The sequence below is a fragment of the Salmo trutta genome, chromosome 2, assembly GCF_901001165.1.
Source record: "Salmo trutta chromosome 2, fSalTru1.1, whole genome shotgun sequence".
Classification (NCBI taxonomy): domain Eukaryota; kingdom Metazoa; phylum Chordata; class Actinopteri; order Salmoniformes; family Salmonidae; genus Salmo; species Salmo trutta.
Window position 1 is genome coordinate 55,230,815 of NC_042958.1, and position 115,080 is coordinate 55,345,894.

General features: G+C 42.9%; 6 protein-coding genes across 23 annotated transcripts in view; 1 reads left to right on the plus strand and 5 right to left on the minus strand.

The window, feature by feature from the left end:
* Positions 1-3,598: 3,598 nt before the first annotated feature.
* LOC115157687 (tyrosine-protein phosphatase non-receptor type 13) lies at positions 3,599-33,555 on the minus strand. Of its 7 annotated transcripts, none has more exons than XR_003868531.1 (29): positions 33,320-33,555; positions 30,715-30,836; positions 27,109-27,272; positions 26,565-26,810; positions 25,802-25,965; positions 25,485-25,644; positions 24,745-24,816; positions 24,456-24,630; positions 24,169-24,304; positions 23,891-24,029; positions 23,536-23,688; positions 22,890-23,075; positions 21,515-21,674; positions 20,942-21,143; positions 20,418-20,515; positions 20,092-20,175; positions 19,891-19,998; positions 17,648-17,764; positions 16,963-17,141; positions 16,617-16,718; positions 13,810-13,903; positions 13,538-13,623; positions 12,783-12,972; positions 12,202-12,419; positions 10,170-10,236; positions 9,416-9,654; positions 9,192-9,297; positions 4,455-4,524; positions 3,599-4,235 (listed from the first exon to the last, which is right to left on the minus strand). XR_003868531.1 is itself a non-coding variant. In XM_029706155.1 (26 exons), exons 2-26 carry the CDS (start codon positions 30,833-30,835, stop codon positions 9,617-9,619), a joined length of 3,459 nt encoding a protein of 1,152 aa, XP_029562015.1. In that variant the 5' UTR covers position 30,836; positions 33,320-33,555; the 3' UTR covers positions 9,339-9,616. The 7 variants fall into 7 exon arrangements, 1 of the variants encoding a protein (XP_029562015.1); XR_003868528.1 differs by having other exon boundaries at positions 9,187-9,297; XR_003868535.1 differs by having other exon boundaries at positions 3,599-4,524; positions 9,187-9,297; positions 20,418-20,512.
* Positions 8,126-9,231, minus strand: LOC115163230 (glycine-rich cell wall structural protein-like). The gene is made up of 2 exons (XM_029714944.1): positions 9,187-9,231; positions 8,126-9,046 (listed from the first exon to the last, which is right to left on the minus strand). The coding sequence occupies exons 1-2, from the start codon at positions 9,229-9,231 to the stop codon at positions 8,126-8,128; spliced, it is 966 nt and encodes a 321-aa protein (XP_029570804.1).
* Positions 33,556-37,624: 4,069 nt separating the features above from the next.
* LOC115157756 (mitogen-activated protein kinase 8) lies at positions 37,625-53,271 on the plus strand. 5 transcript variants are annotated; one of them, XM_029706202.1, is made up of 12 exons: positions 37,625-37,848; positions 40,700-40,880; positions 41,344-41,473; positions 41,848-41,906; positions 45,016-45,154; positions 45,378-45,543; positions 46,069-46,140; positions 47,645-47,827; positions 48,256-48,380; positions 48,978-49,041; positions 49,692-49,769; positions 50,036-53,271. In XM_029706202.1, exons 2-12 carry the CDS (start codon positions 40,759-40,761, stop codon positions 50,200-50,202), a joined length of 1,305 nt encoding a protein of 434 aa, XP_029562062.1. In that variant the 5' UTR covers positions 37,625-37,848; positions 40,700-40,758; the 3' UTR covers positions 50,203-53,271. The 5 variants fall into 5 exon arrangements, with proteins under 5 accessions (XP_029562062.1, XP_029562071.1, XP_029562057.1 ...); XM_029706211.1 differs by having other exon boundaries at positions 50,045-53,271; XM_029706197.1 differs by lacking the exon at positions 46,069-46,140 and adding an exon at positions 46,951-47,022 and having other exon boundaries at positions 37,628-37,848.
* Positions 53,272-53,377: 106 nt separating this feature from the next.
* Positions 53,378-89,284, minus strand: LOC115157710 (rho GTPase-activating protein 22). 7 transcript variants are annotated; one of them, XM_029706163.1, is made up of 10 exons: positions 89,125-89,284; positions 83,549-83,748; positions 82,260-82,347; positions 62,562-62,693; positions 59,300-59,507; positions 57,242-57,374; positions 56,995-57,068; positions 56,757-56,878; positions 55,439-56,399; positions 53,378-55,157 (listed from the first exon to the last, which is right to left on the minus strand). In XM_029706163.1, exons 1-10 carry the CDS (start codon positions 89,165-89,167, stop codon positions 54,935-54,937), a joined length of 2,184 nt encoding a protein of 727 aa, XP_029562023.1. In that variant the 5' UTR covers positions 89,168-89,284; the 3' UTR covers positions 53,378-54,934. The 7 variants fall into 7 exon arrangements, with proteins under 7 accessions (XP_029562023.1, XP_029562039.1, XP_029562029.1 ...); XM_029706179.1 differs by lacking the exons at positions 82,260-82,347; positions 83,549-83,748; positions 89,125-89,284 and adding exons at positions 66,751-67,879; positions 68,266-68,348; positions 68,766-69,058; XM_029706169.1 differs by lacking the exons at positions 83,549-83,748; positions 89,125-89,284 and adding an exon at positions 82,665-83,498.
* Positions 89,285-94,256: 4,972 nt separating this feature from the next.
* Positions 94,257-96,459, minus strand: LOC115148543 (leucine-rich repeat-containing protein 18-like). Its single transcript, XM_029690514.1, has 2 exons — positions 96,226-96,459; positions 94,257-95,612 (listed from the first exon to the last, which is right to left on the minus strand). Exon 2 carries the CDS (start codon positions 95,606-95,608, stop codon positions 94,841-94,843), a length of 768 nt encoding a protein of 255 aa, XP_029546374.1. The 5' UTR covers positions 95,609-95,612; positions 96,226-96,459; the 3' UTR covers positions 94,257-94,840.
* A 7,103-nt stretch (positions 96,460-103,562) lies between these two features.
* Positions 103,563-115,080, minus strand: part of LOC115157793 (V-set and transmembrane domain-containing protein 4) — a 13,260-nt gene continuing 1,742 nt past the window's right edge. The window contains exons 2-9 of one of the 2 annotated variants that reach the window (XM_029706221.1): positions 115,012-115,080; positions 106,719-106,772; positions 106,434-106,541; positions 106,219-106,252; positions 105,945-106,066; positions 105,148-105,212; positions 104,767-104,882; positions 103,563-104,420 (exon numbers count right to left, since the gene is read on the minus strand). The exon at positions 115,012-115,080 is cut by the window's right edge and continues 336 nt beyond it. In XM_029706221.1, the coding sequence (XP_029562081.1) occupies positions 104,336-104,420; positions 104,767-104,882; positions 105,148-105,212; positions 105,945-106,066; positions 106,219-106,252; positions 106,434-106,541; positions 106,719-106,772; positions 115,012-115,080 (653 nt within the window). In that variant the 3' untranslated portion in view covers positions 103,563-104,335. The remainder of the gene's footprint in view (positions 104,421-104,766; positions 104,883-105,147; positions 105,213-105,944; positions 106,067-106,218; positions 106,253-106,433; positions 106,542-106,718; positions 106,773-115,011) is intronic. The other variant, XM_029706224.1, reaches the window with a different exon arrangement.

The window sequence follows — 115,080 nt, forward strand, 5'->3', positions numbered from 1 at the left end:
GCTTGTTTGGATTCCGGCTCTCAGGGTTTGACGTTCAGAGGAAGGAGAGGGAGCGAGAGCGAAGAGAGGAGAGAGAGAGGTCTTGTAAAAGCAGTGATGGAGCGCTGTGGTCTCACTGCATTTCACGCAGGCTGATATTAACGGCTCAGTGCGGAGGCCCACGATTTGTCTGTTTACTTTGGCCACGACCCTGGGTGGTAATACCCTGCAGCGATGGAATAGAACCTAGAGGGTATGGTGGAAGAGAGCACAAGCAGTGGATGGCGGATGGAAATGACCAGCTGAGGCCTGCCTGGGGATTACATGTTTTTTTGGTTGTGCTATGCTGCCTGGGAGGGTGCCTGTGAATGAAAGTGACATGGCATCCTCATTGCATAGTGTTATTTCACTGATCTGACTGAACGTGAATTGTCATTATGTTGAAATGATTTGTGTTCTCTCTCGCTCTCTCTCCCCACCTCTTTCTCTTCATACTGTAAAATGAAAACAGCCACCTTGATTAATTTCCTTCGCACATTTCCTCATGTAATCCTGGACTGGTCTGTGAGGATACACACCATATGGCAGCAATGGAGCATGTTTTATATAACTGGAAATTCGCCCCATTAACCCAGTATTTTAAAGTCCCCATGCAATGCTCTACTGTACTAGGCTTCCTGTGTCAAGGCAAGAATCAACACTCAACTCTAACATCTGAGTTTAACTCCATGGTTGTGAACTTGTGACTGTGGAAAATAGGCTTTAGTGAGGTCCTGGAAAAGTATAATGGGGAGAGGGATGGAAAGAGGCCCAACTAAACACTGAATGTGCACTTTTGTTGAGTTTGAGTTACCAGGAGGTACGCATCACTGGAGTAGATAGAAGATGCCCTTTACCACTGACACTGATACAGGATCAGATATAATATTAAATTAACGCTTAAAGTTAGATTAGTGTAATCTGATCCTAGATCTGTGGTAAAGGTAAACTTCTACTTCAAGCCCTTTCTCCATATCCCAATGGCTGTTTCAGGTAATGGCAGCAGTTCCACCCTGACTGAGGCCCATATTTCAGGTTTTTGGCTTCACCTGCAGCAACTGCAGTGTTTGGGGAATAACCTCCATTTCCCTAAGGTCCTTTGATCCATTCTGCAGATGTTTCTCCTCAGGAAGAGGTGAGTGAAAATGGGATCTGTGAAGTCTTTTGGATACTGTGCACCTAGTTTTTCCCAGACCTTTAGTATTATTTAGCCAAAGGCAAGACTGACGTGGGATCTGTGGGAGAAGGACAAAGTCAAAGACTGTATGGAGTATGACTATAAGCTTGAAAACTCTTAAACATCTTATCACCATGTTGAAAAAAATGGAACCCCTCTGTGGGCGAAAGTCTTTAACCTCAAAGTCAGTGCAACGTAAAATCCTGAATACATAATTCAAAGCTGTCACCCTCCTCTCCCCCCAGAAGCCAACCCCATCCCCTAGCCAACCACGTCCGACACAATACCGAAACGGGGTCTGCTGTGCACAAAACACCCTGACTTTGTTTTCGTTTCCTAAAGTGGAGAGACTTATGCTGTGGATTTCCGTTACGGGATGTATTGAAAGGCTCTCCTGTGTGTTAGCGTGCGGTCATCACAGGGACCTCACACGGAGAACAATGTCAACATGTTAACATTGGACACCAGGCCCAGCCTGTATAGTTCCTTCTCTATTTTTCTCTTCCCCCTATTCAGTGTGCAACCTGTTGGACATATTGCATTTGACACACTTTCACTGGTCCTTTTTAAACATTCTTTAATTGACAGCGACCTCAATTATCTTTCTCCTTGTGTTTCGATTGTCAATATGAAGTATGTGGTCAGGCTATAATCACAATTAGGATGTCTTTTTCCACTCAAATAATATCTCAACATTTGTGATTTTCTTACTCACCTTCTCTGAGGCGGTGGCTTTTTCCATGCCTCTTGGCCTCATCAGCAAGTGATGAATTTGAAGCCTTCTCAAAAATAACAGTGCCCCCCTTCAATCATAGCTTGCCACTTAACACGTGAGCACAGTCACTTTAATTGGGGAAATAGCTGTGTGAGAAGCACATCAAAGACACAAGCAGAACACACACAATCATGGACGGATGGCAGGATGGCTGGATTGTGCGTCAGAGCTGTGGAAAAAGTGAATCTTTCAAAATCTCTCATAATAGAGGGAGAAGGTTTTAGAGCTGCCAGACTGCGACACCATGTCCATTCGTCTGGCTGGGTTTTTTCTCTGTTATTCTGGAGGAGCAGCAAGGTTGGCACTCTCTCTCTATATAAATATATACACAGTGTTATAAGGTCAGGTCTGCAACCCCAGAGCCACCCACAGTGAAACGGACTGAGTCAGAGATTTTGATTTCCATGATCTCGGTGGGAGTCACGTTCAGAACCCTGTCCCAAATGACTTTACCGCTGTAATTCACCAAACCTCCTTGGAATCCTACTTCTTTTTTTATGACCATGCAGCACTCACTATTAAAATTGCCTTTCGCTGGCAGTGGCTGTGGATAATGTGACCACAATGGAAGACATTGTGGAGGATTCATCTAACCACAGAAGATCCCCAAACCCACTGATTGCCTTCTCCTCTGCTCTGGCTCAGTGGGAAGAGTGAGGAGAACATCAATGTCCCAGGTTACCTCTACTTGAGACAGAGAGAGAAAGAAACAGCGAGTGAGAAAGAATGGGAAATAGAGGGAGAGAGAGAGAACGAGGGGAATGGGGGAGAAACGAGGAAACACGAGCCCAAATGGGAACCATATTGATCAACCAATGGTGGGTTTCCCCCGAAATACAGTAACCCTTATTTACGAGGGGAGTTGAAGGGTTCCTGGTCAGGAGGAGCGGTGTTCATCTCTATCCCACCCTATCCCGACCCCCAAAAGAGGATGGCCTCCTGGCTTGTATTCCCTCTTGGGGGTTACTCACCATTCAGTCTACTCTAGAGGTCAAAGCCAGTCTGAAAGCGGACTGGTGGTTGGTGAAGAACATTATACATCATCTTGGAGCCACTGGATTTCCAAACACAGCATGTAGATGCTAAACTCATTAATGTACCTCCCTGTGTGTTAACATACAAAACACACACACAATCTGGAGGCCACGCACTGCAAGCCTGTGTACCTGGCCGAGACTGCCAAATATCAGCACCGCCAGCTTGCACCTACACCCGAGGCTGTCCAAGCGTGCCACGTGGGGCTGGTATTTAAACAGCGTCTCTACAAAGGCCTGCTCCATGTAGCCGTCAAATGAGCAGCCCACTTCCAAAACGAGCACCTCCCCCAAAGAAAAACTATATCAGGCATATTTGGCACACATCAACATCAAACCAGCTTCCCCTTACACAATCATTTCAGCACGTGTGCTGTTGGTGAGACTACTTGTCTCACCTCGCTGGCTATCTGGTCAACATATCAAATCAAATTTTATTTGTCACACACGCCAAATACAACAGGTGTAGGTAGACCTTACAGTGAAATGCTTACTTATAAGCCCTTAATCAACAATGCAGTTTTAAGAAAATACCAACAACAACAAAAATAAGAGATAAGAGTAACAAATAATTAAAGAGCAGCAGTAAATAACAATAGCGGGGCTATATACAGGGGGTACCGGTACAGAGTCAATGTCAATGTGTGGGGGCCCCGGTGTCGAGGTAACAAGGCGGTCATGTCTAGCAATGTACAAATCCTTGTATGAACAGCAGCCCTTCACAACATGGGCAGTGGACTCCATTACACTTGACTCATGTAGAATACAACATGGATCATGGTTTACAGGGTACCAGAGTGCTAGATTATATTTAGTTGGTAGAACTTGCAGCCTCACCTTAACAGTAAAGGTGAGAATGTCCTCGCCACACACACACACAGGCAAGACCACCGATGATGTCTAGAAGAGGTCTTTAATACTGTCGAATTCAGAAACAAGACCAGAATCTTATGTCACTATTTCTCGCCCCATTGATGGGTATGTTTGTTCTGCCTTTGTCACAGCTAGACATCCACATGGTTGAACTGCTACTAATTTAGTACCCATCATGCAGTGTGGCTTTAAGGACCATGTCAGAATCAGTGGGATCCTGCAGACTTTTTGTCTAAACAGAGGTAGGAGTTATTTCAAAGATGAACGTATGACTGTATCAACAGTCAGACGTAACGTTCATTTCATGTGTTTCAGGGGCTGTCACCACTCTGCACCATATGGCGTTCTGTAGCTCCGTCTGTAAAGAGAGGAAAAGATCAATAACAAACCAAAAATCTAGCAAAACGACTTCTTAGTGAGAAATCTTTGGTAAGACTTTCCCCAACCAACCTGGGTTTGAGGCAAAGGAGAGATGAGATAGGGACAGCAACAGTGGGTAGTGAATCGTTTTTAGCCCTATGCTGCCTCCCAGTGGACAATACCTTTATGGCTCAAATAATTTGTGTTAATTGCTTACCTTTTCTTTGATTAGGCACTGCATTAGTGGTGCAATCTGTCCGAGATCACCCTCCAGGCTATAATATACACTGTTGAATAAATAAATAATAATATACGAATAATACATGTAAATGTAAATTGTCCAGCAGGATAAAAGGTAGAGGGCAGGCAATCCCAGTTGACAATACCTTTATGGCTCAAATAATTAGTGTTAATTGCATTATGTAAATATTACATTATGTAAATATTAGTTCAAATCTGGGATCCATTCAACTAGTATGTTTTAACTGTGTATGTGTGAATTGATAGTTGCACTAGCAGGCAGCGAAAGGCTGAGATCACTCCGTAAGAGCTCTGTTCTGTTCGACCTTAAATAGATGTGATCCCTGTATCAGTGGATATTGGCCAAAGTACTTCACCTAATTTACCCTAGGTCACACCTTAACTGGCTTACCACTGTCAAGGTTTTACTCTGATGACCTGAACTCTACTCATGAACACCGCCAGGGGGATATATAGACTGGTTGGCTGACAACGTCACGAAAATGATGCGTCCACTTCAAAGGGGGCAGAAGGCCGTGTGTTGTTATGGTTCTGGATGGCCAGATAGCTAGCAACAATGACAAGAAACTGCCAGGTGGTGAATCGTAAGTTCCTAGTTTCAGCTCATTTTGAACTTGTTCTTGATACCATGTCTTGCTTTGAGGTGTTTTGACTGATGTCACGTCAATGCTACTACGGCAAAATATTTGCCAGCTAGCTAACCAGCAACTGTAAAAATGTATTTGAGAGACAACAAGTGCTCATTGTGCAATTTCATTTATGTTTTAAATAAACATTGGAGACAAAATATAGTTTACATTTTATCAACGATCTAAGCCAACCCAGTCTGTTTTGCCCTTAGTTGAGCACATGTCGGTTTTGTTGCTGAACAACCAACCCTACATAAATCCTGTTGGGGATAGGGGGCAGTATTTGCACGGCCGGATGAAAAACGTACCCGATTTAATCTGGTTACTACTCCTGCACAGTAACTAGAATATGCATATAATTGTTTGATTTGGATAGAAAACACCCTAAAGTTTCTAAAACTGTTTGAATGGTGTCTGTGAGTATAACAGAACTCATATGGCAGTCAAAACCCTGAGGCAAATCCTGACAGGAAACTGAAATCTGATGTGTGGATATCACTTCAAACATTTGCCATTGAAACACACAGGGGCTTATGAATTATTTAGCACTTCCTAAGGCTTCCACTAGATGTCCCCAGTCTTTACAAAGTGGTTTGAGTCTCCTACTATCAAAACCGACTGAAAGAGAGGCTGTGGAAAGTGGTCACAGGTGGAGGGCCATTTACCATTATGACGCGGCCGCCCATGGCGACCCTCCCCTTTCGAAACGTTTTGAAAGACAATGCAAACGTCCCCATGGAATATTACTGAAGCTCTGGTTGAAAAAGGCTCTAAAGATTTATGTTATACAACGTTTGACATGTTTGAACAAACTTAAATATATTTTTTTTGTACATTCGTGACGACAAGTCCTACTCAGCACGGTACATTTTCAGTAGCCTTCGGAGCGCGCTAACAATTGGGACATAAATTATTAACTTTTTCGAACAAAACTACATTTGTTATGGACCTGGGATTCCAGGAAGTGCTTTCTGATAAAGATAATCAAAGGTAAGGTTTTATTTACAATAGTATTTTTGATAGTTGATCATTCCAAGATGGCTCCAACATGTATAGCCTAGCCTATTTTGCTGGGTATACCACGTCGTTTATTGCAAAGTGTGATTTCCCAGTAAAGTTATTTTTAAATCTGGCAAAGCAGTGGCATTCAAGACATGTTAATCTATAAGTCTTTGAATGACAATATTAAATTTTAACAATGTTTTCGAATAGTAATTTTGTAAATTGTAGCGCTGATTCATCGGAAGCATTTGAGGGAAAAGATTTTCTGAATGTCATGCGCCGATGTAAAATGCTGTTTTTATATATAAATATGAACTTGATCGAACAAAAAATGCATGTATTGTGTAACATGATGTCCTAAGATTGTCATCTGATGAAGATTGTCAAAGGTTAGTGCTGCATTTAGCTGTGTTTTGGGTATTTGTGATGCATGCTAGTTGCTTTGAAAATGGCTGTGTGATTATTTCTGGCTGGGTTCTCTCCTAACATAATCTAATGTTTTGCTTTTGCTGTAAAGCCTTTTTGAAATCGGACAACATGGTTCGATTCAGGAGAGGTGTATCTATAAAACGGTGTAAAATAGTCATATGTTTGAGAAATTGAAGTTATAGCATTTATGAGGTTTTGCATTTCGCGCGACGCGATTCCACTGGCTGTTGATTAGGGTGGGGCAAGCGTCCCACTGGCCCAGACAGGATAACAGTGAGGTGTATTTAAAACCTGTTCAACTCTGACTCCCTCTAGTGGCATTTTGTAAACGATGCATAATATTGTATACTACCCTCAAAGAATAATAACATTTCGGTTTCAAAACTATAAATCTTACAAACAAATGATTAACATTGTTAGAAAAGGTAAGAACTGAGGGTTTCTGATAAATGTGTCAGAAACATTACAGAACCCTGAAATGTACAGGGTTTCTTTAACTTTTTTTGTCATAAAGGAATAATGTTCCATATTACAAAAATGATATTCATATGAGGAGAAAGCAGGAGCCTCTGCCTACCCAGTTATGTGAATATATCCCCTGCCCGATTCCCAGTTTGTCCACTAGACAGGAGTAAGAGAGTACATGACGTCTCTTGGCCATTTGAAACCAGTTACATCTGGTTTTGGTAGTGTGTCACAAAATGGCTAAACAGATTTTCAAGACTGACACCTTAAAACAATCCTAGCAATCAGAGCTTTCAAGTTATCAAGTTTGTTTTTTTAAATAAGACAGACAGGTGAAGAAACTTAAAACTTATTTTCACATTTACCATTCCTATTGCAAACGAGTGAGAGATCAGTGGCGCATGTGGAGGATGCATACAAGGTAATGCGGATGGAGAAGGAAATGCATTGCTTTACAAAGACCGTCAGGGTGTACCCTTTCCCTGCATACTAAATGTTTGCACTTTTGGTGAATTGACCTACATTGCATACTCTATGAACATGACCATAGCACATGCTTTATGCCCTTCATGGGAGGTGGTCTGGGGTGAGATTCTGATGGTATTGCCTGCAGTAAGATTTGAGTTTGATTTCCAATTAAAAAGAAAAGGGATTTTCTTCTCTGGATCCTCTCAAGTGTAAAAAAAAATAAACGCAGCTTTCACAAGCCCCATGTTATGGAATAGGTGCAAACCTTATATCGGTGGAAAGAGGGGACTGAGCTGCAGCCACTACAAGAAACAGTAAGTCTCTAGTATAAACACACCGAGAGCTACTCAATATTTAAATGACATCACTTTGTGACGCACAGGTGCGTCAATCGACTATCAGGTTATTAAAGCAGGACGGTGGTTAAGTCCTGCTTCTTTATCAGGCCTCCCTATGTGACCATAGTACCTCAACCATACACCTTTTCTATGTTTGTATACTGTCTGTCTTTCTGTGCCAGAACTGAAACCACATCCGCATTCAGGGAAAACCACACAGTTCACAGAGCCCCTCACCATACAGTCCCCCTCACCTTCAAACCAACTGAGCTTGTGTAATAGTTCTCTCCTTATCGTCAAGGGTTCACACTGTAGAACCCCCGTGCCCCACACTGTAGAACCCCCCGCGCCCCACACTGTAGAACCCCCCGCGCCCCACACTGTAGAACCCCCGCGCCCCACACTGTAGAACCCCCGCGCCCCACACTGTAGAACCCCCCGCGCCCCACACTGTAGAACCCCCCGCGCCCCACACTGTAGAACCCCCCGCACCCCACACTGTAGAACCCCCCGCGCCCCACACTGTAGAACCCCCGCGCCCCACACTGTAGAACCCCCCGCACCCCACACTGTAGAACCCCCGTGCCCCACACTGTAGAACCCCCGCGCCCCACACTGTAGAACCCCCTGCGCCCCACACTGTAGAACCCCCCGCGCCCCACACTGTAGAACCCCCCGCACCCCACACTGTAGAACCCCCCGCGCCCCACACTGTAGAACCCCCGCGCCCCACACTGTAGAACCCCCCGCACCCCACACTGTAGAACCCCCGTGCCCCACACTGTAGAACCCCCCGCGCCCCACACTGTAGAACCCCCCGCGCCCAACACTGTAGAACCCCCCGCGCCCCACACTGTAGGACCCCCCGCGCCCCACACTGTAGAACACCCGCGCCCCACACTGTAGAACCCCCGTGCCCCACACTGTAGAACCCCCCGCGCCCCACACTGTAGAACCCCCGCGCCCCACACTGTAGAACCCCCGCGCCCCACACTGTAGAACCCCCCACGCCCCACACTGTAGAACCCCCGTGCCCCACACTGTAGAACCCCCCGCACCCCACACTGTAGAACCCCCGCTGCCCACACTGTAGAACCCCCGCGCCCCACACTGTAGAACCCCCGTGCCCCACACTGTAGAACCCCCCGTGCCCCACACTGTAGAACCCCCCGCGCCCCCAGTCCAACTCTTTCGCCTCTTCTGGTGTTCAACAGAATCTTGGAAAAGAGAAATGGTCATTGCCTTGATCTGAATATACATATTTCATACATTAATGTCACTAGCCTTAAAACTAACTATTACTAACTATTATTTACCTAAATAGCAAGAGATTTCCATCGTTTAGCATTTTCTTCACCTTACATGAGTTGACCTCAGCAGTGCCTCCTGGCTGTTGTAACATGACACAGTTGGTTCTTGTCTGCGGGGCGACTCATCCAACTCCTCTGACTCATAGAATGCAGAGATGCTGAAAATAATAATTTCATAAATATTCAGGTCACATTTTTGCAGTCTTTAAACTGAATCTGACATTATGAGGTATCTTGTGATATGTCTTGCAGTGCTGGTACTTCCCATCCACCCACCATCCAGGTGGGTTCTGTAATCCGTCAGGTCAGGCCCAGGGCTCTGCTACAGGGTAGGGAGGGCCAGGCGTCTCCCCCTGTCCTGCTCTTTCATCTGGACAGATCTTCCCCTGTCCTGCTCCTCAAAGATCTCCTGTCTGTCTTTCAGGAAGTATATTCCTGAACTCCCATTGGTGCTCACGTACTGTGGTGTGACATCACTCAGGTGCCAAACAACGTTTCAATGGGAGGCAGAATTCCTTGGAAGATATCAAAATGGAAAGGGAAGGAATGAAAAATACATGCAGTTTGATGTTATAGCCTCTGCATAAAAAGGCAACTTCTTTAGGTGTAAAAAATGAAAATGTGTCTTATAAAAGCTAACATTTAAATGAATTAAAGCTATTCTGACATTAATTTGTGAAAGGAAAAACTGTAAATTGGATTATGTTGTCTGCCCTGTCCGGATAGCAGGTTAGCGTTTTTCATCATGGATCTTGTTCTGGAGGCAGCTCTACAGTGGTCACCAACTGGCACAGCCACAAAGTCATCAAATCTGATTTTAAACCTAACCCTAACCTTAACCACACTGCTAACCCTAATGCCTAACCCTAACCTTAAATTAAGACTAAAAAGCTAGTCTTAATTTTCATGAATAAAGCCAATTTCTACTTTGCAGCTGGCCTATCTAAGAGAAAATCGCTCAGTTCTGCCTCCAGGACACGACTCATGGAAATAAACGTCAACCTGCATCTGGATGTGTAGATGTGTTTACCTGGAGCAGGACGACACAGAGACAACCGGACTTCAGGAGGAGAGCCTCTCAGCAGCGTGACCACCCTCTACATGCCAGAGAGACAACCGTCACTCACTGTCACATCCACAGTTATGGAATGATGGGTTAATTATGGAATGATAAATGGCCATAATAATGCATAGTATTTGTAAGTCGCTCTGGATAAGAGCGTCTGCTAAATGACGTAAATGTAATGTAAATGTAGTAAGCCTTATAAGCCTATAAGATAATGAGTGGTGATACAGAAATATTGAACAGATCAATCACACTGAGTGAAACAAAAGCCCCATCTCTCACACTACAGTGGGGGAAAAAAGTATTTGATCCCCTGCTGATTTTGTACGTTTGCCCACTGACAAAGAAATGATCAGTCTATAATTTTAATGGTAGGTTTATATGAACAGTGAGAGACAGAATAACAACAAAAAAATCCAGAAAAAAACGCATGTCAAAAATGTTATAAAATGATTTGCATTTTAATGAGGGAAATAAGTATTTGACCCCTCTGCAAAACATGACTTCGTACTTGGTGGCAAAACCCTTGTTGGCAATCACAGAGGTCAGACGTTTCTTGTAGTTGGCCACCAGGTTTGCACACAACTCAAGAGGGATTTTGTCCCACTCCTCTTTGCAGATCTTCTCCAAGTCATTAAGGTTAAGGCTGACGTTTGGCAACTTGAACCTTCAGCTCCCTCCGCAGATTTTCTATGGGATTAAGGTCTGGAGACTGGCTAGGCCACTCCAGGACCTTAATGTGCTTCTTCTTGAGCCACTCCTTTGTTGCCTTGGCCGTGTGTTTTGGGTCATTGTCATGCTGGAATAACCATCCACGACTCATTTTCAATGCCCTGGCTGAGGGAAGGAGGTTCTCACCCAAGATTTGACAGTACATGGCCCCGTCAAATGATGCGGTGAAGTTGTCCTGTCCCCTGAGCAGAAAAACACCCCCAAAGCATAATGTTTCCACCTCCATGGTTGACGGTGGAGATGGTGTTCTTGGGGTCATAGGCAGCATTCCTCCTCCTCCAAACACGGCGAGTTGAGTTGATGCCAAAGAGCTCCATTCATCTGACCACAACAATTTCACCAGTTGTCCTCTGAGTCATTCAGATGTTCATTGGCAAACTTCAGATGTGCATGTATATGTATTCTTGAGCAGGGGGACCTTGCGGGCGCTGCAGGATTTCAGTCCTTCACGGCGTAGTGTGTTACCAATTGTTTTCTTGGTAACTATGGTCCCAGCTGCCTTGAGATCATTGACAAGATCCTCCCGTGTAGTTCTGGGCTGATTCCTCACCGTTCTCAGGATCATTGCAACTCCACGAGGTGAGATCTTGCATGGAGCCCCAGGCCGAGGGATACTGACAGTTATTTTGTGTTTCTTCCATTTGCGAATAATCGCACCAAATGTTGTCACCTTCTCACCAAGCTGCTTGGCGATGGTCTTGTAGCCCATTCCAGCGTTGTGTAGGTCTACAATCTTGTCCCTGACATCCTTGGAGAGCTCTTTGGTCTTGGCCATGGTGGAGAGTTTGGAATCTGATTGATTGATTGCTTCTGTGGACAGGTGTCTTTTATACAGGTAACAAGCTGCGGTTAGGAGCACTCCCTTTTAAAAGTGTGCTCCTGATCTCAGCTCGTTACCTGTATAAAAGACACCTGGGAGCCAGAAATCTTTCTGATTGAGAGGGGGTCAAATACTTATTTCCCTCATTAAAATGCAAATCAATTTATAACATTTAACATGCGTTTTTCTGGATTTTTTTGTTGTTATTCTGTCTCTCACTGTTCAAATAAATCTACCATTAAAATTATAGACTGATCATTTCTTTGTCAGTGGGCAAACATACAAATTCAGCAGGGGATCAAATACTTTTTTCCCCCACTGTACATTTCCACAATATCTCTGTTTTCCAATGCTCCCACACCCCCATATACAGCATGCCAAATCACAGTTGTAGCTACGGTTGAACAATCGTATTACGTCACGCCGGTCTGCGTCTATATTTACCTGGTAGGACAATCCCTTCAGCGGTTCTCCATTGACTGCCAGGATGACGTCTCCCTCCTGGATCCGCCCACTCTCTTCCGCTGGCTGGCCAGGGAAAAGCTTCTTGATCCGGACAAGACTACTGCCCGAGTCTCCTTTCAAGGGGTCGAGCTCAGGGACCAGGAAGCTGAAGCCCAAGCCATTCAGCCTCTTATTCAAGGTCACCTCCAAAGTGTTCCCTGTAGGGTGGAGGGGTTAGGGGATTGAAGTGTGTCAGAGTTCACCTTGGAGGCTTGGACCGTGGATCCAGACTGGGTAGCTGTCAAAGGTAACAGTCTCTCACAAAAGCCTAATAGACTGACTGTATTCACTCACACTATACTGATAAGATGGTTTAGTTGCCTGTCAGTGGGTGTGCTTGCTTGTTTTTACACCATCTGCTGGTCATTTTTGTCAGTTTGTTGAAGCAGATTTCTCCTGTTCGTCTGGCTGATTTCTAATCCCTCCTTCAGTCATGGACAATGCTTCTGAGCTCAGTCCCTCGAAGCACCAGTGTTCCCCTTACACTAAAGTTCCCTTGTCGATGATATACTATCCCTTACCGTCAGACACGAAGCTGTAGTTCTTGGGCTTGACCAAGAAGGGGGTGATGACGGCAGGGCAGCTGTTGTTCCTCTTCTGGTTGATGTCCCGGTGGGAACTCTGAGGGGAGAGGCTGCACCCTGTGTCTGGGCTCAGAGACACCCAGGGCAGGCTGTTCATGTTCTCCCTCTCCAGGACCAGGGTCACCACCTAGGACAGGAAACGGTTAAATAAAGACAAACAACAGTTAATGCTTCTCATTAGTCTGTACCTTTCAGAAACTAGTCTTAAACTACTCTCTTAGAAAAAAGGCTTCCAAAAGGGTTCTCCAGCTGTCCCCATCGGAGAACCACTCTTAGAACAAAAGGTGCTATCTAGAACCTAAAAGGGTTCTTTGGCTGTTCCCATAGGAGAACCCTTTGAAGAACCCTTTTAGGTTCCAGGTAGAACCATCTGTGGAAATAGTTCTAGATGGAACCCAAAAGGGTTCTACCTGGAACCAAAAAGGGTTCTTCAAAGGGTTCTCCTATGGGAACAGCCAAAGAACCCTTTTAGGTTCTAGATAGCACCTTTTGTTCTAAGAGTGTACTGTATTACACAGGTATATTCACATTGCACAAGATAAGCAGCACATAATCAGAACACATGTTAAAATGTCAGTGCTTGTTTGCACTCAGTTTTTGTACACAGTTCGGTTAAAGGCCAACGCAGAAGCAAAACGATGCTGGTGTTGCCTTGCCCTGGTGTTTCAGCTGAGATATTGATGTTCCTTTACCTTTCCGGTTTTCGACAGACATTCCACAGCCTGCTGATATGTGAACCCTTGAAACCTGATTCCATCAACTTTCAGCAGTCTGTCACCTGTTAGATGCAAGCACACACACACACACACACACACACACACACACACACACACACACAGATTCATCTCACTCATCTAATTTCAATTTGTGCAGCAATAATCCAGTATAATGTTCTTCTAAATGTCATTATTATTCCAGGTGCTTTACTGTAACAGAGTAGCGCTTGTTCAGCATTATACTGTACCTGACTGAATGCGGCCATCTTGCTCAGCAGCCCCTCCACAGACTAGGCTTTTGATGTAGATACCTCTATGACGCAGGCCTGTGTTCACACCACCCTGACAAATCAGAAACACAAGGTTATTATCCAACAACATGACAGTCTCGGTTGAAATGTAAGTTTATCGATATACTGTACACCATCAATAACATTTGCATGTCTGACTAATTGCTGAAATGGCTTAATATGACAATGTACCATAAAGGGTTAATTCCCCATATTTTTTTCATACTAATATAAAAGTCCCTACTCTCTGGGCTCTACTTTAACAACCCTAACACCATGGTAAATCTTAGCACTGGCAGTAGTGCTACAGTTCCAGGGGTGTGTAGGGAATATTTGTGCTATTTTCACTGCGGGAATTATGAGCGCAATAGCTGGCAGTGCCGCAAAAGGGAGGGGTTTTGATGAATAAATAAATGATAGGTGTGACGAGGGCTTGGCCAATCACTGGCCAATGGACGTGTTTCATGGGTTAATACTGCATGCCGTCGTCTCAAGTTCTGTAGGTTATTGACGGTCTTTGAGTTGTCATCAACTGTAATTCGGCTGGGGGCACGGAATATTCTCTTCCTGGTTCATTGTGGATCGATACGGTTTATTAAATAGCATAGGCTACAGTAACGAGTATTGGCAACAGTAATAATAAATGAAATGTTTGCTCAATATGTTCGGAGTGTTGACAGTCAACATTGTTGCAATTGGCTTTAGAGTATAGGCCTTTACGCAGCGCACTTTTCCCTGAAATAAAACATACTAGGCTACCGTAAATTGTATTGCATGTGTTGAGCACGTTCTCAATAAGCAAGATACCATTGATAGGGCCTTAAATGACTGATTCATTTGAATAAGTTTGGAGGAGCCTGTCTTTGGTAACCAGACGAGGCGCTCTTTGAAAATGGAGTCTGAAATAAAGTTGGCACGGCAGGTTGGCTTATGTGAATGGTGAATATTGCAAAAGCCTCACAAGTAGACCACTTAGAAACCTTTTATGAATAGGGTACTATGCTAATGCATTGCCAGGATAAGGAAGACAGCAGACACATTGCTGTTGAACCAGCTTTTGTTAGAGTAGGGTAAGTTTAAAGGGCTTTTATAAAAATGAAATGGAAAACAAGCAATTGTTATGGGAAAATAACTTAAATGTTTCTAAATACGAGTGTGACTGGATCATCTCATGTCTAGTTCCATGATGGGCATATACAGTAGGCTACAGGGAGGGTTATTTAAGCAAAAAAAGAGCAGGTTAAAATAATGTACAAACTAACCCTAACCCCTCATAGTGACAAATAAAAAAACATTTTAATAAGGCTTTGGTGATTTAAGAATTACTGTATGTGGTCTCACGAGCCAAACCCTTTATAATCGTCTTTACTTCTTGGCAAATGCATTAGGCAGGACAAAAGAAAACGGTCTTCATTGAGAGGAGGGGAGGTTATGATTGGTTTTTAAATCAGATGAAACTAAATGGGAGGTTTACGGGCACAAAAAGCACATCTCTCTTGTCCCATTTGCATTTGGGCAGTGGGTGTCACGGCTGGATGAGCTGCGTTTCCACTGTCCAAATCCATGCCAAAACCAACCACGTTACCGGTAAGATCAGCTTTGGCTGCCTGAAATTGGCACTTTGGGGCACGTTTTTAAGGACACACCCCGCCCACCTCTGCGCAAGCGAGCTCATATAAGACATGTAAATGACCAATCCTGGCGCTAGGGTTTGAAAACAGAAGAGCGCCGGTTTTAATAGGGCGTGCGTTTGACAATTGCGCTGGCCGAAAATAGAGCCCTCAGGCTGCTAGGTGAGAGGGATGTTTCAAGATTAAAGGGAATGAAGTATGTTTACTTGGTTATATGATCTTACACTCTGTCTCTCACACGTAGGGGGTAAACAAATAGAATGTCTGCCAACAGACACACTAGGAGTGTGGTGTGGGATGCTCTCATCCCTGATCCACCTTCACATCATCCGAATCCCAGTCAGGCCTAATGAGAATTAACAGGCATTTTAATGACGTTTCGGAAGGCTGTTACTCCTCCCTTTCTCTCTGCCTCCTGTGTCTCTCTCTACCTGCATCCAAAAAGGGTTCTTCAAAGGGTTCTCCTATGGGGCCAGCCGAAGAACCCTTTAAGGTTCTAGATAGCAACAGACACACCAGGCGTGTGGTGTGGTATGCTCTCATCCCTGATCCCGCTTCACATCAACCCAAATCCCAGCCAGGCCTAATAAGAATTAACAGGCATCTTAATGACGGCTCGGTAGGCTGTTACTGCTCCCTTTCTCTCTGCCTCTCTCGATCTTTCGCTCCCTTGCTCTCTCCTTCCCTCCCTCCCCCTCACCCGCTTGCTCTCTCTCTCGTAGCCTACTGTACTGTCCAGTAAGCAGGCAGGCTCCAAGCTGCAGGCTCTAGTGGGTCCAGCTCCAGTTCCTCCCTCTCCAAGGTGATTAACCCCAGGGGTCTAAAGGATTACTACCCAGAGACACAGAAGCAGCTGACTTCCTGACTAGACTAATTTGTCCATCCCAGACTTAAATACAGTAGGTCCATCCCCCTATAGTACCACTGACCAGTAAAATAAACCCCTTTCGTATAATGTTGTGATATCACTGATCTCAGATCAGATGTTGAGGAAAAAATGGGAGCTTGTCTGACCCTCTCTTGGGGTATTGGGTGGGAAATGTTCTCTCTGGCTGGAGTGTGAGGTTATATCATGTGTATAACAGTAATTTCTAGCGCTGTCCTAGGGAGTTAGACGTGAAATAGTTAACTCACAGCGATACTGATCCCTAAACCTACTCCAGCTTTCTTCTTCAGCTCCACAGAGATCTCATCACCCCTGAAGCAGTTTGTGGAAGGAGACCTGGAGCGGCAGTCCTGGATAATGGATAGGGAATAAGAGTTCATGATGAGATTAAGATGGATGATACAATTCACAACAAAGGCACGATTGTATTGTATTTGTTTCTATTTGTTTATTTAATTTACATTATGTAGAGTTGATTGCTAATGTTCATTGTCTTGTTTGTGTACAAAATGAATACAATTGTTCCCCAATCTTAGCACATGTAGAGTATTGTCCTTAACATGGAGGAGATGATGGTCAGCAGCCATTGGTTACCTGAGCGTTGAGGATGCGTACATCAGGGAGTTGCAGTCTACTGCCAGTCTTTGGGGTCAACATGACAGACACGATCTCATCCAGGTCGTCCTCCCCAGAGCGCACGTTAGTCCTCAAAGTGGTCTGGGACTCGTAGTTCTTCAATAGCGGAGATCTCACGTTGTTGAGTGTCGAGGAAACTGTAAAGAAAACAAAAACACACCAAAGAAATCCACATTGTAATAAAAGTTGAAATGTGGAATGATCAGCTAATAACAAAAGTCTGGCCATGTATGTAGTGATGATCCAGAGAGGACAAAAATGCAAATTCCCAGTAGCCTAAGTATTTGGAGCTCTAACTAAAACATCTAGCTGAAAAGCCAGTCTACTTAAAATATATAGTTTATCACTAAATGTAAATGAGCCTGAACAGAGCAGAGATATACAGTACCAGTCAAAAGTTTGGACACACCAACTCATTCCAGGGTTTTTCTTTATTTTTGCTATTTTATACTTTGTAGAATAATGGTGAAGACATCACAACTATGAAATAACACATATGGAATCATGTAGTAACCAAAAAAAAGTGTAAACAAATCAAAATATATTTTATATTTCAGAATCTTCAAGTAGCCAACCTTTGCCTTGATAACAGCTTTGCACACACTTGGCATTCTCTGGTACTGTATATACGCACTTCCAGTACCTTTGGGCTGGGTCACGATGAGTGTGACCTCCTGTGGGCTGTTCTGCATGACCTCTGCAGCCTCACTGAAAGTCATGCCCTCCAGACTGGTGTGGTTCAGAGAGATCAGACGCCCACCTGAAGGAGAACATCACCACAACATTTCATATAAATAATCATGTTGTTGGTATCCACCTAGTCCTGGTCCAGAATCAACAGTGACCCTTAGCCCCTATCCAATTCCTTCAGATTTGTAACGACCATAGAAATAGGAGATACAAAAATAGACTGGGAGTTGCATCTAAACTCAGCAAAAAAAGAAACGTCCCTTTTTCAGGACCCTGTCTTTCAAAAATAATTCGTAAAAATTCAAATAACTTCACAGATCTTCATTGTAAAGGGTTTTAACACTGTTTCCCATGCTTTTCAATGAACCGTAAACAATTAATGAACATGCACCTGTGGAACGGTCGTTAAGACACTAACAGCTTACAGAAGGTAGGCAATTAAGGTCACAGTTATGAAAACCTAGGACATTAAAGAGGCCTTTCTATTGACTCTGAAAAACACCAAAAGAAAGATGCTCAGGGTCCCTGCTCATCTGCGTGAACGTGCATTAGGCATGCTGCAAGGAGGCATGAGGACTGCAGATGTGGCCAGGGCAATAAATTGCAATGTTCTTACTGTGAGATGCCTAAGACATCGCTACGAGGAGACAGGACGGACAGCTGATCGTCCTCGCAGTGGCAGACCACGTGTAACAACACCTGCACAAGATCGGTACAGCCAAACATCACACCTGCGGGACAGGTACAGGATGGCAACAACAACTGCCCGAGTTACACCAGGAACGCACAATCCCTCCATCAGTGCTCAGACTGTCCGAAATAGGATAAGAGAGGCTGGAGGCCTGTTGTAAGGGAGGTCCTCACCAGACATCACTGGCAACAACGTCGCCTATGGGCACAAACCCACCGTCGCTGGACCAGACAGGACTGGCAAAAAGTGCTCTTCACTGACGAGTCACGGTTTTGTCTCACCAGGGGTGATGGTCGGATTCGCGTTTATCGTCGAAGGAATGAGCGTTCCACCGAGGCCTGTACTCTGGAGCGGGATCGATTTGGAGATGGAGGGTCTGTCATGGTCTGGGGCGGTGTATCACAGCATCATTGGACTGAGCTTGTTGTCATTGCTGGCAATCTCAACGCTGTGCGTTACAGGGAAGACATCCTCCTCCCTCCTTCCCTTCCCTTCCTGCAGGCTCATCCTGACATGACCCTCCAGAATGACAATGCCACCAGTCATACTGCTCGTTCTGTGCGTGATTTCCTGCAAGACAGGAATGTCAGTGTTCTGCCATGGCCAGCGAAGAGCCTGGAACTCAATCCCATTGAGCACATCTGGGACCTGTTGGATCGGAGGATGAGGGCTAGGGCCATTCCCCCCAGAAATGTCCGGGAACTTGCAGGTGACTTGGTGGAAGAGTGGGGTAACATCTCACAGCAAGAACTGGCAAATCTGGTGCAGTCCATGAGGAGGAGATGCACTGCAGTACTTAATGCAGCTGGTGGCCACACCAGATACTGACTGTTACTTTTGATTTTGACCCCTCCTTTTTTCAGCGACACATTATTCAATTTCTGTTAGTCACATGTCTATGGAACTTGTTCAGTTTGTGTCTCAGTTGTTGAATCTTGTTATGTTCATACAAATATTTACACATGTTAAGTTTGCTGAAAATAAACGCAGTTGACAGTGAGGGGACGTTTCTTTTTATGCTGAGTTTACTTTCAGAAAAAAACGGTTCCAAAGGCGTTATTTGGCTTTCCCCAAAAAGGTGCTATCTAGAACCTTAAATGGTTCTTCGGCTGTCCCCATAGGAGAACCCTTTGAAGAACCCTTTAGTTCCAGGTGACCCCTTTTTGGTTTCAGGTAGAACCCTTTTGGGTTCCATGTAGAACCCTCTGTAGAAAGGGTTCTAGATGTAACCCAAAAGGGTTCTACTGGTACCAAAAGGGTTCTTCAAAGGGTTCTCCTATGGGGACAGCCGAAGAACCATTTAAGGTTCTAGATAGCACCTTTTTTACTAAGAGTGTAGATAGGGCCCTAGTCATGACTAACCGGCAGTGTCAAGAGAAAAAGCTCACATGAGAGCTTAAAAATAAACCTGGCATGCAAGGTTATTGTTCACCAATGTGCCCAGGCGTCATAACCCGGTGTGAGCTTTGTGAGGAGAAGCCCAGAAATAAAACCTAATCACCTACCTGGTCTGATGCGGCCATCTTTATCCGCTGGTCCTCCCCGTACGATAGATGCTATGAAGATACCCAGGTCGTACTTCCCCACCGTGTCTTCTCCCACTATAACAACACCTGAATAGATAAAAGTACTTTTCCATTTTAGTTCTATTCTATAACATATCCTTTAATGGATATATGACTAAATGCTGTAAGCGATGAACTTACCGACGCCGAGCTTTGGGTCTTTCTGTAAGCACACACTAATTACTTCTCTCTCTTGTATGACTCTCTTCGTTTGGGCAAAAACATCTGTTGACAGAAATACCGCAGCTACCTTTAAACGCATTACTGTACATTAACCGCAGCACCTCATAAGAAACCCGTATGCCATCTCTTTGGATGATACTGACAGGCTACTACAACGGTTGCTAGGATGTCTTCCGCACGGTGCTCGGCTTTGGAACGCTTCCAGAATGTGAACACTTGATCCTGTACCTGATTACCCAGTGTTAAGAGGTTCATTTTCTTAGGAGCTGATCATCTATCCATACCTCTGCCTGCTGAGGACATGGGGTTGACCTCTGACCCACACTTCCCAGGCCCACGAGACAGGGCTGGAGACAGGTTCCCAGGCAATGGTCTCCTTCTGCTGGAAATTATACAGGGAGAAATGACTTACAACATGCAGGGAAATAGAAATACTTAAAACATGCAAGAAATGAAATGCAAAGGAATGTACAGTAGTGTATACAGAAAGAGATAATACAGAGAAGAATACTTTACCCACTGGACACAAACTGGTTGAATCAACATTGTTTCCATGTCGTTTCAACAAAATAATTCAATTTGATGACGTTAAATCAACGTGGGAAACCAAGTGAATTTGCAAAAAGTCATCAACTTAAGGGGATTTCGTCATTTTTTCACCCAACTTTTAATCTAAATCCAATGACGTGGTGACATTTGTTGATTTCACGTTGAATTCACGTTAGTTGACAAGTCAACCAAATGTAATTCAAAAATAGATGTTGAACTGGCGCCTGTGTCCAGTGGGTATGCTCTCCATCAGTCCTACCCCTGCTCGTTGAGGACACGGTGCTGTTTGATCCGCGCCTCGATCTTGGCGGCGATGTCATCACACAGTTGGGTCATGGAGCTGTCCTGCGGTGTGGTCAGACCGCTGTCTGTCAGTACGGTCTCAGAGTTCCTGTTCATCCGACTGTTCATCTGGCTGTTCTGTGCCCGACACTCTGCCGCATATTGCACTATGTTGTCCTCTGGAAAGAAAAAAGGGCTCTTTCTTTCAAATCAAGGTTGGTCAAAGGTGGCTATAATGAAATCAAGATAGATGTAGATCCAATAACTGTGCTATAATCCAATGATCCAGAAGTTTCTCTGTTTGGCCTATCAATAAGCCCACGTGGTACATTAGCGGGATATATAGCTTATTAGCTATATACTGTATATGGCTGAAGGGTCTGGCAAAAAGAGATTCACCAAGAACAGGACACAAACAGTATAGAATCTGAACAAGCTGTATCTGGGACACTATTTACAGGAATGTAGAAGTGGTTATGGTTTGGGCCAGGAGTTTTTTTCTTGACCATGTGACTTTACCAGTTATGATGTCATTATAAAATGTTCCGACCTGAGGCCAGACTGTGTCCGAGCTGGCGAGAGTTCATCTCATTGTGAAACTTGTGCTGGGCAGAGCAGAGGTTGCACAGGTACATGGCCGTCTTGGATCTCTCGGTGACAAAGGTGTGCTTTCTCGCGCTCCCTCTGCTCTCGATGACAAATTTCCGGCACTGTGGTGGGACAGAGAGCAAGGAGGGGCTAAGGCATTTACAGACATAACAAGCCAACAAAACAACAGCTACAAAATTCACTGACTAAACAAACACTTTATAGTCAACTATATTCACTTTCAATATTCCTCAGTTTCCTTTATTAAAATGCATCTCCAGCGCTAATTTTTTTTAAATAAAATACTTTTACTGCTGAAAACTAATATCCCAAGTATATTTACAGTAAATACACACACTAAAGGGTAAAAAAACAACATTTTGAGCATAATAGTGCATTTTAAACACAACTGCAAAGTAGGGCAATCAAGGAGTTGGTCTGATGGAAATCCGTTAAGTCATCGGCCTCCCTCCTTGCTTGAAGAACAATAGAGAACAAAAGCGTAAATGCCAGGGGGGTTCGATCCTGGGCTGTGTCGCAGCTGGCCACGACCGGGAGACCCATGAAGCAGCCCACAACTGGCCCAGCGTCGTCCGGGTTAGGGGAGGGGTTTGGCCGGATGTCCTTGTCCCATCGCTCTATAGCGACTCCTGTGGCGGGCCGGGCGCATGCACGCTGACAGGGTCGCCAGTTGTACAGTGTTTCCTCAGACACATTGGTGTGGCTGGCTTCCGAGTTAAGCGCGCAGTGTGACAAGAACCAGTGTGGCTTGGCAGGGTTGTGTTTCGGAGGACGCATGGCTCTCGACCTTCGCTTCTCCCAAGTCCGTACTGGAGTTGCAGCAATGGGACAAGACTGTAACTACCAATTGGATATCATGAAATTGGGGAGAAAAAGGGGGTAAAAAAAAATATTATAATAAAAGAGGAGAAAAAAAAGAAAGGAAAGGCTCCCCCACTTGTGCCATGTCATGAGGATACCTGGACCACCTATTGAGATGATGAGGATACCTGGACCACCTATTGAGATGATGAGGATACCTGGACCACCTATTGAGATGATGAGGATACCTGGACCACCTATTGAGATGATGAGGATACCTGGACCACCTATTGAGATGATGAGGATACCTGGACCACCTATTGAGATGATGAGGATACCTGGACCACCTATTGAGATGATGAGGATACCTGGACCACCTATTGAGATGTGCCTTTTGTTAAGTAAATCAGGTTTAACACCTGATTTACTTTTTTGAGGTGAAAAGGAGATTGGAGTGCCACTTTAAAATGTAAAAAAACGGAGTTTTGGATTATCTAAAAAGGCATAATACTCACAGAGGAGGAGATACTGTTTGTTTCCCACCAGTGGAATGTCTGACTTGTGGAGCGAGAGCTATCTTTAACCTCATACACTATGACTCCTCTGGCACACACTCCTAGGATCAGCTCTCCGATGACTGGCTTCTTCTCGCGCCCCACGCGGTAGAACAGAACGCCGTACTCAGGAAGCTGCTGGGTGGCCTGGGAAGGAAGTTAGACGTTAGAACTGGGTCGTCACTAGCTTCCACAGCCACAAAGTCATAAACCACGCCTATTTCTACAATTTCTCTTTATTACATTTTATTTTAACCCTAACCCTAACCACACTGCTAATCTTATGCCTAACCCTAACCTTAAATTAAGACCAAGAAGCAAATTTTGTTTTCATGAATTTTTATGATATTTTGACTTTGTGGCTGTGGAATCTAGTGGAAACCGGGAACTGCCGATGTACAAGTTTACCACACAGGCTAAGAATACAAGCCAAACGTTTATGTAATATACAATATTACCATATGTTCATCATTAATCCACTGTGCAGGTGCCACAGCCTTTTGGTGTAATGATTCAAATATCAGTCCACTGAGTATGGAACTAATAGCATGAATATAACGATATAAAACGTAGAACTCTATGAAGCGTTTTCATTGGTTCATGTTACCTTGAGGAACTCAAGCTCGGACTCGTCGGTACTCATCGTGGAGTTGTTGGCATGTAACCGTAGCAACTCCTCCTTTAGGTAAGGAAGGGCTCTTTTCTCCATGACGCTCTTGGCAACGTACTGGTCTGGTCGATAGTAGTTCCTCCCGTAAACCTTTAGAAAAGATCAGACAAAGTTAGTCATCACTCAACTATAAAATTTCCAGAGCTAATATTACGAAATACTAACAAGGCAATTGATATTTAAGTATGCAGTTAAATCTGCCTAGACCTTGACCAATCATGTGACATTTGTGCGTTACAGCATATCAAAGATACTTCATGACCATATAACTAAAATAAAAAGTAGCAAACACCTCAGGCATGCAGTCTCCATACTCTGCTTGGAGAGCCAAGGCACCCAGATATAGGCCTGTCTCTTCATGGCAGGACAACCTGTCCTCCAGTATATCTTTCCTCAGCTGTAGGTAGTACTGGTGACGGGTCAGTTTGTGCCTGCCAAAAAAACCACAATATGCTTACATAGAGGAATCGGTGGACCATCTGCAATGTTGCCTGACATCTATGGATTCTATAGGTCGTCCTTCAATACAACACAGTGTGAGCATAGGAGGATGTGTCGTACTTTACTTACAAAAGTAGAGCGATGTCGTGGACAAAGAATTTGACCCTGAAGAAAAGGACAAAAGTGGAGGTAGGCACTTTCTTCCAACTATCAGGGGCAACCTTGGATATCTTTGTGTCATTGTCCAGGAAGAAAAACTCATTATCTAAAAACCGAGACAAGATGAAAAAGAGTGACATGTTTAACACATCAACCATGTAAAGACTTTTTCAGAAGTGTAGTTAAACAACAACAAATCAGCAGGTAGTGGACAAGAGCCATTCAAAACAAAAACACTAGTGAACCTGGTCAATTACCATCAATGTAAGCAAGGCCGAAGTAGAAGTGTTCAACCAGGTTGGAGTGGGCAACAATCATATCAAAGACATCCCCTCCTCCTGACTTGACGTCACACTTGACCAGGATGCTCTGTCCGTTTGGCATGACCACACTCAGCTCCCTCATAGTGGAGGGAGACTTCCCTTTCTTTGACTGGATTGACAGACAGAAAGATAGTGATTAATAGATAGACAGGCTGGTGATAGTTGGGATGATGTAAAAAACCATTTGATGATGGAGTTCTTGATGATGAAAAGTCATAATTACAACAATGGATCCGGGCAGCTCCAAGACAATCAGTGGCTCATCTAACATTCGAAACAACTCTGGACCCACATCCTGCAGATAACAAAAGGAGGGAAACGTTAAGAACTACATTACGTGACAAAAAGTATGTGGACACCTGCTCGTCGAACATCTTATTCCAAAATCATGGGCATTAATATGGAGTTGGTCCCCCCATTGCTGCTATAACAGCCTCCACTCTTCTGGGAAGGCTTTCTACTAGATGTTGGAACATTGCTGTGGGGACTTGCTTCCATTCAGCCACAAAAGCTTTAGTGAGGTCGGGCACTGATGTTGGGCGATTAGTGAGTGTTGCAACCAAGGACAGATGATTTTTGCGCGCTGCACGCTTCAGCACTCGGCAGTCCCATTCTGTGAGCTTGTGTGGCTTACCACTTTGCAGCTGAGGCGTTGTTGCTCCTAGACGTTTCCACTTCACAATAACAGCACTTACAGATGACCGGGGCAGCTCTAGCAGGGCAGACATTTCACGAACTGACTTGTTGGAAAGGTGGCATCCTATGATGGTGCCACGCTGAAAGTCACTGAGCTTTTCAGTAAGGCCGTTCTACTACCAATGTTTGTCTATGGAGATTGCATGGCGGTGTGCTCAATTTTATACTGTGGCTGAAATAGCCGAATCCACAATTTTTTTTTATTAATATACTATATCTTCTGGTATTTCAACCCAAAATGTCACATGACTCTCTATGATATCATACCTTGGCTTTCTTTTCATTAAGACTGACAGTGGACTCGTTCAGATACACATATGGTATAGGTCTGACGCTGCCACGGCGAAAGCCATCCAGGTAAGGGCTACAGGGGTTACGGAATTGATAGCTGCAGTAACTCTCTCTGTGACGTAACCCCTGGGCAATTCTGTAAGAAAAAAAGAATACATGGATTCTTTAATTTATTGTCCACAGACTGTTGGGTGAACTATCCCTTTAAAAAACTACATTTGTAAAGCTGATACTTTGTGTATTACGGTCAAAATGAGCCTTTGTTGTTTGAAAGGCGCCGGCTAGGTTCTTACCCTCTGCTAAGTTCGGCTTGGAATGTTGAGTTGCTTCCGTTTCTCAGTGCCCAGGTAGAGTTATGGTACGAGGCACTTCCTGAGAAACTGTGAATCCTCTCTCTGACCATCTGACTCCGGTCAGTAAGTTGAGGACCATTCTCAGCCATAGACACATGATTGACCTACAAAACCCAATAAAATGAAAGCTACTTAATTAGAAAAGTTGCAATGACCTATCCTTAAAAATAACCATATGTCATAAAACTCAGCTTTAGACGGCAGCCGAGATAGAGGTTCAGCCAGCCAAGAGTCCGTAGTGTCACAATATGGATGCCAACGTATTTCTAGGAACTCTGACCTTATAATGTCATTGTGCTGGACGGCACATGGAGTGTAGGGTGAAGACATTCAAAGCTAAAAGCTTGAGTTAATGACTTCATGTCTCCCCCACCGCTTCAACGAATGCTTTATTTAATTATGCAAGTCAGTTAAGAACACATTCTTATTTACAATGACGGCCTACACCGGCCAAACCCGGATGACGCTGGGCCAATTGTGCGCCGCCCTCTGTGTAGGCCTATACCAAACTGGGCAAGACCGATCTCAATTTCAGCTTATCGATAACAAATGGACAAAATCAATTGATAATGACTTACGTATGACTGCCAAATGTATACCTGTAGACCAGGGTTTTGCATACACAACAGCCAGGTAGGTACAGAGATACCTATACTGACTACAGGTGCATTTCATAAACCAAAGGGAATGTGGGTGAACTCACAGAGTCCCTAAACACATCTTCTACTAGCTGTTTGATGAGCTTCTCTGGTGGGGGCAGTTGAGCAGTCTTGATGTGCTGGTCACAGGTCTCCAGCACAGTCACGAGATCCGCTCGTCTCTGGACCGTGTCCTCACACATGCTCAGCAACAGGTTGTTCAGTTTTTCACTCAGCTGAATGGGTTGGTTTTGAGGTAGTTGATAATCAACGGACCAGTAGAGGGTCATTCCTAGAGAATATACAACCATCTGAAAAAAAACACACAAAAATGAGTAAAATCCTTCCAGAGGAATTCATGTAACACCAAAAGTCAAGAACCAAAACAGTGGTGAGATGTCATGCCAATAACCATAGGAGTTTTCCAGACAGCACAGACAGATCTGGAACTACGCTAGTAGTGATATACAATTACTTGTATTTTTTTTTATTTGTACAATTTTTTTTTCCGACTTCGAGATTCTACTTGTAATGAAAAGCGCTGTATAAAACACATCTATTATAATTATTATTATTATGATTACTCTAAGAGCAGGATTTATTGATGACCTTTTCTGAGGCTGTCCTGTTGAAAGCAGCGTGTCCATCCTGTACCTCTGGAGCAGTGAAGGAGCCCAGGTCCCCTGACCGGGCACAGCTTTTAAAAGCAAGGTTCCCACTGGCTGACAGTAACATAGAGCCGGGGCTCAGTACACTGCACATGTTACCAGAACCTGAGAACAAGACAAAAGACATACTATTTTTATTTGTATTGATTTATTTCACCTTTAGTTAACCAGGTAGGCTAGTTGAGAACAAGTTCTCATTTGCAACTGCGACCTGGCCAAGATAAAGCAAAGCAGTTCGACACATACAACAACACAGAGTTACACATGGAATAAACAAACACAATCAATAATACAGTAGAAAAATCTATATACAGCATGTGCAAATGAGGTAGGATAAGAGAGGTAAGGCCATGGTGGCAAAGTAATTACAATATAGCAATTAAACACTGGACTGGTAGTATGTGCAGAAGATGAATGTGCAAGTTGAGATACTGGGGTGCAAAGGAGCAAGATAAATAAATAAATAAATACAGTATGGGGATGAGGTAGATTGTATGGGCTATTTACAGATGAGCTATGTACAGGTGCAGTGATCTGTGAGCTGCTCTGACAGCTGGTGCTTAAAGCTAGTGAGGGAGGTAAGAGTCTGCAGCTTCATAGATTTTTGCAGTCATTGGCAGCAGAGAACTGGAAGGAGAGGAGGCCAAAGGAAGAATTGGCTTGTAGATGACCTGGAGCCAGTGGGTTTGGCGATGAGTATGAAGCGAGGGCCAGCCAACGAGATCATACAGGTCGCAGTGGTGGGTTGTATATGGGGCTTTGGTGACAAAACGGATGGCACTGTGATAGACTGCATCCAATTTGTTGAGTAGAGTGTTGGAGGCTATTTTGTAAATGACATCGCCGAAGTCGAGGATCGGTAGGATGGTCAGTTTCATGAGGGTATGTTTGGCAGCATGAGTGAAGGATGCTTTGTTGTGAAATAGGAAGCCGATTCTAGATTTAATTTTGGATCAGAGGTGTTTAATGTGAGTCTGGAAGGAGAGTCTAACCAGACACCTAGGTATTTGTAGTTGTCCACATATTCTAAGTCAGAACCGTCCAGAGTAGTGATGCTGGACGGGCGGACAGGTGCGGACAGCGATCGGTTGAAGAGCATGCATTTAGTTTTACTAGCATTTAAGAGCAGTTGGAGGCCACGGAAGGAGAGTTGTAGGTATTGAAGCGCATCTGGATGTTAGTTAACACAGTGTCCAAAGAGGGGCCAGAAGTATACAGAATGGTGTCGGCTGCGTAGAGGTGGATCAAAGAATCACCAGCAGCGAGAGCGACCATTGATCTATACAGAGAAGAGAGTCGGCCCGAGAATTGAACCCTGTGGCACCCCCATAGAGACTGCCAGAGGTCCGGACAACAGGCCCTTCGATTTGACATACTGAACTCTATCGGAGAAGTAGTTGGTGAACCAAGCGAGGCAATCATTTGAGAAACCAAGGCTGTTGAGTCTGCCAATAAGAATGTTGTGATTGACAGAGTCAAAAGCCTTAGCCAGATCAATGAATACGGTTGCACAGTAATGTCTCCTATCGATGGCGGTTATGATATCGTTTAGGACCTTGGGCGTGGCTGAGGTGCACCATTGACCAGCTCTGAAACCAGATTGCATAGCGGAGAAGGTACGGTGAGATTCGAAATGGTCGGTAATCTGTTTGTTAACTTGGCTTTCAAAGACCTTAGAAAGGCAGGGTAAAATAGATATAGGTCTGTAGCAATTTGGGTCTAGAGTGTATCCCCCTTTGAAGAGGGGGATGACAGCGGCAGCTTTCCAATCTATGGGAATCTCAGACGACACGAAAGAGAGGTTGAACAGGCTAGTAATAGGGCAATAATTTCAATAATTTCGGCAGATCATTTTAGAAAGAGAGGGTCCAGATTGTCTAGCCTGGCTGATTTGTAGGGGTCCAGATTTTGCAGCTCTTTCAGAACATCAGCTATCTGGATTTGGGTGAAGGAGAAGTGGGGGAGGTTTGTGCGAGTTACTGTGGGGAGCGCAGGGCTGTTGACCGGGGTAGGGGTAGCCAGGTAGAAAGTATGGCCAACCGTAGAAAAATGCTTATTGAAATTCTCAATTATTGTGGATTTATCGGTAGTGACAGTGTTTCCTAGCCTCAGTGCAGTGGGCAGCTGGGAGGTGCTCTTATTCTCCATGGACTTTACAGTGTCACAGAATTTTTTTGAGTTTGTACTACAGGATACAAATTTCTGTTTGAAAAAGCTAGCCTTAGCTTTCCTAACTGCCTGTGTATATTGGTTCCTAACTTCCCTGAAAATGTGAATATCACGGGGGCTATTCGATGCTAATGCAGAACGCCACAGGATGTTTTTGTGCTGGTCAAGGGCAGACAGGTCTGGAGTGAACCAAGGGCTATATCTATTCCTAGTTTTAAAAAAATTGAATGAGCATGCTTATTTAAGATGATGAGGAAGTCACTTTTAAAGAATAACCAGGCATCCTCTACTGACGGGATGAGGTCAGTGTCATTCCAGGATACTCTGGACACCATAGCTCAATTAGAAAGGCCTGTTTGCAGAAGTGTTTTAGGGAGCGTTTGACAGTGATGAGGGGTGGTCGTTTGACTGCAGACCCATTACGGATGCAGGCAATGAGGCAGTGATCACTGAGATCTTGGTTGAAAACAGCAGAGGTGTATTTGGAGGGCGAGTTAGTTAAGATGATATCTATGAGGGTGACCATGTTTACGGATTTGGGATTGTACCTGGTAGGTTCATTGATAGTTTGTGTGAGATTGAGGGCATCAAGCTTAGATTGTAGGATGGCCGGGGTGTTAAGCATGTCCCAGTTTAGGTCACCTAGCAGAACGAGCTCAGAAGATAGATGGGGGGCAATCAATTCACATATGGTGTCAAGGGCACAGCTGGGGGCAGAAGGTGGTCTATAGCAAGCGGCAACGGTGAGAGACCTGTTTCTGGAAAGGTGAATTTTTAGAAGTACAAGCTCGAATTGTTTTGGTACAGACCTGGATAGTAAGATAGAACTCTGCAGGCTGTCTCTGCAGTAAATTAAAACACCGCCCCCTTTGGCAGTTCTATCTTGGCGGAAAATGTTATAGTTAGGGATGGAAATTTCAGGGTTTTTGGTGGTTTTTCTAAGCCAGGAATCAGACACGGCAAAGACATCTGGGTTGGCAGAATGTGCTAAAGCAGTGAATAAAGCAAACTTAGGGAGTAGGCTTCTAATGTTAACATGCATGAAACCAAGGATTTTATTAACTTGCATGTCTGCATGGCTATAGGAATAATTCACTCCAAAAATGTACGTTTGTCAGACATTAGAAGTAGAGCACGATATGATATGGTTGTGCCTATCTTTCCCATTCATTTCCGATTTGAGGCCTATTTCTTCTAATGCATAAAGAAGCATGTAATAACAGAAGTCATGGGATATTAGACCACTTTTGAGATCTGCAAACATCGGACAAATGTTTGATGGGCCATGAACAATCCCTTTAAGACCAAAAGATCCTTTTAGCAACTGCCAGTGGGTATTATCATGGGTCAGGAATGGGATAGAAATGTGTCCAGGTACCTTTGTGGGAGATGTCCGTTAAGGCCTCGGCGGTGCCCAAAAGCAGACGCCATACCTCATCCTCCTCCAGAGGTGACCCCCGGGCCTCCAGCACCTCTGCCAGGGTCACGAACGTGCCCATCCTGGGGGACACAGCCATGGGTAGATACAGTCATATATTATCTATAGGGGGGAATATTTGTTGTTATTTAAGTTCAAATGCTGTACTAGCAAACTTTATTCCTAGTTATATGTACATAGGTAAAGTATCTACCTCAATTACCTCGTACCCCTTCACATCGACTAGGTACCGATACCCTGTGTATATAACCAAGTTATCGTTACTCATTGTGTATTTATTATTACATGTTTTACTTTTCTGTTATTTCTCTATTTCATTTTTCCCTGCATTGTTGGAAAGGGCCTGTAAGTAAGCATTTCACTATTAGTCCACACCTGTTGTTTACAAAGCATGTGACTAATTCAATCTGATGTTATTTGATGAGCAATATATGTTTCATCACAGTCTCTGTGAAAAAATAAGCGAAGCTGATATTTGGATTACAATGAAAGTGTTGAATGTAAGAAACATAATCGTTTCCAGAATAATTTCTGAGTTTTAAAAAGGGTCCACACAACTGTACTGTCTTATCGCATAAATCATTATCTCAAAGTGATCCTTTTCGCTGAGAATATAGAGTTATTAGGATAACAAAGGTACATTTGGCCCATTAAACAACCATCTACAGATAAATATCTAGAGTACAACGGGTAAGGCCAATGCTTGGTCTAATGGAAGGCAATACAGACGCCCCCTCCCCTCCTCCATCCATCTGTTTCTTCCCCCTCTTCCTCACACACGCACACCAGGCTTTCACACATTCAAACTGAGCTTTCAATTGGCAAATACCGGTAATTGGCTTTCACAGAGCCTGAAGGATTTGCTCTAATGTCTCTGCTCTCTCTGTGCCTTTGATTTTTTTTCTCCCTCTCGTCACCAAGGTGAAGGCGAAGCGTTGAGATGAAAAGTGACAGTGCTGAGGTTCACTGACATATTAAATTAGTTTACCTCGTGTACGATTTCACTAAACAGCGATGGCATTTTAGCATTAGGGTCATTCCACAAGAAATTGGGACAAAAAAAAAGAAACATTACTGAATGTAATACATGAAAAAGTATTTTGGAGCAAGGAGGTTGGAACAACCCATTAGGTATTTTGTTTTTGTGTGCTGGTTCACTTTTCTTTAAATGAAACCTCCAAGTTATGTAGTTATACACTGACTGAGTGATGAATGGAACAAAAGGTGGTATCCCATTTCACTCTAAAATCATACATGATTACTAAAAATATTAACTAAATCAAATGAAAACACATAACTATAATAAAATGAATGTCAGCGATTGAATTGATTGTGTAGCATCTCTGGTTCCTGCAGGTGGAAACGTCTCCAAAAAGATATACTGTAGGGAGTTAGTTATGCTGGGTTCGTCATTACAGTTATACCATATATTGTGTAGCCTTGTTGGTGTTTTGAATCAGGGATAACAGTGGGTATATGGGTATTCATACTGTAGCTAAACTCAAATGAAATAAGTAATCTTCATACGCCAATATTCAAAGAGTGAGCTGAGACCTAACACACTCTGTACCAGCATTTGATCAAGGATTGATCTGGGCCAACGAAGGCTGTCCGGGGACACCAGGTTTAGTGGGAAATCTAATTGCTACAAAGCCATTGTATCTGCTCTACAGGAACACAGTAGTTCCTATTGTTTTTCAACCTGGGAGCAGTTGAACAGGACAGCATTTACAAGCCGAGACTAAGCATTTGCCATCTTGGTTGATGATGACATTACTTTCAAAGTAGTCCTATAAGATAGCGTTTCTCATAAACAATGGCAAACTGAGGATTCCTTTTATCCCAAAATAAGTAGGTAGGCAATCACTCAACTGTAACTCACACAAGGTTGTGTTTTCTGACAGAAGAGAGTAAGCACTACTGCTGCAATAACAGGCATCAGTAAAATGGCAACACTGTATCTTAGATGAGAAGGCTGAAGGCTGGTACAAACGACATCAACAAAGTGAGACTGATGGATGGGTACACCCACTCCCTAAATACCACGTTCCCAATTGGTTCACTCTGAAAAGAAACAAATATCATACATCAGGCTACCCTGCCCCAGGTCAGACAGGGTAGGTCTATTTTTGCACCAGGACAGTTTGTACAAAAATATATTAATAATTTAAACATAAAGGCATGATAACTGGCTATATTCATGCTGTCTTTGCATTTAAAACATATTTACTAACTCTTATCCTAGCAAAATATCAAAATCACTTGCCCAATAATTAAATTAATGGGCTAAAATTATCGCTGACGATAAACTCTCTACCAGGCTATTGTCTAGAAACTGTCGATGGAATATGTTGTAATTAAACTGTAAATACCTAATGGAAAGATCGGGCCACAATTACCTCCCGATGACATACCGGCATTAATTAAATTACTCATTGGTCGTGTTCCCGCAACTTTTAGACATTCATAGAATATCACATCTGTGTTGAATAGATGTAGGTCTATATTTTTGTGCAATTCTATCCACTTAAACCCATAACTTTACCTTATTTCATTCAATATATGAAGAAGTCCCTCTTCAGAAAACCTCCAGCAGCTCGAATGTAATCTTCTCAAGCATCACAGGGTATTCCACCTGTGGCTGTACTCTTCATTCGCTACTTTTTCTAGCCTATCAGGCGACTTTTCATCTATCCATAAATCCATCACAAGATAGCGTGGAAATAACACATTTTCTCCATAGAATATAATGTTCTGTACACAAACGTAGCGATGTATCGATACTGGGTTTTCGGTCAATTTGGACTATTTTTAGACTCCAGGTATAAGAACTCAATTGGATTACGCAGGAGCGGTTTGACAAGCAGCAAGGTAGTGGTCAACCAATCGGTGTGGGCAAGAACATTTAGCTAATCTTTCAATAGTAAAGTGATAAACGTATTGTTCTGCTCAATTCTACTAATCCAACCCATGTTAATAATATATATATATATATTTTACTTCGACAATAATGTGTGATTGTTGTTTGGCTAAAGTCACCAACACTCCCTTTTTCTCTTCCTATCTGTTTTACTTTCTTACGTTCTCTCTCTCTCTCGCTCTCTCTCTCTCACACACACACCATTTCCATTCAAAATCCTAACGCTAAACCTAACTCCTGACCCTAACCCTAATTATAACCCTAACCCTAATTGTAACCCTAAAAGAATGGAGCTGAAGGGAATAGTACTGCAATTAGTTGGGGGCGAAGGACATACTACTCATCTAAGGAGGCGTTATAGAGGCCAGTGTGTGGGATACCAGATGAGACTAGGTTGGCGAGTGGATAAACTGCCTTTCCCTTCCGTTCTATTGGCGAACGTTCAATCACTGGAGAATAAACTGGACAAGCTCCGTTCGAGACTAGCCTATCAACGTGATCTGTATTATCCTATGTTTCTCAGAGTTGTAGCTGAACAAGGACATGGAAAATATAAATCTAGCAGTTTTTTCTATACATCGGCAGAACGGCAACGAGCCGTAAGCAATCAAGAAAAGGCTCACCCAGAGAGCAGGCGCTAAGATACAGGACTGTTTCGTAGTACAGACTGGAATATGTTCCGGGATTCATCCGATGGCATTGAGGAGTTCGCCACAGTCAAGTGCATCAACGAGGTCATCCCCACAGTGACTTTTGTTTGTCAATTTTTCTTACTTTTTAACTTCATTCTTGGGAAAGGGCTCGTAAGTAAGCATTTCACAAGGAAGTCTACAGCTGTTGTATCGGCGCATGTGAAAAATAAATTGTATTTAATTTGATTTGAACTCTGAACCTAACCCCTAAACCTAAAATAGCTTATGTCCTTGTGAGGACATTTCCCCATGAGAACAAATGCACAGTTAAAAAGTAAGAATAATTAGCATTTTGTGAATTCTTGGTTGGTGAGCGGATCCCAGATCTCACAACCAAAAAGGGCAAGGGGTTCTATTACTGATTCAAGTATTTTTAGCCACAAAGATGACTTTCGAGTAGTAAGACATGCACAGTTGAAGTCGGAAGTTTACATACACTTAGAGTGGAGTCATTAAAACTCGTTTTTCAACCACCACAAATTTCTTGCTAACAAACTATAGTTTTGGCAAGTCGGTTAGGACATCTACTTTGTGTATGACACAAGTAATTTTTCCAACAATTGTTTACAGACAGATTATTTAACTTACACTGTATCACAATTCCAATGGGTCAGAGGTTTACATACACTAAGTTGACTGTGCCTTTAAACAGCTTGGAAAATTCCAGAAAATTATGTCATGGCTTTAGAAGCTTCTGATAGACTAATTGACATCATTTGAGTCAATTGTGGGTGTATCTGTGGATGTATTTCAAGGCCTACCTTCAAACTCAGTGCCTCTTTGCTTGACATTATGGGGAAATCAAAAGAAATCAGCTAAGACCTCAGAAATAAAATTGTAGACCTCCACAAGTCTGGTTCATCCTTGGGAGCATTTTCCAAACAACGGAAGGTACCACGTTCATCTGTACAAACAATAGTATGCAAGTATAAACACCATGGGACCACGCAGCTGTCATACCGCTCAGGAAGGAGACGCGTTCTGTCGCCTAGAGATGAACGTACTTTGGTGCAAAAAGTGCAAATCAATCCCAGAACAACAGCAAAGGACCTTGTGAAGATGAGGGAGGAAACAGGTACAAAAGTATCTATATCCACAGTAAAACGAGTCCTATATCGACATAACCTGAAAGGCCGCTCAGCAAGGAAGAAGCCACTGCTCCAAAACTGCCATAAAAAAGCCAGACTACGTTTTGCAACTGCACATGGGGACAAAGATCGTACTTTTTGGAGAAATGTCCTCTGGTCTGATGAAACAAAATAAAACTGTTTGGCCATAATGACCATTGTTATGTTTGGAGGAAAAAGGGGGAGGCTTGCAAGCCGAAGAACACCATCCCAACCGTGAAGCACGGGGGTGGCAGCATCATGTTGTGGGGGTGCTTTGGTGTAGGAGGGACTGGTGCACTTCACAAAATAGATGGCATCGTGAGGAAGGAGAATTATGTGGATATATTGATGCAACATCTCAAGACATCAGTCAGGAAGTTGAAGCTTGGTCACAAATGGGTCTTCCAAATGGACAATGACCCCAAGCATACTTACTTGTGGCAAATGGCTTAAGGACAACAAAGTCAAGGTATTGGAGTGGCCATCACAAAGCACTGACCTCATCTTATTGAAAATGTGTGGGCAGAACAGAAATAACATGTGCGAGCAAGGAGGCCTACAAACCTGACTCAGTTACACCAGCTCTGTCAGGAGGAATGGGCCAAAATTCACCCAACTTATTGTGGGAAGCTTGTGGAAGGCTACCCGAAACGTTTGACCCATGTTAAAAAATGTAAAGGCAACGCTACCAAATACTAATTTAGTGTATGTAAACTTCTGACCCACTGGGAATGTGATGAAATAAATAAATGCTGAAATAAATAATTCTCTCTACTATTATTCTGACATTTCACAGTCTTAAAATAAAATGGTGATCCTAACTGACCTAAGACAGGACATTTTTACTAGGATTAAATGTCAGGAATTGTAAAAAAATTGAGTTTAAATGTATTTGGCTAAGGTGTGTGTAAAGTTCTGACTCCAACTGTATAAAAGCAACAGATATCATTAATAAGAAGGGGCTAGAAGAGTCTTATATGGTGAGCTACCAAGTGGCTAGAACAGGCAAGCCACATACTATTGTGGAGGACTTGATTCTTCCTGCTACCACGGATATGGCTGGGCCAATGCTGGGGGAAAAGGCCAACAAAAACTATACAGACAATGCCTTCATCAAACAACACTGTTTTACGATGCATCAGTGAAATGGCAGGAGATGTTTTGAAACAATTACTGTTCCGCTTACATGCCAGTGAATTCTATGCGTTACAGCTGGATGAGTCAACAGACGTGGCGGGTCTGGCACAGCTCCTGGTATATGTCCGTTATGTTTATGGGTGGTCAATTAAGGAAGACAAATGAACTCAAGCTTACGGACAATGTCAAATGTGATATAGCGAAGGACTTGAGTGAGCTGGTTGCGCAATTACGCCAGTACTTTCCCGAAACGGACGACACAAACAACTGGATTCGTTATCCCTTGCCCTGCTTCCAGTCCACTTCCCGAAATCTGAACAAGAGAGCCTCGTCGAAATTGCAACAAGTGGTTCTGTGAAAATGTTATTTAATCAGAAGCCACTGACAGATTTCTGGGTAGGGCTGTGCTCAGAATATCCTGCCAGCTGTGTCACTAGAGATTCTGGGTTCGAGTCCAGGCTCTGTCGCAGCCGGCTTCCCACGAGCCGGGTTGTGACAAAAACTCACACTCATTCTTATGTTTAATAAATGAATCATATAGTGTGTGTGTGGCAGGCTTACAATGATGGCAAAAAACAACATTTGAGAGTGCACTGACCCTGGTGCTAGAGGGGGTACGCAGCTGGAGGTTGAATGTTTGAAGGGGTACGGGACTATGAAAAGTTTGGGGACCACTGCTCTACTGAGATTTACTGTCAGGGCCCAGGTCTGGCAGAATCTGTGCAGAAGTTCTAGGTGCTGCTGTAGGTTCTCTCTCGCTCTATGCACTAGCGTAAGTGCGTGTGCTTATTATGGCGAGATCACAGAGGTGAAATGCCTAAATGCCTTTAATTTGTCCTGCATAGTGTTGCTACATAAACTAATACTGTGAGAGGTAGGCTACCGCAGGCTATACAACACCGCAGGACGATTTGCTCTTGAATGTCACCTAGTTCTCATCGGCAACTTCCGGCAAACATCGCAAGGTTTCGACGACATCGGTATGAAATGGCAGAAACTGCCTCTGTGTCACGGACTCAAAGATTAGGCTACGTAGTACACATGTATTTTGCAGACCCAGGCCTGCCAGTGGAAGGAAACGCAGTGGATTCAGAGGTTGTCCTACTAAGCAAAAAATAATATAATATCTTCAAACATTCTGCTGTATATTTCAACGAAAGACCAGAAACCGCGGTTTGACAGTTTTGGAATTTCTAACGCGTTCTTTTGGAGTAGGGTGAGTTCGATATTAATCCTTTATAAGACATGTTATTGTTAGCAGTGGGGGAGGGTATTAGCACTGATGGGTTGCAAAGAACACAGAAAATACATTAAATAACTGCAATCAGCTAGCTGGACCATATTGTCAAGTTTTGGCTTATATGCCTATTGTAATTTTAAAGACATGCACCGCGTAAAAAAAAGATGGCTATTGGATATTCTCAAACGCGCACCAGCGGCTACAAAATGCGCTAACGTTACATTGTAAGACTTTAACTAACTGCTAAGAGCTAGTGCTACATTGTAACAACGACCTGGTATATAGGCTCCTGACAACATCAACGGCGTGGTTACATTTGCCATGCTATATTTGGATTTGTAACATCACCATAATTTCTAAAATGAATAAGAATCACAAGCCCACCATTCGGTCATAAATGGGCTTTTGACAATTAACGTTAGCCTACCACCAATGGACTAGTATAAACTTGTGAGTGCAAGTTAACTTATTGCCTGCTGCTAGTACGTCAAGTCGATTTCTATTAAACAAGTGAGAGGTGTATAGCTGCAATTTGTCTACATTTCATCCAATATACCTAAGAAGAGCAGAATAATGAATCGACGATATTATGGTCACATCGACAACCATCTATCTCAATAAGAACGCTATTTATCATGTAAATATGGTTCAATCATATCTTAATTTGACTATCTATTCAATTAAAGATGAATACAATTTCGGTGATGTTTAGTGTCGCATGTTGTTTTTGAAGGATTTTGGACACCTTCATTGACCATTCCAGGTGTGTCCTATAGAAGAATGACCTCCATAACAGATGAGGCCAGAGGCTTTTGGCACATTGCTTCTAATGCTGATGTCTGCTCTCAGTGGTGATAGGCTTCAGTATCTTCATTAGCTGGAAAAGTAGGCTGGTGAATCCCAGAAAAACACATCAGATAATGTGAGAAGTCATATTCATTTAGGCAAGATGTAGACCCCAGCTGGGCATTGTGGTATGAAAGAGAGTCATGGATGGCCCTGAATGGTTTGAAAGCTGAACAACCCATTTTCATGTTCAGCTTTCTTCCAGTTATGCATTTAATTTATTCCTTGAAATGAAATGGCCCCCATTTTACTGAAATGCCCCACACCACGGACGTGTGATTAGTGAGAGACCTTGAAACAGCGTCGATGTAGCACGACGACATGCTTCATGGCTATGGTTCTCTGCCTCCCTCTGATCGCATATTCTCTCAGATTCTCTGTGATTTGAAGCAGCACTCATCTAAGTTTCACATCTAAAGACCAACTGACATGTCATAAAAATGCTCACATTCCAGTGATAATGTGACGGAAAAAAAGAGTGTAATTCATGTTGTTTTAATAAAATTACACGCATATCATTCAATTTAATCCGACTGTATTACTATGGTCATCCTGTTGTTCACACCGCCATTCGTTCTGCTCCAGAGCACACAATTGGATGGAGCGACTGCACGGAAACGATTTCATTTTGAATTTGGCAAAGCATTTTGTTCAGGCTTCTCCAAACCCTGTTTTAGTCCCTCCATCTCATAGCAGGGCTTCAGGCCGTTGACATGCCTTTCAACCGGGATGAAAAAACCCTGCTGAACGCCCCTTCATGTGGAAAAGGGGAAGGGGGTGGCTGTATAGGCGTATGGAGGTCAAGTCATGGTCTGTTGACCGTGCAGCCATCAGCCAGTGAAAATGCCCTCAGCACAAATGTTCTAGATTTGACTAATGATTTCTTCTTCTAGCTCCTTATCAAATCCAGCGCTCCCTCCCGCTCTCCTTTTCTCTCTCTGCCTCAATACTTCCTTCCATTTGCCTGAACAATGAGTCTTAAATGTACATTTCTGCCGGCTCAAATGGGCTTCGGACAGTGGTGGACTTTTCTAGCGCTGGCCAATATCTCACCCGAACAATCATCTAAAGACATTGTGTATATGTTTTACATTTTCTATGTTAAAATCGAGCCCGGACGACTTGTTACTATTGTGGCGAGGAATCAAAACACGAAGTGGATTTAACTTCTTTAGGAAATCAGCCCTAATGTTGGAAATAAACATACTTTTAGTGTCATCCAGTCACATGTATTTATTTTCCCTGCTTTTCCACGCAGTATTTTACATACAGCAGGTTTTTAAAGGACCAGAGTGTGGTCTGCTTTGTGTTTTCATTTTTGCCATGGAAAACGTATTGCGACACTGGGATCTTCACAGCCCTAGTTCAAATGCTAGCAAAGCACTGCCACGAACCTCAGGAAATGCCTCTCTGTTTTCTCATATTGGAGATGTTTTTAAAGCTGTAGAAGCAGGATGTATGCTTCTACAGCTGAAGGTTTAGCCAGCTTAGACTAACACAATTGTGGCTGAAACATTTGGTCCCTGTTTAGACCACAATTGATTGGTGGTACCAGACAGTTTGCTGTGCTGGTGTTTTGCTTTACAGTGCTCTGGTTTTACATTTATGAAAGCTGTGATCCAAATCCTGGAATGAATTTGTACAGTATATTGACTTATGATGGGATATAAAATACCAGCTAATCCTATAAACCCAGAACTATAATGTGTTGTAATGCATTTAAACCTTTTTTTAGATTAACTGTATGTGTAACACCGTATACCCTCGCTAACCTAAATGACCCAAATGTCATCACTATTCAGGGAGGACTTGATTTCTCTCATATACTGAATCATTTCGCCTCGTTAATTTTGACACACAATGCAGCCTCTGTCAATCGTATTCCCATAGATTGACAGCTATGGCTTGAAAGGTCCAGGTAATAAGCTGATAATATGCTAATTGCTTTTTTATCTTTCTGTTTCTTCTCCCTCTGTCTTAGGTCTTGAGACAGAAGTCCCACTTGGATGCCCAAAACACACACTTTGTCCAGATTTCATCATGAATCGGAATAAGCGTGAAAAGGAGTATTACAGTTTAGACGTCGGGGATTCCACTTTTACGGTTTTGAAGCGCTACCAGAATTTAAGACCCATAGGCTCCGGGGCACAGGGGATTGTCTGGTGAGTAGACGGAGCTGTGAATTGGAAAGGAAAAGAGATGCCCTGTAGCCCAATGCTCATTTTCCAGTGGCTATGTTAGAACTGTGTGTGTTACTCTGGGAAAGAAGATCTCGTCTGAATCGTACTATAAAATATCACAATTTGCCAGCTATTTGAAATGTGATTGGAAGTCAATGTGATTCATACGTTATTAGCTGCTGTAGGTTGAAATGGCATTGGACGTCAATATGATACGTTATTAGCTGCTTTAAGTTTGTTTATATGCTATATGTTTGCCATTGGTCCAGTATTACACTTCAATCATTTGGACCCTGATATTGATCTAGGATGTGGGAAATAAGGAACAAAACTCATCTTTCATTAAAAAAAACATATATATTTAAGACATTGATGTTTGGCCATGCTAGCCTTCTTCAGATACATCATAAAGTAGGGACAAACATTTGTATTTTTGTGTTTCCAGCTCAGCATATGACCACAACCTTGAACGAAATGTGGCAATTAAAAAACTCAGCCGGCCTTTCCAGAACCAGACTCATGCCAAAAGAGCTTACAGAGAACTGGTGCTCATGAAATGTGTCAACCATAAGAACGTAAGCTATTTACCTCTCTCAATCTGTGTGTCTGATAGAAAAAGGGGAACAGCAAGTAGGAAAGGGAGTTGTCCCAATTTATAGAAAAGAAAGTTGCGAAAGCATTTACTCTTGTACAATTGAAGCAAAATGTAAGATCATCACAGATCATTCTAGAATGTTGCTATCCTCTTGTAGCTCTTACATGAATTCTTGATGTTTCCATTTTTCTAAATTGCCATTGTCTATTTTATGTAGTGTTAATTGATTTTCGGAAGAACCCCTCTGTAGTTTTAGCGCGCCCTTAGGCAGCGTATTGTCAGCATGAAATGCAATGTTGCTACATACGCTGCTCACAGAACTATGATGCACTGATGCATCTTATATCTCCACAGATTATCGGCCTATTAAATGTATTCACGCCACAGAAGACGCTGGAAGAATTTCAAGATGTGTAAGTAACGTCATCGTCACCTTTGCTTATAAAATCAATAAGGATAAATTGCAATACTTTATGATCTCTGTTCCCTGGTAGGCTGTAGTGCTGAAATGGCCAAAAGTATATTTTGGATGTGTGTTTTTTTTGTGCAGTGTAGTGGGGATCAGGGTCTATTGTGGGATAACTGAAGGGTTAGTACATTGTAGTGCATGGGAGGAAATGTGATTAATTCTCAGAGCGGAGGGAGGTACTTTGAGAATCTCTCTTTCTGATTTGTATCTAAAAAGAAAAATGAACATCATGGCTGGGGGGTAAACTGCCCGTTTCACTATGACGGAGGAGCAGCCCACTCCTGTGTGTGTGTGTGTGTGTGTGTGTGTGTGTGTGTATCCTGCAGCATCACACAATAGAATACATCTGAGTCATTATGGAGTCATTTACAATGCTTTATTAAGACGTGTAATAGACCAGGGCTTTTCAAACCTTTCTTGCCCAGGCAAACCGGTGACCAAGGGACCAACACCATATGTTAACAAAAAAAAGAAATATCACTTTTTGTCTTATCATTGGGTAATGGCAAGTAGAAGTAATCAACATTTTAAAATGAATAGATTTGGTCAACAGTTATTATTTTAACCTCCCCACAGTTTATTGGAAGAGGAAGTGTAAACTCTAACATAGGTTATTAGCTAGAAAGGTAACTTGCAGTTTTTAATCTACACAGTTTGGCATGGAGCTGAGAAACACTATTGCAGTTTTAAAGATAATTTCCTGCAATTCTATGCATTTTGCCATGGCTGGTGCTGTGTTCCTCTGCTCAAACATTATAACAAAATCAATGGACATGTGGCCTGAATGACCGTTTACATTTTTACATTTTAGATTCTCCCTGACTGTCTAGCTGTTATTTGATTGTTAGTTCTCAAAGAGCGCTTTATGTATTTATATATATAAACATACACACACTACCGTTCAGAAGTTTGGGGTCACTTACAAATGCCCTTGTTTTCCATGAAAACATACATGAAATGAGTTACAAAATGAATGGGAAATATAGTCAAGACGTTGACAAGGTTATAAATAATGATTTTTAATTGAAACAATAATTGTGTCCTTCAAACTTTGCTTTTGTCAAAGAATCCTCCATTTGCAACAATTACAGCCTTGCAGACCTTTGGCAGTCTAGTTGTCAATTTCACCCCGTGCTTCCTGAAGCACCTCCCACAAGTTGGATTGACTTGATGGGCACCTCTTACATACCATACGGTCAAGCTGCTCCCACAACAGCTCAATAGGGTTGAGATCCGGTGACTGTGCTGGCCACTCCATTATAGACAGAATACCAGCTGACTGCTTCTTCCCTAAATAGTTATTGCATAGTTTGGAGCTGTGCTTTGGGGCATTGTCCTGTTGTAGGAGGAAATTGGCTCCAATTAAGCGCCGTCCACAATGTATGGCATGGCGTTGCAAAATGGAGTGATAGCCTTCCTTCTTCAAGATCCCTTTTACCCTGTACAAATCTCCCACTTTACCACAACCAAAGCATCCCCAGACCATCACATTGCCTCCATCATGCTTGACAGATGGCATCAAGCACTCTTCCAGTATCTTTTCATTTTTATGCATCTCATGAATGATGTTCTTTGTGATCCAAACACCTCAAACTTAGATTCGTCTGTCCAGTGTCTGTGTTCTTTTGCCCATCTTAATCTTTTCTTTTATTGACCAGTCTGAGATATGGCTTTTTCTTTGCAACCATGCAAAGAAAAAGGCCAGCATCCTGGAGTCTCCTCTTCACTTTTTAGGTTGAGACCAGTGTTTTGCGGGTACTATTTAATGAAGCTGCCAGTTGAGGACTTGTGAGGCGTCTGTTTCTCAAACTAGCCACTCTAATGTACTTGTCCTCTTGCTCAGTTGTGCACCGGGGCCTCCCACTCCTCTTTCTATTCTGGTTAGTTGTTCTGTGAAGGGAGTACTTCACAGCATTGTACGAGATCTACAGTTTCTTGGCAATTTCTCGCATGGAATAGCCATCATTTCTCAGAACAAGAATAGACTGACGAGTTTCAGAAGAAAGGTCTTGGTTTCTGGCCATTTTGAGCCTGTAATCGAACGCACAAATGCTGACGCTCCAGATACTCAACTAGTCTAAGGGCCAGTTTTATTGCTTCTTTAATTAGAACCACAGTTTTCAGCTGTGCTAACATAATTGCAAAAGGGTTTTCTAATGATCAATTAGTCTTTTTAAATGATAAACTTGGATTGTGCCATTGGAACACAGGAGTGATAGCTGCTGATAATGGGCCTCTGTACGCCTAAGTAGATATTCCATTAAAAAATCCAGCTACAATAGTAATTTACAACATTAGCAATGTGTTCACTGTATTTCGGATCAATTTGATGTTATTTGAATGGACGAAAAAATTAGCTTTTCTTTCAAAAACAAGGACATTTCTAAGTGACCCCAAACTTTTGAACGGTAGTACGCACAAAGACAAACTACTGGTCAAACGTTTTAGAACACGTACTCATTCAAGGGTTTTTCTTTATTTTTATATTTTCTACATTGTAGAATAATAGTGAAGACATCAAAACTATGAAATAACACACATAGAATCATGTAGTAGCCAAAGAAGTGTTAAACAATTCAAAATATATTTCAGATTATTCAAATAGCCATCCTTTGCTTTGATGACAGCTTTGCACACTCTTGGCATTCACACTCTTGGCATTTCCCCCGTAATTGCAATTGAAATGATATAAAGGGAGGAGAGAGTGTGAGAGGCTCACTCATTACAGCAAAACAAGCAGGTACACTTTTATTACAGGAATCATGAGAATAATGCACTTTACTGTTGAACAAATTCATGGTTTTATCCACCCAGAAATAGGACGTTTTGATTGAGGTGACCAGGTAGAATGTGCAGCTTGCACCAGTCAGAACAATTAAATGGTCACAGTCTGAAGCCCTGGTGTGTGAGTGAGAGCGCGAGACGTGTGCACTCTGCGCATATTCTTTCATGTGTGTGCGTGTATCTGTGTGCGTCTGCCTGTGTATGCACTGCACACCTTTCTGTGTAATGTCATCCACCCTCCCTTCCCTCTCCTCTGTATCCGTCCCCAGGTATATTGTGATGGAGCTGATGGATGCCAACCTGTGCCAGGTGATTCAGATGGAGCTGGACCACGAGCGGCTGTCCTATCTGCTCTACCAGATGCTGTGTGGCATCAAGCACCTTCACGCCGCGGGCATCATACACAGGGTGGGCACACACCACCACACCTTGCCTGGCCAAGCAACCTTAATATGACCCAGTCCTCCTGTGTATTCCTAAAGTTGTCCCTTCTCTTACAATGCATTCACCTTTGGAGAATAAAATAAAAATCAAATGCATTTCATTGGCCTGGTGTGGTGTGAATGGAACTTAAGCATCGGTAGAGAGTTATCCATCTAAAGCGTATCCCCCTCCTGTCCTCCAACCTTAGGATCTGAAACCCAGCAACATCGTGGTAAAGTCTGACTGCACGCTGAAGATCCTGGACTTTGGATTGGCCAGGACAGCGGCCACGGGCCTCCTGATGACCCCGTACGTGGTGACCCGCTACTACCGTGCCCCTGAAGTCATATTGGGCATGGGTTACCAGGCCAACGGTGAGTGAGCGACCGAGGGATCGGCCAATTGGAGCTGTGCGTGCTGCAGAACGCTGTTTGTCGCATGCCCCGCCCACAAGGTCCTGAGACCCACCCACCTTCACAGCCACACCCCCCTCCTCCCGTGTCAGTGTTGCAGTCAGAGGGGTAGGTGGTACGCCTGGCTATGCGTTGTGGGTTCCTTTCCTGCTGCATAGAGAGCCAGTGCACAGCAGGTGTAGTGCTTGTGTTTTCTAGGAGGCTGTCCAGAGACAGCGCAACTGGACTAGATGATAGTGTGATCCAGTCCCTAGTCCGGCTTGCCTTTAGCAATTAATGTTTACTGCAAGAATGTGCAGATGTGATGGGGCTTGATATCTCCGAATCATTGGACTCGCTGCGATAAAATTCAGAAATTAAGTATGAGGAAAAAAACTGCCTGAAAATATGGGCATCCCTGCAGTGTCTAAAAACGACCCAAACTTTCCTGCTGACTTGTTGCTTTGCCTTTCTTCTTCTCCCTCTTTCTATGCTACACATATTTAGTGGATATTTGGGCTGTGGGCTGCATTATGGCAGAAATGGTTCGCCACAAAATCCTTTTCCCAGGAAGGGATTGTATCCTTGTGCTGCTTGAAGCAGTTCAGTTCTGCATTTGAAAAAAACGTCAGAGTTTATTTTAGAAGGCTTGTCAATTCTATTTCTCTTTTGATATGCCTGACACCCCCACACCTTCCCTCTATCCCCCAAAGCACCCAGTGCTGTAGCTTGATGCACTTCTGACTTATGCAACAAGCACCTGAAATTGAATTCAACAGTGTTTTGCACTTTCATTTTTTTACCAAGACAATTGCAAAAGATACCCTTTTAAATCATATTGTTTGATGTTCTTCTTCAAAGATAAGCAGCCATTTTGGCATAAAATAAGAAATGGACCTTGTCCTAACACAGAACATCTAATATCAATGGTGGATCTTTTATCAATTATCAAAACGTGGCCTTTGTCTATTAAATTGATAGTATTAATTTGCCCCAGTGAGAATCTTGAGGGTGTTATGCATTTCTGCTGTCATAATACAGTTTCGGCAGGCCTCGGGTGTCAGTGTCTTGCTAGTCGAAAGCCAATGTTATGTGGCCAATGTAAAAAAAGAAAGCCAATGTAGGCAGTTCTTTGGCCCACTTCCACTTTGTTTAATAATATGCCAGATAGTGAACCAAAAACCCCTCACCTTATCATGATGCACTACCTAGTCGGACACTGACAGCGGTTTGACATGAGAGTTGGCATGCCTTCATTTTCTTTGTTTGTATTCACACACATCACCTTGTCTGCATCGTAATTACTTCCTTGTTTTATGATTACATTTTTTTTTCATTTGGATTGCTTTGAGTTCTGCATGCTAATTTGGTTGTCATTCCATTTTTCAGTTGATGTCTGGTCTATTGGCTGCATCATGGCAGAAATGGTCCGAGGTAGTGTGTTGTTCCCAGGCACAGATCGTATCCTTCCCTGGACCCTCGTCGTCCCTCCATTGTGTGTGTGAATATTTGTGTGTATGCAAGTTTGTTATGTGTGTGTTCTGGTGGTCAGCGTATCGTTCTGCATTTACATGTTAGTCATTTAGCAGATGCTCTTAACCAGAGCGAGTTACAGGATCGATTAGGGTTAAGTCCCTTGCTCAAGGGCACATCGACAGATTTTTCACCTAGTCTGCTTAGGGATTTGAAACCAGCGACCTTTCACTCCATCCAAATTACTTTCCACTGGGTTGGGTATATGTGAAAGTGTTTGTACCTGTCGGCGGCCATTTCAACTCAAGGGAAAAGTGTTCTGATCACTTCACCTCATTACACAGTCCCACATCGAGGCTTGTGGCTCTGTTTTCAGTCTTCTTTGTGTCCGTCTCACTGGAGAAGAGGTGATCGAACAGATTTCCCTTGGTTCCTCAATCACAGTTGTTCTACAAAGTCAACAGTGAAAGAAATTTGCCTCCTCTGTGTCCAGTGTCTGTAATCCTCCTCCTTTATCCCAACTACAAGCACAAAACCTTGCCAATATTCCGCTTGTGAAAAGCCTCTGAAAAGCCCTTTGCAGCATTTTTCTTACATGTTGGAACGTCAGATATTGATCAGTGGAACAAGGTGATCGAGCAGCTGGGGACTCCAAGTCAGGAGTTCCTGATGAAGCTCAACCAGTCAGTGAGGACTTACGTGGAAAACAGACCCCGCTATGCCGGCTATACCTTCGAGAAGCTCTTCCCCGATGTCCTCTTCCCAGCCGACTCAGAGCACAACAAACTGAAAGGTAAGCGGGGAGAGCACACGCCCCTGGGGGACACCCCAAGCATGGAAACTGCAGTATGGTGTGTCATTGTGAGATGCAAAATGTCTCATACATGTCTGTATGACTAGAATATCCCATATATAGTAGTCAGTTATTTGCTGAATATAAGTATATTATGTTCCTAACACTGTCTCTGATATGCACTAACTAATCGAGTCCGGCTTATGTGATCAATTGGAAATTCCACGGAAAGTAGTCTGATGATCATGAATAGTATTTTATGTAGTGGTTTGAAGCCTTACTCTGCTTTGATTCGGATCATGTTTGACTAAGGGACTCTATTCTGGCCCACTACACTAATTTATCAGCACAGTGAATGTCAGCCGAGGGAATGAGAGGGGAATTTACCCACGCCATTAATTTCTCTATTTGTCTCAATTGTCTCGCAGCAAGTCAAGCCAGGGACCTATTATCGAAGATGCTGGTAATAGATGCATCCAAACGGATCTCTGTGAGCGAGGCTCTCCAGCACCCCTACATCAACGTGTGGTATGATCCAACTGAAGTGGAGGCGGTAAGCACTTACTGGCCCATTATGTGGGCGTGGAGGGGTGGTTCTTGTGTTAATGATCTACTCTTACGTTAGATAATAACATGACTCTTCAGATCTACTGTGTGTGTGTTTTTATGCGTGCAAATGCCTCGAAATACACATTGAATGGTGATTCACAATAAGAGGGAAGGTCAAAACAGCCACATGCAAAATGATGAAAGCCCTGTGAGTTTGCCTGCCTGGGAAAAGCTTAGCCCGGATCAGATCATAAAACTCCCTGAATGTTTAAGCAGGGGCTCTGGATTTGACATCCATTGACAGCCAGGTCGTCATCACCGAGAGTGCACTTGCCGTTTTTCCTCTGTCAACCAATCAGACCCCGGCTACCGTAAAGTGCGGGGGTGGAGAATGAGATGTTGCACTTCACTCAGTCCCTCGTATGCAAGCATTCCTCACAACTGACAAAATCGGCCTTGAGACGTGTAGATTTGGCTGCAGTGCAGCGCCTTGCACAAAAGTATCAAATTTGAATGTGACTCAGCCAAGTGAAGAGAAGGCCAACATTCCCCATGTCACCCCACTTAAAGTACACTGTGCCCTGTCCTGTTCCTCTTGCAGCCCCCACCGCTGATCACAGACAAGCAGCTGGATGAGAGGGAGCACACGGTGGAGGAGTGGAAAGGTACAGTAGAAAGCGAGAGAAGCCATTTTTCTTACCCATGCTTTGATTCATACACTTTGAGCATGTTTAAATGTTTCCACTTTGTTACATTACAATTGCACATTATTCTACTAAGAATCTACATCTCAAGATGTTCTCGTGGGACATTCAATCTTAATATTTGAGTTTTATGCAGGTTTTGCCCTTTGTCTGTCTGTCTGTCTGTCCTAAAAAAAAGCCTGTCTAAAGTGAGACGTGTTTATGGTGCATCCTATCCCTCCCTGTCTGTCTAATCTAAACCTGGTCTGGTGATCTAACCCTGCTTCCTCTGGGAGCGTGATAATGACGACAGGGCATTCACACCCGAGTCTAGCAGAGCTCTGTTTATTGGCTCTATTCTCAAGTGTGGACTCTGTGTCATATCATGCTAGCAATGTTTCTGTCTGTCATGTTCTTCTTAGGTTTATGTCTCATGTCTAGGGTTGCAAAATTCCCGAGATTCACAGGTTTTCCAGAAATCCCAGTTGGAAGATTCCCAGATATCCTGCTTGTTCCCTCCTAATTCCAGGAACCTTCTGACAAGAATTTTTGGAAAACCTGGGAGTTTAGGTGTAGTTACCAGAAGTTCAACTGTAGTCACTTTTTTTACTAAATCTTGTGATCCATTGCAGATTTGATATACATGGAGGTCCAGGACTGGGAGGAGAGAACGAAGAATGGAGTGATCCGGGGACAACCAGCGTCTTTAGGTTAGTTTAGAGAGTTTTCTCCAAGGGCAACTTAGCACTCAAACTCTGATAGTTATACTCTATAACTAGGGCCCAGAGTTGTTCCTGGTCAGGTCCTATGGTCAGAGAAATGACCTGGTTCTAGAGTACTATGTGTGGGAGCAACAAATTGCCCGTAGTTGACTTCTGTTCCAGATCCAGCTCTTAATGAAGAACCTCTGCTCTTTCTGCCTAACCAGAAGTGGTTTAAGTCTGACTTGATACCCCCTCTCTGTTTCTCCATACATGTAGCACAGGTGCAGCAGTGAGCAGCAGCTTCCAGCAGCACCCTTCTGCGTCGTCCTCATCCGCCAACGATGTGTCCTCCATGTCCACCGACCCCACCCTGGCCTCGGACACAGACAGCAGCCTGGAGACGGCCTCTAACACGGACCCGCTGGGCTGCTGCAGATGACCATCACCCTGCCCTGGTCCCTGTCTCACCAGTCCCTCCGCTTGTCTTCAATGGTGTAGAGTTTAGGCCAGTTTGTTTGTTTGTTTGTTTGTTTGTTTGTTTGTTTGTTTGTTTGTAAAAAAAAAAGAAGAAAAAAAATAATAATTCCCCTTAAAGTACTACTACAGAGTCATTTTTATTACATTTTATTAATATTTTTTAGTCCAGGCTGTAATATCAACTTATTTTTAACCTAAGAACTTTATGATTTCACTATGCTGCAGTTTTGGCCAATGGTGATATTTTGAGAACGTCTGTAAAAGCTTTTTAGATGCTTTCATTTTGTATCTTTGTTTTTAGTTTCATCTACTTCTATTTCAAGCTACTGCTGTTTCAACTGGCCATATCAATGTAGAATGAGTTTGTACAGATTTTATGGTGAATATATTTTTTTCAAATTTAGTTTGCAGTGAGCCATTCTAACCATCATTTAATTGATACATTTATGATTTTAGTACTCCCCTTCCGAATAGTACTATTTCTTTGTCTATTCTAATCTCTTTCATATAGAATATTGTTTAATGCATATCCATTGGGTTGGATTTTGAGATATACTTTAGATTTATTTGTAAAAAAAAAAAAACGGTTTTCCTCGTGAGTCACTACCTCCTTGAAAAAAAAAAACTGTTTATCAAACCGCTTTCTTTTTTTTATTTTGTCATTAGTTTAGTCTTAAAATATCTCAAAATGCTGTTAGATTCCTGAACCATTTTCTCTTTTGGTAAGAGAAGACATTTAGTATTTCTTTTTTGTTGTTGAATTTTTGTCTGAATTTTCTTTTCCATGTTATGGGTGTTACAGATATGACGGAAATGGCGCAGATAGGTCCAGAAAGGAAACTAAGGAGCTTTTGATCATTTTCTTTGTTTGTCAGTGCTGAAGGCACTGCTTCCTCTGCACTGGTCAGTTATTCTCCAGTGATTATTTTCTACAGGTTTACTCTTTCTTTGACAGTGGGGCTATGTTGAACGCTAGGACTGAGAAACGTGGCAGTGGTCGTACTGTACAGGTGTATGCTGAGGAGCTTTGTGAGAAATAGGATGTTACTAGTTAGAACACATGACTTGAGACGGTTGAAGGTATATGAAGAATGTGTTTCGATTGAGTCCAAAACAGGGACGTAGAGAGGGCTTGTGTATGTGGTGATGTTGGTTGTCTTTGGAGGGATGGAAATTCTGCAGGCTTAAAGCGCAGGAACAAACTATTTAAAGAAACAAGGTTCCTAATCTCTGCTCATGTTATTCATGTAATATAAGTGTGCAGTCAGCTTGCAGTGTATTGAACATTTCAAATTGGAAAATGAGTGTACAATACGTAAGTAATAAGCTGAATCTCGGAGAAGATAATTGGCTGAACCCTTTGCAGAACTTGTACGTATGCATGCACTAAATAAATGTCACCCTATGCTTAGTACATCACACAATAGCTACAGAACCACCTCAAAACCCAAGTGAATCAGTGATTCTGAACTGTATGCAATAATGGTGTCCTTACAGTGTTTTTTTTCATTTAGCTTTTAAAAGGAAAAAGTGCCTGTAGTTTGTCAAGCATTCATTCCTGAGTATCTAGGAAGAGGATGAGTAGTCCTGTTGTGTCGAGGTCAATAACGGTTCCTGATAATGACTATAGTAGTTTCCACAAATAAGTCAATCACATTTGAGGTGTTTATCGTTAATGTGTTGTACATTTTCTTTTCCTACAGCATTGGTAAGTCTCCAACTTTACGGTCAATGTTCTGTCAAGAGGATGATGAATGCTTCTGATTATTTTAGCTCATATATTTGAAAATGTTTCAAAAAGGGGGCAGTTTTATCAAAGTAGGTCTTTCATCAAAGTAAAATACGTTTAAAAAAAATTACAATGACTGGTAGGTGTGTATGGTTTGCGGCTTTACTTTGCATAATGAGAATGTGCTTGATGATTTTAGGAGGGAAATTTTCATACTGTTTTCCCTCATTTCCTCAATATTAAACCAAATGTATTTGCGCTGAATGGTGGCTGTGGCAGTGTAGCTGTTATGCGGTGGCGTTGAAGAATGCCTGTGCTAAATTATAGAGTTGTTTCAGAATGTAAAATACCATGTAGTGTGTTGTTGAATGGTCGATGGGGAAGGTATGCAGAATAACAGCCAATCATATGTATCCATTATTATAGTAGCTGTGTTATAATTCATAATTATGATTCATTTTTTGTTATTTTAAGTGCTCTTCTGTTTCTTAACCCAGCATTATTAGGGACACATTCAGAATTGTTTGACTTCCTGTGGCTTTTTGCTTTTCTATCACATCTCTCAAAATTGTAATTGTGATTTTTAAGTAGGCTTTGATGAACTACCTCACACTCAATTTCTACAAGTTCTTGGATACCTAGTTGCCCACATGATTAGCTATCGAAGACATGTGAATACAGATTCCGTTATTTATTTATTTGAAAGTGTACTATTGTCAATGTTAGGAAACTTCTAGTTGTGTACGGTGTGTACTTCACCTAGAAGTAAAGAGAATTGTTTATGTAAATGTCATTTCTCCCCCCCTCTTTTTCCCTCTTGTTTTTACAGTTCATGTGCAATACCTTCTGCAAATTATGCTAGTAGTAAACTAAGTGATGGATCTAGCCTGTTACTTTGTATTTTTCTGAAGGTAGAGAAATGTTTGGTACTGTCAATCCATGTTTTCCTTTTTTATGAATTCGGATGATTTCTTGTGACTTTTAATCTATGATGTTACGTAATCAGTCCTATACCAGTCCTTAATCTATGGCCAGAGTCGGTTATATCATGCATGGCCAATAGATTTTGATTGGGATAAGGCCAAATAATGATAAAGGAAAAAATGTAAAAGATAAGTAATGCCTAAAAACAAACTCATATATATATATGGTGCTGGTTTGTTATGCAACTAGTTAAACATTTCTGGCTCTGCATCCTGACCGCAGCCAATGAAAAGTACACTACTGGAATAAAAACACTGGGATCTGATGATGCCAACTTAAAAAAAAACATGTACTGCAAATAAAAGAAACAAAATTTGACTCATGCATTTGTAGGTTTTTTTTTGCGCTTGATCTTAATATGTGGTATAATGTGTTGGAATTGTAAGACACTCTGAGCTAAGTAGAAGATGCACTGAACACAAGCTTGCTGACCCATACATAAGGTATCAGTCACGAAATGACACCTGTCATCTTTATTTACTTAGATTGCCATAATGCCATTCATTACAAGTGTGTAGATTCATAATAAATAAGCAACTTAAATCTTAATCAAAGACACAAGAAACATTCAGCCTAAGTTTGTTTTAAGAGATACACATTTCAACTGCAATCATCAACAGGGCGAACACTAGACGCTTGTCTATAACGGTCGTCTTTCAAAACACCACCTTGTAAACAGTAGCATATGAACAGCATATGAAAAGGGTCTGTATAAAATGTAAAAACAAAACAAAAAATAGTCACATTACCTTAATGAATGCACATTATTATACTGCTTATAGTGGTCTTCAAGAACCAAATCATGTTTCGTGTTCAAGCCTCAAGACATTTCTATGCAGTAGCAGTAATCATTTGCTGAAAAAGGGGATTCTATCAACACTTTCACCACATGCAACGCTCACATGAGAATGTTCTGGGAAATGAATATAATTGTTATCCATTCAAATCTATATCAATGTTTTAAGAATTTGTTTAGGCTCAATTTACAGGGCTGGCTTGATCAACAACACAGTTACATTCACTAAAGTATACACCATTTTTTCAAAATGTTCAATTAATGGCGGTGCATAAAGATGTCAGAATTCAGGTTTGACTTTGTTTTACCACTATATACTGGATTATTAAACTACAGCCTGCGACATGGTTCAACACGCCAATAAATCAGAACATTATACTTCTTTGTTTTTAAATCGCCGGCGTCTTGGAGCTAGAATTGGGATCATGTATACTGTCCTAACGACAACACTGGAGTACAGGAGAGCAATACAGCGAACTTATCAAACGAGGTATTTGCGGCAAGTACATGGGGGCCTTTATGCACCTCCGCGATTGTCATCTTACTGCAAGTGACTGAGGATGTCATGTGACTCTTCAACAAATTTGGAGTAGTGATAAAGTTAAGCAATACATGTACCATGTGAGTATTATTGACAGTAATTGACTAACTACACCTCTGGACAAGCACCCAACAATTTATTTTATCGAAATCAAAAAGTCTGCAAAGGCACAGCCAGCACACTTCTTCATTGTTCCTTCGAGGGCAGTAGTCAGCTTCATGTGCCCCAAACCAATATGGCGGCTTCAACCCTGGTCCTTAGCAGAGTCCAGCTTTGGTAATGTTGTATTTGCATATTGTGTACTGTTGTAGGCAGCATATGATTAACACAGCAGGGATTATTGTATAGTCATAATGATAGAAGTTGAAACCCTTTGCTTTACATTAAAAGTATACTGACAGAGTTGACCAGAGTAAACCAAGGACCGAGGCTTTGTCACCAAACGACACGGAATTCCATCCAGATAGATACTCGTGGTAGTCATAGGCACACTTTGAGGCCTGAGGAAACATTGAGAGACGCAGCTGCCTGCGTTGGACAACATGCAGTATTATTCACTGAGTCCATGTAGTTGTCAGTCTTGCTTGCCAGACTCATGGCACTCGGCTGTGGGAAGAGACTATAGAGGTCTATGACCAGGGCTATTAAATGTCACTAGTCCTTGCTCCCAGAGCCAGGTCCCCCAGAGTGGAGAAGAAGTCCTCCATTTCCTTCTCCAGGAGCCGGTTCCTGTTCTCTGCGTCGTGACGGGCTCGCTCTGAGTTGCGGAGCTTGATCTCCAGCATCCGCTGCTTTTTTCTCTCCTGCTCCATCTCCTGCTCCAGACGCTCCATCTGAGCACACAGCGCCGCACTGGACTCCTCCAGCCTGCCGGGGGCACACACACACACATATGTTGATTTTACACAAATGTAGAGCTGGCACTCAATACAAGTCACCCGAGAAAGATTGTTGACAGATTTACAGCAATATTGAGTATTTTGGAGGGGAAAATATTTTTGTCCTTTGATTTTTTGGGACACTAGGAATCAATCTACTCAGACAGTGCATATTTTGTTGTTATGTTCACATTAACTGTTTCTCAGAAGTTTCATTCAAAATTCTGACTTATAAACCCCCATAGTACAATAAATAAGCTACAGACATACTTTTTGATCCTGGTCTCGTAGGCCACCTTCTGTTTCCTCAGCTCATCCTTCAGACCCTCCACCAGGCTGGTAAGTGCTTTGGAGCCTCCATCAAGGTCTTCTGGCGTCACGATGGACGGCACCACCATATTGGCTATGGTGTTCCCGTTGTCACTGCAGCCTGCACTGCTAACACACAGCTCCATGGCTTCACTACTGTCCTGCTCTTGCTCTGAGACCCTATCTCCAACTCTCTCCTCCACCCGGCCTCCCCTCTGACCCTGGCCCGGGCCCTGGGGTGAGGCTAGCTCCTGCCATTGGCACTCCTCTAGACCCTTCCCATTACCACAGTTAGGCCCTGAGGGCTCGCTGCCTGAGTCGGATGTGGAGATGTCACAGGAGGAGGTAGACCAAGGTGTGCTGGCTACACTAGGGCCACTGCCCATGCTGGAGGAAGAAGTGACGTTGTCGTAGGTGGACAGTCTCTGGGAAAAGCCGGTGGAGTCCCTGACACGCTCCCCCGAGGAGGTGCGCCTGTGGCTCCTCAGAGAGGACAGCCCGTTCATCAGCCAGTTGCCACTGGGGGACACGGTGGTGACGTCGGCCTGAGGAGGGGGCCGTGGTGTTGAGGTGCCCTTGAAGGAGTACTTCCAAGAGGGAAGGTTCTTGGTCTGCTTGCTGGGGCTGACCACCGTCTCCCCCTTCCCTGAAGGAGCTAGTCTAGGTGGAGGGGTGGTGGCAGCACAGAGCTTTGCGTCCAGAGAAGAGGCGCTGCTGCAGGCGAGGTCCTCGTTGGGGTTGGTGGGGCAGTTCTGGAGGTCCTCCTCGGAGATCCAGCCACCGATGCTGTGCTGCTGGAGCCGTTGGCCCTGGAGGGTCACCTCTGGCTGGGGAACAAGGACCTCCAGCTCCCCCCTCCCCGAGTACAGACGGTTATGTTCACTGATCATTACGGTCATGAGGCTTTGGACTAGGGAGGTCCCTTTACAGGAAATAAAAAACAATAAGGAACTATACTGTACAACGCTGCTCTACTTTAGATTTGACATGTTTTATGAACTAGAGATAGACAAGATGAGTCATGAATAGATAACATGCAATAGTGACGTTTCTCTGTACTCTGCTTTCCATACATTTACATTTACATTTACGTCATTTAGCAGACGCTCTTATCCAGAGCGACTTACAAATTAGGCTAATGTACTTCGCTTTCCATAGGCTAATCTACTCTGCCTCATACCTCCCAGACAGTTGTATAAAAAAATATTAGGAATGTCTCAAATGATTAATACAGTGCCTATTAATATCAGTATAATATAAAATGAATGAGAGTTCACACCTTCCATAATAGCCACCGGGTCCTCCATTTTGGGTCGGAGGATATTTGGTCCAAATACTGTGGCCAGGTTCTGTACACTCATCTTGTTTTTGTTTGCGTGAGACTGGACCTCGTCAAGAAACCTATAAAGGAAGGCATGGCACGGTGGGATGGAATTAAAACGATATGAAAATGGCACTGTGATAAAATACGATTTTTGAGATCTTCAAAAGAAGGAGTTGTATGTTTGTGGACGTACATGCATATATACTTCAGGAGATTGTAGTTGGCGGGAGGAAGATTGCTCACTTGCTTGCCCAGCTCCTGTACACCCTAAAAGATGAGATGAAAAGATACAGTATCACCATCACTTGTTTCTTCACACAGACAACATGTACTTGAACACTGGTTTCTATGGAATGACAGAGCAGTTCTGTTCTTTGGCTTCGGTGTCATAGTGTGAATACTAACATGAACTGGAACTAGCGCAGAGAAGTGTCTCTTACCTCCTCCACGTCTTTGGCCAGCAGCTGAGCACAGGAGAGGAAGTCCTCATACTTGGAGAAAGGGACCACAGGCTCAGGAAGTTCACGGAGGTAGAGCTTCAGCAGGGATGCCACCGTGTGGACGTCAGTGTTACTGCAAGAGGGTACAAAATAGTTATCTATTCATACTAACTGTATGAATCAGTCCAATAGCAAGTGCTATAGCCTTAGTGGCCAACAGTAGAGGGATTTATTGTGTGTTTCACAGGCGGCTGGTGGCACCTTAATTGGGAAGGACGGGCTCATAGTAATGGCTGTAATGGAATGAAGTCAAAACATCATACACATGGTTTACTTATGTTTGATACCATTCCATTCACTTCATTCCAGTCGTTGTTATGAGCCGTTCTCCCCTCACCAGCCTCGTGTGTATACACTATCACAGTACAGGATGCGTACTCAGAGCAGGCGCTGACCAGCTGTCTTCACGGACATTTTTAACCTCTCCCTGACTTAGTCTGTAATGTCTACATGTTTTATACAGACCGCCATAGTCCCTGTGCCCAAGAGCGCCAAGGTAACCTGCCTAAATGACTACCGCCCCGTAGCACTCACATCTGTAGCCATGAAATACTTTGAAAGGCTGGTCATGGCTCACATCAACACCATCATACCAGAAATCCTGGACCCACTCCAATTCACATACCGCCCAAACGGATTCACAGAAGACGCAATCTCTATTGCACTTCACACTGCCCTCTCCCACCTGGACAAAAGGAACACCTACGTGAGAATGCTGTTCAGCGTTCAACACCATAGTGCCCTCCAAGCTCATCACTAAGCTAAAGACCCTCGGACTGAACACATCCCTTTGCAACTGGATCCTGGATTTCCTGATGGGTCGCCCCCAGGTGGTGAGGGTAGGCAGCAACACATCCACCACACTGACCCCCAACACGGAGGCCCATCATGGGTGTGTGCTTAGTCCCCTCCTGTACTGCCTGTTCACCTACGACTGTGTGGCCACACACGACTCCAACACGACGGTGATATGGCTGATCACCCATGACGATGAGACAGCATACAGGGAGGAGGTCAGCGACCTGGCAGTGTGGTGCCAGGACAACAACCACTCCCTCAATGTGAGAAAGACAAAAAAGCTGATTCTTGATTACAGGAACAGGAGGGCCGAGCCTGACTGGTTGATCACCGCTTGGTATGGCAACTTCTCAGCATCCGACTGCAAGGCGCTACAGAGAGTAATGTGTACGGCCCAGAACATCACTAGGACTGAGCTCCCTACCCTTCAGGACCTCTATACCAGGCGGTGTCAGAGGAAGGCCCTAAAAATTGTCAAAGACTCCAGCCACCCAAGTCATAGACTGTTCTCTCTGCTACCGCACGGCAAGCAGTAAGTACCGGAGCGCCAAGTCTGGGACCAAAAGGCTCCTGAACAGTTTCTACCACCAATACATAAGACTGCTGAACAACCATTAATCAAATGGCTATCCGGACTATTTGCATTGACTCCCTTATTTTGCACTGACTCTCTTGCACAGGCTCGATGTACACTCACTGGAATCTAACCACAAACTCGCAAATACTACACACACACACACACACACACACACACACACACACACACACACACACACACACACACACACACACACACACACACACACACACACACAAACTGCTATTATCTGTTTATTATCTATGTATAGTCACTTTACCCCTACCTACATGCACATACCTCAATTACCTCGACTGACCCGTACCCCTGCACATTACCAGTACCCATTGTAAGTAGCCTCGTTATTGTATTTTATTGTGTTACTATTTTTCCTTTTATTTATTTACCAAATGTTTTAACTTTTTTAAGGGCTTGTAAGTAAGCATTTCATGCTAAGGTCTACACCTGTTGTATTCAGTGCATGTGACAAATAACATTTTATTTTATTTGACTGTCAATAATTGACCACTGCCACCATTACTGTGGCCACCACTTCTACTTCCAGCTGAACAAATAGCAAGTCAGCACTTTTTGCCATTCAATAACAGCAAATGCAGATCTACCTGTCAAACAGAGGCTTATCCCCACAGTCAAAGGCTTCCTGTAGATCCTTTACCAGGTTAGCCTGCCCTGGCATCCGAAAGAGGCCCTCCTCATCCAGACCGCGTTCCCTTATGAAGTCCACACACTGCTCCACCAGAAGAGGTGCCAGGCGCTGCCCAAATTTCTTCTCATACTGGACTGTGTCTTCTAAATGCTGGCCAAATATACCTGCAGGCAAAAAACATGGTTTACATACAGTATAGGGTTCTGTATTTCAGTATTTTATGATGGTTGTCATTCATTCAATTAAAAAAGTTTTAACATATTAAAATGACAAATCAATGGAAAGTTATCTTCAGGAATACCAATATGCAGTTTGTCAACATTCAGTAGTTGGATGAACAGTAAACACAACATGCAAATGAAATAAAGGAGAAAGAGGAAGGACAAACAGTTCAGACAGTCTTCACATCTACATCGGTCAATCGCCCACCGCATCTCACCTGATTGTGCGCAACACCGCCTCTCAACACAGCTGCAACCACTAGACACTGACAGATCAAAGTAGTCGTAGTACATCATCGAGCAAGTGCTACACAGAATCAGAGCGCGCTTTTCATACATTCCAAAGCCACATTTACCAAGCAGCGACGGTCGAAGTAATTCAATCCAGTCTGGCTCGTGCACTGGAGATGACTGGTTTTCTAATAACACGTAATGACCGTAATGACACATCTATAGACGTTGGTAATAGCGCAGCGTCCGAGCAGAAGTGAGAAGAAGATGAGCAAGAGATAAAAGGTTTGGCGGCAGATAGTCAGCACATCAAAATGTAAATAACAGACATGGAAGTGTCACGGGTTCTGCCAGCAGTATTCCTGTTAACGACAGTTCTATAAATTGGCAACAGTTCTATTCTTGATGGAGAGCGAGAACTGGAAAGCATTCCTGCAGCCATGTAAATTTGAGACGATGGAAACGAAATACACTCCAGTGCAACAGAACATTCAGGGGCCAATACAAAACGTGTCAATAGGCCTCAAATACTGTACAGATGAAATCCTGCTGTTATCAGCAATCTGGTGTATATCCTCCTGGTGTAAAATGGAAATGATAGCCAACCGTTTTCAGTTTAGGCCCTATTTACATGAATTAGACATGTCGGGCTAAAGAAGAGTGAATTTTGTCATTGCATGCTCCTTTTAAAATGTAATGTATGAAGCCACAAGTACTGGCTACAATATAGTGACTCCCTTCCAGTTCCAGAGAGTTGGTTGGTTTAAAGTTACGGCAATGATCACAGACATACTGTGATCCTCCTATTTATAACGTCCTTTTTGTAACATAATATCTGTATATCCAGCTGCCTCCACACAACCTAGCCTAGTTATATTTCTGGACACACGTCAAGGATAGTAGCATACAGTAGACTAGCCTCCAGTGCAACGTTAGCAACTGTACAGGGTGTAAAGACAGACTAGTGAGGAAATGAAGACTTAGTGCTCTGAAAGGACCTTTTATTCTGTTCTGAACATACAGTGCATTCAGAAAGTATTCAGACCCCTTGTCTTTTTCCACATTTTGTTAATTACAGCCTTATTCTAAAATATATTACATACTGACAAAAACATTTTAGACATTTTTGCAAATATATATAAAAAAATATATATAAAAAAATATCACATTTACATAAGTATTCCGACTCTTTACTCAGTACTTTGTTGTAGCTCCTTTGGCAGCGATTACAACCTCAAGTCTTCTTCGGTAAGACATTAAAAGCTTGGCACACAGATCCTCTCAAGCTCTGTCAGGTTGGATGGGGAACATCGCTGCACAGCTATTTTCAGGTCTCTCCCGAGATGTTTGATTGGGTTCAAGTCCGGGCTCTGGCTGGGCCACTCAAGGACATTCAAAGACTTGTCCAGAACCCACTCCTGCAATGTCCTGGCTGTTTGCTTAGGGTCGTTGTCCTGTTGGAAGGTGAACCTTCGCCCCAGTCTCATGTCCTGAGAACTGGGGCGAAGCAGGTTTTCATCAAGGATCTCTCTGTACTTTGCTCCGTTCATCTTTCCCTCGATCCTGACTAGTCTCCCAGTCCCTGCCACTGAAAAACATCCCCACAGCATGATGCTGCCACCACCATGCTTCACCGTGATGCTTGGCATTCAGGACAAAGAGTTCAATCTTGGTTTCATCTGACCAGAGAATCTTGTTTCTCATGGTCTGACAGTCCTTTAGGTGCCTTTTGGCAAACTCCAAGCAGGCTGTCATGAGCCTTTTATTGAAGAGTGGCTTCTGTCTGGCCACTCTACCATAAAGGCCTGATTGGTGAAGTGCTGCAGAGATGGTTGTCCTTCTGGAAGGTTCTCCCATCGCCACATAGGAACTCTGTCAGAGTGACCATCGGGTTCTTGGTCACCTCCCTGAACAAGGCACTTCTCCCCCGATTGCTCAGTTTGGCCGGGCGGCCAGCTCTAGGAAGAGTCTTGGTGGTTCCAAACTTCTTCCATTTAAGAATGATGGAAGCCACTGTGTTCTTGGGGACCTTCAATGCTGCAGGCATTTTGTGTTACCCTTCCCCAGATCTGATCCTCGACACAATCCTGTCTCAGAGCTTTACGGACAATTCCTTCAACCTCATGGCTTGGTTTTTACTTTGACATGTACTGTCAACTGTGGGACCTTATATAGACAGGTGTGTGCCTTTCCAAATCATGTCCAATCAATTGAATTTACTACAGGTGGACTCCAATAAATTTGTAGAAACATCTCAAGGATGATCAATGGAAACAGGATGCACCTGAGCTCAGTTTTGAGTCTCATTGCAAAGGGTCGGAATACTTATGTAAATACGGTATTTCTGTTTGTTTTTTATATAAAAACCTGTTTTTGCTTTGTCATTATTGTGTGTGATTGTCAAAGATGTTTTATTTATTTAATCAATTTTAGAATAAGGCTGTAACGTAACAAAATGTGGAAAGAGTCAAGGGGTCTGAATACTTTCTGAATGCACAGTACGTCATAAAATGATCTTCTGTCTGTCAAACCACTGACCCCATAAAGCACTAGACAAAGACGTTTGAGTGACATATACAAAGAGCATAATGTGAGCCTGTACCAGAATATGCCTTCACTGAGATTTAGAGTGCATTTTGTAATCATTCTGTCTAGTAATATAACTCTGGACAAAGCAGTTTACCTCTAGCCCGGCTAAACCAGCCTGAACAAAGCAAAACAACGGTGAAACATAGCAAAATCATTTGGAATGCCAGGCTAGTTTACCTCCTCCAAAGGGTGCCCAGATGACCCGTCTTATGGCCTTGACCCAGTCATCCATGTCACTCTGAGAGTTGGCCATGAGCAGAAAGGCCTCATGACTGAGCGCAGCACGGTCCTTTTCTCCTCCTGGACCACCTGAGCGAGAAAGAGAGAGAGAAAGAGAGAGAGAAAGAGAGAGAAAGAAAGAAAAAGAGCAAGAGAGAGATTAAGAGAGAGAAATGGAGAGAAAGAAAGAGAGATGGGGAGAGCGAGAAAGAGAGAGATGGAGAGAGGGAGAGAGAGAGATGAGTGGAATTAGTCTTTGAAAAGTACATATTTTTGCCAGACTCCAATCTTGGGGAAGACTGGACTGATGTTAATTAAAGGTTGATGAGTCCAGCAGCCACTTCAATATCCTCCCATGTTTTCCCCCATACCACAGCTCTACAGGGAGGGATGGTTTCCTTCAAGATCCCATCCCTGTACTAGGCTACAATATGAGATATTGTGAATGGTCAACAACCTCTGACTCCTCAAAAATCTAATTGTCTAAATTAAAATTCTGATTCGATTTTCAGCAAATCAAGCTAATTATCATCTGCCCTCATCTCAGGCCTATCAGTTGTAACTAATTAGTACCACTAGATGGTGGAGTTGATTTGTTTAGAATACAGTGACAGCTACAAACGTAACAGAATGACTGAAATACCAATATAGACTACATGTCTCAATTGATTGACCCTAATTGTCACATTTAAGTGATTAATCAGATATAATTATTTAGATGTCATTTTACTGTGGTCCAGTTATATGTTATGGTATCTCTTGCCATGTTACTCAATAGCATTTAGCTTTGGGAAGGTACACCAAATATAAACAGCAGTGTCATAAAGTTAAATGCCTTTGTCACCCAGCTCAGCAAATTCACACCTTTATCACTGAGTAGACCAGTTGCTGTGTACTCATGTGACCCCTACACTCAGAGAAAAAAGGGTTCCAAAAGGGTTCTTCGGCTTTCCCCATAGCAGAAACGTTTTTGGTTCCATGTTGAACCCTCAGTGGAAAGGGTTTTACCTGGAACCAAAAAGGTGTCTTCAAACGGTTCTCCTATGGGGACAGCCAAAGAACCATTTTAGGTTCTAGATAGCACTTTTTTTTAAGAGTGTAGATACAGGGTTGTATTCTAGTACTTAGCTGAAATTCTTTAGTCATCATTACTTTCATCATTATTACCACATGCATAATATTATTTTGATGAAGTACAGATGTCGGATCTTAATATGACCAATTTCGTCGTAGGAGAAAAATAATCCTGCGCAGGACGATTTGAATGAATATCGAAAATGTAGAATCGATGTCAGGGGGCAGCTGGAAGTGGCGTTTGTAGGCTGTAAAATGCAGTACAATACCTAGGGGGTTATGGCTTGCAAAACGCTGCAAAACAACCGACCTCATACCATCAAGTATTCTCATGGCTTGCTAAAGTGTTGTGAAATGCCATAGCGCAGTTTTCTGAGCAGCACACTTCAAAGCCAAGCATTACAGGCTCGCGGCCAGTGCTGTGCAATCATTTTTACACTTTGTATGACTGGAAACTAATGTTGGTGTAGCCTACTGTTGTTGTTTAACCAATCCAAAAGCAGCTACCTCCTGCCTACCTGCCTCCAGAGGCACCTAGTTTAGTAGTTAGCACTTTTCCAGTAGGTTACTGCCATTTGCAATGAGATTCAAAGGCAGCATCACGTGATAACGCATTCAAATTCCAGAGCGTGAAACGTTTGCAGTCACATTGTAGCCACTGTAGCAGTGTGAGCTAGTGATGGGCAATCCGGCTCGTTCCGCTCAGCTCACCAAAAAGAGACGGCACTTTTGGCTCCCAAACGGCTCTTTAAAAAAAATTGGTTTTGTATTTTTTCAAGTCAAACAGTTTGTGATAGTTTGACTATGATTGGTGTTAAAACAATTCTAATTAAATTATTAAATCATACATAACCACAATGTATTTAAAAATTCATCGGTTTGTTATGAAAAAGAATGCTATTAAACATTTGCATTTAAAGTATAACTTTTTAATGTATATGAACAAAGTGCATATAAATGTAACAATTCAAAATGAATACAATCTGAACAACATAATAATAGAATATTGCACCATATCAAAGAAAAATAAATAACAATGTGTAAAACTGCAGCATCCCACTTAAAACATTAAACTGGTCCCTATTTTCTCTCTCTTCTTTAGAGGGAACGGATGTGGCCACTATGCAGAGTCTCCCTGTCATGACTTTAGTAAGCCGTGGGTAGACAGAGGCCTTGTTCTTCCACCAGCTCAGAGGATCTGCAGATCTTTGGAGGAGGGGCTCCTCCAAATAGGATCGGACCTCCATTATGGCATCTACTCAGGGATTCCTTCGTGCTGCATCCCCAGTTGCTCTCTCGTCAAACAGCATCCAAACAACAGACGTTTGTGGCACTACTGCTGGTGCTTCTGCTCCATCTGATCCCTCTTCTTCCTGTTTCCCTGGTGCCTGAGCCAGCTGACTACAGGGGCTGTCCCTCCCTGCTGCGGAGGTTATTCTTTGAAGAGCTTCATCAATCGTTCTGGCATCACTGAAGGCTAACTTCTTAAACCTGGGGTCAAGTGCAGCAGTTTCTGATAGCACGTGATTATATTCCATTCCGTGGAACTTTCTGTCCATTGATGAACATAGGGTGTCCATCAACTCTGTCACATGTCCTGTGGTTACATTTGCTTCTCTCTGGCGGCTGGCTGTGATTCGCTGCAGACCCTTACACAGGAGTATCATTTTTGAGGCTGTCACATAGCTGAAAAGAGAGAGCAGTAACTTATTAGTTCAGGTTCATGTTTTGTCTACTGATACTACATTCTCATCTACTGCTCATATACATATATAATACTGGATTAAATAATGATGTAGTAAAAAACTGCTTACTGTACCTCTCTCCACTGATCTCCACAGTGACCTGCTCAAAGGGTTCCAGGACTCTGCACACCTCCTCCACCACCTCCCATTCCTCTTGGGTCAGAGCATCAACAGGTGCATTGACATTGGCCAGGGTAGAGATGATGGCATCCTTTGACTCAAGAAACTGTTTCAACATATAAAATGTTGAATTCCACCTTGTAGTGCAGTCTTGTTTAGGCCTCAGCTCAGGCATCCCCATCTGGCGTTGTGTAGACTTTAGTTTTTCAGCACCTACTGTGCTCCTGTGGAAGTATTCCACAGCTGCTTTCACTTTGTCCACGGTGGGCTTCATCACCTTCAGAGCATCTCTTACAATCAGGTTGATTGTGTGGGCAAGACATGGATGATGGTTCCATGTAAAAATGTTCATGGCTTTGGTTATGTTAGCTGCATTGTCGCTAACACAACAGACCACTTTTCCATCTACTTGCCATTCTCAACAGTTCCTCTGTCAAGTTCTCTGAGGTGTGCCTGTCGCTGAACTCAAAGCAGTCCAGAAGACAGCTAGACATCAAAAAATCTTCAATGAAGTGACATGTAACCGACATGTAAGAAGTGGTTACCCTTGATGTCCAGCAGTCAGTGGTAAGGCAAACTGCAATAGCTTTTTGGACTCTTTCCCACACTGAAGCCTGTGTGCTCTCGTACAGTTATGGAATAAGTGATTTTGAAAGGGTTTTCCTGCTTGGATTTAGACTATTGCTATAATAATTTCTAAAACCTGTCCTCCACAATCAAAAATGGCTGGAAATCGGTGGGAATCATTTTAGCCAATATGCAATATCAATTTGGCCTTGTTTGGCTAGACTGTGGGTCGCAGAGTAGGCCTACTTGACTGAGTGGATACGTGGAGGTGCTGGCTCCACCACTATCACTAGCAGGCCCGCTAGTTTCTCAAAGCTCCGCTACAGCTAGCTTCACAGTTGGGTGCACAGTTCACATATGCCGGTGTAGGTTGTGCGTAGAACCGGCTTTATATTAGATTTTGTTTTGGCAAATTCTACACTGTGATCTAACATTGTCTACATTATTAAAACGCATCCAAATGCTACTGTGCTTCCGACTCATTTTCCAGCTATTGTTTTCACAGCTGTCCTTCCTCTCTCCTCGGCTGCTAAGTGTGTGACTAGTGTGAGCAACTAATGATAGCAATCTCCTCAACAACCATCTCAAAATGGAAATATCTGACACAAATAAACAAGTAACTGAATCCATCTCCTCAGTACCTGTTAATGAAGTTGACACCGACCAGAATAATTATCCTTCGGAATAGGGTCCTCCTCTCGCATATTGCTTGGTCTGCTGCTCCATCATTGTAAGCTTGCATGCATGATATTATACAGGCTACGATTTTTTGAGATCGCTAAATAATATATTTTACTGACTGTTTAAGAATGATTAATAGCCAGAATAGTGGTTTCACTGTGAAGTTAATATTGCTTTAGAGCTGATAATGTGCTTCTCTAATGAGTAGGCTTGCATTGTAAGTAATTCATATAACTATCACACCCGTGCATATTATTAAATGACATTGATTTATGATTTATATTTGTTGATAACTAATATTGAAAGGTGATATGATGCATAATAACTAGATTAGAAGGCCAAGGCTACTTCATCCTAATGTAAGCTAAATGCATTGTATACAAAACAAATACTGGCATGTGATAAAGGACATGTCCAATATAATTATGTAAATGCATATCAAACAGGAATATATATTAAATGAATACAGCATTGTAATATGATTGATGCCTTTCTCTCCTTGCAGTGGATTAGACAGATGCAGTCACCAGATACTTTAGATGCCCAAGCCTCAAAACCAGAAACATGACACATCAACAATTGTCATTTTAAATAAATGTTAACTTTTTTTATTGGTTTTCCTGTATCAGTGCATGAGTCCTTCAAACACAGTCCATTGTACAAAATAAATAATTACCAAGTGAGGGATTTCAAGGAGATTAACCCCCAACATTCATAAGCTTGTTCAGTACATAAGCTTGTTCAGCCACAGGTTTTTTTTATAGACAGGACCGGAGTTTACAGGTTTTTTTTGGTTCCAGCCCTTCACTAACACCTAATTCAACTAATTGTGGTCTAAATTGAAGACTTGTTCAAAGTGCAATCCCCTGGGTCAGACGTCACATCTGTATTTTAGAATGAGCTTCATAAATTACAATGTCCTAACAAATCTGCATGATACACAATAACATGGGTGAATCTATTTCTATTTAACATTGTGATGTAACACTCCTGAATAATATCCTGGGATATATGGTGATTATCCTGGTGACTGGGAGGTTCACAACAAGTTATTTACATCTGCAGGGTGTCGTGGTGGGATCCTTCATCCTGGAACAAGCAGAGACAAGGGGGGAGTAGTTAACCTCACTGCTCAAATTTCAGTAACGTTACTGGTTCAAGTTGCTGAAGCCACAACTACCTTTATTAATGTGCAATCGTTTTGTTAACAGTTTTGCATATTTTTAGGCTTGGTCAAGTTGTTTACAGTAAGAGTAGAATAACTTAGCTTCTAATTTTAACTAGTAACACCAACCCCAATGGTGCAACACAATAGGGGAAGGGAATGTGGCAAGAAAACGTTAGCTAGGTAAACAGACACTGCATACAGCTAGCTAGCAAAACAGACTCGTCAACAAAATGCACAAATGGCTTGCTAGCCAGACAAGTTTAGACTGAACAATACACAATGAACAGATGTTGTTAAAATGTTTTACCTCCAGACGAGTCGGGCAGGACTGTTTTCTCCTGCCAAGCCAATGCAATGGAGTGAAACGTGATCAGGTGCCCACTTTAGTTCCTGAAAATATTTTTAAAGTATTTGCGACATGTCTTTAGCTGGCTAACAAGTTCACCAATTCATGACTTAAAAACGGCCAGATTCTTCACAATTGACCCATTGCTGAATCTACGATTAGTTAGTTTAGTTGTTCATCTCTAAACATACGATAAGCATGATGAGATCGCCTGCTAGCTAGTTATCATGTCCGCTACATCTGGTCACACACTGGTCGAATCAACGTTGTTTCCACGTCACTTCAATTACATTACATTGAACCAACATGGAAAAGATGTTGAAGTGACGTGTTAGCTAGCTAACTTGGCAACAAGCGGATAAACACCAGTTTACTCAGCATTTTAATAAAACATTCATATGAAAGTAATTTGTTGATTTTTTTTAAACATAATTTTATGAATAAACAAACGCTATACTTACATTTCGCAAAATTATTCCTTTTTCTTCTGGAAAATGCTATCCCAAGCGGGGACTTCTGTCGGCCATTAATTCAGATGTTTTTTAAAATAACTTTCGCTGCGTCGCAAGGTGTTATGGGATTACATTTTTTATTGTATTTGGCTCCCTATCAGGGAAAGGATGATACAGTTGTAGAACTGAATGCATTTAAATGAAATGTCTCTTCCGCATGTAACCCAACCCCTCTGAATCAGAGAGGTGCAGGGGGCTGCCATAATCGATATCCACGCCTTCGGCGCCCGGCGAACAGTGGGTTTACTGCCTTGCTCGGGTAAAACAACAGATTTTTACCTTGTCAGCTCTGGGTTTCGATCCAGCAACCTCCCGGTTACGGGCCCAATGCTCTAACCACTGGGCTACCTACCGCCAAAGGAGAAAGCTAGTCTTACTGGGGTCCGATATATAACGAAAAATACATTACAGACAAAATACTTTACAGTTTACATAAATTTAAAAAAATTAACATGTATGTGTGTGCATCTTTCAGTTACACATAAACTCAGCAAAAAAATAAACATCCTCTCACTGTCAACTGCGTTTATTTTCAGGAAACATAACATGTGTAAATATTTGTATGAACATAACAAGATTCAACAACTGAGACATAAACTGAACAAGTTCCACAGACATGTGACTAACAGAAATGGAATAATGTGTCCCTGAACAAAGGGGGGGTCAAAATCAAAACTAACAGTCAGTATCTGGTGTGGCCACCAGCTGCATTAAGTACTGCAGTGCATCTCCTCCTCATGGACTGCACCAGATTTGCCTGTTCTTGCTGTGAGATGTTACCCCACTCTTCCACCAAGGCACCTGCAAGTTCCCAGACATTTCTGGGGGGAATGGCCCTAGCCCTCACCCTCTGATCCAACAGGTCCCAGACATGCTCAATGGGATTGAGATCCAGGTTCTTCGCTGGCCATGGCAGAACACAGACATTCCTGTCTTGCAGGAAATCATGCACAGAACGAGCAGTATGGCTGGCGGCATTGTCATGCTGTAGGGTCATGTCAGGATAAGCCTGCAGGATGGGTACCACATGAGGGAGGAGGATGTCTTCCCTGTAACGCACAGCGTTGAGATTGCCAGCAATGACAACAAGCTCAGTCCGATAATGCTGTGACACACCGCCCCAGACCATGATGAAAACTCCACCTCCAAATCGATCCCGCTCCAGAGTACAGGCCTCGGTGTAACGCTCATTCCTTCGACGATAAATGCGAATCCGACCATCACCCCTGGTGAGACAAAACCACAACTCGTCAGTGAAGAGCACTTTTTGCCAGTCCTGTCTGGTCCAGCGACAGTGGGTTTGTGCCCATAGGCGACATTGTTGCCGGTGATGTCTGGTGAGGACCTGCCTTACAACAGGCCTACAAGCCCTCAGTCCAGCCGCTCTCAGCCTATTGTAGATAGTCTGAGCACTGATGGAGGGATTGTGCATTCCTGGTGTAACTCGGGCAGTTGTTGTTGCCATCCTGTACCTGTCCCGCAGGTGTGATGTTCGGATGTACCGATCCTGTGCAGGTGTTGTTACACGTGGTCTGCCACTGCGAGGACGATCAGCTGTCCGTCCTGTCTCCCTGTAGCGCTGTCTTAGGTGCATCACAGTACGGACATTGCAATTTATTGCCCTGGCCACATCTGCAGTCCTCATGCCTCAGTAAAAAGGCCTCTTTATTGTCCTAAGTTTTCATAACTGTGACCTTAATTGCCTACCGTCTGTAAGCTGTTAGTGTCTTAACGACCGTTCCACAGGTGCATGTTTATTAATTGTTTATGGTTCATTGAACAAGCATGAGAAACCGTGTTAAAACCCTTTACAATGAAGATCTGTGAAGTTATTAGGATTTTTATGAATTATCTTTGAAGACAGGGTCCTGAAAAAGAGACGTTTCTTTTTTTGCTGTGTTTGCATGTCAGTACTAACACACGACATGTCGGTCACATGTGGGAGAGGCGTTGTGCCGAGAGTTGTTGCTTTATTTGTTTTTTCAACCCAGGTTTGCTGTTCACTTGCACTATATGAGATGGAAAGGAGTTCCATGCAATCTTGGCTCTGAATAATACTGCACGTTTCCTTGAATTTGTTCTGGACCTGTGGACTGTGAAAAGACCCCTGATGTCTGGTGGGGTAAGTGTTACTGGCTGGCAGTGCTGTGTGTAAGTTGACTATGCAAACTGTTGTTTTCAGTAATATGGTGTCATAGCTCAGTTGAGTACTGAATACTGTTGCTTTAAGAATGTATCTGGCACGTTGTGCGTGAACAGAGGTGTAAAGATTGGATGAGTGAGTTTTATACGAGTTGTTAACATTAAATAGTTACCCGCAAAACACCAATCTCAACGTCAACAGTGAAGAGGCTACTCCGGGATGCTGGCCTTCTATGCAGAGTACCTCTGTCCAGTGTCGGTGTTCTTTTACCCATCTTAATCTTTTATTTTTATTGGCCAGTCTGAGATATGGCTTTTTCTTTGCAACTCTGCCTAGAAGGCCAGCATCCCAGAGTTGCCTCTTCACTGTTGACGTTGAGACTGGTGTTTTGCGGGTACTGGCCTTCTTTAGACTAGTTGAGTATCTGGAGCATCAGCATTTGAGGGTTTTGCACTCTTCTGGGATGTGAGTAGTACACAGTGTTGTATGAGATCTTCAGTTTCTTGACAGTTTCTCACATGGAATAGCCTTAATTTCTCAGAACAAGTATAGACTGACGAGTTTCAGAAGAAAGTTATTTGTTTCTAGTCATTTTGAAACTGTAATCGAACCCATAAATTCTGATGCTCCAGATACTCAACTAGTCTAAAGAAGGCCAGTTGTATTGCTTCTTTAATCAGAACAACAGTTTTCAGCTGTGCTAACATAATTGCAAAAGGGTTTTCTAATGATCAATTTAGCCTTTTTAAATTATGAACTTGGATTAGCTAACACAACGTGCCATTGGAACACAGGAGTAATGGTTGCTGATAATGGGCCTCTGTACGCCTATGTGTATATATTCCATAAAAATCTGCCGTTTCCTGCTACAATAGTATTTAAAACATTAACCATGTCTACACTGTATTTCTGATCAATTTGATGTTATTTTAATGGACAAAAAAAACTGTTTTTTTTCCAAAAACAAGTGACCCCAAACTTTTGAACGGTAGTGTATATAGGATTGAATCATCAGCATACATGGACACACAGGCTTTGTTTAATGCCAGTGGTAGGTCATTGGTAAAAATAGAAAAGAGAAGAAGGCCTAGAGAGCTGCCCTGCGGTACACCACACTTTACATGTTTGACATTAGAGAAGTTTCCATTAAAGAAAACCATCTGAGATGTATTAGATAGATAGCTCTGAATCCACTTTTTTTTTACAACAGTTTGCTAAGAGCTGGCAGCAAGCTGACAGGTCTGTTGTTAGAACCTGTAAAGGCCACTTTACCACTCTTGCGTAGTGGAATGACTTTGGCTTCCCTCCAGGCCTGAGGACAAACACTTTCCTCTAGGCTCAGATTAAAGATATGACAGATAGGAGTGGCTATAGCAGCTACCATCCTCAGTAGCTTTCCATTTAAGTTGTCAGTGCCAGGAGGTTTGTCATTATTGATCGATAACAATAGTGTCTCCACCTCTCCCACACTAACTTTACAAAATTCAAACTTACATTGCTTTTCTTTCATAATATATTTTTTTATGCATGAATACGATGGCTCACTGTTCGTTGTTGGCATTTCCTGCTTAAGTTTGCCCACTTTGCCATTAAGTAATCATAAAAATAATTGACAAAACCAAATGGTTTTGTGATAAGCCTACTGATTCGATGAAAGATGTAGTTGAATTTGCCCATAATTCCATTTAAAGTACTCAAGTTTTTTTCATCATTCTTCATATCATTGATCTTGGCTTCATAATACAGTTTCTTCTTCTATTTGTTGAGTTTAGTCACATAATTTCTCGATTAGCAGTAAGTCACACTCCTTTTGCCCCATCTCTTTCAACCATACAGTTGTATGTTTATCAATAATTGGAAGAAGCAATTTCATAAATTCATCAAGCGCAGCATCTGGATGCTCCTTTTTTTAAACATAATCCATATAAGAGTTACAGCTACATATTTTGTATAATCTCTTATACACTATTTTAGGCCCAGCTTTTGGAATGTTGTCTTTCCTGGATATAGCCACTACAGTTGAAGTTGGAAGTTTACATACACCTTAGCCAAATACATTTAAACTCAGTTTTTCACAATTCCTGACATTTAATCCTGGTAAAAATTCCCTGTCTTAGGTCAGTTAGGATCACCCCTTTATTTTAAGAATGTGAAATGTCAGAATAATATTAGAGAGTGATTTATTTAAGTTTTTATTTCTTTCATCACATTCCCAGTGGGTCAGAAGTTTACATACACTCAATTAGTATTTGGTAGCATTGCCTTTAAATTGTTTAACTTGGATCAAATGTTTCGTGTAGCCTTCCACAAGCTTCTCACAGTAAGTTGGGTGAATTTTGGCCCATTCCTCCTTACAGAGCTGGTGTAACTTAGTCAGGTTTGTAGGCCTCCTTGCTCGCACATGCCTTTCTAGAATTGAGGTCAGGGATTTGTGATGGCCATTCCAATACCTTGACTTTGTTGTCCTTAAGCCATTTTGCCACAGCTTTGGAAGTATGCTTGTGGTCATTGTCCATTTGGTCTGCAGATAGACTCTACTCAGGATACATGGCATTGGGATATGCCAATTCACCTGCACAGTTGATCTCAATAATTATTGGTCACCTCATTACCGCTCCCAAGAATATGATATTTGTGTCCTGTTGCAACCCAAGTCTTTCAAGATACACTATATATTTAAAAGTATGTGGAAACATGTTCTTCTCTAGTAATGAGTCACTTTTCACCATCTGGTGGTCCGGGTTTGCCGGATGCCAAGAAAATGCTACCTGCCCCAATACATAGTGCCAACTGTAAAGTTTGGTCTAGGAAGAATAATGGTTTGGGGCTGTTTTTCATGGTTTGGGATAGGCCCCTTAGTTCCAGTGAAGGGAAATCTTAACACTACAGCATACAATGACATTATAGACGATTCTGTGCTTCCACCTTTGTGGCAACAGTTTGAAGAAGGCCCTTTCCTGTTTCAGGATGACAATGCCCTCGTGCACAAAGCGAGGCCCATACAGAAATGGTTTGTCGAGATCGGTGTGGAAGAACTTGACTGGCCTGCACAGAGCCTTGACCTCAACCCAATCGAACATCTTTGAGATTAATTGGAACGCCGACTGCAAGCCAGGCCTAATCGCCCAACATCACTGCCCGACCTCACTAATGCTCGTGGCTGAATGAAAGCAATCCCCACAGCAATGTTCCAACATCTAGTTGGAAGCCTTCCCAGAGGAGTTGGAGGCTGTAATAGCCCATGATTTTGGAATGAGATGTTCGGTGAGCATGTGTACACATACTTTTGGTCATGTAGTGTATGTTCACCCTATGGTTGGTATTGTCATCGCAACAACTTAGTCCTTTTTTAACAGACTAAGGGCAATTTATCTATTTGACAAGTATTCCGTAAAGTATTTCCTTGGTTACCACAGAAAATATACTGTGGCAATTTACTTGACAATTTGTATGAATGGAAATGAACGTTGGTGTAGCCTACTGACTGTTATTATTTTATTTGTTAACAGTTTTCTATTTACATTATCCAAAAGTGTCATTTCTTATCAAGCCAGGGGGAAAAGAACCATGGACTGTCCACATTTGAAATGTGTAACTACATCAAGTCAATCAGGGGATTGATTTATTTGTGCCAGAAGGGCGTGGGCCGGAATCGTATCTGCGTGACATGGTAGGCCTATATGTGCGCACTGAAGGCAGCGTCCCTAACTGCTAAACCACCCCAGGCCACAATTGAACTCAATTTTGACAGTTAATTCATAACCTTAGGATACACTAGACATTTGTACGTCGTAGTCTGGTGGAGACCAATGTCTATATTGTGTTATTAATCTATATAAAACGACGGTTGTTGATGTGTATGGCTGCATTTCAGATAAATGTTTGGACATTTCAATGTTGCAGTAATAGGGCCTAGGCCTAGAGTTTGCGCAATCGAGAGAGAATATTATTTTGATAGCAAGCCTGATCCCAGTGATTCGACTACCTCTGCATGGAGAGAAAGAGAACTGCTAATTTTCAGCCACTCACAAGGCTCATTTGAATTTCCTGGTGCAGCACGAAAATTCTCTGCGACAGAAGTGTGATCAAGTTAAGTGCCGACATCTGTAGATAGAGTTCCTGTTAGTGCATTGCTACCATATTACTATAGTCTTAGAATCAGTTGAAACCCCTTATGCCCGAGTAAAAAGTAATGAGAATTCCCTTGCCTTCATAAAATATTGCATTATGATCCTATCGTTTGACTGGTGGAATATTGGTTCTGTGAAGGTATACTGTATTTCCCACTTGTCTTCTGCTTCAAAACAACTTACTCATATACCAGACAGGCATAAAGCAATAATGCCCAGCTAGCTGCTGCCATCTGATATGAACTTCAATAAAACAGAGAATAAATGGACTCCCACTGTAGGAGACGATCATATCATTCACCAAATATAATACCTTCTACTGTCTTGTACCAAATATACCTTCTAACCGTCTTGTCTTTATTGGCTACTTTTGGTTCTAAAACATAGGACTTATATCGTTACAGCTTGAAAAGCACTTCTTCAAAAAGCTGTTCCTTTATGTGGTCTGATAGGAAAGCCAAAGCTTTTCAGACCCAGTTCCTGTCATTAATAACAGTGTAGACCAGATGGATCCCTTCCCACCAGGTCGCCTAGCCAACGGGAAAGAGAGAAATCAAGCAAGTGATAAAGATGTCTTGCCGACGCAGACATAAAGGAGCCTGAACACAGCCAATAGTTCCTCTTCCAGCTCACTGCCAGGCGGATAAGACAGCTTCACAAAATCAATCAAGAAATGGCAGACTGTCAAAAATCTAAGAAAATCCTCTGTTTGAAGAAAGAAAGTAAAAAGATTTGATTTGGAGACAAGAGCTCTGGGATTTAATGAAAGTAAGTCTCACTCCTACAGAGCACAGTGAAGGGCTGGTATTTTGAAAAGGACACTTCATGTTCCACAGAAAACTGCAGTGAAGGTCATTTTTTGATAATAATGATTCCCTCAGGTTGGTAAATGTCAGACTGCCCACTGTGCTTGTGGATGGATGGATCCTCAGTGGAAGATGAAGGATGGGTTTTACTGCGAAAAATAAATTTATTCTTATCGCTGATTGTACTGTGTGAACTTAGTTAACTGACTGCAGTAAATGGTAAGCAGTGGCGTTGTGTGTGTACGGTATGTGTGTGTGGTCAGTGTTAATAATTGGCCAGAGAATTATTCTGAGGATTGGGAGTGGATTAACTCCTTTTGACCATTGTGATTGTCCAACCTTTGTTGGATAATCAGAAAAGCTTACCCTTCAAGTGAAATGAAGGACTCTTCACAAAACCTGACTGCAGAATGTTATACAACAACAGAGCCACCAACTAAAGATAACACTTCTTTGAGCCCCTCTAGTGCCCCTACTAAGTACACCTTCTGTCGGGGTATGACAGACTGCACTATGGACAAAACAAGTGAAATCCACAACAGACAGATGAATCTCAACCGCCAACCCGGTCTCATAGCATTTCCTATGGTTCTGTATGTAAATCCGAAACACTCCATTTAGTATGATATATTACATTTTGTGTGGTATGTATTAATTTGTGGATGTCCATCATCCATTTCGTAGGATATGCTACGAATTACAATTCGCATGATATGTTACAAAATACAATATGTTACGAATTTGCAATACGTATGATATGTTACGAATTGTAGCTATAGTTAGCTAGGTTAGGGATTAGGGTTAGGGGATAAGGTTAGGGTTAAGTTTAGGGTTAGTAGTTAGGTAAAATGGTTAAGGTTAGGGGAAGGGTTAGCTAACATGCTAAGTAGTTGCAAAGTAGCTAAAAAGTAGTAAATAGTTGCTAAAATTGTCCTTGATAAGATTCAAACACGCAACCTTTGAGTTGCTAGACGTTCACGTCCAACCCAACCAACCACCCTAGGCCCTATTACTGCCTTTCGTTTATTGCTTAAGCAATCTTCTGTCTTATGTAATCATACCAAACCTAACATATCATACTAATTTGGGTGTCACGGATTTACATTTACTACAGTATGTTACATCTAATCTATGAGACCAGGCTTCAACCACCCATAGCTGTCCAATGTACATTGTAATTACAATACTTTACATGTACCCAAATTAAATTAAATGGCATTTTCCAAATATAACTCTAAAAAGGTAGCTAGAATTACCTTGCAGGTGTTCCTGTTTGAGCCCGGTGGGCTTACAGCAGGCCAGCCCCATTCCCATGCTTCACTGAGGGGAGCTGACAGTGCTACAGCTGGGGCATGAACGTACACACTGCCCTCCTGGAGGTTGTATATCTTTATCCACAAACAGGTACTACTGGGCAGACGGTGCCAATAAGGCATGCTCGATGCCAGGAAAAACGAAACCCGAAAAACAAGTCCCTTATTTTTCATCCGTTCACACGGTCCCTCATTCACTGACATGGGCAGCAGCAAATCCCTCTATCCCCTAGCTTCCCTATGGAGAGGCAGGTCCCAGAGGAAGAGCTAAGCTCTCCTTGTGTTGCCTTGCCTTGCTCTCCCTCCCTGGCTGTGTGCAGCTGTGTGTGGAGTGACAGGAAGATGGGCTGCTCTTCCTTTCCTTACCAAACAAACCTCCACCGTCCCAACACAGAAAACAAACAGACCCTGCTAATCAATTGGGAAGCCTCTGGGTGGCCAGCTTTGATGGTGATCTATAGTATGAGTCTAAACTGCAATGTACTGTATCAATGTAATCATGTTGTTGGATGACACGATGCTGTAGGCTAGTTTGTCCTACTAACCCATATTTAAAAACCCATACACAAAAAAGTGTTGAACAAATAAAAATATATTTTATATTTGAGATTTTTCAAAGTAGCCACCCTTTGCCTTGATGACAGCTTCGCATACTCTTGGCATTCTCTCAACCAGCTTCATGAGCAATGCTTTACCAACAGTCTTGAAGGAGTTCACACATATGCTGAGCACTTGTTGGCTGCTTTTCCTTCAGTCTACAGTCCAACTCATCCCAAACCATCTCAATTGGGTTGAGGTTTGGTGATTGTGGAGGCCAGGTCATTTGATGCAGCACTGCATCTCTCTCCTTGGTCGAATAGCCCTTACACAGCCTGGAGGTGTGTTTGGGTCATTGTCCTGTTGAAAAACAATGATAGTCCCACTAAGCACAAACCAGATGGGATGGCGTATTACTGCAGAATTCTGTGGTAGCCATGCTGGTTAAGTGTGCCTTGAGTTCTAAATAAATCACTGACAGTGTCACCAGCAAAGCACCCCCACACCTCCTCCTCCATGCTTCACGTTGAGAACCACACATGTGGAGATCATACGTTCACCTACTCTGCGTCTCACAAAAATCTCAAATTTGGACATCAGACAAAAGGACAGATTTCCACCGGTATAATGTCTATTGCTCGTGTTTCTTGGCCCAAGCAGGTTTCTTCTTCTTATTGGTGTCCTTAGGAGTGGTTTCTTTGCAGCAATTCGACCATGAAGGCCTGATTCACACAGTCTCCTTTGAACAGTTGATGTTGAGATGTGTCTGTTACTTGAACTCTGTGAAGCATTTATTTGGGCTGCAATTTCTGAGGCTGGTAACTCTAATGAACTTATCCTCTGCAGCAGAGGTAACTCTGGGTCTTCCTTTCCTGTGGCGGTCCTCATGAGACCCAGTTTCATCATAGTGCTTAATGGTTTTTGCAACTGCACTTGAAGAAACTTTCAAAGTTCTTGAAATGTTCTGGATTGACTGACATTCATGTCTTAAAGTGATGGATGGACTGTCATTTCTCTTTGCTTATTTGAGCAGTTCTTGCCATAACATGGACTTGGTCTTTTACAAAATAGGGCTATCTTCTGTATACCACCCTTACCTTGTCACAACACAACTGATTGGCTCAAACACATTAAGAAGGAAAGAAATTCCACAAATGAACTTTTAACAAGGTACACCTGTTAATTGAAATGCATTCCAGGTAAGTGCCTCATGAAGCTGGTTGAGAGAATGCCAAGAGTGTGCAAAGCTGTCATCAGGGCAATGTGTGGCTACTTTGAAGAATCTGAAATATAAAATATATTTTGATTTGTTTAACACTTTTTTTGATTACTACATGATTCCATATGTGTTATTTCATAGTTTTGATGTCTTCACTATTATTCTACAATGTAGAAAATAGTAAAAATAAAGAAAACCCTTGAATGAGTAGGCGTGTCCAAACTTTTGACTGGTACTGTATGCAAGCATGTAAGTCGCTTTCGATAAAAACGTTTGATAAATGGCTTGTATTAATTCCAGCATGCTGCTCAGAGACATGGGACTCAAACCCAGCCCTTAGCTCGTTTCCATCCATAAACATGGGACTTAAACCCAGCCCTTAGCTCATTTCCATCCATAAACGTGGGACTTAAACCCAGCACTTAGCTCGTTTCCATCCGTAAACATGGGACTTAAACACAACACTTAGCTCGTTTCCATTTCTTACGCAACACTATCTGGGGTCATGAAGTGAACCATTGTTGTAGTTGCTGACAGTTTATGCATATCAAGTAAGAAAAGCTCACACTGAAGCACAGATGAAATGTAGGTATGCATTAATATTGTCTACTTTTTCCAACCTGGGTTACATTACTCAAGTAAACAAGGTCATAAACCAATCAGAATCACGTCATTTCACACAACAATTAACTATAGAGACTTATAAGGATCTCGTTGTAGTCTATCCCTATTCCAAGTCAGCCTGGTCTGTAAGGAATGATCAGACAGACATTCAGCACTGACAGCAAGTTGAACTCAGAGCAGAAGTACTGTAAGTCTTTAGAGAGGAGGACTGTCCCTTTGTCTAGAACTGTTACCGGTGTGCTTTATAAAACCCATGGATGTTGCACGTGTGGGGGAAGGGGATAGACAAACAGATATTTGATAAGGCTGAACTTAGTTAAATACTCTGTGGGAGAGCTGGGGGCAGGGGACAGGCTCCAAGTGTGTGCGTGTGTGTGTGTGTGTGTGTGTGTGTGTGTGTGTGTGTGTGTGTGTGTGTGTGTGTGTGTGTGTGTGTGTGTTTGCACATGCACTGGCTAAACAAGTAGCCTGCAATAATGAATTAGCTGAAGTAGTCACGTTTACACAGGCTTGTGCTTTAGTGTGTGTGTGTGTGTGTGTGTGTGTGTGTGTGTGTGTGTGTGTGTGTGTGTGTGTGTGTGTGTTAGTGCACCATCCTTTCCTGGCTGTTGTTTCCCAGCTGGCTTTATGGCTAGAGACCAACACAAAAGGAAGCTTAGCCTTGAGTAGCCCCCTTAAGCACAGACAGCATTTAAAAAACACAGATTATTACAACTGTTCCTTAATCTGATAGGCTTTCAGTCATAGCCGTATACTTTCAGTTGAACCAAAATGGATTGCTGGATTTGGCTGTGTTTTGGTTCATTGCTTGCTTTCTAGGTCACAAGGATATTCCAGTTAAAATACGCAGAATATTTTACTTTGAAAAGGTGTGAGGCCTCCCAAACTATTAATAAAACCCTTGGATATGAGGACAGAAGAAAAGCTATCAGGGAGGTTAATTTGGTCATACAGGATGTCTATCAACGTAGATGTTCTTGTGGAAATGAGTGGAGATGCATCATGTATCAATGTATCATCACCTGCCACATTTTGGACCCCAAAGAAAATCTAGCTACTTGTACCCTTGATAAGTTAGTCTCAGTTTGCAGGGGCCTTTGCTTCTCTTTCGTTTGGACAGGGCAAGGACCTTAAAATGTCCACAACAAACACGACCTGCAAGGGCGTTTATTGCCAGAGCTCATGCATGGAGGGAGTCAGTGAACTGAGACCCAGGAACACCCTATCGCCCAGCCTTGCTCTGAAAGGATGACGTGACGCAGTTACAGAAAACGAAAGGTGCTAAGAGGAATTCATCAAACGTGCTATGAACATCATACAGACAGTAGCCTCAGGAGTCATGGGCTCTCTAACCCCCTGCAGTCAAAAGCTAAATTTTTCAACGAATTTCAGGCACTGCTCTGTGCCAGAACTGGTTTTGAAATGGATAGTATAAATGAGGACATAGGACCATCGGTCCAAAGTGGATGTGACTCCATACTGTATGGAGACATTTTGGCTGATATGGGTAATGTATTATTCCCTGTGGACCCACTGTAAGAAGTGTACAGAAAGCTTCCCTGCGCCTCTGTTGAAGCCTTACAGTAATACTTGTTTACCATGATCCCCTGTTTCCCAACCCCTCTTACTAAAGTGCTAGAGTGGATCTTTATCGTAGTGCGAAAGTCAACCTAAGCCCCCAGTAGCTGTTCATTTCAAAGCTGAGAAGCGAAAAAGGCTTTAATTTAAGCTGATTAAGAATAAAACAAAGGGGGAGAAAGAAAAAAAACAAGGGCCTGAGGATTGAATATCTTGTAAACATTAGATGTAGGAGGTATGGAGGGGGTGAGTTGGGTTTGGGAGTGAAAGGTATGTAGTTTGAAATTCAATCCCATTTCCATTCTCACTGTCCCACTGTTTTAATGGTCTTCAGAAATGGCTTTGTCTGCCTGTGTGCTGCCTGCCTGGCCCATCCACACTTGGCTGATTGGGGTCACACTCTCCTGCAATATTTACTCATCATAAATAAAACACACAGGGACCCAATGGCCCGTCGACAACAATAAACAGTGGGAAAAACCACCTAGCTATATCACTCAGTAAAGGGTATTTGCTATCTCGCACACTCTGAGTGACTTTCATTGAAAATGACCATTTGGCTGTATTGAGCGCAATCAAAAGCTTGAAGAGCTGATTGAGTAGGGTCTTTCCAGCACACTCGCCCCCAGGCAACGCTGTGTATGGATGTCAACAGTAACTGACTCCTGATAGACATGAGACCCAGGTATTGGGGTCGATAAGCCTGGACAAGGCTAGGAGATTCTCTTTTCTCCCTGAGGTATTAATGTGTTCTTAGAGATTAGTTCTGATTCTGGAGTCTTAGTTTGGAAATTATGTTATGAGAGAGATTACCATCCACAGGATTTCGAAAGCAATTCTTAGCTGGTCATATAATTGCACAGTGCATTGAGTGCAAGCTCATCTACCAGTCAGTAGTGTGTACTGTATGTCCTACATCTACATTCTCTACACCAGACGCCGTTGTTAAACATCAGCATTGCCCCCTGCTGGGCTACTGTGGTATTGAGAAAACTACAATGTTAAATATCAGCTCTGTGCGGTGATGCCTGACTTTGACAGCACATTTTTTTGTGAGAATAGGAGAGGGTTTGGTGTTGATGGATCACCTCACCTGGAACAATTTCAAAAAGATGTCTCCCTGGTTCCTCTGAGTTGGCGGTGAGCTCATTCACCTGACAGCCCTGCAGGGGTATGCAGCCCTGGAACGAACAAACCGAGAAGGACTTAACTGGAACACAGGAATCAGCAGCATTTGGGAATAGATCCATTTGAAACCAAAGATTAACGATACCTCAGTGAGACTCTAATCGATTAAAAATCACAAATATTGATTAAATCATGATGAGACTATTAGGGTAGAAAATAGACCGAAGATCTCGTTATTTATATTGATCTCTTTAATCTATCCAATGATGAAGATGTACACATTATCAAATGCAGATCAATAGTAATTTAACAACGGAATCAAGGCCTGTTAATTAGAGACTACGCAGAAGGAAAATTGGTCTCATCCTACCAGTCTGGAGCTGGCACTATCCCACATCAAACTGGCTGCGATCTTCCAAATGGCCAAACTAGAGGCCAAGCTGTCACCACATTAGCCGCCATGGCAACAAATTGGTAGAACGTTGGCGCAGGGCTAGCAGCCCAGAAGCACATCTCCCAAGCGTACAATGTGGCTTGAATACTGCTGGTGGGAACGAATGAATGAGAAGAACCAAAATGTAACTCAAGATCTGAGATTATTCTTCCTTCAGAGTGTGTCTTGGAGCAAACTCTCTGGCTCTAACACAAATCCATTCCTTAATGACCTGCTCTACATGATGAGAAATGGCTATTGATCGATTTTGTGCAAATGTCCTTCCTCCAATTATAATTTCCTTTCATCTCAGTGTGAGACCTTGATGTGTGATGTGCCTACGCAGTGCCCTGCTCCGATTCCTATTGATTAGATGGGGGGAAATCATCCAGATTGACACTCGCACACATCCTGAATACTGCACAGGGAGGTGTGTAGAGAAATCAATTCTGGCTGGATGACTATTGACAGCCTTTGATTAAAAGGTGTCAACCAACAGGTTTCGTGACTCATGACCAACACTGAGCGACGCTATCAAAATTATGTTTTATCCTGATTTTCCTCCTAGGCAGGGCACGATGACAATGTAATCCATCCAGGCTAGGTCATGGTATAGAAAGTTCTTTATTTTCTATTGGCCATTTGACCTGCGTGTCTAAGGAATGGATGGAAAAACCACAGCAAACAAGCAAAGTATTTGTGGAGACGATCTGAACCTGCGACGTTGGCTTTATTGTAAGGTCCCACATTCAACCAAATAAAGGATGTCAGCTAACCTCTGTAAGAATGTGAAGAAGAGCTTAGGTGTGAACGTTCAGTACCTGTGGCTTGGTCTCCTCCTCCTCTTTGTAGAAGAAAAGCTGGTCGGAGCGCAGGACAAACCATCTCAGCTGCCAGTTCTTCATGATGCTCCTCTGTTTCTTCAGCCAGCCAGCTTTCAGAGCCCCCTCCTGGAGACTGGGGGAGGACGGGCGGATTGGGCCCCGGGACACATCTCCCATCACCATGCTCTTGGACCGGGCTGGAGAGTGGAGATACACATACAAACATGAATACAAATACACATTTAAGCAGCAGGGAGACAGGCACATACACATAGTGTGTGTGCGCTCCAGGGTTGCCATGGTGAGGCACATACCACACACACCATGTCCTGCCCTGGAGCTGAGGCCGAGGCCCCCCTTCCTCCCCCGGGTAGAGGTGGCTGGAGACCCACACGGCACAGGGAAGAAAGGAGAGGCCTCAGGTGATATAAGCGATTAATGTAAAGCCCCTGGAAGAGAGTTATTGTCTGTTCTGGCAGACCAATAGAACCAGGAACCTGTTTGAACTGGGATAACAAGGCCTCCTGGGATGTCTCTGGGTTTTAGTGTAATGTGAGCTCAGTCAAGGACCGTTTCAGATGCAGTTCATGTCAGGAGGCTCTGGAGTCACGCGCTGTCCCTCACCCTGTATCAGTTTCAGTCTGTTCTCTATTCAACGCAATTGATGAAATGAGCTACATTAAAAAGTACAGGAATCACTCAATATTACTCAATATTTTTCTCAGAGAGAAAATGGCGCTGACAGACATGGCAGTTCTGCTTCTAGCTCCTAAGCAGCTTTGCAGTATTTTTATTTATTTTTTGTTATTTCTATTCAACGCAAATACAAGCATTTCGCTACACCCACAATAACATCTGCTAAATATGTCTATGTGACCAATAAAATTTGGTTTGAAAACAGTACAGCCTGTGCAGAAAGTAACATCTGGTGATTACTACGGGAAAAAACAGCATGCTTTGATCATGCCATTTTCCAAAATCAACTAAACCCTGAATACAGCTTCTAGAGACCATCCTGAGAGAATAACCACTCAGCAACACATCTCACGGAGCCAAACAGCAGCAAGGCAAACAAGACAAAACTATTTGATTATCATGTATAATTTATAAGAATCAATCCAGCATCCTGTGTGACATACTCAGGATCAATGCCCAGATGGCTTAGAGGCGGAAGAGGGGATGAAAATCAATGTTTGTTCTGTAATTTCTCTCTTATTCTCCTTCTTCTGCTTCTTCTTCTTCTTCTTGCGATATGGGATGGGGGGCCAGGAGTTTCTCACATGGTCAAAGAAAACTCCTGACCCTAAGGATGGGGAATGCTATGGTATAGATGCAGACACCCTGAAAAGACACTTCCCGACATATCCCCGGCACCACCAACCATGTTTCATTGGAATGAATTGATAGTTCAAACTGTTCATTCATTTACAGTCATTGTATACTATACTCTTTGGTTGTGGGCTTGGCTGTGGCACAACATAGCATGGCCACTATAGCCTAGTCATCGTGGTCCCCCTCCACTCCTACCTCCATCGCTGCCTGGCTCCATTCCTAATCGGTTAAACTCACAAGAGGAACAGGGGCCGTATATCACGTTAAACATCTCTCTCTCTCCGTCTACAACCATCCCTCTCTGCCTCCGTCGCCGTGTCTGGCTGCACTGCTGGCCCCACTCAATCACAGCCCTGTGTTCTACCCTGGAAGCCTTATTAGACTAAGTGCATACTGTACACTCAAGAGTCCTGGAGGGACTATAAGCATGGTTAGTAGAGTGTTGTTTGAGCTCTTTTGTTTGAATTGGTTTATTGTGAGAATTAATTTGAATTGGTTTATTGTGAGATACAATGGGCTCTAGTCAATCTGTTCAAAGCTGAAGCGTTACAGATTCCGCGCAAGAAATATAAAGGTCATTTCCGATTGAGCCGACATATGCAGCGTTTACCGTGAATACAGTCTCCGTCGAAGCGGGAACATTGCCTTTAAATTTCAATCATTCTGTAAAGCTGAACTTCTGCGATGCGGATTGAATAGAACCCAATATCGAAGAATTATCGAACAAGAACAATATTGTCTTAATTGGAACTATAACGAGAAGGTCTTTCACTACTGTAGTCATTATTCTGTCATTCCGGACAGATGTTTTGCATCTGTGGTGTTTCAGGACACAGTGGCGTTGTGGGTTTTCTAAACGGACATTTGGGGGAAACCTCCAAGAGTCTTGTTTTCCAGTTTCCACACTGTCTTTTCAAATTTGTCTCCACAGGAAGAAACCAACTGGGTCCAAGAGGAATAAAGGAATGATTTGTAAATGTTGCCATAGTAATGTAATGTACCGTAGTTCGCACCAGCTGTTGCAATCCGTGGGCGCTTTGGAATACACTGCCCAATTATCTGAGTCAGTGTGCGTGTGTGTGTGTGTGTGTGTGTGTGTGTGTGTGTGTGTGTGTGTGTGTGTGTGTGTGTGTGTGTGTGTGTGTGTGTGTGTGTGTGTGTGTGTGTGTGTTGGTAGACCAAATGCTACACTGAGCCAGTTTGGACATTTCTCCTCAGTGATTCATACCTTCCCTGTGTTGACATGGGTGTAGCTACAATGTGGTCTCACTCAATCTGTAACATTGGGACTGTGGTTCAAAGTGAACATTTTCACAAAATACTAGCAATTCATTGAGTGTGCGTTCTTACTAGTTCTTTCCATGTTTAAAGTTAAGTAAATGGATGATTCACTCTCTCAGTAGCTCTGGGATTCAAACCCACACATGCTATCCCCTCCATATGATCTATAGTTATCTTCAATGAACAATATAGTAGATTGGTGGTCCACCATCTTGATTCTATGTATCATGTACCCCCTGACCCTAGAGAATAGTCTGCCAAGGATGTGCATCATGAGTAATGTATATTGTGTATGAGCTTCATTAATACCATCAATCAATGAGCTAATGTCTAAAAGCGCCAGCTAAGATGTGCTCTGTATAACCTGTTTATTTAGCATGTTTCAATGTGCTGCTACTAGCGTATGGTATATATGTCTAACCCATAGTAATTACATATTGTATGATTTAATCCATAGCAGAGCCATGTATTTCGAGAGTTGAGACATTGAGGTTTCTGCAATATGATGCATTTACATGACACTACAACATTCTATGGCAGCCATGTTGGCTTCCTATTAACATTACATTTATTTTTATTTATTTTATTTCACCTTTATTTAACCAGGTAGGCTAGTTGAGAACAAGTTCTCATTTACAACTGCGACCTGGCCAAGATAAAGCAAAGCAGTTCGACACATACAACAACACAGAGTTACACATGGAATAAACAAACATACAGTCAATAATACAGTAGAAAAATAAGTCTATATACAATGTGAGCAAATGAGGTGAGATAAGGGAGGTAAAGGCAATAAATAGGCCATGGTGGCGAAGTAAATACAATATAGCAATTAAACACTGGAATGGTAGATTTGACAGTAGATGAGTATGCAAAGTAGAAATACTGGGGTGCAAAGGAGCAAAAAACATAAATAAATACAGTAGGGGAAGTGGTAGTTGTTTGGGCTATTTATAGATGGGCTATGTACAGGTGCAGTGATCTGTGAGCTGCTCTGACAGCTGGTGATTAAAGCTAGTGAGGGAGATAAGTGTTTCAGAGATTTTTGTAGTTCGTTCCAGTCATTGGCAGCAGAGAACTGGAAGAAGAGGCGGCCAAAGGAGGAATTGGCTTTGGGGGTGACAAGTGAGATATACCTGCTGGAGCGTGTGCTACGGGTGGGTGCAGCTATGGTGACCAGCGAGCTGAGATAAGGCGGGACTTTACCTAGCAGAGACTTGTAGATGACCTGGAGCCAGTGGGGTTTGGCGACGAGTATGAAGCGAGGGCCAGCCAACGAGAGCGTACAGGTCGCAGTGGTGGGTAGTATATGGGGCTTTGGTGACAAAACGGATGGCACTGTGATAGACTGCATCCAATTTGTTGAGTAGGGTGTTGGAGGCTATTTTGTAATTGACATGACGAATATCATGTCTAGAATGAGCATTATGATGCATTTACATGACACTACAACATTCTATGGCAGCCATGTTGGCTCTCCATTAACAGTACATGAGGAATATCATGTCTAGAATGAGCATTATGATGCATTTACATGACACTACAACATTCTATGGCAGCCATGTTGGCTCTCCATTAACATTACATGAGGAATATCATGTCTAGAATGAGCATTATGATGCATTTACATGACACTACAACATTCTATGGCAGCCATGTTGGCTCTCCATTAACATTACATGAGGAATATCATGTCTAGAATGAGCATTATGATGCAGCCACGTTAACTAAATACATGGCTCTGATTGATAGTAATGACATAGACTAAGTGTGGCTGTTTTCCTGTTGATCTCATACCTACCTTACAGTATGATGTTTCAACGTGGGTGAAAACTCAACCCAGAGATAGTCATCATGACCATAGAGAAATATGACTGCATGATTGCATTGCACACACACGTACTATAGCCTATGATATCCAGTCACTATTGTTAATATACTTTTGAGCTGCGTATTCATCATCACACGATATAGATGTACAGTCCCCTCTCCACATCGAAGAATAGCTATCCATTAACCTGTCACAATGGGTAGACTTATCAGCCACAAGACAAATTACCTGGCTCTTTTTCTCCAAGCATGGAATCCATTTTGAGAAATTCAATTTCATGAATCTGGTTGCTGTGTGATTTATGATGCCTGGGAAGGAGCTGGTAGAGTTACAGGTGCATCATTTCCACTGACTCATCTGCGGTTGATGAATGTATTAACCCATTGAGAATTAGTGGAGTGTTTGCGTTGCCGGAGAAACTGTAGTAGGCTCCACTCGGATCGGGGGGGGGGGGGGTACTTATCTATGCTGTGTGTGTGTACTACTGTGCCTGTAGCTTAGCTGTCAGTACTGTCCATGATGTGTAATATAGTACAGTAGTGGGATCTCTCATTCCAAAAAAACAAGAGTGAAACAGCTGCGATGTGGGCTATTTAATGAGGTTTCCATGGACCAGGAAATAGATTTTCTATGCACCAGGAATTGAAATCGGATTCCGTCATGTGTTTTGTTGAATGAATAAAAGGAAGCAATCACATTCCAATTACAACATCTATGCAGAGAATGTGTGTATCTTAGAACCACAAAGCTAATTGAATCTATTTCATTAATCCATTTCGTTTATCATACACTCTCAATTGTATCTTATTTTAGAGAGAAGAACAGAACAAAGATAACAAAGTGACCTATCCCTATATCCAGTGATATTCACGGTTTCACATTCACTATCTAAACACACCTGCATCATTTTGACGTTCACCATTCAATGCATCAAAAGCAGCAATTGACAGACAAGCATCTGATCAGCATTATCAAGATGAAACAGGAGATGATGATGTCATTGACAGCATCATAGTAGAACGACCCGTGTGTACCGGCCATATGCTCCATTCAGATATGTAGTGGTAGTAGTAGTAGTATGGTTAGGTAGTAGTGGTAGAGAAAAATACAATGCGCTCGGCTCTCTCACCTCTCCTGGTCTGTCTAATCTTGGGACTCAGCATGGCTGTCATCGCAGGAAGACCACACTCTCCCCTCTGGGCATGTTCATCCGTCCGTCCGTCCGGCACCCCACCCCTCTTGCTCTTGCTCTCTATCACTCTCTCTTAACACACCATCCTCTCCTCTGTCCTGCCTCTCCTCTCTTCTCTCCTCTCTGCCACTGACGTTCTGCAGTAGGCAACAGCAGCAGCAGCAACAGCAAGCTAGGGGGCTGAGGCTGAGGGGGAGGGATCCCTCCTCCTCGCACACGCTCAGTGGCCTCCACCCATCCCTGCTGCATTATTCATCGCCAGGGAGACCACGCCGGTAGGGAGGGTGGAGGGAGGGGGGATCTCATCCCACTCTTACTACACCACACTGACAGGTAAATGCCTGTGTGTGATCAGAATGTCCTTCCAAGCGCAGGCTTCACTGGGGCTGAAACACACAAGGAGTAGAACTGCTGTTCTCTCTCTCTCGTCCTCTCACTCTTCCTCTCTCTCTGGCTGGCAGCTACCATCTTAATCGGCTACAGCTGTGTGCTTCCCTGTTTTTCCACAGATGTTCTGTCATTTTCTCACTTTCTCTCTTCTTCTCCCTCTGTGTTCTTCCTTTTCTTTCTCGAGTCTCTGCCTCTCATCTCTAGATCTCTGTATATTATCTCTCTCTGCCTCTCTCATCTCTAGATCTCTGTATATTATCTCTCTCTGCCTCTCTCATCTTTAGATCTCTGTATATTATCTCTGCCTTTGTCATCTCTAGATCTCTGTATATTATCCCTCTCTGCTTCTCTCATCTCTAGATCTCTGTATCTCTCTCTGCCTCTCTCATCTCTAGATCTCTGTTAATTATCTCTCTCTGCCTCTCTCATCTCTAGATCTCTGTATATGATCTCTCTCTGCTTCTCTCATCTCTAGATCTCTGTATATTATCTCTGCCTTTGTCATCTCTAGATCTCTGTATCTCTCTCTGCCTCTCATCTCTAGATCTCTGTATATTATCTCTCTCTGCCTCTCTCATCTCTAGATCTATGAATATTGTCTCTCCTTCCCTCCATCCCTCCCTCTCTCTCCCTTTCTCTCTCCCTCATTTCTGCATCTCTCTAAGAATATGTCCCTCAGTCAGGCAGCAGCAGCCCAGATATCCTCCACTTATTCTCTTCATCCTCCTCCTCCTCTTCTCCCCCTCTTCATCCTCCTCTTCCTGTATGGAGGATAATAGCTTTAAATCCTCCATTGCAATTGAATCAGCACTGCCCTGTAGACCACAGATGCTCTTATTACAGAGCCCAGAGGGGGGAGGGCAACACACACCCTAGCACAAGCCCAAAATGAGACAGCAATAAAAACCTCACCACCATGGATAGCGTATAGGGCTATGGTTAGGGTTGGGCTGGGCACTGCTGTTTTTGTTCAGTCATAACCACTGGGCTGCTCATGAAATATGGGCTCCTATGTCTATTTCAGAGGTGCATCACATGTTGTATTGTTGTTTAGTGGTTTAAGATGGATTGTTTGAAATGGGAAATATCATGGCTTAGCACTAGCTGTGTGAAAACCTGCAAGCAATGCTGTACAGTAATTAAGCAATAAGGCCATAGGGAGTGTGGTATGTGGCCAATATACCACGGCTAAGGGCTGTTCTTATGCATGACGCAACGTGGAGTGCCTGGATACAGCCCTTAGCCGTAGTATATTGGTCATATACAACAAACCCTGAGGTGCCTTAATGCTATTATAAACTGGCTACCAATGTAATTAGAACAGTAAAAATATATGTTTTTTCATACCCGTGGTATACTATCTGATATACCACTGCTGTCAACCAATCAGAATTCAGGGCTCGAACCACCCAGTTTATAATACACATATAGCCTCTCTTCTTCTGTCAATGCATGTTCTTGTACTGAATTGGAATATGCTGACTAGCGCTACTGCTGACTGTCTAGAAATGGGAATCCAGAGCTTTGCTCTCAAGTTAAATATTCATCAGAGGAGGCTGGTGGGAGGAGCTATAGGAGGAAGGGCTCATTGTAATGGCTGGAATGGAATTAATGGAACGGTATCAAACATATCAAACATGGAAACCACATGTTTGGTTCAGTTCCATTCATTCCATCCCAGCCATTACAATGAGCCTGTCCTCCTATACCTCCTCCCACCAGCCTCCTCTGATATGAATAGTTTAACCTAAGTACATTTTCATAATGGATACATGTGGTAGTTGTTGTGAGATTGTCTTGGCTGTCTGTTGAAGGTGTGATGACTTAGAATGATTTATTGATTTGCAGTGTGTTCAAGAATCAGCCATCCATTCTTATGGGGGTGTTTGGCAGTGACTGTATTGACAGAAGGCTTTGCAGATCTACATCATTTGTTTCTACAGGAAAGATTTTTTTAGATGGTTGACACTGTGCCAAACATACTATTCATTATACTCAATATAGCGTTAGTCGGAATGCTGGGGACTTACACTTCATTAAATATCTGGCATCTAAAGAAATGAATGGGTCGTTTACAAACAGGTATAGACTAAATTACTTCACAGATTGTTGTTATACTGACAATTATTTAGGATGCGATGAATGGAAATATGGGTCATATCTGGGGTGGGCCCTTACTGTAATGAATGATGTAATTGAATACAAAAATGAAAACCTATAACCACTGTTTGGGCTATTCCAGTGCCAGTCATTCTTTAATCTTCTTTTAAATATTTAATACTATATATTCAGTTATACCAGAATACAGACATCTGTAGTAACAATTTGATGTGGGAGGTGGACTCCAACCACGCTGAGTGCATTCTACACTCATAATTGACCAGTGAAAAATCCAATTGGGGCTTATTAGTTCAAACCTGTAACGTCTGTAGAGACAAAGTTGATTCCCATGTGCCCCTGCAGCCCCCGTTCTCCCCGACACAATGTCTAAACCCCCATTACCCTGTCACTGGCAATTAGCAAGGGCCATCATTTCATCTGCTAATGGATGTGATGGGGAACATTCTGATAGCAGACTATGCACTGGCTGCCACGTATGTCTGAATGATGAGTGTTAAAGTACATCACACACACACACACACACACACACACACACACACACACACACACACACACACACACACACACACACACACACACACACACACACACACACACACACACACACACACACACACACACACACGGCTTCTGCTCCACTGCATTCTGCCAGCCTGACTGACGGAGTGTGTGCGTGTGTGTGTCTGTGTGTACTGGTGCATTGATTTCCTATAGTGCTGACACAGTGGTGAGCAGTGTGTAAAGCAAAGTATGTTGGACTGCTCACCTGTGACAAGGCTGCATAGACAGAACACAGAAAGGAGGATCTTATAAGATCTTATAAGATACTGCCTCTTAACATTGATAGTGACCAGATCAATACTGTGTAGTTTCTGTTGGCTAACTAGTTAATCTATCGATTTAGCGTCTTTATCTTCTTGTTGACTCAGCACTTTTCTGGTCAGCGTCAGCCCCAGGCAGCCGTATGGTAAATACGGTGTAATGTTGGAGATGGGGATGACCTTGTATCTCAAGGGTTTATTAAAATGGAAGATAGGGTAATAGCAAGGCTGTTCAACTGAGGTGTGTGCACAGACCTTATCAAGCCGTCACGCTTGGTGCAGAACTGTGTTGGCAGTCTTTGCCAGCCTGGTCCCAGATCAGTTTGTGCTTTTGCCTCCTTCACTGTCAAGCCAAACATAAAGTACCAGTCAAAAGTTTGGACACTACCCATTCAAGGGTTTTTCTTCATTTTTACTATTTTCTACAATGTAGAATAATAGTGAAGGCATCAAAACTATGAAATAACACAAATGGAATCATGTAGTAAACAAAAAGTGTTAAACAAATCAAAATATATTCTAGATTTTAGATTCTTCAAGGTAGCCTTTGCCTTGATGACAGCTTTACACACTCTTGGCATTCTCTCAACCAGCTTTACCTCAAATGCTTTTCCAACAATCTTAAAGGAGTTCCCACGGCGGTTGGAACCAAAAATCTCAAATTTGGACTCATCAGACCATCAGACCATCAGACCAAAGGACAGATTTCCACTGGTCTAATGTCTATTGCTCGTGTGTATTGGCCTACGCAGGTCTCTTCTTCTTGTTGGTGTCCTTTACTAGTGGTTTCTTTGCAGCAATTTGACCATGAAGGCCTGATTCATGCAGTCTCCTCTGAACAGTTGATGTTGAGATGTGTCTGTTACTTGAACTCTGTGAAGCATTTATTTGGGCTGCAATTTCTGAGGCTGGTAACTCTAATGAACGTATCCTCTGCAGCAGAGGTAACTCTGGGTCTTCCTTTCCTGTGGTGGTCCTCATGAAATCCAGTTACATCATAGCGCTTGATGGTTTTTGCAACTGCACTTGAAGAAACATTCAAAGTTCTTGAAATGTTCCGTACTGACTGACCTCCATCTCTTAAAGTAATGATAGACTGTCATTTCTCTTTGCTTATTTGAGCTGTTCTTGCCATAACATGGACTTGGTCTTTTACAAAATAGGGCTATCTTCTGTATAACCCCCCTAGCTTGTCACAACACAACTGATTGGCTCAAACGCATTAAGAAAGTAAGAATTTCCACAAATTCACTTTTAACAATCCCCACCTGTTAATTGAAATCAATTCGAGGTGACTACCTCATGAAGCTGGTTGAGAGAATGCCAAGTGTGCAAAGCTGTCATCAAGGCAAAGGGTGGCTACTTTGAAGAATCTCAAATATAAAATATATTTTGATTGTTTAACACTGTTTTGGTTACTACATAATTCCATATGTGTTATTTCATAGTATTGATGTCTTCACTATTCTACAATGTAGAAAATAGTAAAAATAAAGAAAAACCCTTGTGTGTCCAACTGACTGGAACTGTATATTTTTGCCCTAGGTTTCCAATTGTCTGATTCATCCCCCCTCCTCTCCCCCTGTAACTATTCTCCAGGTTGTTGATGTAAATGAGAATATGTTCTCAGTCAACTTACCTGGTAAAATACAAAATAAAAACTATGTCTGGGATGTTGTCTTGGGCCTAGTGTGATTCCTTACTGGAACAGAGGAGACAGATAATCAGATGAATAATGAGAATTAAATCATATTTATTAACAGAAACATGTGAAAGGATTTAGAATACACCAAATGAGAATACTGTATAGTGAAGCTAAGGCAGGTTTTCTTCCAGTAGTTTGTTGAAGAACATTACAGTAGTCCAAACTCTAGAGGGTGGTAGAGTAGAACAGACCACAGACCCAGCAGCTTATAAAAAGCTGTGGTTACGGATGTGTGACTGTAACCTCTGTAATGTTTTTGTCTTCCAGAATTCCTGATATGCTTAATATACATTGTTTGTAATAAGTAGCTATTGCAATGGAACACCTGGACTGTTCTCATCCTAAATAATCTGTCCTTGATGACCTTTTGATGACATCATGGAGGACCTGGTTCCTGGTTCTGTCTTGGTGGAATAGAGCTTCCCGAAAGTGACTTTTTTGTAGCAGGTTAGGAGAACTTATGCAGCAGATTAGGATAAATAATGCAGCAGGTTAGGAGTATTAGGTTAAGCTTAGGAAAAGGGCTAGGGTTAGCTTAGAGGCTATCCTAACCTGCCACGAAAAGTCACTTCCGGTCATAGCTGTACTTCATCTAGTCACAACCCTGGTTCCTCAATCACCTCCAGGTGGCCTGGTCCTCCTGCGCCACCGAGTTGGGTGTGATCAGGCCGGCGAAGATGGACCTCCCATGAGCAGGGGCTCTGCTTAGCCTGCTGTCCACCCTCTGCCTGGCGTCTTTGACCTTCTTGAGGCAGGAGGCACACAGGCAGCTATCCCTCACCAGGTACAGACCTTCCACCCTCTGGATGGGGTCTATGCCTTTGTCATCCCCCGAGGGGATTGGGTTACACTTCAGGTTGACTCTCTCAAGGTGTGGCAGGTTGCGGAGGCACTCGGGCACCCGGGTCAGGTGGTTGTTGAACAGGCCCAGGTGGCGCAGCTCCTTGAGGGCTGCGATGGAGGACGGGATGCTTTCAAGGAGGTTCATGCCCAGGTTGAGGCTCCTCAGCTTCTGCAGGAGGCCGATCTCGTTGGGGAGTCCTATACTGCTCAGTAGGTTGTTACACAGGTTGAGGCTGTATAGGTTCTGGAGGTGCCCGATAGCTTCCGGGACGTGGTCCAGCTGGTTGCTGTGGAGATCCAGCCAGCGGAGGTTGACGAACTTGTCGATGGAGTCAGGGATCTTCTTGAGCATGTTGCGGCTCAGGTCCAGCTCGTCCACATCACACAGCTTCAGGATGCACTTGGGAAAGCTGGCAATCTCCATGTTGCTGAGGTCCAGCCGACGTTTGCCGTCCACGGTCAGCTTCAGAGCCAGCTTTGCCATCTTTAGGGTGATCTTCCGGCCTTTGGGCTCTTTTGACTGCTTGTTGCCCTTGGCCATGGTGCTTGAATAAATAAAGGAGGTGCAACTTGTTATGAGTTTAGTGTTTAACAAGTTTGATTAAAGGTGCTTTCCTTGGTTAAGCTTTAACCTGTTCCATCAATATGTTATTCGGTTTTCTATGGTTCTAACTACTTCAAGGATCGTAACAAAGCTGTTAATTTCTCCTTTACACACGAAGTAGACAGTAGAACAATGGAATTACTAGTAGAACCAGAACTTGATGTAATAGATATTGTCATAATCCCTTGTATCCATGACAATAGACTTGTCTCACTGTAACTAAGCTCATCACATTACAATTAAGGACATGACACAGCTGGCTGTTGTTTGCCACTGTAGCAGAGAATGAACATGCACCTTGACCACAAGAACTCTCAATCCCACCTTTTACTGGAATAAAAGAGTGAATAGTCATTGATTTTACTGTATAGCTTGTCTTTAAATGAACAATTATGAATAAATTGAACCTATTCTCACATTCCCCCTATTTAACCTAACGTCTTACAACACTGACATCAACACTAGAATTTACTGTACGACTTTTCAGCAACAATCAAGTTTCTTTTGTTCTGAACTTATAGAATAGAAGAAAAATATGATGTTTTGTTTCTTACCAGCGTTGGAGTTAGTCCACCACCCCCAGATCAGTGCAGAGCCAGAGAGGGTGCAATCTCCAGAGCGAAGACACAGGAATACTGTCCCAAGGTACGGCCGTGTTTGTCGAGGATCATTCCATCTCCCTGGCTGTGAATTATACATAAGAGCCACCGAGAGCCATGTAAATAAAAACCAGGAAGTGCATCGCTCTGACGTTTTTAGGTGGACACAGCTGAGGCCCTGTGTTTAACTGTCAGCCTGGCCTGGGTGCACTGTGAGTGCTGCTAGCTTTGTCACGTTTTTCTTTGTAACCAAGCAACTGAATTTTGTTTAGAACTAGGTCTGAGGCCTACAGGGAAAGAGCTAGTGTACTGTTGTTGCTGTTAATACCTTACTGTATACATTCTGTACACAGTTAGCATACAGTTGAAGATCAGAACAAATAAGTACAAATAAGCCTGTCATGTTGAGACATAAATGGTGGAAAATCTTAGACTATTTTCGTGTTATATTCTCATATTTCTCAAGTCATTTACTGCTACATTTACTTCCTTGTACACTGAAGTACCTAAGCGGGCCCTCATCCTACAGGAATAGAAAAGCAAAAACAACATGTTGTCTTTTACTTGGAGATAGAGAGATTGATCTTTGGCTATTGGAAGCCCTAAGAGAGTATTGTAATCAACCTTAAAGACATCGAGACTGAGTCAAAAGTAGGGCATATAAATTAACTTGTCCCGTTCGGTCTGGTCCCCTTCCCGTGTTTGTAAATAGCATAGACTATGACCCACATCTCAGACTTCGCCCGATTTAGTTTTTTGAAATCTGTCACATGGTTCATAAGATACCTTAAAGCCACACGCGTACCTTATAGTGACATTACTCAACCCTGTCAACAAGGGTATTTTTAGCCAGATGGGTATTTCATAACACATTCAAGATACACTAATCTCAGTCAGTATCATTTAGCACCAATAGATGGCACCATGATAAGGGGTGATGGAAAATAAATCAATGTTACCTTGATCCAAAACTTCAGCAGCACAGATTCATGTAGAACTCATACCATTCCATGATTTGGTATTCTACTGAGAATGGTTCTAAGAATGGAACAGGTATTTATGATGTCACTCACTGTTGTAAATCGATACATTCTAAATCTATGGTCAGTCTTATTTGCATGTATATGAAATATTTTGAGGTCATTGTTGATATAAATGTAATCTGAAGGACGACTAGCAGTATAAAAAATGTTATGAAAGGTAATAGCGTTTCTGGTGCTTGAAAATACTTAAACGTACCTAATAAACCACACATTTCCATCAAATCTGTGCTCTTGACATTTACCATGGCCGTTGTAAATTTAGTTTGTTTGACAACTGAATCTGGTGTCAATAAATGTAAGGGTATAGTTTACCCTAGCCAGTTGGACAGAACCAACTTCGCTTCAGTGCCTGAATTTCACATAGACCATATGCAAATGTATGCATGTAATGAAGACAGACAGACGTACTGACCTACTTAATTGAGCGAGGCCCACTGCACCTTGTGGACCTTTGAATAGGCTAGAGAGAGAGAGAGAGAGAGAGATTCCAAAAAAGGACCAGTTGCCAGGACCATGAATACAAATTCCATCTAGAGCACACAAAAACTATACATACTTCGGCCTAAACATCAGTGTCCGCTCACCAACCAAGAATTCCCAAAATGGAGCAAACACCAAATTGAGACTCTGCATGCAGAATTCTGCAAAAATATCCTCTGTGTACAATGTAAAACACCAAATAATGCATGCAGAGCAGAATTAGGCCGATACCCACTACTTATCAAAATCCAGAAAAGAGACGTTCAGTTCTACAACCACCTAAAAGGAAGCGATTCCCAAACCTTCCATAACAAAGCCATCACCTACAGAGAGATGAACCTGGAGAAGAGCCACCTAAGCAAGCTGGTCCTGGGGCTCTGTTCTCAAACACAAACAGACCCCACAGAGCCCCAGGACAGCAACACAACTAGACCCAACATTTACATTTTAGTCATTTAGCAGACGCTCTTATCCAGAGCGACTTACAGTAGTGAATGCATACATTTAATTTCATACATTTTTAGTTTTTTCCTACTGGCCCCCCATGGGAATCAAAGCCACAACCCTGGCGTTGCAAACACCATGCTCTACCAACTGAGCCACATACCAGTGGGATCCAACCAAATCAGGACAACAAAAAAAAGATCATCACTTGACACATTGGAAAGAATTTACAAAAAAAACAGAGCAAACTAGAATGCTATTTGGCCCTAAACAGAGAGTACACAGTGGCAGAATACCTGACCACTGTGACTGACCCAAAATTAAGGAAATCTTTGACTATGTACAGTGAGCATAGCCTTGATATTGAGAAAGGCAGCCAAAGGCAGACCTGGCTCTCAAGAGAAGACAGGCTATGTGCACACTGCCCACAAAATGAGGTGGAAACTATAAGCTGCACTTCCTGACCTCCTGCCAAATGTGTGACCATATTAGAGACACATATTTCCCTCAGATTACACAGATCCACAAAGAATGTGAAAACAAACTCCCATGTCTACTGGGTGAAATACCACAGTGTGCAATCACAGCAGCAATATTTGTGACCTTTTGCCATTAGAAAAGAGCAACCAGTGAAGAACAAACACCATTGTAAATAAAACCTATATTTTGTTTATTTATTTTCCCTTTTGTAATTTAACTATTTGCACATCATTACAACACTGTATATAGACTTAAGAGATTTAAAATGTCTTTTTTCTTTTGGAACTTTTGTGAGTGTTATGTTATTTGTAAATTTGTATTGTTTATTTCCCTTTTGTTTATTAGCTATTTGTCACGTTCGTTGGAATGATCAGACCAAAGCGCAGCGTGAGTAGCGTTCCACATAATTTATTAGAAAGTGAAACTTAGCAAAATACAAAACAATAAATAATAAACGAACCGTGACAACAATGCAGTGCTAACAGGCAACTAAACATAAACAATATCCCATAACCCACAGGTGGAAAAAATGCTACATATGTATGATCCCCAATCAGAGACAACGATAACCAGCTGCCTCTAATTGGGAATCACACAAATCACCAAAACATAGAAAAACGAAACTACAACCCCACATAGAAAATAATAACTAGAAAACCCCCAGTCACGCCCTGACCTACTCTACCATAGAAAATAAGAGCTCTCTATGGTCAGGACGTGACACTATTTCACTTGCTTTGGCAATGTTAACATATGTTTCCCATGCCAATAAAGCCCTTAAATTGAATTGAATTGAGAGAGGGAAAGAGAGAGAGAGGATGAGGGGTAGGAGGGGGTGGCGGGGTGGGGGCGTGTTGTCCACAGGTTTTTTTGGGTTGTCCACAGACAGAGACCAAGCTAGACAGATCCCCCAGGTCATTGTGTCTGTCAATGGGATCCTGTTTCTGGTCCCCAGGAGGACAACACATCACAAGGGCCTCTTGTTTACCTGTGTTCAGTCTGTCATCCTCCCCCTGTAAAAAGAGCTCTGCTTTACTTGAGGGGTGATGATTCCTCTGTAACAGCCAGACAACCCGTTGAGTATAAACACACATACCTGCATTTCATTCACTGGTGTTTAACTAACCTATTCATTTAGTTTATTATGGGTTTATTCTACTCATACACACTGATTCTACTTATTGTTTCATTCAAGAAAACCCTCTAGTAGCTGACAATGTCAAACACTAACACTCAGCAATCAATCATACTGGGCTATCTACTGCTGCGATACTAGCACATTGGCCAAGTGCTGAGGCTGGATTGCTGGACATAACGGCTGCATTTAGACAGGCAGCCCAATTATGATATTTCTTTCACGGTTTGGTCTTTTGACCAATCACATCAGCTCTGAAAAAATATCTGCTGTGAAAAAAATCTGATATAATTGGTCAAAAGACCAATTAGTGGGAAAAATATCGGAATTGGGCTGCCTGTGTGAACACAGCCATCCGTGTTCACATCCTTGTTAGCAGGACGTCCGTTCTGTCTGGTCTAGCTTTCCTCCTCCCAACCCTGTGCCAGCTGACAGTGTCTGTTACAGCCTCTCGGTTTTCTTCCTCTGTTATTGTGTAACTGCCCCATTGGGTATGTCACGCCCTGATCTGTTTCACCTGGCCTTGTGCTTGTCTCCACCCCCTCCACCCCCCATCCAAGCTTACCCGAGTTCTCCAAGAGCCTCCGGAGACTGCCGATTCACCTCTTCCCGAGCCGATGCAGCTCTGCAGGGCTAGGCTATCTCCATCTGAATGCGTGTGCAGACTTGAGACCCAGAGTTGTCTGTATTGCAGTACTGCTGGTCATTATGTGTCTACCTGTCCCTTCAAGAGACCTAGCTCATTCGTTGGAGTGAGTACTCTGGTGGGCCTTAAAGAAAAATTTCCGTCTCCCCTTACTCTCCCCCCTCTCCGTGCCATCCTGCGGTGGGGTGACCAGTCCAAGTCTTTCCAGGTACTCATTGACTCGGGGGCCGATGTGAGTCTCATATCCCCACTCAACCCCTCTCCATTCCCATGGTTGTTAGAGCGCTGAACGGGCGCTCTATAGGCCGGGTCACCCACCAGACCCCCCGTCCCCTGTCAACCTACGAGTGTCGGAACCATAGCGAGACGATCCAATTCCTGCTGGTTGAGTCTCTGCAGGTTCCCGTGGTATTGGGATTCTCTTGGCTCCAATGACACAATCCCTCCATTGACTGGGCTACTGGTGCCATCGTGGGCTGGAGGCCGTCCTGCCACACTCATTGCCTGAAGTCAGCTCTGCCTGCCCCGGGACATCTTCCTGGGGGCTTGAAAATTTCCGCCAGCTCCACAGAGTACCAGGACCTCTGGGAGGGGTTCAGTAAGGCCCGGGCCACTTCGCTACCGCAGCACCGACCGGTATCCAAGAAGGTCAAGCCTGAGGCGCTGGCACGACACTGTAGTGCCGCGGCTACATCCCCCGAAGCTGAGACTTTTCTCCCCCGCTCCAAGATCATTAGCCCCTCTGCTGTTCGTCCTCTGTTGCCCCGTACCCTCCGTATTTTTCTTAACTTGGCTTTGTCTAGAGTTAAAACCTTGTCTGACTGCCCCTTGTCTTCTGTTTCTAGGCCCATCCCTTCCCCTGTGTCATCGATGGCCAGCCAGCATACACTGTGAGACGCATCCTGAAGGTTCGTCCACGGAGCAGTACCTGGTTGACTGGGAGAGTTATGGCCCAGAGGAGAGGTACTGGGTTCCCGCTAAAGACATCTTGGACCCGGCACTCATCGCCGACTTTCACCCCCGGCACCCCAGTCAACCAAGTATCCGCCTGCGTCCTGTACCTTTGCCGCTACTCTGGATTATCAACCCCTGCCTGCCTTGACCTGTTGTTTGCCTGCCCCTGTTGTTGCAAGAAACATTGTTACTTCAACACAGTCTGCACTTGGGTCTTACCTGAAACTTGGTTTGGGTCACCAGGTACAGAGTTTCATTATGTGTTAATATTTAAGGCCCCAAGTGACTAATTGTCTGATGATACTCACAGAGGATTTCTGTACAATTCTCATTTCTTTTCTTGGCATGTCTTTGACTGTGGAGCTGTTTTGTTTTGGTATTGTAATTCCTTTCAAAGATAGCCAAATTAGCCATGTAGCCTATTCAAGGGATGAGTTATAGTTTGTTGGACATCATGTTTAGGAAAACTGTCAGGAATGGGCAGAAACATGTCGTTCTGTTTATTCAAGTCCTGAATGGATGTGGTTTTGTTCTCCTCTGACTCAATACAACCCTGTCATACAGTCTAAAGATCAAATTTAAAGAGCTCTTCATTGTATAAATGTTTTTGGAACTACTTCAACGGTACTTGACGGAGTATCAATAATAATTATACTTGGAAAAGTTGTATATGAGTCTAAGGGTGCTATGATGTGCAGGACAATTGGAGGGCTTGGTGGTGAGAGAAGTTGGATACTGTGCCATTGCTTACCGATGTGATTGTGGAAAAAGAAACAACTCTGTCGATACAGAAGAACATCTTCAATGAAAATAGTCATTTTCTGTATTCTGTAAAAATGTAATGCTTCGTTCATAGTGTATCACTAAGGACTGATGTCATCAGCATGGGACCAGAGGGGATCAGTTACCAAACTGTTTTCATTAGTTACGGCCCAACACTTTTAGTGTGAGCCAATGACCTAAACACTCTTTGAACACAATGAGTGTTTAACAGAGCCAGTGGGTAATTTGCAGTGAGACATGACATGGTTAAATAGCCTAAACCATTTATTTCCTATAGCTTATTGAGTCTGAGTCAGAGATGTCAGACTGGTACTTTGACAATCACGGTACCTATTTCTCTTACCACACAGGATATACGTAGGCAACAGCTACACTATGTTTACTGTACACTGCAATTCAGAAACTTTGTGATGTCTGGAGACTTGAGATCTGACCCCCTCCGTGACACACAGAAAAATATGCTTTGTTTTTTCATGTATTTTTCGCTGGCCTCTGTAGTTTAATCTGTGTGCAGGGCGGGGAGGCAGACTGTTGTTTGTCTGTTTAAAGTCACTCTGTTTGCTCCCTCTGTCAACCTGTCTGGGCCTGTCACACTTCTCTCTCTGTCTCTCTCTGTCTCTCTCTGTCTCTCTCTGTCTCTCTCTGTCTCTCTCTGTCTGTCTCTCTCTGTCTGTCTCTCTCTGTCTGTCTGTCTGTCTGTCTGTCTGTCTGTCTGTCTGTCTGTCTGTCTGTCTGTCGCTCTCTCTCTCTTTTCTCTCTCTCTCTCTCTCTCTGTCATTACAGTTCCTCCTCCACAAGAGGAGGCACTCCTTACCCCACCCTCCATTTCCCTCAATTAAGCACACATGGAGGTATGATCAAACCACAACATCTCTTTTACCTGCTACTTGTTCAATTTTCCTTTTCCTTATAACATGTCATGAATAATCATTGACTTTTCACTGAAGTGATATCCTGTTGAGGTTTGAAAGAAAGCACAAGGAAACACGCCATTAACCACTGACCATATACATCCGCTTTATGTTTATACAGCACAAATGATACATTATACACACACACATATATCGTCGCTGTCTGATGAAAACCTCATCTCCAAAACAGAAACTTTTCAGTAAATGAAAAAAATGACCATATTTTCCCATTAACGAATATACAATTATGAAACTTCAGAAGATATTTTGAATACATTTTCTTGGTCCTAGAGTCATGAAATGTTGAGAGTACATTGAGGGGAGTTATTGCTTTCAATAAATGAAAAAACATTTAAATTGGCAAAAATATTGTTACGAGGTTTTCATCAGACAGCGACGACGTCATTTTCAAATGACAAAAACAAATAACAGAGGCGCTCCAAATGGAATGGAGAGTAATGTTGATGAGTGCGGGCGACGGCACTCTCCGGGTAAAACGAATGGCAAAGGAAAAGTGCAGAGGAAAGTGCAGAGTTCAGCGTTCACACATGGTTCTAGTTAGAGGTCCACGCAGTGGCCTCCCATTAAGTCAAATGTGGTTTGGAGGAGACTTCAATTTTCACAGTTTAAAAAGGTTTTAAGACGTTTTTCTCACCCCCGGAAGTTTACTTTGAGCCATTGTGTAGATGTGTGTAGATAGATATAGATAGATTTCGTTGTTGTCAATGTATGTGGGAAGGATTTGTTTTTCCTACATGGAATCGTCTCAATGCACTCTGGTGATTATTAGTCAATGTATAGATCTTCATATATGAGAGAACTGGTGGATGGGGAATGGTTATGGTGCCTGAATGTCTGGCATTTCAAGTTCACTGGGGGAGAAAAAAAATCCTGTTGTTTTGCTCGCTTTTCCATGGTTAAATCCAAGGGGTCATTAAACATACTCAGCATTTTTACACACACTTAAATTCACGGAAAAGTAAAAACCAGAAGACAAAATCTCCGCTGTTGTGCAGATCTTGAGAGATAAAGAAACGGCATTTGGTCATTGGTGTAGTTCTTATCAGGAGTAAAAAAAGAAAAAAGAAAGAAAACCTTAAGTAATCATGTGCTATGTAATCATAAGGCGAGAGGAAAACACTGGCGCTGCAAGTCAAACCGAACAAGGCCTTTCGTTTGCAACCAGTTGTTAAACTGCTCTGTCACAGCTGATCACAGCTCTGGGTACAAGTGTGTCGCCAAGAGCCCGTTGACTTTGGCACCAGTTGAAAGAGCTGCGTGATAACACAAATAACACAAATGGGTGGGCGTCTAATTGTTGCCTTAATGTCAACCTTTGCAGCTGCAGTACTGCTGTAATAACATAGCAGAAGATGACAGACATCATGCAGATGTTTTGGGAGGTAAAAAAAATAAAGAATGTAAAAAGTAAATTGTAAAATAAAAATTCAACACAGTATAGAAAACATGTTTGTATCTCATCTCATTTTGGCTTTGTAAAAAAAAAAAAAAATCGCCAATAATTTATTGAAATACACAATATAAAACAATAATGCTGATCATAAATATAACATTTTGTACATGAGCTTCAGCTAAAAGTGGTGTGTTTCTCATACTTGCCTCTCCTCAAAGAGGATCTGGGCGTACACAGTGCTTGTGCACGAGGCTTTGTTGTCCGGCAGAGGCTTGACCAGCTCCAACTCTGCATATGTCAGGCTCTCCTCTGCAATCTTCGGCTGTAGGGGACAAGGAGAAAGATTCAACGTGTGAAGAAGCATACTCGTCAATTGAGTTATTCATGTCGTGTCTTTTATAATATGATAATGGACAAAATTACCTCAGGATAACAATCACATATACACAAAAATCGAATGAAGTAAAACTTAAAGTAAAACAACTTAAAGGAAAATGTTAGATTTCTGGACAGCCCTCTACTGAAATACTGTAGGTGTTGCCTTTTAAATTGTATGTATGAACCAGGAGTTACACCAGAGCACTTACCAAGACCACTTTCATCGGCTGTACCTTTAAAAGTTTGGGTTTTGGGATTTTGTTTGCTATGGGTGCTGTGGAAGAATACAATGATTACATATATTTTATGCAGATAGGGAACACATTGTCTGTGTCACAAGAAACATTTCCCCCCTAAAACCCAAACCCAGAACCAAAATGTTCTCCGTCTGCAATGTTTACGTGCCCGTCCTGTCATTTATTAGTGATGATTTGTACGCAGACGTCAAAGCAGAGTTAAACAGACATACAACGTTTGACATGTAGGCATTCAGACTACTACGACATGACATGAACTCCTTGTGAGACAGATGCAACACTTTAAAACGGTCAAACATCAGCCTATTCATCTCAAGGGTAAACAAAAATATCACCATCAAGAACAAACGTTACTTTTTTTAAATCCACTGTCTTACTTGATTAGTTGACCATAAACTTTGCACTATTTCTGGTAACACACTGATATCACAAAGACTGATATAGAAGTTGTTTGGCTCTTTTTCCAGTGTATCTATGCCAGCACGTACGGTATAGTAGATCCATATATGGGCTCAAAATGTAGTAGCAAGTAAAGCAATCTTCCTCAGATAATTCACAACATCTCTAGCATCAGGAAACAGAGTGTTCAGTACTCCTTTATGCTCTGATGATCACTTTAACCACATTCTCTCCCCCAGACCACATACTCAACTGTGGGTAAGAAGATAGGCTTCTAAGAAAACATACATGCTTGGGTAAGGGAAAATGTGATACAGATGTATAATGTTGTTGAGAGACTGTCTGTTTACCTTTAACTGGTATCTCTGGTGGTATCTCTGACTGGGCTTTGCTTCGTTTCTTCCTGTACCTTCTCTGCTTTTTGGGCAGAGCAGGAGACACACTGACTAGACTGGTCACCGTCTCCCCTGAACTGCAGACAGCAGACAGGCATGTTTACAGCAGAATTAGAGCAGGGAAATGCAAGTAGCCATCACGGTCATGGAAGAAAAGAGTCTGTGTGTACCATAGTGGCTAAAGTACAGTATAAGTCACAGTTACTTTAGTTTGGATGATGAAGCTTACCTGTTCTGTAGGCTCTTGACCAAATGGTAGTTGTCTGTGAGGCAATGAGAAAAAACATAAGCGCATGACGGGCAAAAAACATTCTGCCATTTCATCAAAAAGCATGCCTTGGCTTTACATATCAGAGTCCATTATCTTTAAATGATCTGGTAATATGGTCCAGATGAGGGCTTTCAGTGTTGGATGGAAGGAGCAGGGATAGAGTGTTTACTCGCCTTTTAACTTCTTCTTCCTCTGAACATATTGGCAGGTCACCGCCACAGTGAACATGCACATGCACACCAGTCCCACAGAGCAGATCAGCACAGCGCACAGGTACACATCTGAAACACACAAAACCGACCAGATTAGTCACAGTCATAATATCGTACAACCCTGAAGACTCATGTATCAGTTCTTAGTCACTTATGCAGAAATATCTTTGCCATCTATGACCTATTTATTGGTGTTGCGCTATTTTAGTCAAGTACAATGCAGAGAACCAGGAGTCGCGTTCTTACCTTCAAACAGTCTCCACAGACTCTCCTTGGCCGTGGTCGCTGGTAGGACATGCACTGAAAGGAAACCAGGGAAAGTCCATGGTCATCAGTGTGTCAACCGTCCTGCCTGATTATACATTTGCAATACATCTAATTGTACGTGGCTCGGCGTAGGATGACAGCATCGAGGTTATCCTCTCCTCTGGATCCTCTTCCTGAATCACTGGCTAGTGGTAGCTAACACCCACCGAACCGTCCTGAAATACCCCAAACCGCCAGCAGCTGACAACAGCCTCTCTCACACATAGCAGCCATCCTTAGCTTAGCTAGCCACCAGAGCTCCAGGGTTACTGGGCTGAAGCCTGGCTGGGTGTCTGCCTGTCTGGGTGTGCTGCACGTTAGCCTGTCCACAGGGTTTAAACTGGGTCTGTGCCATCCAAGATTATTGGGACTACCACGTTGAAGTTGGAATGTAAAATGGTCAAGGTAAGAGTTAAGGTTAGGATTAGGTAAGGGTTATGGTTAAGGTTAGGTTTAAGGTTAAGGTTAGGGTCAGGTTTGGAGTAGGGATGTTCCAAGGAACCCGGATAGCACTGACCCTTACGCTGGGGTTACCTCTAGAGTATTTCCCTTGATGCTAAACCAGCAGCACTTGCTTTGTCTGTGCCGACCATAATTATGGCCTACATTCAACTATTTTGAAACATTAGTCTGAGGTAGATGACAGCGAGCTATGAGTCTTGGCTCAGTATTTGCTGTAGTTGTGTTTGCCAAGTATATACTTTTTTTGCCACACATTTATTGTACTGTAAATTCTTGTTCCTATCTAGGTGAAGCTACACTCGATCATGTATTTTTGGTTCCTAAGTCTGATTGAGGAGTCCCGAATATACTTCAAAGCAGTTTTTGTTTCTAGATAGTGGTCATCAGAAATCAAGCGTACAGTATCGTGGTGCAGAAGAGTCTTCTTTGCCATGAATCATATAGTATGACTTCAATAGGGCATTATGAATATGCACTGAGCCAAAAGGCCAGCTGCACATTCTGGAATACTATGAATCATCTGAATCTGCAGCACTGCATGGAGCCAAAGAAGTGTCTCTCACTGTTCAATTGATTCCATTCATATGTGCTCCCCCTTTCTTTTTGATAGGAAGTCTCTCATTATATCCTCACACAGTGACGGTACACAGATCCAATGAATAGCGTCCCTAACACAGATCTGCATTCTGGGATAAATACTGTCTTCAGCAATCAATAGACCAATTCAATGGGTCATTTTGGGCTACGTCAGAGTATTCATCAAACGTAAAGAAATAAAATAAGAAATGAATACCAGTATGCAGTGATGATCCATACAAAAGTCCTCATCACAAAAACCTTCAAAACATCCTTCCCTTTAACGTCCTCTTTCTTCACTTTTCTCCATCTTCTTTGTATCACCCTCTTTCTCCATGTGAGGCCCCGAGCATGCACTGACCAACTGGTAAGTGTCGTCACTGACATTTTCAACCTCTCCCTGTCTGAGTCTGTATTACCAACATGTTTCAAGCAGATCACCATAGTCCCTGTGCCCAAGAACACTAAGGTAACCTGCCAAAATGACTATCAACCCGTAGCACTCAAGTCTGTTGCCATGAAATGCTTTGAAAGGCTGGTCATGGCTCACATCAACACCATTATCCCAGAAACCCTAGACCCACTCCAATTTGCATACCGCACCAACAGATCCACAGATGATGCAATTTCTATTGCACTCCACACTGCCCTTTCACACCTGGACAAAAGGAACACCTATGTGAGAATGCGATTCATTGACTACAGCTCAGCGTTCAACATAATAGTGTCCTCAAAGCTCATCAGCAAGCTAAGTACCCTGGGGCTAAACACCTCCCTCTGCAACTGGATCCTGGACTTCCTGACGGGCCGCCCCCAGGTTGTAAGGGTAGGTAACAACACATCCACCACGCTGATCCTCAACACGGGGGCCCCTCAGGGGTGCGTGCTTAGTCCCCTCCTGTCCTCCCTGTTCACTCATGACTGCATGGCCAGGCACGACTCCAACACCATCATTACGTTAGCTGATGACCCAACAGTGGTAGGCCTGATCAACAACAAGACAGCCTATAGGGAGGAGGTCAGAGACCTGACCGTGTGGTGCGAGGACAACAACCTCTCCCTCAAAGTGATCAAGACAAAGGAGATGATCATGGACTATAGGAAAAGGAGGACCGAGCACACCCCCATTCTCATCAACGGGGCTGTATTGGAGCAGGTTGAGAGCTTCAAGTTCCTTGGCGTCCACATCACCAACAAACTATCATGGTCCAAGATAATCGTGAAGAGGGAACGACAAAAGCTATTCCCCCTCTGGAGACTGAAAATATTTGGCATGGGTTCTCAGATCCTCAAAAGGTTTTACAGCTGCACCATCAAGAGCATCCTGACGGGTTGCATCACTGCCTGGTATGGTAACTGCTCGGCCTCCGACCGCAAGGCACTACAGAGGGTAGTGCGTCCGGCCCAGTACATCACTGGGGCCAAGCTTCCTGCCATCCAGGACCTCTATACCAGGCGGTGTCAGAGGTGGGCCCTAAAAATGGTCAAAGACTCCAGCTACCCTAGTCATTTACTGTTCTCTCTGTTACCGCACGGCAAGCAGTACTGGAGTGCCAATTCTAGGTCCAAGAGGCTTCTAAACAGCTTCTACCCCCAAGCCATAAGACTCTTGAACAGCTAATCAAATGGCTACCCAGACTATTTGGACCCCCCTCCCCCCCAATAGTAAGCAATACGTTTGGAACATGAAATCGCAATAAAATCACAGTATCAAATCGCAACACATGTAGAATAGGGAGAATCGGGAGAATCACAATATATATTGTATCGGCACCTACGCATCTGCTTTGCTACATCTGCTTTGCTACATCTGCTTTGCTACATCTGCTTTGATGCATCTGCTTTGCTACATCTGCTTTTCTACATCTGCTTTGCTACATCTGCTTTGCTACATCTGCTTTGATGCATCTGCTTTGCTACATCTGCTTTGCTACATCGGCTTTTCTACATCTGCTTTGCTACATCTGCTTTGATGCATCTGCTTTGCTACATATGCTTAGCTGCGTCTGTTGTGCTACATCTACTTTGCTACATCTGCTTTGCTATATCTGCTTTGCTATATCTGCTTAGCTGCAGCTGCTGTGCTACATCTGCTTTTCTGCATCTGCTTTGCTACATCGGCTTTTCTACATCTGCTTTGCTACATCTGCTTTGCTACATCTGCTTTGATGCATCTGCTTTGCTACATCTGCTTTGCTACATCGGCTTTTCTACATCTGCTTTGCTACATCTGCTTTGATGCATCTGCTTTGCTACATATGCTTAGCTGCGTCTGCTGCGCTACATCTACTTTGCTACATCTGCTTTGCTATATCTGCTTTGCTATATCTGCTTAGCTGCATCTGCTGTGCTACATCTGCTTTTCTGCATCTGCTGTAATACATCTGCTTTCCAATATCTGCTGTGCTACATCTACTTTGCTATATCTGCTTTGCTACAGTGTATGTTGCTTAGATTCTTTCACTGAATGTTCAGCATCGAACTGGCAGATCAGAAGGGCTGACATTAGCTTAAGAGAAGGCAAGATACTCTATCTTGTCACGCGAGCATAAGAAAGCCCTCTAACCACTAGCTGCCATGAAACATATCGCTATGAAGTCTCACTTCTTTTCAAGCTTGTTGAAAACCATGGAATTCACTACCACAATGAAAACATGACCTTTACACATGACACAATCTCTTCCTTCTCATGATCGATGAAACACGAAACTAGGTCAGCCAGTTCTGGTTCCAGCTATCATTAGCATGTTACTCCTGCTTCTACAACTACTACTTCTAATGTTTCCACTGTACTACACTACTACTGCTACTGCTACTACTAATACTAATAATTTTCCTACTACAACTACTACTATTACTACACTACTACTGCTCCTACTACCAATACTACTACTCCTGTTACTATTACTACTACTACTACCCTACTGCTGCTGTTACAACCAATACTACTACTACTGCTACTATTACTACCTATACTACTACTACTACACTACTACTGCTACTGCTACTACTACTACTACTACTACTACACTACTAATGCTACTACTACTACTACTACTACACTACTACTGCTGCTACAACTAATACTACTACTCCTGCTACTGCTACTACTACTGCTACACTACTACTGATACTGCTACTACTACTACTACACTACTACTAACACTGATCCTAACACTACTGCTGCTGCTACTGCTACTGCTACTACTACTTTTACTACTACTACTGATACTACTGATACTACTAATACTGCTACTACTACTACTGCTACTACTACTTCTACTACTACTGCTACTGCTACTACTACTACTACTTCTGCTACTGATACTACTACTACATTACTACTGCTGCTACTGATATTACTACTGCTACTACACTACTACTGCTACTGATACTGATACTACTACTACACTTCTACTACTGCTGCTATTACTACTACACTACTACTGCTACTACTACTACAGCACTATTGCTATTGCTACTACTACTACTGCTACTGCTACTACTCATGCTACTGCTACTACTACTGCTGCTACTACTTCTGCTACTGCTACTACTACTCTGTTACTGATACTGCTACTGCTACTACTGATTCTACTGCTACTTCTTCTACTACTACTACTACTGCTGCTACTACTACTACTGCTGCTGCTACTGCTACTACTACTACTGATGCTACTACTACTACTTCTAATAACAACACTGTACTACTACAACTACTACTACTACTTCTAATAATAACGCTGTACTACTACAACTACTACTACTCCTTCTAATAATAACGCTGTACTACTACTACTACTACTACTACTAGTACTGTTGATACTACTACTAATAATAATACCACTGTACTACTACTATTACTATTAATCAAATCAAAACAAATCGTATTATTCACATGCGCCGAATACAACAGGTGTAGACCTTACAGTGAAATTCTTACTTACAAGCCCTAACCAACAATGCCGTTAAAAAAATACAAAAATCAATACGAATAAGAATAAGAAATAAAGGTAACAAGTAATTAAAGAGCAGCAGTAAAATAACAATAGCAAGACTATATACAGGGGGGTAACGGTACAGAGTCAATGTGCGGGGGTACCGGTTAGTTGAGGTAATATGTACATGTAGGAAGAGTTATTAAAGTGACTATGCATAGATAATAACAACAGAGAGTAGCGGCGGTGTAAAATATGGGGGGGGGCAATGCAAATAGTCTGGGTAGCCATTTGATTAATTGTTCAGGAGTCTTATGGCTTGGGGTAGAAGCTTTTAGAAGCCTCTTGGACCTAGACTTGGCACGCCGGTACCACTTGCCGTGTGGTAGCAGAGAGAGCAGTCTATGACTAGGGTGGCTGGAGTCTTTGGCAATTCTTAGGGCCTTCCTCTGACACCCCCTAGTATAGAGGTCCTGGATGGCAGGAAGCTTGGCCCCAGTGATGTACTGGGCTGTACGCACTACCCTCTGTAGTGCTTTGCTGTCAAACTGCTCTCAACCTGCTCCACTACAGCCCCATCGATGAGAATGGGGCGTGCTCGGTCCTCTTTTTCCTGTAGTCCACAATCATGTCCTTTGTCTTGATCACGTTGAGGGAGAGGTTGTTGTCCTGGCACCACACGGCCAGGTCTCTGACTTCCTCCCTATAGGCTGTCTCGTTGTTGTCGGTGATCAGGCCTACCACTGTTGTGTCATCAGCAAACTAATGATGGTGTTGGAGTCGTGCCTGGCCATGCAGTCATGAGTTAACAGGGATTACAGGAGGGGACTGAGCACGCACCCCTGAGGGGCCCCTGTGTTGAGGATCAGTGTGGCGGATGTGTTGTTACCTACCCTTACTACCTGGGGCTGGCCCGTCAGGAAGTCCAGGATCCAGCTGCAGAGGGAGGTGTTTAGTCCCAGGGTCCTTAGCTTAGTGATGAGCTTTGAGGGCACTATGGTGTTGAACGCTGAGCTGTAGTCAATGAATAGCATTCTCACATTGGTGTTCCTTTTGTCCAGGTGTGAAAGGGCAGTGTGGAGTGCAATAGAGATTCCATCAGATGTGGATCTGTTAGGGTGGTATGCAAATTGGAGTGGGTCTAGGGTTTCTGGGATAATGATGTTGATGTGAGCCATGACCAGCCTTTCAAAGCATTTCATGGCAACAGATGTGAGAGCTACGGGTCGGTAGTCATTTAGGCAGGTCACCTTAGTGTTCTTGGGCACATGGACTATGGTGGTCTGCTTGAAACATGTTGGTATTACAGACTCGGACAAGGAGAGGTTGAAAATGTCAGTGAAACGCTCCTTGAAAGCAGCAGCTCTAGTTTTTAGCTCAGTGCGGATGTTGCCTGTAATCCATGTCTTCTGGTTGGGGTATGTACGTACAGTCACTGTGGGGGTGACGTCATCGATGCACTCTGATGAAGCCAATGACTGATGTGGTGTACCCCTGTGCTACCAAAACAGTCCTGTAGCTTAGCATCTGCTTCATCTGACCACTTTTTTATTGATCGAGTCACTGGTGCTTCCTGCTTTAATTTTTGCTTGTAAGCAGGAATCAGGAGGATAGAATTATGGTCAGATTTGCCAAATGTAGGGTGAGGGAGAGCTTTGTATGCGTCTCTGTGTGTGGAGTAAAGGTGGTCCAGAGTGGTTTTCCCTCTGGTTGCACATTTAACATGCTGATAGAAATTTGGTAAGACGGATTTAAGTTTCCCTGCATTAAAGTCCCCGGCTACTAGGAGCGTCGCCTCTGGGTGAGCGTTTTCCTGTTCCCTTATGGCAGAATACAGCTCATTGAGTGCAGTCTTAGTGCCAGCATCAGTCTGTGCTGGTATGTAGACAGCTACGAAAAATACAGATGAAAATTCTCTAGGTAGATATTGTGGTCTACAGCTTATCATGAGATACTCTACCGCAGTCGAGCAAAACCTTGAGACTTCCTTAGATATCGTGCACCAGCTGTTATTTACAAAAATACATAGTCCGTCGCCCCTTGCTTTACCAGGCACGGCTGTTCTATCCTGCCGATACAGCGTATAACCAGCCAGCTGTATGTTGATAATATCGTCATTCAGCCATAACTCCGTGAAGCATTAGATATTGCAGTTTTGAATGTCCTTTTGGTTGTTTAATCTTCCTCGTAGGTCATCGATTTTATTTTCCAAAGATTGCACATTTGTTAGCAGAATGGAAGGAAGTGGGGGTTTATTCGATCACCTACAAATTCTCAGAAGGCAGCCCACCCTCTGGCCCCTTTTTCTCCAACCTTCTCTTCACGCAAATGACGGGGATCTAGGCCTGTTCCCGGGAAAGCAGTATATCATTCACATCGGGCCCGTCGGACTCGTTAAAGGAAAAAAAAGGATTCTGCCAGTCCGTGGTGAGTAATCGCAGTTCTGATGTGCAGAAGTTATTTTCGGGCATAAGAGTCGATAGCAGCAACATTATGTACAAAATAAGTTAAAAACTAAGTTACAAACAACGCAAAGAAACAAACATTTAGGAATACGTAAAATGTCAGCCTTGTTCTCCGGCGCCATCTTAATACTGCTACTACTGCTGCTACTACTACTACTGCTGATACTACTACTGCTACTGCTACTGCTATTGCTATTACTCCTGCTGCTGCTACTACTAATATTACCACTGTACTACTGCTACTACTACTACTACTGCTGCTTCTGCTACTACTACTGCTACTACTACTACTAGTACTGCTACTGCTACTACTACTGCTACTGCTACTGCTACTACTACTGCTACTGCTACTACTAATATTTCCACTGTACTCCACTACTACTACTACTACTACTACTACTACTGCTACTACTTGCACTGACTTTGCTGATAGCTACTTTATTGAGGAAAAATGTACTTACTATGCCTGAGATATGTGGTTGTCCCAGCTAGCTATCTTAAGATGAATGCACTGTGACTGTAAGTCGCTCTGAATAAGAGCATCTGCTAAATGACTAAAATATCAATGTAAGTGTACTTCTACTACTGCTACTACTACTACTGCTACTACTGCTACTACTAATACCACTGTACTACTACTACTACTACTACTACTACTTATACCACTGTACTACTACTACTACTACTACTACTACTGCTACTGCTGCTGCTGCTACTACTACCACCACCAACAACTGCATCATTTGTATTCTACTGCACCACAGACAGTGCTACACCTAAAGCCATAGTTACCTCTAAGCTCGGTGGCGGCCGTACAGTTTGTTGATGCCTTCCATCGGTTCTGGTGCTTCTTGAACTCCT

What these genes read in the sequence shown, in the direction of transcription:
- LOC115157687 (XM_029706155.1), bottom strand. Translation starts at nt 30,835, where the DNA reads ATGGGCACGTTCGTGACCCTGGCAGAGGTGCTGGAGGCCCGGGGGTCA. An exon ending in CGGCCTTGCTTACATTGATG is followed by an intron (nt 24,305 to 24,455) that starts GTAATTGACCAG and finishes CTCGGTTTTTAG; the next exon opens with ATAATGAGTTTTTCTTCCTG. An exon ending in TACGCATCCTCAACGCTCAG is followed by an intron (nt 16,719 to 16,962) that starts GTAACCAATGGC and finishes TCCATTATCCAG; the next exon opens with GACTGCCGCTCCAGGTCTCC.
- LOC115157756 (XM_029706202.1), top strand. Translation starts at nt 40,759, where the DNA reads ATGAATCGGAATAAGCGTGAAAAGGAGTATTACAGTTTAGACGTCGGG. An exon ending in CTGGAAGAATTTCAAGATGT is followed by an intron (nt 41,907 to 45,015) that starts GTAAGTAACGTC and finishes ATCCGTCCCCAG; the next exon opens with GTATATTGTGATGGAGCTGA. An exon ending in CCGCGGGCATCATACACAGG is followed by an intron (nt 45,155 to 45,377) that starts GTGGGCACACAC and finishes CTCCAACCTTAG; the next exon opens with GATCTGAAACCCAGCAACAT.
- LOC115163230 (XM_029714944.1), bottom strand. Translation starts at nt 9,231, where the DNA reads ATGTTACAACAGCCAGGAGGCACTGCTGAGGTCAACTCATGTAAG. An exon ending in CTGAGGTCAACTCATGTAAG is followed by an intron (nt 9,047 to 9,186) that starts GTGAAGAAAATG and finishes CTCTTTTCCAAG; the next exon opens with ATTCTGTTGAACACCAGAAG.
- LOC115157710 (XM_029706163.1), bottom strand. Translation starts at nt 89,167, where the DNA reads ATGACAGCCATGCTGAGTCCCAAGATTAGACAGACCAGGAGAG. An exon ending in TCTTTTTGAAATTGTTCCAG is followed by an intron (nt 62,694 to 82,259) that starts GTGAGGTGATCC and finishes TTTCTCGCTCAG; the next exon opens with GTGGTCCAGGAGGAGAAAAG. An exon ending in TACGAGACCAGGATCAAAAA is followed by an intron (nt 55,158 to 55,438) that starts GTATGTCTGTAG and finishes TGCCCCCGGCAG; the next exon opens with GCTGGAGGAGTCCAGTGCGG.
- LOC115148543 (XM_029690514.1), bottom strand. Translation starts at nt 95,608, where the DNA reads ATGGCCAAGGGCAACAAGCAGTCAAAAGAGCCCAAAGGCCGGAAGATC.